Source organism: Natator depressus, chromosome 2 (assembly GCF_965152275.1).
Source record: "Natator depressus isolate rNatDep1 chromosome 2, rNatDep2.hap1, whole genome shotgun sequence".
Taxonomy (NCBI): Eukaryota; Metazoa; Chordata; order Testudines; family Cheloniidae; genus Natator; species Natator depressus.
In genome coordinates this window covers 16,073,800-16,179,270 of record NC_134235.1, presented here as the reverse complement: position 1 = coordinate 16,179,270, position 105,471 = coordinate 16,073,800, and the positions used below count along the sequence as shown (strand labels likewise).

Genomic DNA, 105,471 nt, shown 5'->3' with positions numbered 1-105,471 from the left:
CCTCCCCTCTTGCCACACATTGAAATCCAGAGGCTCCCAAATACTTTTAGCCTCAGCAGCACCTATAAATAGTCTTCACAAACTAAGAACAGACTTCTGCTGTGTGGAAGGTCAGTGGAATTAACTTTTGTAAAGTCCAGCAAGTGTAGAAGTGATTACAGGATTGGGGCCTATATCGGTGCTGGTCTCATATCATTCAGGACTTTATTACACATCACCCTTTCCACTTACTGTACTGAGAAGCAGGTCCACCGACAGGGATGGCAAAGGGGGCAATTGCCATGGGGCCCGGGTGATTTAAAAGGGCCCGACGGCCTCCGGCCGCCACCACTGCTGCGGTAGCGGTGGCCAGGAGCCCGGGCCCTTTCACATCGCCCGGGCAGGCCGTAGGGCTCCTAGGCGCGTGCGGGGTGGTACTGGCAGTGGCGAAGGCAGCTGGGTGGGCATGTGGAAGCCCAGGCCATGCCAACTCACTGTTCTGCCCAGGGGCCAGAATTGCTGTTGGCGGGCCTGCTGAGAAGTTTTAATCATAGCTAAAACTTTGAATTAAATCAATTTAAAACAGAGCCGCATTTAGAAATGAAGAAACAGACTTTATTCAGCTCCTCAGGCTAATTTACCACTTCCTTCTATGCCATTCATGCTGACCCACTAGATAATGGTTTAATAGGTTACATTTTTCTTTTTTGCTGCATTTACTGCTAATCATGAAAAGGCAACATTCAAACACAAAGAATATTTTCATGACCACAAAGTAGCAAGAATAGCCAAAGCCTCTTGCAATACCTACTGATCACTCATTGCCATCTTTTGACCAGAAGGAGTATTGATAGAATCTCTTCATCTAAAGCTCTTAAGTATATTGAAATACTCTTGCACCGCTTACCATAATTTGGTGGTTTTGGAAGATGTGACAAGACTGATAAAAGATGACTTGGCAGCATCTTTGGAGCAAAAGAACAATCAATTTTAAATGTATGATTCTACAGGTGATTAAAGGGAAAATTCTGCCCTCAAATGCACACATGTAGCTTTCACTGAACCAAGGAGAATTGTACACACACATCTAATTTGTGACAGAATTTGGCCCTTGAATCTAACCCAATAAAAGATTGTATGTCAAGTATAAAGAAAGTCTCTACTTACAAACTAAAATTATCAGCAGCAGAAAGGCCAACAAAGTGGCAAAGCGTCCTCCCAGAAAGCATCTGAAATCATAACAAATACCCTAGTTTTTAGATTGTACGATGGACAGATATTGGGTCAACACAATAAAATAACTGGACACATTCCAAGATCAGCCTTCAGTCAGCTACCATTCTGGTCCTTCAGCTAAGGACCTCAATATTCCCTGACTTTTAATGGGAGGCGGGGGCTGGGAAGAGACTAGTGTCATGGAATGTGATGGAACGTTTACCCCACACAGGCCAGGAAAGGGTTAATATGGGCCTGAGAAAGACCATGGTAGGAAGAAACCAAGGGAACCAGTGGCAAGGAGTTGGACTAAGCAGATTCTGGCAGCTGGTTATAGGGTCTTGGGCTGGAGTTCAATGTAGTGAGAGGCCCCAGGTTCCCCTACCAGCCACTTGTATGGTAGCATGAGGCCAGAGAAGGGGACAAGGAAAGCAAGGGAGGACAATGGGGCCCAGCATCTAGGCTGAAGACCTGATACAAGGTCTCAAACATTAGTTTGTTGGTCTTTGTTACCCTGAAAAGGTTCCCTTCTCCAACTTTCAAATACCCTGTCCAAATATATGTCTTGCACAACCCAAAAAAGCATCCCGATGCTAATGCAAGTTGTATTGAATATACAGAATCCTGGGGAAATAGATGAAAGTCACAGGAGATAGGGAAATTCGTGTTTTTTGAGAATCAGGTGAGCCATAACTATAATTTCAAACTTGGCACTTGTCTGCAGCCAGGTATCTCAAAAATTCCATTATGATGCTGATCACTTCTGCATTCACAAGTGTGTTCTTTTTTATTTCATATGACAATATTCTTATGTACTGAATCTGGGCTAGTATGTATTAAGAAAAAACAAATGCGAAGGAATATATAGTACTATGTTTTGAAATTTTCCTCTCCAGTGTAACACATGCCTGCTCGGTGTGGCACTCTGTCCCCTCTAGTGCCTAGACCAGCTGGAGATTGATGAGTCTACTATAGCCTTAGCTAAGAGAGATGTATATTTTAGCTCATGCAGCAGAGGCTCATGCATTAAGCTCCAGAGGTCCCAAGTTTGATCCTGGCCACCAATGACTGGAATCTGTCGGCATTACAAGTGATACCAGTTTCAATGGATTTCTTCTATTCCCATCACTGACATTGAAACTAACCTTTTCCCAGTGACTCAGACTCAGAGTTCCAGACTCAACTGAGCTCACTAGGGTATGATCCAAAGCCCACCAAAGTCAGGCCCTTAGAGCGATTACTTTTAAAAAACAACAACGCAAAACAGGTTCATAATCCCAGAAGTGTGTGTATAGGTGGGGGGGGGGGCGGGGAGAGGGAGAGGTCAGGCGTACCTCTCCATGTGGCCTTGAAAACAGCTAAACTCTTTTTCCCTCAAACTTCCAAATAACAAAAAAGTGCTCCTAAATTATGAATAAATATGCAAAAATTCAGCCTGAAAGATAATGGCTTGACAAAACTATAACTATCTGAAAATGACCCATTAGAATGAAATAGCTTAGACAATCTTAATTATAAGCAGTGCTCTATGTTCCACCTATAATAATAAAACTAAACCATACAGACTACAGACAGCAAATTAGCACCAAAGAATGGAAAAGGAAGCAAGAATGGATTTCCCGAAGCTCCAATTCTCTTTTGTTCAGCTTACAGAAACCTTGCTAATTGGGATGTTTGGTTATGCATCAAGTCAAAGAAATAAAAATCTGTAATATGTGCAGTGAATAGCTCTCAAAGATCATCTTTGTCTTTTGGGTTCATTGTTTTCTACATTTTAAAATTAGATACATAAAATTACACTCAATTTTATTAGACTTGATTAACATCAAAAGGGAAAGTAGCCTAACTAGATAATTTAGTTCTTAGAGGATATTTACTTGTAAAATTTATTTGAAAGACATACATTACAACTTAATACAATTAAACTAAAAAAAAAATTGAAAAATGGTAGTATTTCCCAATAGTATTTCCTATATAATTAATTGCATAACTCATATGCCAGACATGCTAAATTATTGTGTACAATTTGGAATATATATCTGTACACCTAATTTATGCAGGCTAAGAGCAGATTTGTGCATACATATCCTGCATTTGCACAGAGCCAGTTAGGTGTCATATCTGCATCCAAACACCTAATTTGTGCGCACACATCAAATATTTGCTTGCAAATGCATCTTTGAAATAGTGCATGTCTAACTTTGAAAAGCAGGCCCTAAATGTCATGTTTTATTCACCAGTTGGCATTTTATATAAATAAATAAAGCATGATTATAATGAAGATGAAATCAAAATTACCTTGCACACACTGAAATGATTAAACACGTGGACAGCATAATCATTTGATAAATGACATTTCTCACTGCATTGGATTCTAATAAAAAAGGAAACAAATTAGAAATAATAATTCTTTTTTCTGGACATACTAGAATACAAGAAGCAGCTCCTTCCTTCCAGCTGCCCTCCTCTGAAACTATGAACCTGAAATTCAGTGAAGGAAGAAGTATTTGTGAAAAAAAGATGCTTTACCAAAAACTTTACTATGATACTCACCATGGGCTAGCTCCACAGAAGTCAATGGGAGTCTTCAATGGGGGGTTAAATCAAACCCACTAGAGGCAAACCCAATTATTCTATACTCCATATAGACAGACTATACATCTGCATTCTCTTTTTTGAAAGCTGTAAAGTCTGCTGAATCAAATTCTAAGTGTCATATAAAAATATATTCTCCCATAAAATCTTCCTTACCTTAACTGGACAAATATTTTTGACAATGGACATAAGGATGTACATGGAAATGGCCATGAGAAGTATTCATAAATGCAAAATAATCACCTTAACAAATTTAAAACATAATTTGATTTTTAGATTTTGCAATAACTAGAACAGTGTAAATTTACAAATCTCAAAATTTGGGAATTTGCTAGCTAAAGGGACCAAGAAAAGTTTAAATTCATCAAAAAATGCCAAGGGGTCTTTTTAAAATGTCCATAACTCAAACAAATTAACAGATTTTTATTTTTATTCACAGATTTTATTTTTAAATTCTCAAAAAATACTTTTACATTCAAAGACCAGGATGAAATTCTAGCTCCATTGACGCCAATTGGAGTTTTGCCATTGACTTTGGCAGAGCCAAGATTTCAGCCAACGTGCCAGAAATTTGTGGAAGATTTACTATATATGAATAGAACAGTATAATCTTAAAACAGGCATTAAATCTAAAGTGAAAATCTCAATACAACCATGTCCAATGAGCAGTTAAGGCACCTATATATTATTATTAATTTATTAGTATAAAAAAATTGATTTTTTTTCCAAATTAAAATTTTGCAAAAATCTCCAGTTTCAAAAAAGGCCATTTTTCAATACCATGTTTTTCCATTTGAAAAAGGTCAACCAGCTCTAAAAATAACAAACTGAGAAGGAAAGAACATAACTCACTTGAATGATCCAAAGTCTCTTCATGGAAATACCCATCTACCATAAACTGGGAGCAAGTAGAGGAATCACTGAACTGTTTTCTTGACTGAATGAACACCACATCTTTAGAAAAAGAGGAGTCATCAGCTGCTGGTGTTTGCTTTTGTGACATCCAGGTTTTGCATTCAGAAGAAAATTCAGAGTCATCTGCAAGAGGCACATCTGCAACTTTCCTAGCTCACAGTAACGGAAAGGGGTGGAGAATCTGTGCTGATAGATTTTTAAGATAAAAAATGACTCAATCACAAGGATTTCTCTGAATTGTTAGTGATATGGAATTGGCACAGACCCATTATATGTAGGAAAATGCAGGGGGAAAGAAGCAGACTAAAGACAAAACTTCATAAATTTTAACACAGTGAGGATATAAAAAGCTCAAACTGAAAACAGCAATGGGCCAAATGATCAGATTTAATACAGGAGTATCTCTCATTTTCACTGGCTTCCTATCCAAAGTCAGTTTCAAAAGGCCCTCCTAGGTTATAAAGATCTCCATGGATTCAAACACTGTGACCGTCTCATGTTACTGGCCAATTTGCTCCGCAAAATTCTGTCTCTGATCTGTCCTCTAAATCAGTGGTTTTCAAAGTTCGGGTCGCAACTCAGTACAGAATGCAAGGCACTGTGTCTCCTTGCTCAGCACCCAGGGACCCTGGCGGCTGGCCACTAAAAATTAGTAGTCCCTATCTGTTCTGACACCGCGCTGCACCCCGGAAGCAGCCAGCAGCAGGTCCAGCTCGTACGCAGGGGGCCCATGGGGCTCCGCATGCTGTCCCCACCCTGAGCACCGGATCCACACTCCCATTGGCCAGGAACCGGCCAATGGAAGCTGGGGGGTGGTGGTGCCTGCGGGTGAGAGTTGCACGGAGCCGCTTGCGTGCCTCTGCCTAGGAGCCAGACCTGCTGGCCGCTTCCGGGGCGGGAATAGGCGGGAAGCCTGCCTCTGCACCCCGCTGCGCCGCTGACCGGGAGCCTCCAGAGGTAAGCCTGCACCCCAACCCCATGCCCCAATCCCCTGCCCCAGCCCTGAGCCCCCCCACAAACCCAGAGCCCCCTCCTGCACTCCAACCCCCTCATCCCCAGCCGCACCCCAGAACCTGAACCTCCAGCCCAGAGCCCTGACCCCCTCCCAGACCCCAACCCCCTGCCTTAGCCCAGAGCCCCCTTCCACACCCTGAACCCCTCATTCCCAGCTCCACCCTGCAGCCCTCACCCCTGTAACCCAACCCTCTGCCCCAAACCTGAGGCTCCTCCCACACCCAACCTCCTCATCTCCAGCTCCGTTGGGTCGCAGACATCAAAAATTTTCTTCATCTGGGTCGCCAGAAAAAAAGTTTGAAAACCACTGCTCTAAATGCTGATTTGAGCAGAGTCCCCCCACAAAACCAAGGAAATAGTTATCCACCTACAGTGATCCCGTCATTAACAGACAAGCCTAACTAAATACAGCACATACTAGCGCTGTTACTGTGGGCTTACCATTGCCATAGTGTGGATTGGCATCTAGTTTATTATCTCCATCATTCCAAATCTCCTCTACATGGGGAGAATCCATATTGCTAAGGACAGTGCTGTTAAGCCATGAATCCGAGGCACTGAGACTGAACAGACTAGCAAGAGAGCGACGGATTTTCTTCCTTCTCTTGAATATTCTAGAAATGAAAGAAATAACCATGTTTTAAAGGGATGAGGCAAACTACTTTTATTTATAAAACAGTGTAACAGGGTTCACGTTACGCCCCTGAGTATTTAGCCCCTGCTCCTCCCCCTTCAATGAGTCAGGGACACTTCAGTCTGGTGCAACACCCGTGCTCTTTATTCTCAAAAGGTTTTCCACCACCAATTCCCAACTATATACAGGCTTCACAACTACTTTGCATACAACAGACTAGAAGGCTCCCACTTCCTTCTGTGCTGTGCCGGACCCGGATCCGGACCTAGATCTTTTCCCTTCCCCCCTTCTCTGGCTTCCTCTCAGCCTTTATAGCTCTGGACTAATAAGACTGGCAGGTGCGTCCAGCTACCAGGCTGGCACAGGGCTATTCACCCATTCCCAATCCATTCCCCTTGATTGGGTCTGGAGTGGCAGAAGCTGATTAAGAGCTTCTCAGCCAGCATCCTGCCACAAACAGGAACACGGTCTAGAGGTTAGAGTACAGGCCTACGACTCAGGCATCCTGCGGTCTGTTCCTTGCTCTGCCACAGGTTCACTCTTGGGCTTGTCATTAAATTTCTCAATGCCATTGTTTCTGCATCTGTAAAATGGGTCTAACAATGTTTACTTCTTTTACCAGGGTGTTCTGTGGTTTAATAGTTTCCAAACTACCCTGAGCTCCTTGGGTGAAAAACCACTAGACACTAACATTATAGGGCCAAATTTTACAATCTTTCCTCAGGTAACACCACTATTGAAATCATGTGGGAGTTTTGCCTGAATAAGGATTGCAGGACAGAACCTGTTCTTTTAATTTTCTTTTTTATTCTCCGTCATGGTAATACCCTCTCGGGAGCAGGACAGTAACACTTCTTTTTCTGCAGAGAGTGTCCTTCTTCCTTGGGCAAACCATTTGTTTTGCTGTATTTCTAAAAACTGCAGCTTTAGGTTTACTGTTCTGCCCATGTCCCATTGTCGATTAACTCTCTAGAAAGGCATCCACGCATAGAAACAGTGTTGGTTAGTTTTGCGCTGCCGATGAGCATCAGGAGACACATCACAAATGTATTGGGTTATGGCCATAACAAAATGGATCAATGACTACCCTCAATTTTTTTAATTCTGGGCAAGTGAATGATGAAATTACAAAAATAAAAGTTGATATTTAAAATCCAGAGTAATTTCCATATCAAATAAAACATGTTTTATAGCAAATACAATTTGGAGCCTTCCATATGTAATATAGCATGGATTTATTGGACAAAATCTTAAAGCACAATTCAGTTTTTGCTCAGTCCTCACTCAGGCAAACCTCCTAATGGCCCACTGAAAATTACACATTTGCTATATTTTGAAAATAATGATAGTTTGAAGGTGAGACAAACAAAAAAATCTTGAATTTCCTTAAAATGTTTGTTATATCTACTTTTGGATTTGCTCTTATCCTTCTTTTATATTTGAAAGAATTGAAGTCACCCTTTTGGAACACTAAATATTTCAGCAACAGGTGAAAAGCCACAAATTTCTGAGCAACTGTACCTCTCTTTTATATTTACTGCAGAGCGCTCCCATCACAGTAACATCTGTGTGCTTAAAACTTTTGAGATAATGTTATAAGGCATGACTCTGAAGACCAAGTGATTTTAACCACTGCAGTCTCTCTGAATTATAATACTTGGTGTGCTCCATTGGTATTAGGAAAAGGAATCCAGATATAGAAATAACGGAAGGAGCTAGACATAGACTCATGGGACTGGAAGGGACCTCGAGAGGTCATCTAGTCCGGTCCCCTGCATGTACTGAGCATTATAGTCATATGCTGACAGCCAACCAGAAATCTCCAAGTTAAGTCCAGAGTTAAAAAGCCAACATCCAATATTAAGTAAAATGTATGTGACTCACTTACCTAACTAATTTCTCCTTATAGGTAACACTTGTCTGTGATGGGGTCAGTGTTACATTACCATCTTCGTCAGACACAAAACTGTCTTCCGTCAAAATGTAATAGCCATTAGTAAGAAGCCGAGGACTACGGCGACATGTGAAAAGAGACCCTGTCAAGGGGTTTATGGAACAACATTCATAGGAGGTGTCACTATCCAGAAAGGCATAAGTGTAACTGAAAAGGAAAGAAATAAAGCCCTCTTAGTTAGTATATGTCTATTTAGCACAGGGGCATAAATGTTAATACACGATTGAATGACAATGTTTTTAGATTACACATCACTTTTCATTTTAATAGCTCCCAGAACACTATATAGAGTTGTGTAACAGGGTGGCTTGCCCTTATGGGTTAGAGACCTGGGGACAGCCAGCCCCGATTACTAAGGAGGCACATGGAAGCAAGGCTCACCTGATTGCCCTATAAAGGGCAACAGGAAGCTTCAGAGAAGAGGTGAATGCTCAGGGAGAAACAGACAGAGGGAAGAAGCTGCAGGAAGTGAGTCTCTGGCTGTACTCCCTTCTCCAGCTGGGTACTTTGGGAGTTGTGGCTGGGTAGAAAGCCCTGGCTGGAAGATCTGTTTTCTCACAAGAAGAAAGCAAAGAAGGCAGGCCAGGCCTTGCATCTTCTCCAGCTGCTCAGAGAGAAAAAAGACATAGCTCTCAGGAGGAGGGGCTGTTCCCAGCTTAAGACTGGAGTGGAAGATGTCTGTTTATTTGTGAACAAAATCAGACCCTAAGATGGGCTGTTATTATTAGATTAATGAAAGCCTGTGTGGAGTTTATCTAAGAAGCCCCTTGAAAGGGGAAACTGAGGCAAGGGGCTGCTTGTAGGGCCACCCTGAGGCCACAAGGATGGAGGAGGCCACTCACTCACAAGCTGTAACAAAATGACATACAAACTATACACAGAGATCACTTCACCCACTACTGAAATGCAACCATCTCTGGAGTTAAATGTAGCAACTGCTGAATAAAACACACCAGACAAGTATTTAAGACAGAAGTGGATAACTTTTTCCACTGGAACACAAGGGGACTGTTAGGTAGGCATAATGTAGTTCCTGATTTTGGAATTGGGCCCCAATGCTGCGAGGTGCTGAGTACCCACAACTCTGAGTGACTTCATTGGGATTTGAGGGTGCTCAGCACTTTGCAGGGTCAGGCCCTAATACCGATATACATTTGTCAGTATCAGTACAAGCAGGTATTGATCTTTCAGCAAACAGTCCCAGAGATAGTGGGAAACTCATCAAGTTCTTGAAAACTGGCAAGAGGTGAGTAATAGATAATTGTACAAAGATCTCTACCAGGGATAAGAGATGACAGTATGCAAGGGCTAGGGGTGGGCATGCACCACTGCCCTCTGTTGGACAGAATCTGAAATGAACAACTGTGTCATATACCATATGCTACAGTCACTTCATGGGGATTCTACCTTAGTGCAAGTGGTTGGGGCTTGTGTTTTTCAAGCAGGAGTATCTGAATTCTATCCCCACTGTAGCTTTGAAGTTTCAAGTGGCCATGGATTTGCAGCAGTGATATCTGTGAAATGCAATGTGGCCCTGCTTTAGTGTGGTAATAGCACCCTAATCATAAATAGTTTAAATAGGAATTTTAGAAATGTTTTTCAAACACAAAGGAAAAATAAAACGAAACAAAGGATAGTTTTACTCCATACCTTGGCAAAATGTGTTCAGGGGACAGACTTTGCCTGGGCTATTTATCAGCCACGGAAAAACCTGTTGAGACAAAGACCAGATAAGGAGACGCCCCAGCACCAGCTCACCACGCAGGCATTTCAAGCGACAGTAGAACCAGCTGACTGGTTTTCACTAACAATATGCCTTGATGAAATTGAGAGAAGAAAATTAGGAAAGGAAAAGAGACTAAAGGAAAGAAAACAGAGTGATGGTGGGTAGATAAAATGAAACCTCATATAATTTAGACTTGTATAGTATCATTCCAAAGAGTAGCATGAATCAAAGCTGATTACAGTCAATAAATCCAAGTTGCCAATGTACTGCACAGCTTAGTGTCTTGTGGGAAGTAAATCCAGTCACATACAAGGGAATAGGTCCAGCACTCTTAATGGCATTGTCTGATTCACATCATGAACAGTTCACTCACTGATTGATTCTTTACACATTACAGATTTGTATTTTATATACATTAGTGTCTGCTGATATATTCTCTTCATTACAATTTTATACAAAAACCTCTGTAAAATCTTAACTTTTCAATCAATGGGAAAACATTACATCTAAAGAAAGAAATTCATATTCACTTTAGAAGGCAATCCCTCATGTGTAAGGACACAATCCCTGACAGGTGGTTATTAGATTCTAGTATAAACCCAAAATGGCAAAATCCCAGTTAAGAAAGCCCAGAGAAATGCCTATACATTTACGTGCTGCTGGTGTTGACATTAGTTGGGATATTCGATACATCTTGAGAAGGTCTGTTGCACACACTCTGGAGCTACATGCATCATAGATTATCTGCAAGAGATTTTAAAGGAAAGTTGGTATTTATTGAAAAGAGAGAGTTGCAAGGTATAATCAGGAATGGACATTACATTACTAATTCCTAATGCTGTATTCCATTAGATGTGAGTCTGATCCTGCTATCCTTCCTCACTGATTTCAAGAGCAAATTTGTTCAAATAGGGTCTGCAGGCCCAGGCCCTGGCTTAGGCTCAAACTCTATTTGGTCAATTGCAGTCTCTTTGCTATCTGCAGCTGTGATCTCTTTCCTAATATTTAAATCCATGATGTACAGTATAGATAGACTTACAATTGTCCTACATGCACTACCGTATTTACTTTATTTTCTCAATAATATGCTTTTGAATCACCGTTATGAAAAATAAAAAGCACTGAATGAGAAATAAAGTTTACATACAATATCTTACATGTCTCTAGTGCTTTGCATGAGAGAATATCACAGTGCACTTTACAAACTGGTATACAATCTATGGTTTCTACCCTGCAAATACTTAGGCCTGTGAGTAGCCTCATTAAAGTTACTCAGGTGACCATGGTTTATATGTAGGGATCACATCACCCACCACTGAGAGGCAGGACAACTTGAGGGGAAACATAACAGCTGTTTAACAGAATGTAGCAACACTACAAATCCGTTTAGGATAAGATGCGAGGGAGAAATGCATCTCCATATGCAGATTAGTGGGAATGTGATGTATTTCTCCCAATTATACACATCCTCAAGAACAGTTTAAGAACACTTGTGATTTACAAAGCAATGTTTTTCTGTGCAATGATTTTACACAGAATTGCTTTCCCAGAGTCTTGAAAACACCGGAGAAAGGGTGTTCACTTCATTTTGCAACCAGTACTTTACACAACCCCACTTTTATTTATTGTTAGGCTTGAAAGGATTAGGTTTTTGTCTGTAAATGTCAGTCAACGTTGACTTCACTGTACACACACACACACACACACACACACACACACGAAGAAATATTTTCACTCATAATAATCCCAATTTACAGATAAGCGAAGGAAGAAAAATGCCATTTGAGAACTTATTAGCATTTGATTTTGGGATATTTACTTTGTATATTTTGAAATGTGATGTTGATATTTTGTGTTTTAATGGTTATAAAGCTTTATCCTATAGAATCTCAATGTCTACTATCGTTTAAATAATTGTCTGCCCCCCATTGTGTGATTCCCCCTATAATTTCCCACAACTGAAAATTTAAATAACTAAAAATAGGAAAAAAAATGCTTAAACCATAATTTCACACAACTGTGAAAATGTAAATAGACAAAAATTCTAAAAAATGCTTAAAATAAATATTTGTATGCCGTGTAATTGTAGCCATGTCGGTCCCAGGATATTAGACAGACAAGGTGTGTGAAGTGGTATCTTTTATCAAACCAACTTCTGTTTGGTCTGTTTTATCAGCCCAAGCTTGTCTCTCTCACCAAACAGAAGTTGATCTGATAAAAGATACGACCTCACCCACCTTGTCTGTAAAATAAACATTGATATTATCCATCAAAATAAAACAAAATCTAATTCTGCCAAATTATTCATGACTTAAAGTAAGTTTCTATGCTCTTATAGTATCATAAACTACCGTTTCAATGTAACCAAATCAGAGCAAAACATATCAATTTCCACTTTGCAATGACTTTAAGTAATATTTAACATTAAGTAATATTTGTGACCCACAACACAAAGATGCCTGTAGTTCAACAAATATCTTTTAAATGAACATATGACGAAAGGCCAAATATGAACAACCTAACTGAAAATGAAACAAAGCTAAAGGCAAGTCAGCAACATTTTATGGCAATCATTCAAATCAAAGTTTATTGAGTCTACAACACTGCCCAGTTCTGCAATTTAATCACTAAAATGTAAGCATGAAAGCTTCTGTCTTTCTACTCAGAATGTAGAAAACAATTTACTTTAATCACTTTCCTTGGTGATAATCAAACTGGTCCTTAAAACAATGATACCTTCAGTTGGTAACTAGCCAATCCCTTGCGCATGTTGCACTCTACACTGTAAATATTTACATCAATATGTATCAACACACATAATTAGCGGTTAAAATTATTTAAGCCCAAGTATTTAACCTATTCAGATAACAAATATTGCTCTCTTATCTTTTGAAATACAGTAATGTCTATGAGAAATAATTGTATTTGTTCATACACGTCACTGTTTGAAGGGTATTTTAGTCTATTCTCTTTACTGGTAGTGATGAAAGCATTTACCAAAATGTACAGCTTCTTGAAGAGCTGACTGCAAATGGAGAAATCCAGGGCTCAGTTATTCCTCTGTTGATCAAAGTAATAAAACATCAACATGTGTAAAATCTTCCAAACCTGGAAAAGCCATTTCACTATTAACAAACGTATGCAAGAAGTTTTTCATCAAAAAGAGTCTCTGGAATGCAACTGTAGGGTGCTCCCTATGCTGCTTCCTGGAACAGAATAGCTCTGAGGTCTTCGAAAAGGCAGGTCTATAAAGCCCCTTGTTTCCTTTCAAAAACAGACTGTGCAATCAGAAGCAAAGAGGCAGAATGAGGTCATTCTTCCTGTTAAGTAGCCTCACATCACAAGCATTCATTTTGAAGAGTAAATTGAAGATTAAGATTAGGCAAGTGAACAACCCTGCAGGGTGTTGCAAAATGCAAGATATGTCAGCTTTAAATAACGGTCTATTCTATTTATATCATGGTGCACAGAACCAGCACCTTGTCTGTGATGCTTGTAAAAACAACTGATGCAACTTTTTACCATATCTTTTATTTATAAATCTGATACAGTTATGACTCAGTATACTTTACAGTCATGTAGTCATATCACTTAGTACAACACTAATGTTGGGAGACTTGAAGGCTTTGATTGCATTACTATGCCTAAAATAATCCTGTTTTACCCCCCAAAATCCCTGAATGTTAGCAAAATCCCATCCAAGAGCACTGCTGTACAGAAGAAACATCAGTTAATATTTCATAGTTCAGTAGCAGTTCATCTGGTTTTCAACAACCACACTGTGGCTGATCATAACAGAATTATGCAAATGTTAGGTAAAAGTACTTCGGAAGATGAAATAAATATGGTCAGGGAAATATTTATAAACAAAGCCATAGCCACAACACTTCAATGATGCATAAAACAAAAGAAGAAAGAATACCACTAATTCCAACTGAAATAAATTTAGTCTGAATGACTAGTTCTAACAATCAGAATTATTGGACTGTAGAATAGTCTCCAAAAGGAAAGGGAAAACCCCATCACTTGGGTCATTTAAAAGTACACTGTTGTTGGGACCAATCCTATTCAGGCAGAGGAATAAAATGACCGGATAAATATTTTCTGTCTCTGACTGCTATGACTTTATGTATGTCAGACAGAAGGGTAATAGATGAATAGTACTATAAAAACAAATATGTAATATCGGACTTCATTTTTTCCTGAAGAAAGTGAAAAAAATTCCTTCTGTTGATGTAGTCACAATAAATGAAAGCAAGCTGCCAAGTTAAAAAAAAAATAACCAGCAGTAATCTGGCACAGGTTATTGCAAAGCATTTCAGTATAACCACACCCATCTGAAATGTTTCACTTAAGGTCCTTCCACTCCATACTGAAAACTGAGGGCCAAATTCATCCTTGGTGGAACTTCCTTGACTTCAGTGCATTTACCCCAAAGGTTAAATTTAGCCCCAAATGAGTAATGCTTCCATGGTTGCATGAACTTTACAACAGTCTGAATAAAACCACCAGCAGCATGAAGTCTTCGTATAGTGGAACAAAGATGAAAGAAACCGTTATATGTTTTGATCTGAATGTCTTGTGTTCCAGAAAAATATGCCTTTACTGTAATTTTACTAAGCACACATGTATAAAAGATACACATCCGTCTATGTTAAAGGTACACCATCAACTTTTAAAAAAATCAAATTCCTATCTGAAAATGTTTTATACTTATTGTGGTAACTCATGGTAGTGGCCCTACAGTTTAGATTGAGTTCTAAAATAGGGCATACATTCCTGTTTTTCTCTAAAAGTAGGTGGCCTGTAGATATGTTTTCTATGCTCTGAATTTTCTGTGTAGTTTTTGTTTTATTTTTTTCCCTTCATACATTTTCAATAGGAAGTCTCTGAAAATGAGCTCTGACTGACTTATTTCCTGGGTAATCTGACCTTTCATTGTTGGCCAATGTCACAAATATAAAGGGAAGGGTAACCACCTTTCTATATACAGTGCTATAAAATCCCTCCTGGACAGAGGCAAAGTCCTTTTACCTGTAAAGGACTAAGAAGCTCAAGTAACCTGGCTGGCACCTGACCCAAAATGACCAATGAGGGGACAAGATACTTTCAAATCTGGAGGGGGGCGGAAGGCTTTGGTCTGTCTGTGTGATACCTTTGCCGGGAACAGATCAAGGATGCAAGCACTCCAACTCCTGTAAAGTTAGTAAGTAATAAAGCTAGAAAATGTGTTAGGTTTTCTTTGTTTTGGCTTGTGAAATTCGCTGTGCTGGAGGAAATGTGTATTCCTGTTTTTGTAACTTAAGGTTTTGCCTAGAGGGATTCTCTGTGTTTTGAAAAATCTGACTGCCTGTAAGATTATCTTCCATTCTGATTTTACAGAGTTGTTCTCTTATCTTTTTTTGTTCTTCTAATAAAGTTCTGTTTTTTAAGAATCTGATTGGGTTTTTTGGGTCTTAAAAATCCAAGGCTGGTTGGTGCTCATCTTGTTTATTCTCAAGCCTCCCCAGGAAAAGGGGTGTAAGGGCTTGGGTGGATATTTTGGGGAAATAGGAACTCCAAGTGGTCCTTTCCCTGTTCTTTGTCTAAATCACTTGGTGGTGGCGGCATACTGTTCAAAGACAAGGCGAAATGTGTGCCTTGGGAAAGTTTTTAACCTACGCTGGTAAAAATAAGCTTAGGGGTTTTTTATGCGGGTCCCCACATCTGTACCCTAGAGTTCAGAGTGGGGAGGAAACCTCACAGCCGATATCTTTAAAAAAATATTGTCTATCTGCACAAACTTTGGTAGCCGTGCATCCTTACTAGGCCTGGTGCAATGGATAGTTTTTGAAAAGAAATAATCTGATTTTAGGGTCAATGTTAGCCTTTAACTTTCAGTTATAATCAATGTGCCAAGGATGGCTGATGCATAAACTTTGCATGCTGGTTCATGCCTAAGCCCTTCTTCCTCAGAACTTCAGAAGCCATGCTTTTCTCTCAGATTTTATACTACTATTGGGAAGGATTTTGTGTTCCATTTCAGGCACAAAAGAGAAGAGTTTCATGAGCAGATACACAGAATAGAACAGCTGCATTTTTACTCCTCAGTTTGCCCCCAAGCCACCTCACACTTGAAAGGCCCACTCTTCGTTTAAACAATAAAAAAAAAAATAGGAAATCAGTATGCAAAAAGCTTTGTTATGAAGCAGTAGCAAGGCTCTACACACATAGCATATCTGACACAAAACCACAAAAGCAAGAAAATGAAACCTAATAGTACATATCCTGTACTCCTCCCACAGACACACACTTTATTTTGCCAAAAGAGCTGTACACCAGAGTCCATGCACGGCAGCCATAACTATGTCCCCCTTGCAATGTCAGCTGCCTATCACTCGCTTTACCAAGTTACCCTGTCTCGACACAAACTCCTCCACCTGGGGAAGTGAGGAAACAGATTGACAGAGCAAGATGGGTACCCAGAAATCACCTACTACAGGACAGGCCCCACAAGGAAAACAACAGAACACCACTGGCCACCACATAAAGCCCCCAGTTAAAACCTCTCCAGCACATTATCAACGATCTACAACCAGGGCCGGCTCCAGGCACCAGCTTTCCAAACAGGCGCTTGGGGTGGCATTCAGAATGGGGCAGCAGTCTGTGTTCCGCGGCGGCAATTCGGCGGCAGCTCTGCTGCTTTTCCTGCCACGGCGGCTTTTGGGCGGCAGCTCTGCCGCTCTTCCGGGCACGGCGGCAATTTGGCGGCAGCTGCTTCGGGCAGCAAAATTGGTAGAGCCGCTCCTGTCTACAATCTATCCTGGAAAACGATCCCTCACTCTCACAGATCTTGAGAGACAGGCCAGTCCTTGCTTACAGAGAGCCCTCCAACCTGAAGCTAATACTCACCAGCAACTACACACCACACCACAGAAACACTAACACAGGAACCAATCCCTGTGGCAAACTTCGTTGCCTACTCTGTCCCCGTATCTACTCTAGCGACACCATCAGAGGACCCAACCACATCAGCCACACCATCAGAGGCTCATTCACCTGCACGTCTACTAATGTGATATATGCCATCATGTGCCAGCAATGCCTCTCTGCCATGTACATTGGCCAAACTGGAGAGTCCCTACATAAAAGAATAAATGGACACAAATCGGACATCAGGAATGGTAACATACAAAAGCCAGTGGGAGAACACTTCAATCTTCCTGGACATTCTATAACAGATTTAAAAGTAGCTATACTTGAATAAAAAAACTTCAGAAACAGATTTCAAAGAGAAACAGCAGAACTAAAATTCATTTGCAAATTTGACACTTGAATAGGGCTTGAATAGGGACTGGGAGTGGCTAGCTCATTACAGAAGCAGCTTTGCCTCTCCTGGAATTGACACCTCCTCATCTATTATTGGAAGTGGACTACATCCACCCTGATCGAATTGGCCCTGTGGACACTGGTTCTCCACTTGTGAGGTAACTCCCTTCCCTTCATGTGTCATTATAAAATGCCTGCATCTGTAATTTTCACTCCATGCATCTGAAATTGTGTTTTACTCATGAAAGCTTATGCCCAAATAAATGTTAGTCTTTAAGGTGCCACCAGACTCCTTGTTGTTTTTGTGTATATACTGTGCTTTGTGTATAGTTAGTTTCACTGTATAGCCCTTCTTCCCTGCAAAGTCAACTAGGGCCTGATCCAAAGCCCACTGAACTCAGTGAGAGATTTTCTATTGACTTCGATGGATGTTGAAGCAAGCCCTTAGAGCTAGATCAGCTACAAAGGTACTTAGGCACCTAACTGCTTCTTTAGGGACATTATCAAAACAATTGCTCAGCTGCCATCTAACCCCATAGGTGCCAAAAAGTTACCACTAGCAGGCCTAATAGTTAACCCGCTTAAGTGCTAACGCCACCCCACAGCTAACAAGCTAAATACTTTTGTGGATCTAGCCCTTTCCCCTGTAATTTGTACAGAGCTGTCACACTGCATCAGGAAATTAAAAATATCTTGGAATATTGGAAAGTAGAACTGGAACATCACAGAAATTGGCCCCAGAACAGGACTCAATGACAGAGGAAGTTGAAACTCCTTTCAGCTTCTCTTTTAGAATTATTAGATATCAAGCTGACAGCTCCATTTCATAGCCTTTGAGATGCTTTGGTTATTCAGTGTCCCTGTTGTCTGGATTTTTGCCATTTATATTTGCTTTTGAAAAGAGTCTGCAACTGTATAAAACCAACTTTTAATTGGAGTTCAGGAACATCCTATTGGCTCTGATTTTAATAATTGCGTGTATGCAACTATATGAAGAAAATGTTTAAAAAAAAATCCAAATCTGATTTTTTTCAACTTTGTTAGAAAGAAAAACCCCACTCTACTCTATCAAAGACCTCCTGACTGTTTAAACTTGACAGCTCTTGTTCATTGTTTGTCTTCAACTAGACTTATTGTCATCTAATAATTTCTTCCCTGATATAAAAACTCTAATCTAAATCGATAATTTTCATTAATACTTTCTCAAGCCTTAAACCTGTAGTTCTCATGAAAATTTTGTAATGCTTACTCAACAAGGAGATTAATCTATAATGTACATATCACTAGATCTTTATCGGGTATTAAAGAGACAGACTAGTTAAATTGTTGAGAGAGTTTTCCATCTCAATTACATAGCTGAACAATTCCAGACTTGGTCTGGAAGCACTTGTACAATTCTGCAGACTGTGTGGGGGAGCTCATGCTGGATGGTTCTGGTAGGCCATTCTGGCCTTGGAATCTGTGAATCTATGATTCCCATTCAACCCCTTCTTTCATGGGTTTGCCTACATAGCACTCAATATGCTAACATCTGCAACTCTGCATAAAGATGACTAATCTAATCTCATGCTTCAGGGTTTTAGCTGGTCACCAGCAGTGGTCAGGAAGGAATTTTGCCTTCACTGCACAACTAGCTAGATATAGTCTGTTTTGTTTTGTTTCTCCCATCTTCTTATGAAGCATCAAAGATTGGCCACAGGGCACCTGAGAGGGTGGACCGGTGCTCTGAACTGGTACAAAGAATCCTCTTTCTAGATGCCTGACTGGTGTGCCTTGTTCACATGCTGAAGGTCTTACTGGTCACCTGATTTGGGGTTGGGAAGGATTTTCTCCCCAGGTCAGATTGGTTGGGCCCTTAGGAATTTTTCACCTTCCTCTGCAGCATGGGGAGTCATTCATCTGTTGGGATCATCTGGCCAAATCTCACTTAAACAAAAGGGGTGATTTGATTACAGTCTATAAGTGCCTACATGAGGAACAAATATTTGATACTATAGGGTGTGATGGGTTCTCCCCAGGGTGCCAGTTTGAACCAGGGTACCACTGAGCCCACCTAACCCACCAGCCTCGGCTTCCTTTCACACTTTGGTGCTGTGATAAGTTGCCACGCTCTCCAAGCTTGCTCTTTCACCAGCATACACACCGATAGGGACACACCCAGCTGCTGAGATCAGCTCTGCATGGTAAGGCTCAGCTAAGGCACCTCCCAGTTGCTAAGGCGCACACCTCCCTTTGGAGGGTAAACCCAAAATTATATCGTCTTGTGCTGCACAGGGAACTGTCCAGCGTAAGCTCATAAAATTTACCCCCCCCCTCAACGTGGAGAGAGATCTTCAACAGCTTTCTGCCCCAAGTTATTTCCACACACTGGTTTTAGACAAAACAAAAACAAGTTTATTAACTACAAAAAATAAATGTTAAGTGATTATAAGTGATAGCAAATTGATCAAAACGGATTACCTTAGTAAATAAACAAAAATCGCAAAATGAGCTTAACACACTAAATAAATCCAGGGGGAATTCTTCAAGGGCCTCCTTCCCATGGGTCCATATGATGATGTCATTAATGTAGCGCAAGTAGAGGAGGGGTGCTAGGGGACAAGAGCTGAGGAAGCGTTGTTTTAAGTCAGCCATAAATATGTTGACATATTGTGGGGCCATGCGGGTACCCACAGCAGTGCTACTGACTTGAAGGTATAAGTTGTCCCCAAATCTGAAACGGTTGTGGGTAAGGACAAAGTCAAAGCTCAACCACCAGGTGTGCCGTGGCCTCATCAGGGATACTGTTCTTGACAGCTTGTAGTCCATCCTCATGTGGAATATTGGTATAAAGAGCTTCTACATCCACGGTGGCCAGGATGGTGTTTTCAGGAAGATTACCACTGCACTGTAGTTTCCTCAGAGAGTCGGTGGTGTCTCGAAGATAGCTAGGAGTGCTGGTAGCATAGGGTCTGAGGAGAGAGTCCAAATAGCCAGATAATCCTGCTGTAAAAGTGCCGATGCCTGAGATGATGGGGTGTCCAGGGTTTCCAGGTTTATGAATCTTGGGTAGCAGACAGAATACCCCTGGTCGGGGCTCTGGGGGTGTGTCCGTGTAGATTTGTTTAGGAATGAAAATTGCCATATCAGTATCAGATTAAACACGTCAGGCTTTCTCCTACTGCTATTTCCAAGGAGGTGACAGCAGCACCTACAATAATGTTGTGCCTTTTCTTCGCCTGAGTTCAGCATCTAGAAAACTCCCATTACTAGCCGTCATCCTACTATTGTAAACCTATTATAACCTGCTGTGAGCCAAGCAACAATTCACTCCTCCAGTGTCCCTCACAATATTAAACCCTAAACTGATCCCCAGCCCCTTCCTCATCTCAATCAAACCTAACCCACAGACACCAAGAGTACAAAACCCTGAGTTTCTCCCTGCTCCCCTCTTCATCAACCACCCAAGAACATTAAACCCTGACCCCCTTCCCCCAGCACCTTCCTCACCTCCACTCATACCATAAGCATCCCTTCCTCTAAACACTGAAGCTACCTTCTCACATACATGCCATTCTAACACTGCTATTCAACGATCCCGACACAACACCCAGCCCCCTCTGAGCTAGGACTGGTCAAAAATGGTAAAGTCCTTTTATGAAAAAAATTAAAAATCACTTTCATTCCGCAGATTTCTAAAATGTGCAATTTTCTGTTCAGTCCACATTTTTCATAAATATTATTTTAAAAAATTAGCTTTGAAAGGTTTTTTTTTTTTTGCACTTCTCCCTCCTCCATTTTTCTCTTCCTTTCCCCAAGGAAGGGGGGGGGGGGGCAGGGCAGGGAAGTGGGAGAGAAATCAAATACCCAGTACCTCAAAGTACTTCATGGGGGTGGGGTCCTTTGAAACAGACACCAATAAAACATGATGTTTCACAGAAAAAAATACCAGTCCCCAAGGATAGACCATGTACCCAGAGGCAGTGCTGGCCCATTGGAGGTGCGCTCTTTACCCCTCACCCTCCACAATACAATAAGTATTTTTTATTTCCACAAACCAAACAATATACCAACACATACTAATACACTTGTTCAAAACTCCATGTTAAATAAGATTAGTGGTATTTTGGGGGTAATACTAAATCAGGACCCCCATGACCTTAATTGCTTAGGGCTTGTCTACATTACCTGCTGGATCGACGGGCAGTGATCGATCCAGCGGGGGTCGATTTATTGCATCCGTCTAGATGCAATAAATCAACCACTGAGCGCTCTCCCGTCGACTCCGGCACTCCACCAGGACAAGAGGTGCAGGTGGAGTCAACGGGGGAGTGTCAGCTGTCGACTTACTGTCGCGGTAAGTGGATCTAAGTAGGTCAACTTTAGCTACGCTATTCAAGTAGCTGAAGTTGCATAATTTAGATTGATTCCGCCCCCGCCCCGCCCGTGTAGACCAGGCCTTAGTCTGTGTAAGCTTAGCACCACTACTGCATGCACCCCTCCCTCACTCTCTCTCCAGCAAAAGATTTCAACAAGCTCAATCCCTAACCTCTCCTACCAATGGAAGGAGGAAGGGGCTGGGGATCAGTTTAGGGTTTAATATTGTGAGGGACAATATAGCAGGTTTACAATAGTAGGATGACGGCTAGTAATGGGAGTTTTCTAGATGCAGAAGGAGACTCCGCTGGTTGGAAGGCATGAGATGCGATGTCCTGAGGTTGGGGGTTCCATGACCACCACTCCCAAGAGAAGGAGGCGGGTGGTGGTGGTGGTCGGGGACTCTCTCCTCCGGGGGACTGAGTCATCTATCTGCCGCCCTGACCAGGAAAACCGAGAAGTCTGCTGCTTGCCAGGGGCTAAGATTCGCGATGTGACGGAGAGACTGCCGAGACTCATCAAGCCCTCGGATCGCTACCCCTTCCTGCTTCTCCACGTGGGCACCAATGATACTGCCAAGAATGACCTTGAGCGGATCACTGCGGACTACGTGGCCCTGGGAAGAAGGATAAAGGAGTTTGAGGCGCATGTGGTGTTCTCGTCCATCCTCCCCGTGGAAAGAAAAGGCCTGGGTAGGGACCGTCGAATCGTGGAAGTCAATGAATGGCTACGCAGGTGGTGTCGGAGAGAAGGCTTTGGATTTTTTGACCATGGGATGGTGTTCCATGAAGGAGGAGTGCTGGGCAGAGACGGGCTCCACCTTACGAAGAGAGGGAAGAGCATCTTTGCGAGCAGGCTGGCTAACCTAGTGAGGAGGGCTTTAAACTAGGTTCACCGGGGGAAGGAGACCAAAGCCCTGAGGTATGTGGGAAAGCGGGATACCGGGAGGAAACACAGGCAGGAATGTCTGTGAGGGGAGGGCTCCTGCCTCATACTGGGAATGAGGGGCGATCAGCAGGTTATCTCAAGTGCTTATATACGAATGCACAAAGCCTTGGAAACAAGCAGGGAGAACTGGAGGTCCTGGTGATGTCAAGGAATTATGACGTGATTGGAATAACAGAGACTTGGTGGGATAACTCACATGACTGGAGTACTGTCATGGATGGTTATAAACTGTTCAGGAAGGACAGGCAGGGCAGAAAAGGTGGGGGAGTAGCACTGTATGTAAGGGAGCAGTATGAATGCTCAGAGCTCCGGTACGAAACTGCAGAAAAACCTGAGTGTCTCTGGATTAAGTTTAGAAGTGTGAGCAACAAGAGTGATGTAGTGGTGGGAGTCTGCTATAGACCACCGGACCAGGGGGATGAGGTGGATGAGGCTTTCTTCCGGCAACTCGCAGAAGCTACTAGATCGCACGCCCTGGTTCTCATGGGTGACTTTAATTTTCCTGATATCTGCTGGGAGAGCAATACAGCGGTGCATAGACAATCCAGGAAGTTTTTGGAAAGCGGAGGGGACAATTTCCTGGTGCAAGTGCTAGAGGAGCCAACTACGGGGGGAGCTTTTCTTGACCTGCTGCCCACAAACCGGGAAGAATTAGTGGGGGAAGCAAAAGTGGATGGGAATCTGGGGGGCAGTGACCATGAGTTGGTCGAGTTCAGGATCCTGACGCAGGGAAGAAAGGTAAGCACCAGGATACGGACCCTGGACTTCAGGAAAGCAGACTTCGACTCCCTCAGGGAACGGATGGGTAGGATCCCCTGGGGGACTAACATGAAGGGGAAAGGAGTCCAGGAGAGTTGGCTGTATTTCAAGGAATCCCTGTTGAGGTTACAGGGACAAACCATCCCGATGAGTCGAAAGAATAGTAAATATGGCAGGCGACCAGCTTGGCTTAACGGTGAAATCCTAGCAGATCTTAAACATAAAAAAGAAGCTTACAAGAAGTGGAAGGTTGGACATATGACCAGGGATGAGTATAAAAATATTGCTCGTGCACGTAGGAATGAAATCAGGAGGGCCAAATCGCACCTGGAGCTGCAGCTAGCAAGAGATGTCAAGAGTAACAAGAAGGGTTTCTTCAGGTATGTTGGCAACAAGAAGAAAGCCAAGGAAAGTGTGGGCCCCCTACTGAATGAGGGAGGCAACCTAGTGACAGAGGAGGTGGAAAAAGCTAATGTGCTCAATGCTTTTTTTGCCTCTGTCTTCACGAACAAGGTCAGCTCCCAGACTGCTGCGCTGGGCGTCACAGCACGGGGAGTAGATGGCCAGCCCTCAGTGGAGAAAGAGGTGGTTAGGGACTATTTAGAAAAGCTGGACGTGCACAAGTCCATGGGGCCGGATGAGTTGCATCCGAGAGTGCTAAAGGAATTGGCAGATGTGATTGCAGAGCCATTGGCCATTATCTTTGAAAACTCGTGGCGAACGGGGGAAGTCCCAGATGACTGGAAAAAGGCTAATGTAGTGCCAATCTTTAAAAAAAGGGAAGAAGGAGGATCCTGGGAACTACAGGCCAGTCAGCCTCACCTCAGTCCCCGGAAAAATCATGGAGCAGGTCCTCAAGGAATCAATCCTGAAGCACTTAGAGGAGAGGAAAGTGATAAGGAACAGTCAGCATGGATTCACCAAGGGTAGGTCATGCCTGACTAATCTAATCGCCTTCTATGATGAGATTACTGATTCTGTGGATGAAGGGAAAGCAGTGGATGTATTGTTTCTTGACTTTAGCAAAGCTTTTGACACGGTCTCCCACAGTATTCTTGTCAGCAAGTTAAAGAAGTATGGGCTGGATGAATGCACTATAAGGTGGGTAGAAAGTTGGCTAGATTGTCGGGCTCAACGGGTAGTGATCAATGGCTCCATGTCTAGTTGGCAGCCGGTGTCAAATGGAGTGCCCCAGGGGTCGGTCCTGGGGCCGGTTTTGTTCAATATCTTCATAAATGATCTGGAGGATGGTGTGGATTGCACTCTCAGCAAATTTGCGGATGATACTAAACTGGGAGGAGTGGTAGATACGCTGGAGGGCAGGGATAGGATACAGAGGGACCTAGACAAATTGGAGGATTGGGCCAAAAGAAACCTGATGAGGTTCAATAAGGATAAGTGCAGGGTCCTGCACTTAGGACGGAAGAACCCAATGCACCGCTACAGACTAGGGACCGAATGGCTAGGCAGCAGTTCTGCGGAAAAGGACCTAGGGGTTACAGTGGACGAGAAGCTGGATATGAGTCAGCAGTGTGCCCTTGTTGCCAAGAAGGCCAATGGCATTTTGGGATGTATAAGTAGGGGCATAGCGAGCAGATCGAGGGATGTGATCGTTCCCCTGTATTCGACATTGGTGAGGCCTCATCTGGAGTACTGTGTCCAGTTTTGGGCCCCACACTACAAGAAGGATGTGGATAAATTGGAGAGAGTCCAGCGAAGGGCAACAAAAATGATTAGGGGTCTGGAACACATGACTTATGAGGAGAGGCTGAGGGAACTGGGATTGTTTAGTCTTCAGAAGAGAAGAATGAGGGGGGATTTGATAGCTGCTTTCAACTACCTGAGAGGTGGTTCCAGAGAGGATGGTTCTAGACTATTCTCAGTGGTAGAAGAGGACAGGACAAGGAGTAATGGTCTCAAGTTGCAGTGGGGGAGGTTTACGTTGGATATTAGGAAAAACTTTTTCACTAGGAGGGTGGTGAAACACTGGAATGCGTTACCTAGGGAGGTGGTAGAATCTTCTTCCTTGGAAGTTTTTAAGGTCAGGCTTGACAAAGCCCTGGATGGGATGATTTGATTGGGGATTGGTCCTGCTTTGAGCAGGGGGTTGGACTAGATGACCTCCTGAGGGCCCTTCCAACCCTGATATTCTATGATTCTAATGGCAACCCTTTACCTTCCTTTACCCAAAAAAAGCCAAGGCTAATCCCTCACCTCTCTCTACCCCCTCACAACACTGACTCTCACCCCACTAATAATTATTTCTCTCCTTACTCATCCCAGCCATTACCTGCTCAACCCCCATAACACTGACCCTCATCCCCCCACAGCTAACTTGTACCCCCAAACCACCCCTCCTCCCACTCCACCACCATAAGTGACCTCATCCCCCTCAACTAACTTATACCCCAAACTGCCCCCTCCCCATAACACTGGCCTCATGCCCCCCAAAAAGCTTCTACCCAAACCTCCCCACCATAGCTCTTACCTCCCCCACATCCTCCACTAATAACTTACACCCCGCCACACACAGCACCGAGCCGGGCCCCCCTTCATCCTCGCGCCCGCTCCCCCGCCGTTCCAGTTCCTTCGTCCCGCCCCGCCGTAAAGCGGCTGTCGCGCCGCTGCTCCCTGGTCACGTGAGGGGGTGATGGCGGCGCCCTGCCCCGCCTCGGGCTGTCGCAGGGAGGTGACGAGACGGCTGGGCGCTGGGGCGCGAGGGGCGGGGCGCAGGCAGAGGGGACGATGGGGCTCTGAGGGAGCTGCACCCCGCCGCACCGAGCTGCTCGCCCACCGTCCCCGGTCGGAGCGGGAGGCGCCGCGGCCTGCGGAGCCGGCTGGGGTTGCGGCTCGGGCTCCGGGCCGGGATCGGGCTCGGGGCCGCCCCAGGCCCAGCTGCTGTCCCGAAGGCGGAGAAGGCGGTAAGGAGTCCGGGGCTGCGGGGTAGGGGCTGGGCTCCCGGGCCTCTCTCCCCCTAGCCGAGCCCGGGCCCCGGGCGTCTCCCGCCTCCCCTGCACCGGCGCAGGCAGAACCGTGGTCTGAGGCTTCCTCGGGGCCGGTCCCTGGGGAGCTTCCCCTGCGGGGCCGAGGCCGGGGGTTTTAAACCTCCTTGTGCCCCAGAGGTGGCTGATGTCTGGGGGCTCCTTCTGCTCCCCCGGGACCCGGAGCGGCCTGGCGGCTCCTCTCCCGAGACAGAGCGGCCCAGGGGATCCTCCAGCCCCACCAGAAACAGATGGGTCCGGGGCCTGGGGCATCCCCTACAGCCCACCTTTCCCCAACCCAGACAGGCACACGGGCCCAGGGGCTGGGTGTTTTTCTACACACGCCCACCCCCCACCCCCGCCCGCCCCCTCAGAAAATCACCCACACCGACCAGGGCTTGAGGGATCCCCTACATCCTCCCCAACCCAGATAAATGGAATGGCCCAACTCCTGGAGCTCTCGCTCCAGCACCCCTGAACCCAGAAGGACACAGACCAGACCAAGGCCCTTAAGGGGGCCCTGTATGCACCCTATGTCTTTAAATAGTGACATTGTCAACTTAAAACTGGTCCTTTTGGATGAAATGCTCTTGCCCGCTATCAGAGTAACAGTCGTGTTAGTCTGTATCCGCAAAAAGAAAAAGGAGGACTTGTGGCACCTTAGAGACTAACAAATTTATCTGAACATGAGCTTTTGTGAGCTACAGCTCACTTCATCGGATGCATGCAGTGGAAAATACAGCAGGGAGATTTTATATACACAGAGACCATGAAACAATGGGTGTTACCATACACACTGTAAGGAAAGTGATCAGGTAAGGAGAGAAATTTTTTTGTAGTGATAATCAAGGTGGGCCATTTCCAGCAGTTGACAAGAACATGTGAGGAACAGTAAGGGGGCGGGGGGAAATAAACATGGGAAATAGTTTTACTTTGTGTAATGACACATCCTCTCCCCTGCCCCCTTACTGTTCCTCACATGTTCTTGTCAACTGCTGGAAATGGCCCACCTTGATTTTCACTACAAAATGTTTTTTCCTCTCCTGCTGGTAAAGCTCACCTTACCATGCACACTGAGAGAGATCAGGTAACACCCATTGTTTCATGTTCTCTGTGTATGTAAAATCTCCCTGCTGTATTTTCCACTGCATGCATCTGATGAAGTGAGCTGTAGCTCACGAAAGCTTATGTTCAGATAAATTCGTTAGTCTCTAAGGTGCCACAAGTACTCCTTTTCTTTTTACCTGCTATTGTTGCACATTAGATTCAGGATTGACAGAAAGCTTATAGGAAAAAATACATAGAAAAATATGTCAGTTTATGTTCATTAGCCAGTACATTTCTATAGTTATTCTTTCCTCTGTATAGTCACTCACTTGCCCCTTTTGTTTGTGTGGCCTTTCGTACAGCAACAGGGCAGGGGGGAAACATTTTAAGACTAGGAAAATATGATAACATCACTAAAGCTGATGGGGAATTAGGGCCATGTATATTATTAGAACACATTTGTATCTCATTTTTCAAACTAAATAGATTGCAGGTTGATGGTGTAGCTGTGTGTGTGTGTGTGGGGGGGGGGATTAAGGAATACTATTTGTATATACTTTTTATATTATTATGCACAACAGTCTAAACATTTCCAATTTATAGTGATAAGTGCTATCATTTATAATAGATTTATATCTTCATGTGGTTAAAATATATTCATTTGGAATGCTATTTGTATTTTTAATTAACGGTGCTTTCTGCTTTGTAATATAAAAAATATTTTTCTGAAAGTAGGGGAAAAAGAAAATAGAAGTTATCAAGATGAGTAAAAAGCCTCCAAGTCGTCCAGGGATCACGTTCGAGATCGGTGCTCGTTTGGAAGCACTGGACTACTTACAAAAATGGTAAGGAAGACATAATGCAATGCTTAATTAGGTCAAATTTATTTCATCTGTACTGTAATCTGTCTTTAGTTTCAGTTGTTTGATACATTAATTGTTAATACAAACCAATCGGTCCATATACTAATTTGATGAATGTCCTTATTTTAAAAAAAAACTAAAGCAATTATAAAATTTCAGGAAACCATCCCTCCAAAAAAATCAAATTGAAAGAAAGTGTTGTGTTTTCTTGCATGGCTATCTTGTATTTCTAGTCATGATGCTTTTTCTAGACATTAGTTTGTTCTCTTTGGTACTGGCATATGTCTATCATGACAGTCTGTATCTGCTAAAAATATTTAACAACTGTGGTATTAAATGAAAAACTTATTCAGAATACTCTGGCATGCAGTGTTGCATGCAAGATGGTCAAGTGCACTTGTGTGTAACTCCAGTAATAACTCAAGGAGCCAGTTTTGTTTTAATTTTAAGGTGTAAGCAGATTTCACAAGTTTTAAAACTGAAAACTTGATGTAGCATTCAGTAATAAAACTTCTTGCTCATTAAAATTAATTCTTACTGTACACTGAGTAGGTAACTTTTTTTTAGTTAACTTTCCATTTGACAGTGGAGAAACGGAAGTACCAAAGTTATGACTTGGCCACACCAACTCTGTTAGAGCTCGGATTGGAAGTAAAATAGAATTGGAAGAACAGATCAACACTTGCTTAAAATGCTGCCTCAGCCTTTTTAGTGCTTTAATGAAGAGGCTCTAAGCCGACGGGAGAGAGTTTCCCTTGTCAGCTTAGTTAATTCACTTCGAGAGGCAGTAGCTATGTCAGCTGGAGAAGCTCTCCTGCCGACTTAGCACCACCTACACCGGTGCTTAGGTCGGTATAACTACGTCACTCAGGGGTGTGGATTATTCACAGCCCCTGAGCAATGCAGTTATACCAAAGTAATTCTGTAGTGTAGACCAGGGCTCAGTCTTGCAATATTTGTTTACTCAGAGAGAAAAGTCAAACTTAATCAAAATTTAGTAACGCAATCTGGTTTGTTTGGAAGTACTGTTTCAGTCAATTTGAAGAGGTTATTGCTATAGTGGATAAGACCAATAGTCTGTCTGATCCTGTCAATGGTTAGTGCTCTATGCTTCAGAAGAAGTTTATTCCTAACTCCTATGAGTTAGTAAGTGGTTGATGCCATTGGTCATAAGGGTCAAAACCCCTTGCATATTTTCATTCTTTCTGATATAACCGTGGATGTTCTTATTCACAAATGTCTAATCCTGTTGCCCTCAATAATATTGTATGTCAGTGAGTTCCGTGGGTTAAATTGTCTACAGAGGAAATACTGCTTGAGTATCTATATAAAGAGGGTTTAAATTTCCAGGGCTGTCAAACTAGCACATTTTACCAGCAGTACTTTGTTCAAACAAATCCTTTTCTTCGAAATAATCAGTGTATGTCGAAAAGAAAATAGAACTGATTTTTGAACCACATTCCATGGTACATTACTCTTCTTAGTTGGTGCTACAGAGATATGGTGAGGTGAAATAAATTGTTCTCCATAAAATTAGCACTTTATGTTCAAAGAATGTAAAAAAGGTTGAGACTGCCAACATAGTGCTGTAAAACAAACAAATAGTCATTTAAGAATATTTGACAAAGATGATACAGACTGTCATGATAGACCTATGCCAGTATGTACAGGAGCTAAAAACAGAATTGCCTCAATTTAATATCTAAACAGGGTTCACCATATCTCTAGCACATAGTTATATAACTAAGTAAAATTTTGTAACAACTTTACACACAGGAACAGGAATAAATATTAAAATTGTGCAGCTAAAACACTGGAAACTAGAAGATGTACTTTCTTTCATTTTTTTAAAAATGAATTTATATCAATAACCAGGGAGCTTGTTAGAGAAAATTTTGTCCTTCTGTGAAGATAGTTTCACCCCAAGGTACGATTTATTTTAGTAGTCCATGTGTTTTTACACCTAATTTGCTCAGCTGTCACTTAAGGGGCCCTGCTGACTTTAAAATTTGCCTGTTTTCCCAACTAAAATGCATCCATCTCAGCTATATACTGAGAAATTGTACTGAGCATACTTTTTAAAAAAAAAATTATGTAACTTGCACAAGTCATTTATCTACTGCATTTCTGTCTAACAAATTGTTTCTTGAAGGGAACAAAAAACCATGTCAGACTAGGGTTCAATTTAAATCTTTCTATTTTGTCAACACTCAGGTTTCAGAGTAACAGCCGTGTTAGTCTGTATTCGCCAAAAGAAAAGGAGTACTTGTGGCACCTTAGAGACTAACCAATTTATTTGAGCATAAGCTTTCGTGAGCTACAGCTCACTTCATCCACAGCATGCATCCGATGAAGTGAGCTGTAGCTCATGAAAGCTTATGCTCAGATAAATTGGTTAGTCTCTAAGGTGCCACAAGTACTCCTTTTCTTTTTGCGAATACAGACTAACACGGCTGTTACTCTGAAACCTGTTATATGCTTAGGTGACTGACAGTCAGTTTGGGACTGGTGAGGGAAGCCTTGTCCACACTGGGCAAGGAAGTCAGTGAGCATATTTAAGCTTGTTTATTGATTGCATGGTTTTACCACTTTGTAGACATAGCCACAATAGTTTCCTTGTAACTGAATACCTTTTATGAAATACATGTATGATACAGTTACACAAGGCAGTTGTTTGAACAGATACAATTCTTACAATTCCTTTAGTTTTAAACTCAACTAAATTAGTCGTAAATTCAACTCTATCCAAAGTCCACTTAAGCATTTAGTAATAGATAAAAGCCATCTAGGAAGGTTTAGTAGGAATACTAAGAACAAAACAAATAGTTAAAGGTAATTAAATAAAGGAATGGTGTATAAATTGCTTAAAATGGAATACTTAAAAAAGTACACATTGGTCTTGAGGTTTTTAAAAAGTCCTTTTTTGGTTCTGCTTTTGTTTGTTAGTGTCCATTCAGGACTAGATTCTACAGACACTAAAATGTTTACAGGATCAGGCCTTAGACTAAGCTTTCTGGCATAGGAGACATGGCTTACACATGGGTGCTATAAAACTAATGTGACCTCCCCTTCCTTTCTGTTCTTGTTTTGTGATCCTGTGGACCCATTATTTCTCCCAGGAACAAGTTGCTAATTCCTGATATCTCTTCTGTCTGTCCAGATCCTCTCCCGTCTCATACTAAGACTGTATGCTCCTTGGGCAGGGGTATCATTTTGTTCTGTGTTTGTACAGCGCCTATCATGGGGGATCTGGATCATGACTAGGTCTTCTATGTGCTATAGTAGTACAAATAATGACAGGATGCAAATCCAGGAAAAGTGTGTAGTGAAGGAGACACAGAAAAGGGACAGTTGGCCTATGTAGTAGATGCCAGGTGGAAAGAGCTTGCCAGTGTGTGCCTTTTAGAAGAATGAAAAGGAGTACTTGTGGCACCTTAGAGACTAACAAATTTATTTGAGCATACGCTTTCATGAGCTACAGCTCACTTCATAGGATGAAGAATGTTATCTTTTGTGAACAGAACTGACTGAAGGGACTAGATTGTCTGGGTTGATTTTTATTTCCTCACAGGGTAGAGATCCAAAGGATTTTCTTCTGTAAGATTTGGAGTGACAGTAACAAACGGGAAGCAGTTCTGTAATCTTTTCTTTCGGTTTTAGCAGACTGGGAGACCTGATTGTCTGTTTGGTGGAAGGTCTAGAATGGAAGAAGGAGGAGTGGAGGGGGGAATTTAGTACTGGGCTAGTTAACTCAACGGAGGGGGTGAAAGTTTGTCCATGAAGGAGGTCTCTCCATCGAACAGATATAGGGTTATATGCCTTATGGGTAAGGAAGGAAGGACAGGCTTGAGTTCAGTGCACAGGACTGGGAGTCAGGAAGTCTGGGTCTATTTCTGTATCTTCCTTGGACTTCAAATGTGACTTTAAGGAAGTCACTCAACCTATCTGTAAAATGTAGCCCCCTTTCCACCTCACTAGGGACAAGAGACTGTTTGTAGAACACTTTTTATTTCTACAGTGTCTTATATTTGAGTTTCAGTTTTATTCTTACATAAAGAATACCATATACTGGACAAATGGCTATATTGAAAAAGAGGCCCTGTATGAATTATTACACTGAAAATTGTGTGTTAATATGGAAACTTTAACGTGAATATTAAGGTTGGAGAAAAAAAAACTTTGAGCCATTGTTTAAGATTTAAATCATGTAACTAAAACTTGTCCTTACCAATTTTACCTTACAATTTCTGTAATTCACATGGGATGCAAGTGTTAGAACGTGAGAGAGAGAGAGAAGTGAATAATATGTAAAACTGGCAGATGTCATTATCCAGCAGTAGTAGTCCAGTTCTGTAAAACAATGTACAGATTCCAGTGCCAGAAGGAACCATTGTTATCATGTAGTCTGAATTCCTCTATAACACAGGCCATAGAACTTCCCCAAAATAATGCTTAGAATATCTTTTATTAAAAAAAATCCTGATTTAAAAATTGTCAGTGATGGAGAATCCACTTTGGTAAATTTGTTTCAAAGGTTAATTACTCTCGCTGTTAAAAATTTACACCTTATTTCCAGCCTGCATTTGTCTAGCTTCAACTTCCAGTCATTGGATCATGTTATACCTGTCTCTGCTAGGTTCAAGAGCTCATCATTAAATATTTGTTCCCCAGTAGATACTTGTAGACTGTAATCAAGTCACCCCTTAACCTTCTCTTTGTTAAATTAACTAGATTGAGCTCTTGAAATTATTATAAGGCATATTTTCTCATCCTTTAATCATTCTCGTCACTCTTCTCTGAGCTCTCTTCAATCTATCAACATCTTTCTTTAATTGTAGGCACCAGAACTGGACACAGTATTTTAGCAGTGGTCGTACTAGTGCCAAATAGAGAAGTAAAAATCTCTCTAGTCCTACTCGAGATTCCCCTGTTCATGCATTCAAGGATTACATTAGCTCTTTTGGCCACAATGGAGCTCATGTTCAGCTGATTATCCACCATCCTCCCCCAAATTTTTTTGAGTCACTGCTTCTGAGGATGGAGTCCCCCATCCTGTAAGTATGGTCTAGATTCTTTGTTCCTAGATGAATACATTTAGCCATATTAAAACACGTATTTGTTTGCCTCAGCTCAGTTTCTCAAGCGATCCAAATCGCTCTGTATCAGTGGCCTGTCCTCTTAATTATGTACCACTCCCTCAGTTTGTATCATCTGCAAACTTTATCAGTAATGACTTTCCCTCCAGGTCATAGATAAAAATGATAAATAGTATAGGGCTAAGAACTGATCCCTGTGGGACCCCATTAGAAACACAACCACTCAGTGATGACTCCTCATTTACAGTTATATTTTGAGACCTCTCAGGTAGCCAGTTTTTAATCCATTTAATGTGTGCCATGCTAATTTTATATCACTAGTTTTTTTTTTTAATCAAAATGTCATGTGAGCCTTTTTGGGATTAGTGAATACTGTTTCAAATATGTTTGCAACCTGTTGAGTTAATTATTGAAAGCTACCAAATGATTTTTTGTTTTTGAACAACAATTGTTTGTTATCAAGCAGAAGTAGACTGTTTTCATGCAAACAACTTAAGGAAAACAGGTTTCAGAGTAGCAGCCATGTTAGTCTGTATCCGCAAAAAGAAAAGAAGTACTTGTGGCACCTTAGACTAACAAATTTATTTTCTCAAATAAATTTGAGAGTCTAAGGTGCCACAAGTACTCCTTTTCTTTTTAAGGAAAACAGGTTTATTCATTTATTTCAGAACTTCATCTGTATAATGTCTTTTCCGTTTGTGCTGTAGTAAAGAACTCTTGGTAAATCTATTTTAAACTCAATCTGATTAATTTAAAAATGAACATTTAGTCAAATGGAAATTGTGACTGGATGGGAAAGTATACATTCAAAAACACTTCTACCACTGAACATCAAGATATGGTAATTTTATAATTTCTGTTTGTTTATAATAGTCTGTTGGGTTTGAGGGAACTTCATGTGTTTTTATTCTGTATAGCAGACATCATTTTTCTATTAATTCTTCCAAATGAAATGGAAGTTAACATGGCTCTTATTGACAAATCTTTTGCTTATGTTATGTGACTCATCAAAATTTGTCAGCACAGCTCTGGGTAGAATGTTTGTTAATTATTGCTTGAAAACCCGCAGCGGGAACTACTATAAGGTTTCAGATTACACTATAGCAATTCTAAGGCAGCAAATTTTGGACCTGGGAACTTCCGTGAGATATTGAAATATGAGCTATCCAATCAAGAAAAAAAGTTAGAATATTCACACTTTTCCTTTTTCCAGTAGTGAATTTTGGCATACCTATTTACATACTGACAACACTGTTCAAGCATCCCTAGCTTGAAGATGTAGGATCTAAAATGTTACAATGTGTGGACTTCAGGGCAAATGGTCTTAAAATAGCAGATTCAATCACAGTATTTTTGGTCTTGTTTGCTGGATCCATGCAAAGTTATTTTTAGTTGAATTTGGCAGGCAGTCATTTTAGCAGACACTGTGGTTCAGTGGATTAATAGTCTCATCTCTAAAGACTGGGATTTAGACTTAATCATAGAATCATAATACTGGAAGGGACCTCTAGAGGTCAGCTAGTCCCGTTCCCTGCACTCATGGCAGGAATAAGTATTATCTAGACCATTCCTGACAGGTGTTTGTCTAACCTGCTCTTAAAAATCTCCAATGATGGAGATTCCACAACCTCCCTAGGCAATTTATTCCAGTGCTTAACTTCCAAACTGTCAGGGTGGTTTTTCCTAATGTCCAACCCAAAACCTCCCTTGTTGCAGTTTAAGCCTGTTGTTTCTTGTCCTATCCTCAGAGGTTAAGAACAACAATTTTTCTCCCTTCTCCTTGTAACAACCTTTTACGTACTTGAAAGCTGTTATGTTCCATCTGAGTCTTCTCTTTTCCAGACTAACCAAAGCCAATTTTTTCAGCCTTCCCTCATCGGTCATGTTTTCTAGACCTTTAATCATTTTTTGTCGCTCTTCTCTGGACTCTCTCCAATTTGTTCACACCCTTCCTGAAAGGTGGCTGCCAGAACTGGACACAATACTCCAATTGAGGCCTAATCAGCATGGATTAGAGCGGAAGAATTACTTCTCGTGTCTTCCTTACAACACTCCTGCTAATACATCCCAGAATGATGTTTGCTTTTTTTTTTTTTTGCAACAGCGTTACACTGTTGACTCATATTTAGCTTGTGATCCACTATGACCCCCAGATCCCTTTCCGCAGTGCTCCTTCCTAGAGTGCTCCTTCCTAGTCATTTCGCATTTTGTATGTGTGCAACTGATTGTTCCTTCCTAAATGGAGTACTTTGCATTTGTCCTGATTGAATTTCATCCTATTTACTTCATACCATTTATCCAGATCTTTTTGAATTTTAATCCTATCCTCCAAAGCACTTGTTACCCCTTCCAGCTTGATATCATCCACAAACTAAGTTTATTCTTATGCCATTATCTAAATCACTGATGAAGATATTGAACAGAACTGGACCCAGAACTGATCCCTGTGGGACCCCACTTGTTATGTCCTTCCAGCATGACTGTGAATCACTGATAACTACACTCTGGGAATGGTTTTCCAAACAGTTTTGCACCCACTTTATAGCAGCTCCATCTAGATTGCATTTCCCTAGTTTGTTTATGAGAAGGTCATGTGAGACAGTCTCAAAGGGTTTACTAAAGTCAAGATATACCATGTCTACCGCTTCCCCCCATCCACAAGGCTTGTTACCCTGTCAAAAAAAAGCTATCAGGTTGGTTTGACATGATTTGTTCTTGACATATCCATGCTGACTGTTTACGTGTCCCCTTATCTTCTAGATGTTTGCAAATGGATTGCTTAATTATTTGCTACATTATCTTTCTGGATACAGACATTAAGCTGACTGGTCTGTAATTCCCTGGGTTGTCCTTATTTCTCTTTTTCTAGATTGGAAAAGGGAAAATATAGTGCCAGTCTTCTGGAATCTCTCCTGTCTTCCAGGACTTTTCAAAGATAAATCACTAATGGCTCAAATCTCTTCAGTCAGCTGCTTGAGTATTCTGTGATGCATTTTATCAGGCCCTGGAAACTTGAAGACCTCTAACTTGTCTTAAGTTTCAGAGTAGCAGCCGTGTTAGTCTGTATCTACAAAAAGAAAAGGGAGGACTTGTGGCACCTCAGAGATTAACCAATTTATTTGAGCATAAGCTTTCGTGAGCTACAGCTCACTTCATCGGATACATTCAGTGGATGCATCCGGTGAAGTGAGCTGTAGCTCACAAAAGCTTATGCTCAAATAAATTGGTTAGTCTCTGAGATGCCACAAGTCCTCCTTTTCTTCTAACTTGTCTAAGTAATTTTTAAGTTCTTCTTTCCCTATTTTAGCCTCTTCTGAGCCTACCTCATTTTTACTGGCCTTCACTATGTTAAACGTCCAATCACCACCAACTTTCTTGATGAAAACTGAAACAAAGAAGTCATTAAGCACCTCTGCCACTTCCACATTTTCTGTTATTGCCCCCCTCCGCCATAGAGTAACAGGCCTACCCTGTCTTTGGTCTTCCTCTTGCTTCTAATGTATTTGGGTTTTCTTGTTACCCTTTGTCTGTCACTAATAAGTTCCATTTTTTTTTGTATTGAAACTCATCATTCTGGCCTGCCTACAAATCTATGCTTGAGAAATATTGTTTAATGGAAATACCACTGTTTATTTGTAAAGGATTGAGGCTTATCTTATAGCTGCCTCCTCCTCCTGGACTAGGTTTTATTCTTGCTGAGCCAGCTCACTCCCTGGGTTAGTTCTGTCTGAGCTCTCCCACAGAATCCAGGGAAGCAATTTCCAGCAGGGTTCATTGTTTTATTTTAAGACGTCCTAACAAAACAAATTAAACCCTCATAGACTCTTCCCTCAAAGTCTGTGCAGGCCGAGTAGTCCCTTCCCCCAAATCTCCCCCTCATGCTAGAAACCTCAGCAACCCAAAACTTCCTGGCGCTTACCTCAGAGTCTCAGTAACAAAGCACTTCACACAGTTGCAACTTCCGTCCATTTGGTTTCTGGAGCAATTTCTCTCTGCTGTCACTCCAGTAGCAGTCCATGGGGAGCACAGCCCTTGTTCCTTAGCTTTCTGGAAGGTGTTGCAGTCCCTCCTTCCATTTTCTGCTGCTGTCATTTGTAAGGCTCAGCTAATTAAGTTCCAGCTCTCTTCTCAGGTGTAGTAGGAGGGGCTAATCAGCCAGTTGCATTCCTCTGATTTAAGAGGAATGGTATCCCTTATACCTTCCCATACTTTTCCCCCTCCCCTCTTGAGTGGGAGTTTTGGGGCTGTCACTGCCAAGCACCCAGTCCTTTTCAGTTCTTGAAAAGAAGCATTCCTATGGTCCTACCCAGGCTGATACTCTTATTTGAAATTTGAAAGGGCTGTAGGGCTAAGTCCCAGTGTGTCATGCAGGTCTTTCATTGTTTGGAGCCACTTCAGTGCCACATGTCAGTGACCCAGACAAAGGGTGTTCCAAACACAAGTGGTGTCTGAATGGCTTTATGGCCCATTGTATGGTCAGACATTCTCTCTTGATGACATAATACTGGGTTTCCCCTATTTATGTAAATGATTAGGGTGCTCTTGTCCATGGAAGGTTTAGAATAGCACTGCACCTGTGGTGGTAGAGGTCTCTTTGTAGATGGTAGATGTCTCATGCATTCTCAAGAGAAATCAGGTCTGTGCAATACTGGCTTGTAGTATAGGATCAGATTAATTTTCTGAAATGCTTAATCACACTGGGGGGACCACGTGACTTGTCGAGGGGCTGATTTTTTTTTCCCACAAGGTCAGTAAGAGGTGTTGCTAATAAGGCAAAGTCAGGCATAGATCTTCTATAGTACCTTTATAGACCTAGGAAGGCCCAGACCTGCTTTTTAGTTTTTGGTATGGAGATGTTTGCTAGCACCTCAAGTTTGTCCATTAGGGGTTATACCTTACTGTTCTGCACTAGATTCCCCAAATATTTCGTATCCTGTTTTCTCACCCTGGACTTCTTTAGGTTTACTGTCAAATGGGCATCTCCTAGGGCTTGAAGAACGGCTGCTAGGTTCTGGAGGTGGGTGGGCCAGTCCTGATTGTAGACCGTCACATAATCTAGGTAAGCTGCAGCATGATGAAGGTGGGGCAATAACGCTTGGTCCATCAGCCTTTGAAAGGTGGCTGGTCCCCCTCGCAAACCAAAGGGCATGGCAACACATTGGAATAGGTCCACTGAGGTAGAAAAGGCTTTTTTTCCCTGGGAGTTGATAGTAAGGGGAATTTGCTAATAGCCCTTAGTTAGATTTCATGTTGTGATAAAGTGGGCTTGACCAAGAGGATTCAGCAGTTCATCAGCACAGGGCATCGAATATGCATCATAGTCAGAAATGACATTTATGTGGTGGAAATCTACACAAAATTGGATGGTCCCATCCGGCTTTGGTACCAAAATCCCTGGACTATGCCAGAGGCCATGAGATTCCTCAGTTACACCAAATCTTAACAATTTCTGTACTTCCTGAACTAACACGTTTCATGCTTTCTGGGATTTGATAGGATTTTCTAATGGGCTTGGCTCCTGGTCCTATGCAGATGTGGAGAGTCATCAAGGAGGTTTGTTCTGTTCGTGGGGAAGACCACTACCTTGTAAGCTCTTGGGAGGGTGCTTTGTTTGCTTTTTCTCCTTATTAACCCTCAGATGGCACCTCCTCACTCCCAGTTTTGGCCAGTTTAGGAAGCTGAGGCCCCAGAACCTCTTCTCCCTCCTCCAGATGGATGAAGAGGATTTCCTGGACCTTCCAGGATTTTAACAGATTTACATAATAAATCTGCCTTTGTTTTCTCTTTTCTGGACAATGAATTTTGTAATCTACTGGTTCTACCCACTGGAACACTTCATATGGGCCCTGCCATTTGGCCAGGAGCTTGCTGGGAAGGAATAGGAGCACTTGGTCTTCTGGCTCTAGACCCTTTACTGTATTGTCACATTGGGGTCTGTTAGGCCTGAAAGAGGTTAGTTTGGGAAAAGTGGGTCTCAAGCATTCTAACCTTTCCCTCATTTGAATGAGACATTGAAGGACAGTGGTAGAGTGGGTGGGTTTAGTTTATCAAGACACACTAACCAAGTCTGAAACTCCTCAAGGCTGTTTCCCATCAAGAAGCTTGAAAGGGTGGAAGCCCGTTCAGGCTTATGGTACCTCTCATGCTGGAAACGGAAGATAGGGGAGCAGCTGGTTCCCGTCTTCGGCCTCTGTTTCTGTAAACCTTTAATGTATTTTTGAGGGTCTTACTGAACTGCTCCACTAGACCATCCATCTAGGAATGGTAAATTGTGCTCTGGAGAGGTCATACTTTCAATGGTGCCTAAACTTACTGGAGCACCTGGGACGTGAAATTTGTCCCTTGATCTGTGATGACTTCCAATGGAAGGGCAACCTGGGAAAACACTTGGAGCAGCTATTGTGTTATGGTGGAGGCAGATGTGTTTCATGGGGGCATTGCCTCTGGATATCAAGAGGCATTGTCCACAAGTACCAAAAGTGACTGGGCCTATTATATCAATCCCTATCCATTCAAAAGGGGCATGAAAGGGACCCAGCCCCAACCCTTTGGGGTTACTTTTTGACAGTTGGGGCATAGTAAACAGAAATCGGCTACCTCTTTATATATCGCTGTCCAAAAGAATCCAGCCAACAGTCTTTCTTGGGTTTTCACCTTACCGAGGTGTCTGGCCATGGGAAGAGTACGGGCTAGCCGTAGAGCTGCCACTGATTGGGCTTGGGGACTAGGAGTTGATATCTGGGTCCTTTAATTTGGACATGTCTCATGGAATTCAAACCGGGGCAACTGGAGAGATACGTGTTCAGAGGTGACCATCTTGTTGACTGTGCTGAATTGGTTAAAACATTCCCAGAGTGTCTGGTCATCCTGTTGAGCTGCCACAATGTCAAAGGTGTAACTAGGGATGCTGTAGTCTAGGATGGGAAGGAGCTCTGCGGTGTACGTGGGTAGGGGATAACCTACAGACTGTTGGGATGTTCCTTCTCCAGGGCCTATCCTTTGGAAAGGTTCTTCTCCAGGCTCCATGGTGTCATCTCTGCCACAGACCTAGGTTCGTCCTCCCTTCTGAGATGACTTTGGCTGTTTCTGTGAGCCTTGGGAACTGTGTGAGACTTCAGAAAGATCAGAGTGAGCAATGGGGAATAGGTCCTAAACATCTGAGGGTGGGGGGCTTTTCTTGCATCTGAAGGGTGTCTGGGGTGGAGGGAACAGATTCTCTTCCCAGGAGGGTCTGAAGATGTGTGCAGTTGCGTCCCAGGATCACTGGCCGGGGTAGGTGATCCTATCTGAAGGTGCCCTATCTGGTCTGCTGCCTGCAAAACGACAGATGCCGTTGGGTACATATGGATTTCTCCATGGATGCAGGAAATCTGGGCTGACCACTCTGTATCCATGACTTTGGGTCAGACTAAGTCCTGTTGAAGTAGAGTTTGTCCATACCCCTCCACCATGTTTGGTCCTATTTTTATTGGGATCATGAAGGGCTTCGGAGTCCCCGTTCTGTTGGTTGGTTTGGATTCTCCCCTGCTTGGTCAAATAGTGCTTTCTATCATAGGCATTCCCATTGTATGTGCCTGGGTTAGCCACAGTGATAACATACCACTGGCCCTTCATGGGTGGGCAGTGGTGGCCCTTGAAAGTCTGGGACTTTGGAGGCTCATATTGGGGGTAAAGTTTTGTTGCTTGAGAGAGACCAGTACTGTGAATCTTGCTGGGTTGGTAGGTTATCATCTCTTACTGCCATTCTAAGTGTGGATGGCCCACAGTTAGACTTCCTTTCCAACTCCTAGGCAATTCTGCCTCCGAGAACCTTTCGGTTGTCTCCACTTCCTCCATAGCAGATGTGTTTGAACTGCCACAGGGAGAATGTGCAGGTATTGTTCCAAGACAGTATTGTCCATGAGCTCCACCACCATCTTGGCTTCCAGGTATAGCCATTGGGTAGCTAAGGCCTGGAGCTGTTGAGCTACCTCCGGGGGCATGCTCCATTAAGGGATAACTCTAACTGAAATTTGTTTCAATAAGCCTATAGAGACCAAGGTGGCCCAGGATGCTCCCCTGCCCCCGCATTTCCTGCTGTCCTCTTTTATACTGTAACTAAGTCCCAGCTCTCTTCTCAGGTGTGGGCAGGGCTAATCAGCCAGCTGCACGGCTCTGACCCCAGAGGAATGCAGCCAGCCAGCTAGCTACACTCCTCTCACCCCAGAGGAATGGTATCCCTTATAAATTCACAGCATTATGTTTAAATGTAACATTTATTTCAGTATAAGATATTAACAATAAGAATACTGTCAGTCACTTTTCTAGCTAATAACTTGTTAAAATATATCTTACAGCTAAAGCTGATCAACCAGTGGAAAAATATATTTGTTGACGATGATATTCAACACACATCACTGGTTTTGTTCAAGTAATAGATTTTCTAAATAATACTCGACCAATCCTACTTACAGCATCTTATTTTTTGTTATATCTCTGGCTTCAGTCTTTCATTTTTTTTTGTTCTGTCTTAGATACTGGTGCACCTTTTACTAAGTTGTCTTTAGTGTCATCTTCCTCTCGCCTTCTTTTTTCCATATACTATGTTCTCTTCTGCCTCATTTACAATTTCTGCCTTTCCTATTGTTTTCCACTTCTCCCAAAAGCATGGTCACTATTTCACCAGTTTATCCCTCCCTCTGTTCTGCTCAGACCAATATATGCACCCCCAGTAGGGCTTGGAAATTTTACAAGACAGCTAGTAGCCAGAGAACTAAATCTACCAGCCACAGAACAATACAAAATAGGGAAGGGGCATTGTATAGGAACAATATCTAAATGAGGACACAGACTGTCTGCTTTGGGAATGGAAAGCTATGTTTCCTTCCCACATGAGATCAGGAAGTGATATAAATTTTGAGATCTGGGAAGAGTTTCTTCTTTTCCTAGAGACCTTCCTGGGACTAGGGAACAATAGGAATCTGGAAAATAGAATCGGGTAATTGCAGGTGAGATGGGAGTTCTTCACACCCTGGAATCCTTCTGCAGGTCTGGAGTTTAGATATTGGGAGACCTTTGTTGCTGATGTTGAAGAAAAGGTAGACGGGAATGAGCACAGAGAGAGGAGGGAATTGAGACAGGCCCAGGCATGTATTGCGCTGTCTGTCTGCTCACACTTGCTGAAAAATAATTTGATAAGTAGCAGGGAAGAAGAAAATCCCTAAACTTCATAGAAAGCTTTTTTTTTTTTTTTAAATCAGGATTTACTGTTTAAAGGTTGCTTTGTCAGAAATTTAAAAATAAAAAAGTTGATAGTATCTCTTTCAATATTAGGTGGCACAGAGCTTCAGGGTAAGGGAATATGCAGTAGGAATAGAAAATGACTGCAGCAGCTGCCACCCTTTAATGTTGAGGGAACATTGTCATTGTTGCAGAAGGTAGACTGAGTCTCCTGCTTTGGAAATAGACAGCCCTCCTTTCACTGTAACATTTCTTTTTAATAAATGTTTCAGTAGCTCTGTCCTCTTCTGTTCCATTGTCACTCCTGTTTTTTGGAAGTGTAGAACTTCCCAAGAAATTGTTTCTAGGTTAAACCTGGATTCCCAAAATATTAACTTGGGAGGAAATTTCTTAAACTTAAAAAAATCCACCAGATAGTTTTAGAAGGTTCTTTGTGTTTTCAGATCTATTTATGTATTCTCTCTCTTTTTTTTTTTTCGTAAATAAATCAGCTGAATTTCAGCACACCAACCTTGTATGCACTTTATGGAACTGAAATAATGGAATCCGGTTATATTGATGGTGGACATTCTGTGAGAAGACTAGATATTGCCTTATTTCTGCCCAACTAGTGGCTTCCTAAAGCCAAAATAGCCCTTAGAAATTCAAAGCTAAATAATGTGGCTTGGATTCCTGTGGAATCTAAATGCACCAGCCTGATCATTATTTATTTCCACAGATGCTAAAGATTTGAAAAAATGGGAAGTCTTTTTGCCAAACTTAATCATTTTGGTTATACAGATCCCAAAGTAGGGGGTAATTAAAATCCATGTTAAATTCTAACTTCAGATGATGAAGAGTTGTTCTGATTGAGGGCCACATGTAGTTGGTTCTACTGATTATATGTAAAGTTGAGGGGCAACTAGAACCTACAGTCCTTAATTAATACTGGTGTTTTTGTTTTAATAAATGTGCAATTTAAAAAATATTAATATTGAAAAATGACCGTGCATTAGATTCAGTCGCGACAAAGTCCGTGGCGCTGATCTGCAAATTAGCCAGCCGCTTTGATTCAAAAGGGACGTTCTATCAACTCCAATTGTTTTTGATTAGTCAGCAGTTTGGATTTGTCTGAAATCAATGAAGCAAGTATGTGGAACATTTATTATGCAGATTAAGAGTAATGAATTAATTTTTTTTAAAGCCAATTCACCACCTTTCTATCTCTCCAGCAAAAGAAACAAACCCTTCTTTCCTTGCTTTAATCAACAAAATTATGAATACAAAGCTAAGCATGAAACTTCCAATATTTAACCCAAATAAGGCATCCATCTTAACATTACCTAGCAGTTTGATCCTTAAATCTGAATTTTCACACCCACTTTTAATGAATGTAGAGGTTTTGCAGCTAGGTATTGTCATATCAACAATTTTACATGTTTAAAACTTCTTTCAGATCCAAACTAATTCTTAGTACAAAATGTTGGTGCAGCTAACACCACCAAAGTAGTTTAAATTGTTACATGAATATGTCTTTATGAAAAACATTGCTGGAAAAAGTTGCACAATTGACACCTTTCCTTTTGTTGTTGTTCAAGGTATCCATCTCGCATTGAGAAGATAGACTATGAAGAGGGGAAGATGTTGGTCCATTTTGAACGTTGGAGTCATCGCTATGATGAGTGGATTTATTGGGACAGCAATAGATTACGACCCCTGGAACGACCAGCACTAAGGAAAGAAGGGCTAAAAGATGATGATGAATTTGTTGTAAGTAGGAAGATAATTTTTTTCTGACTCCTTGTGTAAATTATTTTATTTAGGCTTGGAAGGGTTAGATTTTTATCAGTTAATGCCTGTAAACATCAATTTCACCATAAAAACACAAACAGATGAAAAAATATTTCCATCAGTGATAATTAGGGCTGTCGATTAATCACAGTTATCTCACGTGATTAACTCAAAAAAATTAATCGCGATTAATCGCAGTTTTAATCGCACTGTTAAACAATAGAACACCAATTGAAATTTATTAAATATTTTGGATGTTTTTCTACATATTCATACATATTGTATTCTGTGTTGTAACTGAAATCAAAGTGTATGTTATTTTTGATTACAAATATTTGCACTGTAAAAATAAAGTATTTTTCAATTCACCTCAAACAAGTACTGTAGTGCAATCCATTGTCATGAAAATGCAACTTACATATATAGATTTTTTTTAAAAAAAATTTTTCTTGGTTACATAACTGCACTCAAAAACAAAACAATGTAAAACTTTAGCGCCTACAGGTCCATTCAGTCCTATGTCTCCTTCAGCCAATTGCTAAGACAAACGAGTTTGCTTACATATACAGGAGATAATATTGTCCTCTTCTTATTTACAATGTCACTAGAAAGTGAGAACAGGCATTTGCATGGCACTTTTGTAGCTGGCATTGCAAAGTATTTACGTGCCAGGTGCGGTAAAGATTCATATTTGTATTCTGTGTTGTAATTGAAATCCAATATATTTGAAAGTGTAGAAAATATTTAAATATTTTTGGATAAATTGTATTCTATTATTGTTTAACAGCAATTAATCGCTTGACAGCCCTAAGATCAAAATTTACACATAGGCAAAGTTTTAAAAAAAAAGAAAAATGCTGCTTGAGAACTTAAGGATATTTACTTTGTAAATTTTAATTTGTATATTTTGACATGTGATGTAGGTAATTTGTGTTTTAACAGTTATAAAGCTTTAACTTTATGAATGGCAGCAGCTACTGTCTTTAAATAATTCTGACACCCCCCACTTCCAAGAAATGTCAAAATTTTGATCAATAAACATTTTTTAAAATGTTTAAAAATAAAGATCAGTATTATCTGTCAAAGTTATAAAAAAGTAAAAATTGAATTCTTTCAAACCTAATGGTATTAATTTTTTTTCAAGGAAAATATCGCTAAGTTATAAAGCTTAAGTTTGTTTTGGAAAGGTTTGCAGGGCAAGATATTAATAGTTAAAATTGTTTAAAATAGGATTTTAAACCTGGAGAAGAGGTGCTAGCTCGTTGGACAGACTGTCGATATTACCCTGCTAAGATTGAAGCAATTAACAAGGAGGGTATGTATATAAATACAATGCATCTGTAAGTACTTCTGTTTGTTTACCAGGAACACTGCTATTATCTGTTTAAAATCAAAATGTGTTTACATACGGTTTTATTCACTATGTTAAACATACTGTTGGAAGCATTGCTATTCTATGAGGGGAGGAATGGGTTTGATCTAATGAGCATTTATCATCTTTTATTTCTATGAAGTTAAAAACTTGGGGTACCTCCTCCACTCAGTAGTAATGTAACTTTCATTTATAGTAGCGAGATGAACATTCTTGCCTCAATATTATAGAACCCTTCACAGTACGGTTGGTTTGGGTTTATATTTATATGCTTACAGTACCTCAATTCTTCTAGAAAACGTTCAAAAACTCATTTTTGAGCTTTGGTAATCAGTGAAATAAGATAAATGCAATATTAAAAGGAAAATGCCAGCTAACTTAGGCATAAAATGTAAAGTAGTTTGACGTTTGCATTGTTTTGATTTTAAATCTATTGCAATGCTTTTATTGTATTTAAAAATGAATGAAAATTGTTTTTGGGTATGGGTTTAAATGTACTGATAATACATGGCATCATTGGATTAATAAATTGGAAATTTATAAACAAAAATGAAGCACTACTTATTGTCCAAGCTGTGAGAAATGTAATCATATAAAATAGGTTTTACAGTTTTAGTACAACTGTCCAAGGTCCTGAAACCACAAACACTTATCTCAGTAACTTTATGCGCTTGTCTTGTCTCATAATCCCATAGAACTCAACACTGAGCTTTTCATTGTGAGTAAAGAGGGTTTTTTAAGCACTTCTGTCTTGATTGTGTCCCTTTTAATCTTGATGTGATCCAAGGAGGATATGTGACTGTAACTATAAAGGGAAGAATTTTAAATAGATGCTCAGTCCTATAGTATTTGCAGAGCCAAAGCACTCACTGATGTCACATGCAGGACCGGGTCTGAAATGACTGTGTATTTGTAGCATTTTGGGGAAGTATTGAGGTACTTATATTTCTAACTACTCATAGTGATTGCATCAATCCTGTTTTAGGAACCTTCACAGTACAGTTCTATGATGGAGTTATTCGATGTCTAAAAAGGATGCATATCAAATCTATGCCTGAGGATGCCAAAGGGCAGGTGAGGATATTAGGTGTCTTTTCTTGCTTGTTTGTGTTGACTACTAAACAGGGCATGTGGTATTAACAGTGACCTGAGAACAAATTATCTGCTGAATGCCCCATGCAGGAAGGGTCATGTAACACAAATGATTTTAAACTTACTGCTGCCTTCTCTTTAGGTCCCTCAGTATGTTGGTTCACCAGTTCTTAACTTCAGGGGATGCCCTAGCATGTGCTGTGCTAGTGATCGCATCTCAATTATGAAACCTCTGAGTGCAGTATGCTCTCCTCACTGGCTCATCTGTTCCCTGACCATTCTCTTTCCAGTGGTCCCAACCCAGGACCACATAAGGGCCAACAGGTTCTCTCCTTCTTTGTGGCCTTTTAGAAGAGGCCTTAGCCCATCAGTGGGCCGCTGCTGGTGGATTTGTTACAATGTCGGATTTCTACCACTTTCTTCTATTAATTCAGAGTTAGTTCATTTTTTTTATCGCCCTATGCCAAAATGGGCAGATATTCCTTTATCTGTGACAGTCTCAATGCCGTCACAGAAGAGAGTAGCACCCAACCAGGAAGGGAGGCAGGTTATGAGATACAATCTAAGATAAATAGCAGGATTTTAACTTAAATACTTAGGAGTTTTATCCAGTCTTCAAGTTTTTATGAAGCCTGATTTGAAGTGAGCTGTAGCTCACGAAAGCTTATGCTCAAATAAATTTGTTAGTCTCTAAGGTGCCACAAGTCCTCCTAATCTTTTTAAAGTAATTGTGCTGGTAATGAGAAATTTTAGCTATTTTTAAAAAAAAATGAAATGATTGTCGAAACTTGCTAAAAGAAGCGAGTAAATTTGATAAAATGCAAATAGTTATAGTCCCCAGTTTTTCAAGAAATTGTTTTTACTTGGAAGAGCAGAATTCAAATATCTAATCTGCTCTGGAAAATGACTTATAAAAATGAATAAATTACTGGGTTTGGTTTTTATATGACTATTTGCAAATGGAGAAATGGGAGGGCCTTTTAAACAATAATTTGTGCATGCTTCTGTGTAACTGATAGCTTTAAATCATGATATGACAATCACACAAAGAATGTTAGGACTTTGGAGACGGACAGGCAATGGATTATTTGGGGCACCTTCAGACTTTAATCCTTTTTTTTTTTTTTAAATAGTTAAGCACAGAAATCCCTACTCACATTACCGTCAGCCTCTTGCTGGATGGTTATGTGCATTCTGTTGAGTTTCTGTACAAACATTAATTGTGTATAACCCAATGAGGTAAGACGTTAAATATTATTTCATTTGATTTTACAAATAGGGAAACTTAGGCAGGGAAGTTGCAACTTGAATAAAGAAGAATAGTGAGCTTGGATTAGAGTTCAGAAGTTCCTTGCTCTCAAACCTTTGCTTGTTCCACTAAATCATGTTGTCTGTTGAACTATTGAGATACTACTCTGTAGCAAAATGCCACTTTGGCTTCTCAGCAGAGAAACAAAAACTCAGTTGAAACAACCAGCCAGTAACTGGGAGGAAGTCTGTAGGAGTGTTAGTGTTAGTGCAGCCCAAATGACACTCTTATAAACACAAAAAATTATTCTGCTTTTCTTCAAATATTGAGACATTTGTGGTGTTGGATTTCATGTGTCTGAGGCCAAACCTGAGTGGCTGTAGTGGAGATTTTGAGGAATAATCACTGGGACAAACTTGTATTTTTGGCAATTAATTTTGATTTCTACACGGGCTAGAAAACGTTCACATTTAAAATGAACGATGAGATTAACTTTGACATTTCTAAATCCCCAAAATCAGAGGCAGGAGTACAAATCTCTTGGTCTCAAAGCAGGCTTTGGGTTTCATTTTTTAAGTAGTAATATAACTGCTGGACAGGAGGCTAGGTAAATCTATTCTGCTATGGCAAAAAATATCCATCTTTATTTCAGAAGTATTTGTGTTGTAAAAATAAAAATACAACCTAAGATTGGTTTGAAGGTCAAAGTTATCTAAGACTAAGCTTTGTTTCAAACTAAAACTGTTCTTTTATTCTAAAAGAAGGCACTTACCAGGACAGGCATAGGTTTTTGTATGATTTCTCAAAGAAGACCCCTCCCCCCTACATAATTTGATATGAAAGTCATGCATCAGATGAACCTGTGATACTATTTGTTAAATTCAGACCCAGAACTTTTTTCCTGTTGGGATTTCTCCCCCTCCTGCCCTCCCCCCGCCCCCCCAAATACTTGTATAGAAACCCCACCCTGAGAGAGTTGGCATTTAGGTTTAAAATTGTATTACTTTTAAAATAATAGTAAGGTATTAGCATGCAACGTTTTTTTCTGAAAATGTTGAATGTGCGCAAAAATAATTTTGTCCATTAGTGTGCAAGCTGACGTGAGAATTACAGAGGCAATGTTTTGATATTTTAATTCACTAAAAGTTGCCTACAAATTCATTTTCTATCACCTTTAAAATAGTGAGTCCATATAAAATATAACGTTCATTAACATTTTTGTATAAGGATTTTTTCTGCTCCCCTTGTTACTTGTGTCGTCTCTTGTGTGTACCTAAGAGCAGTGCATGAGTGATGCAAGTGACCATTAGAACAGTGAAAGTGGTTATACCCAAAGTACTGTCAAATGCACAAATTGAGCACACTGAAGAAGAGACTATTCTTTGATTTTTCTACTCCAGTAATCTTTGGAGTTATTTGTAACAAAAATAGGTGTAATATTTTCAGATGGAAATGTGATTTTAAGTTCACATTGTCTCTTTAAAGTGAGTGATACTGTAGAACTTGTAACATTCTAAGTAAATTTTTTTTAATACTACAGTATTTGTGTGTATTCAAAAATTTCAGCTGTGAGGGTGGAAAGGCAAAAACAAAAACTATACAAACATTTTTGTATTCTTATTTATATGGAGAATACAGACCAGGTTCCTGCTTTGATTAGCTGTGTTTTAAAATTTAGACAGAAATGCAACAGAGATGGGGAAGAGAAGAAATGGAAAAGGGGGAGAATGAAAACTGCCCTTGGGGAGCACTTACAAATAATTCAGATAACTTATTTGTTCTGTTTCATGTTTTTTTGTTTTATCTTCAATATAATTAGGCGCGCGAGAGGGAGCAGATAGCGCCGGAGCTGAGATTAGTGACGGAAATCGAACCAAAAGAAGTGAGTTTTGAGGAGGGATTTGAAGGAGAGGGAGGGAACTTGGTACACAGGAAGAGGAAGCTGAGGAAAAAAGGCACAATTGGGACAGAGACAAAGAAGAGATGATAGGAGAAAACAAGAGCTGAGATCATAGATGTAGGTAGGGCAGAGCTGTATCGGGTGTTGAATGTGAGAGCAAGTAATCCAGTCTTGATTTAGAAACAGCCAGTGAACTAGAAAGGGGTGCGTGGGTGTGGGTGTGGATGTGCGTGATGGGAGGGGTAATGTGGTAGGAGTGCCAGAAGAGGAAGACAGAGAAGTAAAGAGGTGGTAGTTGTGATAGCTGAAGAGAGAGGTGGCAGGACATAAATCCAGGTGTTGGCAGAAGGGATGGATTTTAGAAATGCTACTGCTTTTTGCCTTCCCACTGTTGCAGTTATATGATTATTAAAATGCAGTTGTTCTAGCCAATCAATATATAGGTATGCTGGATGGTTCCTACTAACTTATTTCTTTATTATGCAGTTTCCTGAAGTTTGGCTTAGTTGATCTGATTTTTGTAATGACTGTATGGTTTGCTATACAGTCATGCAGTATGCCAGTCCCTGAACTCTAGCAAGGGCCATTTTTAACCAGTTAGAGCGCAGTGATTTCCTTAATGATAAGTTATTATGCAAGTCTTTTTGCTTTGACTTTTCTCAGAATTCCATCCATTTGTCCAAAACCAGAACTGCTGCTTTATCTCCTGACTGCTTCTTATTACTCTGTTATCCCATATAGCCCTGGACAGGTTAATTAAAAAAATGTTTGTAGTGGGGATAGGAGGAGAAAGAAAGGAACTAAGCCTTCCTTAAGTGGCAAGGAGGAAATACTGAAGGGAAAAAAGGTCATTTGGGGTGAACATTGTGGCTCAGAAGTGGAGGCCGCCATGTTTGCTGCGGTTTGATCATAGGGAATTCTGAAGGCAATGGGTAATCAGAACAAAGTGATTTATAATGGCTACTCAGAGCACTGGGGAGGAAGGGGATGAACTTATTTCAGGAGAACTGTACTTGAGATTGCTCTGTTCTAACTTTGGTAATAACTGGATCTTGGGATTTGTATATACAGTGCATGCCAAAAAAGCTGCTGTTACTGATGTGATTAAAATTATTTGAATGACAGGTTACTGAGTCTGGCTACATCTCAGTATTGTGGCTGGCTGTTATGTTAGAAACCAGGTAACAATCCCAATTCAAGAAAGACTTCAAACTCATTCAGATTTAGAGTCCACCTTTCTTCTTCTTCTCTTTATTTTTCCTTATACAAGTTTTATAAAAGGTTGTAAATAAACTCTGAGCTTACATTTGAAGATGGTTTCTTTCTGAACAGGAATTTCTGTGCTTATCAAGAGAAGATTACATCCCTTAGTTTCTTACACATGAAATGATCTGTCATAGGGCACTCAACCAAAATAAAAATAGACTAACAAAGTCTCTGGCCAGTTTCCTTCATTGTGTATAACAGTCTTTAAACACAGAACAATATAAATAGGACAGTTCTTGTCTCCAGACCTTCCTGTCTTGGCTTCTAGTCATGCAGTCTCTATGTGGTTCCTCCTTACCTGCACCTCCAAAACCTTGTATGGCCTGGGCTTAAAAAAAACTTGTGCACAAGTAAAGGTAGAAACCAAGCCCCAGTCATCCTCCTCTCAGGGTGGCACTTTCCTATGGGAATTTGAAAGCCTGACCTTAGAAACCTTGTTGGGATTTAACCCAAATCACCATGCCACTGTGTGACTGAGCAGGACGCCCACTTATGGACATCACTCATGCAGTGCCACCTATGGGGCACCAAAGGATCTGTACATTCCATCACATGCTCACATCTATCAATTTGTTTACCTAAACTGCACTAAGTAAATACACATTTAAATATAAATCGCAGAAGGGGGTCTACCAGCATACATAAACTACAAGTATCTTCATGACATTCTCTCTCCCTTTCTCCTTTTTACTGTTGTTTTCCTATGTTGTGTCTCTTGCATTGTAAGCTCTTTGTTACTAGAATTGTCTTTTCTCTCCCATCTATAAGGTACCATCCATATCTCTGGTGCTGTATAAATAATAATGCTACTATATGAAGCTGCACCAAATGAAAGATTTCTTCAATTTTGTGACCGGGCACAAATGAGTATAGTATACGTTGTTGAAGATCCACATGTCTACACTTTTACAGTTAGTTTCGTAGGTTAGCTCAGAAGAGATTCATACTGGAAACTCTTTGGGGTAGGGGCTTTGTCTTTTCAATATGTGTAGTTGGTGGTATCTAAATCTGTGGAGGTGAATTCTAAGTTAATGATATTCAGACACATACATAACTAACTTATCCTGGGGGACCGCAGGATAAGGGGAGAATGTGAAGCAAATACACCTCTACCCCAGTATAACGCGACCTGATATAACACAGTAAAGCAGCGCTCCGAGGGGGCGGGGCTGCGCGCTCCGGTGGATCAAAAGCAAGTTTGATATGACATGGTTTCACCTATAACGCGGTAAGATTTTTTTTTGGCTCCCGAGGACAGCATTATATCGGGATAGAGGTGTAATGTTATAGAGAAGAAACAGTCAACGTCACAGGAAAGTTACCTGATCTTCTTGCATCACTGTCTAATTCCTGAAAAAGGGACCTTGCTTACTATTGGTGTGTTGAAACTATCACTGTCACAAAATGTGTAGTTGATTACACAGTGGAGATGCATATTCAGTGCAGAAAAGTGGTAGAAATATAAATTAACGGTTGGGCTGTATGAAGAAGGGATAGAGAATAATGCAGAAAAAGATTTTAACTGAAGGTATGTCCTCATGACACCTTAAAGGGGGCACAGAAAATAGAAAAGGTCCACTGAATGGTAATTGGAAAAAATGGTAGAGGTATTGGATGGAGAGGTTTCCATATGTAAAGAGATTAAAAGGATTGCAATTGTTTAGTTTAGAAATAAGTCAAGTATGATTGGAAGAGTGAAAGCCAATCAGGAATTGTTTTTAATGTATTCCATAATACACTAACAAGGAAATAATCCAGATTAAATTCAGCACATTTTAAATGAATAAAGGAAATACTTGATTACTTACTGAGCGCTGTCTCCACCAAACAGAGAAGAAAATGTGGTCTTTGCTCTAGGGATATTTATAATCCATATTTCACACACATGCACACACAGTACAATTTAAACATAACATATGTACATACAGATATAAAACATTAATGAGATCAAACAGTCATGTGGTCAATAAATCTTTTATTTCAAAAAGTTTAAAAATATGTTCAATTGTTTTCATTCATTCAAATTGTAACAAAATTTTTCTATGGAAAACACTGCTGCAAGATGTTAAGACAATTGGCTTACTGTGGTAGAGTTGTCAAGTCGTTAGAAGAGGGGATCTGGGTCAAGACACCTAGGTTCACTGTGTGGCCCAGGGCAAGTCACTTGAATTCCCTGTGTGCCAGTTTACCTACCCATCTCTAAAATCGTAGTAATCTCTTCCTACCTTGCAGGTGGATTGTGACAGTTAGTTAATTGCTGTTTATAGAGCCATTTGAGATTATTGGATGAAGCTTGAAAATTGAATACAGTAGGAACAGTATTTGCAGTTACTCTAGAAATTGCTGTACCAGAGTTACCATTGCTTCAGGTCATTACCTGATCCTCGGCTTAGGTTAGAAAGAATTCTCCTGCCCATGGATTGTGTAGTTTGATAGACATGTGTGGGGCACAGAGGGATTGGTCTTCCATTTGAAATAGCTAGATTAGTGTAGGCCACAGCTAGAGACAGGATAATGGAATTAATGGTCTGTTCCAGTATGACAGTTCCTGTATTGCTGTAACTCTTATAGCTTACAGATTAGTTATTAGGGCACATAGTGCTTGAAAGGCTAATCATAGAGATTAATTTCCATATGCAGTGTTTTTGTTATTTTTTTTAAATCCACGAGGTAGATTCTAGTTAGACTATGTAGACAATTTGGAAAGTACATTTTACTGAATCACGGGCAATAGTCATAAAACTAAACATAAATGTACTTGTCAATTCTGGATGAGGTTGGTCACTATTTGTAAATGGATTCTGTTTGAATGTCGCAAACAGCTACTAATGCTCCTCCACCTTTGTTTTCTTTTTGGAGGATTGGATAGCTTTGGTCAAAGCTGCAGCAGCTGCAGCAGCCAAAAACAAAGCAGGAAGTAAACCGCGGACCAGTGCAAACAGCAATAAAGATAAAGAGGAGAGAAAATGGTTTAAAGTACCTTCAAAGAAGGAAGAAACCTTAACCTCTACGATCATACAGGAAGTCCAGAAAAAGGAAGAGGAGCCTACATCGAGTGAAACGTTCGGTACAAACTATATTCTAGTGCTTATTTTTCTAAAGGCTGCAAATACTGTTTTTGCTGCCTGTCCAGTTACTATTGGCCTCTGAATCTCTTTTGTTCGTGTTGCAAAATGGTACTGCCAATGGTTCTAGACTAGAGGAAGTTGGTGTTTGTATCCTAGTAGACTTCAATACTGAGATCTGCAACAGTGTTAATCATTTAGATTTATGTGCGAATTTCTGCTTCCTAAGTGGCTCAGAAGAGATCAGAAATTTGTTTTTCTAGATCTCTTATTTCATTTTCCCTTGTGAGTTTTTTTTAAAAACTAAAATTCTAAAGATTCATGGTTATAATGGAGATTTCTAGATATTTTTGAAGACAATGTAATACATATGCCTTCATGTTTTAAGGGCCAGCTAGACTTTACCTCTGAATCAGTAAATCCTGATCACGTCAACAAAGTTAATATCTGTTAACTTATTACTTAAAATTTCAAGGTAATATTTTTCTGTATATTGTTAATTGTAAATCTTTAAACTGCCTGTTATGGCACATAAAAGCCTATTCATTCATCTTAGAATATATTTTGCATTGAAATATTTACAGTTGATAAGAAATGTTTATGAAATGTGAATTTGTAGATGAACTCTTCCATGTCTGTTCTTTTAAAAGTAGGATTCCCAGTAGTAGACGTTCCAAAGATGGCGTTTGTGCGGGCAGAGAATACGTTATCGAACAAGAGGAAAAGTAGTCTAGGCAACTCATTTCAGGCAAAGAGAGCTCGTCTTAACAAAATCACTGGTAAATTACCTTTTTATTGAGAACATCATTACTTTTTAACATATCCAAATGTTTACGCTTGTACATAAAGTGCTACGGTAGATCAGTACATGTCTGTTATATTAATACTTTGCAGTTATTGTTTTTGACGATCTCAAAGCACTACACAAAGAGTAATAAAGCCAACCCTGTTCCAAGATTTTGACGTAAGGTCTGTATTTGGGGCCCACATAAGTGCAGGGGTTCTCCTGTCTTGAGCAAGCTGCAGAATTGAGATCTTGTTTGTTAATTTATGAATTGCATAAACTCCTAATGACTTCCACTCAGTACTGCAAATTAGTGGGGTTCTGCTTTGCAGTAAATTCATGATTGATTAATATGTTTTTTTAAGTAATGTCTTTGCATGTCTTGGATTGGAGACAATGTTCTGTTTAATTTGAAAAAAAATCCAGCAAACTGATATAACACACATGGTAAGGAATAGAATAGAATTTCCTGTAGTAGATCCTTGTGGGGCACAGAAGCTTGATAACAACTCCTTAATGAAAAGTCACCTGGGTTACTGACGGATTTGAAGTATTCCAGTGTTCTAAATGTGTTACTTTAGGAGAGCCCAGAGTTCACTAAGTGATATGCCTCCAGTTTAGTGTGTTCTGAATTGGTTGTGAGGGTATCTAATTTACCAGGGAATGCAGTACCTATACCTTGTAGCAGACTGTTCAGTTTGGATAACAACCTCTATTAAGAAGTAGCTTCTTCTTGGGGCCACTGATTGCAGAAGACTTTGAAGTCAAAGATATCTTGCTGCCTCTGCTTTAGTTTTTCTTTAGGCATCTTCAAGCGGGCTGGGTCTCCTCACCAACATTATTTAGTAGAGATATTAAGTAATAAAATAAAAGTTCCCGGACAAAGCAGCTCTGAAACACCTACTTATTGCCTGGGCAACAACAAGCTCTGTGCATAAAATGGAAAAAAAAATAATCTGAACATCAGGTTTAAAACTGTTGGCTGTTTCTATTATCTGGTTGTTAAATGTATATTAGTAGTGTTGTATATGGATTTGTGAATGAAGAACTAGCATTATTTAAAAATACTAGTTTCCCAGTGGATCTATTATCAGGGTCACCTGGAGTCCCTATTACTTAAACATAGAAGAACATAAATTGTTGGGCAAAAGTCAACATGGTTTCTGTAAAGGGAAATCATGTCTTACTAATCTATTAGAGTTCTTTGAAGGGGTCAACAAACATGTGGACAAGGGGGATCCAGTGGACATAGTGTACTTAGATTTCAAGAAAGCCTTTGACAAGGTCCCACACCAAAGGCTCTTACGTCAATTAAGTTGTCATGGGATAAGAGGGAAGATCCTTTCATGGATTGAGAACTGGTTAAAAGACAGGGAACAAAGGGTAGGAATAAATGGCAAATTTTCAGAATGGAGGGGGTAACTAGTGGTGTTCCCCAAGGGTCAGTCCTAGGACCAATCCTATTCAACTTATTCATAAATGATCTGGAGAAATGGGTAAACAGTGAGGTGGCAAAGGTTGCAGACGATACTAAACTGCTCAAGATAGTTAAGACCAAAGCAGACTGTGAAGAACTTCAAAAAGATCTCACAAAACTAAGTGATTGGGCAACAAAATGGCAAATGAAATTTAATGTGGATAATGTAATGGCCATTGGAAAAAATAACGCCAACTATACATACAATATGATGGGGGCTAATTTAACTACAACTAATCAGGAAAGAGATCTTGGAGTCATCATGGATAGTTCTCTGAAGACGTCCACACAGTGTACAGCGGCAGTCAGAAAAGCAAACAGCGTGTTAGGAATCATTTAAAAAGGGATAGAGAATAAGTCGGAGAATATCTTATTGCCCTTATATAAATCGATGGTACGCCCACATCTTGAATACTGCATACAGATGTGGTCTCCTCATCTCAAAAAAGGTATACTGGCATTAGAAAAGGTTCAGAAAAGGCAACTAAAATGATTAGGGGTTTGGAACGGGTCCCATATGAGGAGAGATTAAAGAGACTCGGTCTTTTCAGCTTGGAAAAGAGGAGACTAAGGGGGGGATATGATAGAGGTATATAAAATCATGAGTGGTGTGGAGAAAGTGAATAAGAAAAAAGTTATTTATTTGTTCCCATAATATAAGAACTGGGGGCCACCAAATGAAATTAATGGTCAGCAGGTTTAAAACAAATAAAAGGAAGCTCTTCTTCACACAGCACATAGTCTACATGTGGAATTCGTTGCCTGAGGAGGTTATGAAGGCTAGGACTATAACAGGGTTTAAAAGAGAACAGGATAAATTCATGGAGGTTAAGTCCATTAATGGCTATTAGCCAGGATGGGTAAGGAATGGTGTCCTCAGCCCCTGTTTGTCAGAGGGTGGAGATGGATGGCAGGAGAGAGATCACTTGATCATTACCTGTTAGGTTCACTCCCTCTGGGGCAGCTGGCATTGGCCACTGTTGGCAGACAGGATACTGGGCTGGATGGACCTTTGGTCTGACCCAGTATGGCCATTCTTATGTTCTTAAATCATAGAGAATGAAAATTCTGATTAGGTAATCTAGTCCAGTGGTTTTCAAAGTTTTTTTTCATGGACCACTTGAAAATTGCTGAGGGTCTTGGTGGACCACTTAATCTTTCCATATGTTGTTTGTACCTTTAGCTAACTATTGTAAAGCGCTTTGGATAAAAGAGCTATATTAAAAAAAAATTAATAATAATTGTTTTTTTGTTCTACGTATAAAAGCACACACAGCTCCTATTTTAATATCTGTAGTCTTACCTTTATGATACGGTGGATGTGCTCTCTCTCCCCCACCACAGCAGTCCCTAAACTGGGGCTGGGAAGGAGGGCCGTCTCTCCCCAGCAGCCGCAGCCTTGGAGCTGGGGAAAGTCGCCTATTTCTCTGGCCACCATAGCCCTGCACGTCCCAAATTCCCCCCACCCCTTCTTCTCGTCCCATTTCCCCCTTCCACCTACTCCCTATTCCCCCCAAGCCCACCACCTCACCTTACATGTGCGTCTTCTCCAGGGTCCAGGCATCTAATTAGTGGAGCCACACCTGCACAGCTCCACTAATTAGGTGGGTGGTTCTTCGTTTTCTCGTGTACAGCCGCCCAGGCGTGCATCTTAGAGGGAACTATACATGGACCACCTGAATGGCGCTCGTAGACCACTGGTGGTCTGGGGCCACAGTTTGAGAACCTGTGATCTAGTCTATCCACTTGCCTTTGCAAGATTTTTCCTTGTGTTAGAATCTAACAGTTAGATGCTTCAGTGTTTTGTTTAGTCCAGAAAGGATTTGCATGGGCCTGTTAAAAAAGATGAGACTATATAACAGGCAAACTTTGATGGGAACTCTGCAACTGTAACTTATAACCAGGGCCCTACCAAACTCACAGGCCATTTTGGTCAATTTCATGGTCCTAGGATTTTAAAAATAATAATTTTCATGATTTCAGCTATTTAAATCTGGCATTTCATGGTGTTGTAATTGTGGGGATCCTGACCCAAAAAGGAGGTGTGGGGGAGAAGGGGTCCACAAGGTTATTGTTTTGTGGGGGTTGCGGTACTGCTACCCTTACTTCTATCCTGCTGCTGGCAGTGGTGCTGCGTTCAGAGCTGGGCAGCTGGAGAGTGGTGGCTGCTGGCCAGGAGCCCAGCTCTGAAGGCAGACCTGCTGCCAGCAGCAGCTCAGAAGTAAGGGTGGCATGGTATGGTATTGCCACCCTTCCTTCTGTGCTGCTGGTGGTGGGGCACTGCCTTCAGAGCTGGGCACCTGGCCAACAACTACCACTCTCCGGTTGCCCAGCTCTGAAGGCAGTGCAGAAGTAAGGGTGACAATACCGTGACCAGTGGCGGATTACGCTTTTCTGAGGCCCTGGGCCAGAACAAGTGGGAGCCCTTTCCCACCCCTTCCAACTGCAGTCGCCCCCATCTCCCTCCCCCTGTGCTTCTGCTGGGGAGCGGGGTCAGGGCGCAGGGGCTTCCCCTGCTCCCCGATAGGAGCTCCGGGCGGTCAGGCAGAGCAGGACAAGTCCCCGTGCCCCACCCCTGCTCCCTAGCAGGAGTGCTAGGTGGGCAGAGTGGGGCATGGGGGTGCCCCAATTGGCTGGGGCTCCATTGACCCGGTAGCTAATCCGCCACTGACCGTGACTTCCCTGAAATGACCTTGCAACCCCCCTGCAAGTCCATTTTGGGTCAGGACCCCCAATTTGAGAAACTCTGGTTCCCCCGTGAAATCTGTATAGGGTAAAAGTTTAGTACAGGGTAAAAGCACACAAAAGACCAGATTTCACAGTCCATGACATGTTTTTCATGGCCATGAATTTGGTAGAGCCTTACTTAGAGCCATTAGGAAAGCACACAAAGACCAAATGTGGGGGGAATGAGCGAAGGGAGGAATTCTAAATAACCTCCTAAAATCAAAAGGTTGAAAATTTACTTTGATTGTAGGCCTGGTTTTGAAGCACAATTGCTTTGCGGTTGAGGGTCATAGCATTGGAGCTCCTTTTTCCTCTCTGGGAGTGGAATTGGAATGGCCGGTGCTAATCCTCATTTATAATACAGGGCCTGTGAATTGTAGGCAGGATCTCATAAGTTTTGTTCTTTTAAATAAAGACTCCATACAAGGGGGTTTCAGAGAGAATCTTTTTATAGATGAAAATGTTTTAATTTTTGTTCACATTTATGTTTTTCATAAAACCTGATGATTGCAAATGATAAAATAAAAAAACGAACCCATTCTAAATATCTCTGTGCAACTTTTCTCTTAAGGTTTGTTGGCATCCAAAGCTGTTGTTGTGGATGGTGCTGAAAAAAAGGAAGGCAACAAAGAAACAGCTCCAGTCCTGGAGCAGGTATGAAATGGTAGAGTTTGATTCTTTTGCAAGGTTCCCACTGGAGTGTGCCATGGAGATATAGTATCCATAACAAATTTGCCCCTTCAGAAACAGTAACAGGGAACTAAATATTTGATCTTATGTTTACATCTCTGCATAGCCAGAAGCATACAAGTAAATTGACACAAATGACAGTGTTAACTTTAATTTTCATAAATGAGTTCCTGTCTCCAAGGAATCAAAGGCTAGGAAACAGCGGTCCCAAGGTTTTATAGCTGGAACCATGCCCACAACTGGCTAAGAAAAAGACCCTTACACAAATTTGATTTGTGGTTTGAAACAGGGTTTTTGGCATCTAGTAAAACTTCTTTTGTAAGAAGTTTCTTTTCTATTGTAAGAATTGGTGTTGTAGACTGTGTGTATTTTATGAACTGTTCAATGAGCCATACATTTTGCTAAGATGTATATTTTAATACGTACAAAAAAGAAACTTTAATGTTAGGGGTCTGATTTAAAACCACTTATTTGAAGAATTGAAGGTTGCCTCCCTATCTCTGGCTCATTCCATTGTGTTCAGGTGTTGCTTGAGTCTCAGAATTGTGCATGATCTTGCATGCTAAAAGGGCTGACTATCTAAGCACAGTAAAGCAAGCTAAGGATGAAGTGGCAGCCTTAACTCTTGATATTTTTGCTTTTGTTGGCTTAAATAAGATCCTTAATCTATGAATATGGCTATTTTGTATTAATTTTCATTTTTTAATGGTTTGTTTTAAACAAACCATCTAAAAAGAGCAATTCCTTTCTTCACAAGCCCCACCGCACTCTTAAAATAATCCCTACCCCAAACTTTGATACTGTTTCTTGTAACTGGTTCTTTAGTCCTGATATATGGTGGCATTGCTATAGTTTTTCCATTGACACTGTATTGGATCTGAGCGTCTCAAATCCAGAGTGCTGTCAATGGAAAGTTATGGTTCTACTTTTAATGCTGCCACTGTAATGGTTAATTCTGAGCTACTAAGGTGTCAATGCATTGACTGATATTTTGCATAATGGTTTATGATATATTGAGATGATATTCCACTTCTCAAATTTTTGCATATTAAAGATGCTATAATTTCTTAGTACTTTTGTATAATACTTTGTGTGCAAAAAACTGAAATGTCTGACAGCATGACATTTCTGGAAGAATCATTACACTGTAAATCTTACTGTGCCGAGTCCCATTGAAATGAATGGGATTTTGCCATTTATTAAGACCGTATGCAACAGTATAGATTACAGTGCATATTAACAGAAACTTCTGAATAGTAACTTCTCAATCTAAAATAACTCGGCTGTTTCTATTTTTACTTTGTTGATTAGAAATAACAAAATATCCAGAAGGGACTGTCACCATTCACTGACTAACGGTCTGCAAAACATTTTTGAAAATACTTGTTTTAGTTATGAGTTCTTAAAAAGCAAAGCATCCAAAACCCAGCCAATGTACTACTTCTCCCCTTTCTTCTAACTGAAAAGAAAAACAAAAAACCAGTCAAACATAAATTGATTAAGTGGGGGTGGGAGTGTCTGAGCTCAAATTTTTTTTGCTAAATTCCAGCCCAAATGTAAATTAAAATGGCCGAGTTATAAACCCCTAAAATGGCAAAGCTGACAGAGATACTGTCTGCTACCACTGTAATACTGATTGGGTAAAATGTCTTGTAGTGTGTTTTTAAATAATGTAATACAGGACAGTAATATTCAGGCCAACAGCCAAAAACATACTGTGCTGATGAAATTATATTTATAACTCTTTTTTAAATTTACAGCTGTCTTAAGCCCAAAAACCTCAGACTATTACATGTAGATTCAGTAGTTTTATTTAAGTGTATTAGGGTTATGTAATGTTATATTTCCTTTTGAGCAAGACCTGCTTAGATGAATAACTTTAATTCATTAAGGTTTTTTAATGTTAGTTTGTCCTTGTTAAGAGGTTAAGCACCTTATCAAAATATTTAATTTAATTTTTTAAATCTTGTTTAAATAACTTTGTAATTTGAAAGTAATGGACGCTGTAGTAATGTCTTTCACATATGTGAAGATGAACAATAAAATTGTTTATTTACAAGTTATGGCTCTAATTAATTTCTGGTAATACCTTTTGTAATCAGCATAGGTATACGCTACAGTTCATGGAATATTTTATTTAAATGAATAAACTGCACTTAAATCACGTGTATAATGAGCTGATTCAAGGATAAAACTGGGGATAACTGAATGGGACACTTTGCACCGGAATTTTACGTGGTACTTCCAGCATGCCATTCATATAGCACGCAAGGGTGCCCTTTTTTAAGTATGTAGTGTGTGCTGCTTTTTTTTATATTTCCACTGGAACTTGCAGCTCCATGTTCCAGTGGAAAAGAGAGCTTCTATTCAATATCAAAAATGCAGTCCTCTGAAGTACAGAGGTCTGAAAACTGGGAAATGCCCCCAAATGTCAGTGGAGTGAAATCTTTTTGGAGAAAGTGGCACGCACATTCTAGAAACAAAAGTTTACACTTTCATAATTATGGTTTTATTAGCTAACATAATACCATGATGCATATTCAACTGGGCAATAGATGGAACAAATTTGAGGTCATGTGTTCAGATATGTACAAGCTGCCATTATTGGGCAAGTACTAATACTGTTATAGATTACTCAGCTTGTAAGAGAACCTCCTTCTAGCAAAAAATGTAAAATGCTAATTGCTGTAAATTCAGATTAATTATTTTTAAATATTTCAGTACATGCATTAAAAGGAAGGGTGAACATTTTCGGCTTTAGAAAATGCAGCATATTTTGCTTTTCAAAAAGTGTTGGGTTTTTTTAGCCTATATTTTATCTGCTTGTTTTTTTACAGTTAACAATCTATTTAACCCCGTGGTGCTAGAAGTTGCGATTTCATGAAACATTAGCACAAGCAAGTAGTGTGGTGAAATCCAGACTCCCAGCACTGAAAGGGGTTGTGCTCAAATTTCATCATTGTTTGTTGTTCTAAGACTTTCCTTAAAGGGGCACTGTCAATCTTTTCAGGTGGTTCTTCAAAATTGAAGTAAATTTGTGGAAAATGACATCCAACTTCTAAATATTTATTTTAAATGGATGACTCTTGCTGAGAAACTTAACTTCTGATTTGTGGTGTGATCACAACAAAGCTAACATATCTACTTCCCATTCTGGTTAGTAGCAATAGTGTTGTTCTCTAAGTCATTCTTTATTCTTGCTGAAAACATTGATGATGATGGTTCAAAATGAGAGAGAGAGAGAGAGAGAGAGAGAGATGGACATGAAAAGTATTTTATTGTATTAGAAAAACAGCAAAATGCACTATTTGTCAAATGGATATTAGATCGTTGGTAGGAGAAAATAATGTGTTTAAGCTTTTTTTGAGGGTATTGCAAGCAATGAGAAACTAAGAGAAACTTTTAAGGATGAAAGTCATTGGCAGTGTCCCTTTAAAAACAAACAGCTTGCTCAACTTTTACTTTGATACATTTGAGTCTGTTTTTCATTTGTATTGGAAATGTTAAATGTTGGCTTTAAAAATGTTTTTGAATAAATGTTTTTGAATACTAAAGATGCTAAAAAAGATCAAAGTAGAATACAAGAACCACAATGAAGAAACTGAAATAAAAGTATCAATTTCTTATTATTTATTCAGGAGATTTCACCTAAACCTCAAAGTCAGAAAAAAAATGAAGCTGATATTAGCAGTTCTGCCAACACTCAGAAACCTGCACTGTTATCCTCAACTTTGTCTTCAGGAAAGGCTCGCAGCAAGAAATGCAAACAAGAATCTGGAGATTCTTCTGGGTGTATAAAGCCCCCTAAATCACCACTTTCCCCAGAGTTAATACAAGTCGAGGATTTGACACTGGTCTCTCAGCTTCCTTCTTCTGTGATAAATAAAACTAGTGAGCACAGACATTTTAAAAAATACCATAATTACTTATAGTCATAAGAAATATACAGAAAAATAATTGATTGTAAATTAATGTTGCTTTTTACAATGAATCTGCTTTTTATAAAAAAAAATTCAAACGTAAGTGGGTGCATTAGGGATAGCTCAAACTTATAAAAAGTAAAGTCACGTAATGTGGTGTGTGAATTATGGTGCAAGTAATAATGGCACTTTTATGGTAGTAGAAAGTCATGGCTTTTAATGATTTTAAGTTCCATTGTATGAATCTCCACACTAATGGTACTAGTGATACAGGAGAAAACAAACACCTCTTCTTAAAGGGCCTGATTCATTAAAAATATGTGCAATTTTCTTGCGGATCTTTCCTTTCCATCATTGAGGAACTCTGCCTTCAGTGGACTGTTTTGATGTACCTGTTGGCTGCACAGTCCTTCACACTACATGATATTTCCTCTAAATCTGATGTGAAAGAGAAGATGGGGTCAACTTCTTTGATGGGAAAATAAAGGAAGTTGTCCTGTGTAGGGTGAAAACACCTTAGTAGTTCAGCCTTTTTAAAACATGGAACAGGTTCGCAAAATATCAAGATATTGTTGGTGGACAGAAGAGTTGTTGAAACTTATCTGCTGCATAACATCCTTGAATGATTTTATTACATTTTTGAGCAATTACAAGCTCACTCTCTATATGTTATTTTTGCTGGAGAGGGATAGTGTAGCCTTTTCAGATTTGTTTTGAGCTTCACCTCTTAAAGACACTTTGTTGCTCAAAGAAGGCAAAGTCGTGCGGTCAACAGTTATAACTAACATGGGTTTCTGTAAAGCAAAAGCCTACGTTTTGCTTCACTCCCAGAGCTGTGACAAAATAAGGCCTGAAGAGGACTCCTTCATCACATGTTGCATCCTTACATCTACAGTTGACATCTTCTTGAGGAGATAAATGTCTCTTAAACTTGTAGCAAATTTTAACTGAATGGGGGAGGGAGATGAGCCAGTTCAGTTTTCTGTATTCTCTCAATAAATATAATTGGTTTTAAATCATGTTATAAATTTCCCCCACAAAACACTGTCATCCACACATGTTGCAATACCCCCAAGATGTCGGTAAGTAGTTTTGCTTGAGGAGGTTTTGTGTTTTGGACTGAAGCTATACATCTGCTTGCCATTAAAAAAACAAACAAACTGTATCTTTATTGCCTAGATACCTAATTTTTTATTATGTTTTGTAACAGCTCCCACCTCTTTTGACTTTTTTTAAAATAGAAATGTAATTTTTGTTGCTACTGCAAATCTTTAGTATGACACAGCGGAGGCTAGGTAAGGCAAGGAGGAAAAAGAATTAATGATTTACAAAACTCTAATTTATGCAGGTAAAGCACATTTCCCCAAGTACAATATATGAAACATGCATAAGTGAGGTTTTATTTTTTTAATGAATCAGGCCTATAATATCTACATATATTTCTCTTCATTTGAGATTCTTCGTGCTGAGGTTTAGACTTCTTGCTATGTAGTGCATTGACAGTTAATGTTTCTGTATTTGGTGTTACCAGGGTGTTAATATCAATTTAGCAGAAAGTGGAGAGATTAGAACTAAAATGAACCATTACTTTTTGTGAATTTATTTTAAAAGTTTTATTTTAATGCTGTCCATGCTTTTTTTTTTCTTTTTTTTTCTTTTTTTTAAAGTCTTACTGTGACAATTATTTTGCTATACTGGAAATCCTGTTGTTTCTTAAACTTTAAGCTGTCTACTTTCTTATTGATTTGTGGAGTGGCTCCCCTTAATGCAAATAGGTTATTTGCATAAGGACCTCCTCTATATCCATGGAGGCTAGATCCTCAAATTCATATAGTAATATATGAAGCAAAAAACCAAAATCTTGCCTCAAACATTCATTCATCTGATATTCATAGTTTTTAATCATTTTTACAAAGCACAATGTGATTAGCAGTTCTGCAGAAGAGAACTATTTAAAGCATGACCCTTCTCTAGATCTTAAAATATTTCCGTAAGATTATGACGTATCTCTACTTCATGAACATTGAAAGATCTCTTTTTAGGTCCATCACAGCCAGTGAATCCCCCTAGATCCTACAAATATAGCCAGAGGAGAAGAAGATCACAGCGTTTAGCCACTTGCTCGTTGCCTGATGAGTCTATACAAAAAGTTCCTTCTCCCTCTCCAGTCACTGATGGAAAAGTGTTCTCCATCAGTGCTCAAAATCAACAGCCATCAATATCAGAGGGTAATGTATTTAATCTAATAAAGAACGACCCGAGAGAAACAATCATAAAGAATAAGACCTTTCACATTTTTTTCACCATATCTTTCACTAACATTGAGTACCTTTAGCTATATGCTGTTCGTTTATTGTAACACTGCGACCCATACTGTTATTTGTTGGACTTATATATCTTTGTTAATATTACATTCTTTTTTTTGTGTAGTACCTGATGTTGCTCATATGTCACTTGAGAAGCGTGGACCATGTCTCCCTCTTGACTTAAGCCGTAGTTTGGAAGTTACAGCACCATTATCCACAGAATCCACTTTCCGTAATGAGTACCCCAGTAAAGAAAAGGAAGATACTCAGATGATTACATATCATTCTTCCAAAGCAGTAACTGATGGAAGAGTAGCTACAACAGCGTCAGGTAAAGAGATACAGTTCACAAGCAGTTAGGTTTATAGCTGCAGGGTATGTAAGTGTACTGTATGTGTTCAATCATACAAAATGAAGGGATAGGTTTTCTGTTACAAGCTTTCAAGTCTTCCTTTCCTTCTGGGATCCTTTTAGATTCTCTGTCTTCTCCCAGCTTTGAACTACATTAGTGCTTTGGTTCTAATGTTCTTCAAGGTGGATCTGGTTTTATACTACAGATAGGGATCGCAAGCTCAAGAGCAGCAATTTTGAAAAGGAGCATAAATATCAATAAAGCTACTTTGCTGTCAAATGTTAAACTCAGGAATTCCCATTTGTCTTTTAGCTTTAGGTTTAAAATTTAGGAATATCAATTTAACTTTCTTTAGCCAGTCTTGATTTGACTTTTTTCTTCATTTGTTTGATTGGGAAAATACAGTAATGCTTGTAGAGTAGGATTTTCAAAAGCAGTCAATGTTGGTCTAGCTCTGCTCTCATTTAAAATCCACTGGATTTTTTCCAGTGACCTCAACGGGAGAAATATATGACGCCAAAGATGAACGTTTCTGAAAATCCCCCTGTAATTTATAAGTTTATAGCCCTGATCCTACAACCTGTTCCCTGGTGTCAGTGTAGAGCCCCACACTGGGGATCTGCAGGGGGTCTCACCTGCATGTAGTAGGTGGCCAGAGTTGGGTCCCATCACTCAAGTCATGCATTCAGTTTACTTATGCAGTATAGAAGGCCTGAGAGTTGTTTAACTAAAGTGATTAAAAATGCAAAAAGTAGGAACTTTTTACTGTTCTGAAAAATTAATTTGGAGACCGACTTGTTCTCTAAAATAAAATTTTGTGCAATAAATTATTAAAAATATAGATTTCAGAGTAGCAGCCGTGTTAATCTGTATCTGCAAAAAGAACAGGAGTACTTGTGGCACCTTAGAGACTAACAAATTTATTAGAGCATAAGCTTTCGTGGGCTACAGCCAACTTCATCGGATGCATAGAATGGAACATATAGGAAGAAGATATATATATACACACACATACAAATAAGTTGGAAGTTGCCATACAAACTGTGAGAGGCTAGTTAGTTAAGATGAGCTATTATCAGCAGGAGAAAAAAACTTTTGTAGTGATAATCAAGATGGCCCATTTAGACAGTTGACAAGAAGGTGTGAGGATACTTAACTTAGGGAAATAGATTCAATATGTGTAATGACCCAGCCACTCCCAGTCTCTATTCAAACCCAAGTTAATGGTATCTAGTATTTGTTAGTCTCTAGGTGCCACAAGTACTCCTGTTCTTTTTAAAAATATAGATTTCAGAGTAACAGCCGTGTTAGTCTGTATTCGGAAAAAGAAAAGGAGTACTTGTGGCACCTTAGAGACTAACCAATTTATTTGGATATATAATATAGAAACATTCTTAAATATTTGTAACTCACTATTTGAAGTATTGTGTTCAAATGAGACTGTACATTCTTATCAGGAAAAATTAAATGTCATTGTGTGGATAGTGATATATTCATGGAATAACTTCCATGGCCCCACTCTTGGAAAGATACCACCCAATGCAGATTCCTGTTGACTCCACATAGAACATAAGAACATAGGTTGATTTCTTTGCCTGTTCACAGCCTTAGTTACCTAGTTCCAGGCAGGAATTATTTGGTGAAACTCTGTGACCTGTATTATGCAGAAGATTAAACTAGATGATCATAATGGCCCCTTCTGCCACTAAAATCTATTAATCTATAAAATAGATATATTTTTAAGATAAAGCGGACCATAAATATTTCCAATTTTCATTTGTTAAAATTTTTTAAACGTTGCTCTTCTCTACTTCTCCAGTGAAACTTCATGCATGTGACTCAGTCTTCTCTTGTCTGATTGTGCTATATTACAAACAGTAATTTATAAGAATTCTCCAATGCATTGAAATGTAGTGTGTACTTCAGATTCTATAACAATTTTTCATATCATACTTCCCTTGTGGTGCTAAAAAAGAAAGCTAGAGATTCCATAGAGAATTGTACAGAAACCCACTCATTGAATGTGGATGCCCAGTGTCTTGAGCTCAGAACTATTTAGAAGAGCATTGTCCGTTGGGGCCGCATGTATGCCCCCATCAAGGAATCTGTGTGTTCAGAGCCAGGTTACAAAAGAGAGACCAGCAGCACTGGCTACCATCTGTTCCTGTGTTGTCACAGCTCGCTGCAAGTGTTGTGACCATCAGCTTTACAATTTCATTATTTATTCTGATTTTCCTGCTGAATCTGTGTTGGGTAGGGTGATTGCTGGTTAGTTTAGTGTAATTAGTGTTGCTTTTTAGGTGTTTGCTTTGTTGCAGAGTATCCTCTTGGCACCAGCTTAGGGTCTGAGTGGTTTGGTCCTGGTCACTAACCGTTCCTTCACTCAGTGAATGTCATAAAACTGCTTCAGTGAATGGGCCTGGTTTTAGTCCAGGCTATGGATTATCCTGACAAAAAAAAAACAACACAGGCTGTGAACAAAGCATGCTGTGGATCAGAAATATTTGGCACGTCAGTACTCGTATTGTTTACTCTGTCTCAGAGAAGACTATTTCCTGAGGTGTGCTGGTTTGTCTGAGGTTTTTACACCTTGGGCCCAGAATATATGAGACAGTATTTACAGCTCTTCCTTCTGCAGAAGGCTGTGAAAGCTAATTTGATGGATCTGATTTCCACAGATCCTGATCTTTTTAAGGTTAACAGTGCTTGTTGGCTCCACATAAGATTCAAAGTAGTCTGCTTCAGGTTTGAGGGAATCATTCCGTGGGTGCCAGGTACCCGTTGTTGTATCTGTACCTCTGGGTCTGTGGCTTGATCATTCTGCTTCTTGGAGATGGCAATGCTTGTTCTGAATAGGGATGTAAAATGTTAACCGGTTAAGCGATTAACCGATAAGTATCAGCCTTATTGGTAAAGTATTACAGTTAACATTTAAATTCTGGCTGCGGGACTTCGCTGCTGCCCCTTCTACCCACCGTCCCCGGGATTCTGTCCTGAGGAAGCTCAGGTGAGTTTTCTAGGTGTCATGCTGCAGACCAGCCACCTGAACAGCACATGTGGTATGGTTGGAAGGATAGGTCTGAGGCAGTTGAGCTATTTGGATCTGAAGCTTCCATAGGAAGTCTTGGATCTGAGGACCCCATCTTTGGGTGACCTGATAAGCCTGTGTTTTTGAATTAGAGGGAGCCCCTGGCTCCTGTGCCGTATTCATCCATGACTTGTCATAGGTCTTCTGAGCCTGATAACTCAAGTTTGCCTTATAGTCTTCCTTCTTCATCTTTGAAGAAGTCCTTCCTTCCAAGGGCTACCCAACTTAGCCTTGGCATCATCAGGAACAGGCTTTGAAGCTCATTTGGTCTGCTCTCATCTTTGGAAGACCCTTATGCACTTTTGAAGGGGTCTGGTCTTCTCCTAGATAGGTATTTACTTACTTGGGTTTCTCCCATACCCCTTTCTGCAGATTTCCTTTCCTTGGGGAACTTTTGGACAATGTGGCTCTTTGAGGAGCAATCACCACTGGTTTCTTTTTTGCCCGAATACCCTAGAATCCAGACACATCTATTCCTGTTAGCTTCTTCTCTCTGAGGAAAACTAGAGTTCTTTTACCCACGTTGTCTTACCACACTTCCATCTTGAGGGCTGTTACCTTCTTTGATCAGGAATGAGGATAATCGAGACAGAAATCCTGTCAAAATTGGAGGATGGCTGATGATATGGAAGTCATGGATTGTACTGAATTCAGGCTGGCTTCTTCCACATCCTTTGAGAAGCCAGTGGTGGCAATGTCACCACTGGAGGATTGCAGTTTCAGAATCTGTTGGGAGCACTGGCTGATGTATTGAATCTGATGTTTCTCAACTACCCCCCAGAAAATACACATTGATTTTTGACATCCTCAGATCTAAAAAAAAAAGGGTTGAGTCAAGTTCAGTATCTTCATTAATGAACTGGAGGATGGCGTGGATTGCACCCTCAGTAAGTTTGCAGATGACACGAAACTGGGAGGAGTGGTAGATACGCTGGAGGGTTGGGAGAGGGTACAGAGGGACCTAGACAAATTAGAGGATTGGGCCAAAAGAAATCTGATGAGGTTCAACAAGGACAAGGTCAGGATAGGTTTCATTAAGTGATCATGTATATCATAACTGTGAACAGGATTGTGAAAGACTTCGTGATTTCTAAAGTAGAGCTTCATGCCCATATGAGGGTAGAGAAAAGTGAAAAGGAGCTGACCAAGGGCAAAAAATAGTCAGCTTATCGTCTTCTCTGTTAGTATTGTAAGCCCTTTGAAGCTTGCCAAGTGTCTGCAATAAATCATCTTCCGAAGACAAGAGGTGCATGTCTACATAGCTCTTGCCAGTGGCAACCAGTTTTACTTACAGATAATCTTCTAGCAGTCAAATCTGCCAAAGTTTCTGTTTGAAATTTCAAACATGCTACCTTGAACCTGATGCACTAAATTACAGTGTACCACATATGGAAAATTATCTCCCATAAAAGTTTAGTGTGCTCTTGTCTCAGGGGACTTACGGTTAGATAAGAGACCAGGGTTTGCTTCTCAGCTCTGCCAAAGACTTTCTGGTGTTGAGCATGTCACTTTATCTCTCTCTGCATAAGTTTTCTCATCTGTGAAATGGCATTATCTCAGAAAAGTGTAACAAGGCTAAATTAATATTAATAAAGCACAGTGAGGTCCTGGGATAAAGGGTGCTATAAAAGTGCGAGATATTACCAATATTCCTATTATTGTCCCCAATGTACAGAAGCAGATGGACCTGTAATATTTAGATAGAGAGAAATGCTATTTCCCCAAGACTCAAATTAAAATGGTACCTATTTTTCTCACCTTGAATAAACTGAAATATATTAAGTTTATCATAACTTCTGAGGCTAGAGATAGAGGGGCCATTTGGAGAAAGTGATGCCATTTGTGGGCCTGAAAGTGTTTGGCTCTAGTGTAGGACATAAGCCATTTTAAAAAAAAAAGTAGATCATATTTAATTGTGGAAAAAGAACATTAAATATTTATTCATTCATAGCAAAGCTTTTCTTTTGTCAAACCGTTAACATGTTGCTTTTCAAAGGGGAGGGCAGTGAAAAATTGAGCTTTTCTGCAATGAAGTGCAAAACACATGCTTTGCAATTAACTTCTTACATGTATGCTTCAAGCAAAGGCACTTATGTTGTCCAAAATGTACAGCCTGTGATTCTGTAAGTAAAACACAAGAACACTATAATTTAGTTCCTCGGACTATTAACTACTTACATCTACCACTCTCTTTGATATCTGCATATAGATACTGATACACTTTCATCAACTTATTATTTAATATTTGCATTGAGGTAGTGCCCAGAGACCCCAGATGGGGATGGTGCCCCCTGTGCATTCTAGACAAAGTACACACATATACCATGAAAAGACAGTCCTCTACCTGAAATGCTGACAATCTAAGTAATTTTATTTGCTTTTCCAGCACCTAGCCTATTGCAGATGTTCAAAACCTGATCAATATAAATGTATTTAAAAGATGCCTGATTATTTTTGAGCTGGCAGGACAAAGTGCAGTTCTTTTGAAAACTGACAAAATTCTAAATTCAACTGTCATGTCTTCCATTATTTCCACAGTTTTCCACCATTTTGATGCTACTAACTAGAACAGAACCACCACCTTCTTTGGAGTAGCGAACAGTATCTTCAGTTTTAAGTGCAAGGAGGGAATTCAATGTTACATTTTTAGCTTCTTTATCTCAACTGCTGCTTCTTGTTCTGGGCTCAGCCTAAAGTTATAGTTAGGAGTTATGTTGACTAAGTAATGGAAAAGGTGTATAGTTTATCAGAATTATTTTTCCAAATTTGTCTTTGGTTCTTGTGATTTAAAACAAGTCTGCTTTCCAATGAGACTGACAAATATCCACAGACAGCCTGTAAACTGTTAAGTCCCTCTGAAACCTGTTGCATTTGTACCATTAGTGCTTCATTGTAGATTTCCTTGTGTAAAATACAGGCTTTGTTTTGATCAAAACCCTCCTTAATACTCTGCAAATTTTACATGATTATGGAAATTGAATGCAAATGTCAACATGCAATCTTCCTATCTTGCAATTTAACAACTCTTGACAGTGTTTATACTTTAACACAATTATCTATTTTTAATGACCCAGTCCATTGTTTTCTACCATTTTCTTCAAAATTAGACGTCAGATGAATTCATTCATTGATGATTTTGATCGCTGATTACAGTAACTCAGTATTGATCAACAACTTTCACATATGCTATAGCTAGAATGAGAAACCACTACCTACTGAATTTAATACTCAAGGCTAAAAATGAGATTAGCTAGCCATTTCTGTATATTGAATTGTTATCAGTGTTCTCATCTACCCATTGTTTCGGAAGTTTCCTGATACTAGCAAACCAAGCCTCCCAGCAGTTCACAGATCTGTCTACACCCCTGTCTTTAGCATTCATTGAGAGTTCATTCCAGTTGCTAGTCATGCCCTTCTCTCCAATGATTTCTGCCGTTGCTTGTCCCCTGAAGGGTTACAGTCAGTTTTGTGGAGTTCTTCTGTTTCCTAATAGGCAAACAAGAACCTTAATGTTCTCATCACTCCTTTAAACTTTTAAAAGAGTTAGTTTTCATGCACAGATTGAAATTAAGAGTCTGTTTAAAATGTCCATGATATATATTTGAAAATATATTTTCATGTAAATACTTGAGAGTGACAGAAGCTCCAAAAATGAAAAAAACAAAATCCATATTTTTTTAGAAAGCCCTGACTATATTGGTCTTATCTATGCTTAAAGATATTACAATGTTAAGGGATGTGATTTTTTTTTTTTTTGTAACTGGCATAGTTATTCTGGTGAAAACCCATAGGTTCTTAGGTGTTGCCAAACTGGAATAGGTTTTACCGGAATAAGCTATTTTATACCAATATACATTTATTTGCACTTGAGGGTCTGTGCTGCTTTAACTATGCTGGCATAATTAAAGCAGCAAAACTGATGTAGTCTGCATATATTTGAGCTGAAATAGGTCTTTCCATTATTTCATGGAGGTGGCAAAACTTGCCTTTGAGGTAATGATATCGACATCGATTGCTCACATCTGGTCCTTCAGTGTCTTTGGTGTACACACACAATACACAGCATGCATAGCACTTCCTGCATAGATTCCCACACTGCCGCTGTGTGTGGGTAGGAGGTCATATCTGGTTACCTCAAGAGGAAACAAGTGACAATTAAAAACTCCTTTACAGAGTCACTACCATGTTTCATTTTTATCAGTATTTAGTTTATGCAAATTATTAAATTATGAACGGTATTGCTCTGTTGGTTACATGGGTTTAAAAGGCTCCGAATGATCACCTCTTACTTAATTTTACGGCTATTTAGTGTAAATCAACATTTTATTTTATAAGATATGATAACTTACACATTTGAAATTAAAATATCAGGTTTATGAAATAGCATTTAGTTAGGTACAAATGAAATTATAATTTTCAAAACATGTAGTGATTACTAATAGGAAGTATATCTAGGCTTCTATTTCATATGATTATCCACTTCCTCTTATGCACCTCTAAGTGAAGACTCGATAAAGTTGCTCACTAGGAAAAGTGTAACTGTATGAGTTATCTTCTCCTTTCCTGTTACTGTAGTGATGGAGCTTACATGGGTAAATTATTTGAAAGGGCATTAGTGTCACTGTAGCAGAATTCTTTCTATAAAAAATACCTCCTGGAGCCATCAGCCAGCTTTCTTAGTCACCAGCTGATTAGTTTGTCAGGTAGTATTTAAGCTTTAAATTAATTTAAATTGGTCTAATTTCAGGATTTTGAAAATTTAAGGTAATGTTTGGAATAATGACATTTGATGGGTTTGGATCGCTGACATAGGAAAATTGTTTTTAAATAACTAGTTTAAATCCAGTCCTGTTTTGGGAAGATGACTTGGGACTAGATTATTCAGTGGACTGTTCAGATGTGGAGCCCTCAATGTTCTGGCTCAAAATAGTAGTGGCCTAACCAGATTATCTGATGTGTGGTATTATGTGATCTCAGTTTAGTTTCTACAGTACACATGCCCACATTAACCCCCCCCCCCAAAAAAAAAATAAAATAAAATAAGTAGCAGCATGTCCACCACATTAGCACTAATTGGAACCTTTGTTAGCCTTGACAGAGAGGCCAAGTATTGATTGTCCATAGAATACTAAAAAATAAGCTTCCATCTCTAGAGGTGGTCCTTGTAGGTTAGGGTGAAGCCTGCTGGTAGAATGGGATGTGGGAGGTTGTCGTTGTTGTTGTTTGTTTACTTGTTATGTGCTGACAGTGTGCTCCTGGCTCTGTAAAAACACAAAGTGAAGACTCTTGCTGCCCTGCAGAACTTTACAGTCCAACAAGACAGACACAGAAGCTGGGAAGCCCTGAGGCGGAAATGGTTCAGATAATGTTTTCTGTTGCTAACAAATATATTTATTAGGGATACTTAACCCAAAGGGTGTTTTACATATCCCTCCTCCCCTCCTATCTCTGCTGCTCAGAGTGGTGCTCAGGCTGGGGCCAGTGTTGAGGGTATTGGGCATCAGGAATAGTCTGTTCAAGCTATTGGATGGGGTTTAACAACACCAACTGGAGAAAACACCTCCAAGCAACACCCTGAGACCTAGAGGCACTTTGGCTCCTTCCCTCTACCCAATACAAGTAGCTGCTTCCAGCTGCTGGCCAGGGTGCATGATGGGGAGTGGGATCTGAAGCTGCCTTTACATCAGACAGCTTGGAAGGTCCACCATGTAGTAGCCTCTGTGTTGGGTAATTCCTGCTGCTTTGTGTACCAGTGCCCTAGCTGCTCCTGCTGCCTGTTCACTGTGAAGTTCCTTGGCTACCACTTGAGGGAAGAGGCTTCTCAGGAGCTGGAGTGCTAGGGGGAAGCTGATGTGAAGTGTGTGGCGCTCTGTCTGGTGAGGGAAAACTAGCCCAGGAGGAGGCTCTGTGCTCTCTCTCCACATACGTGTCCCCAGAGCATTATCGCTTTCTGTACCGAGTCTTTTTTGTTAGGTAGAGGACTTCGATTTTCAGGCCTCTCAATCCATCGCTTTTCATGAGCACTAAATTCACATAGTTTTCTTAATCCTGTTTTTAATTTCCTTAATTGTTTTCTCTTTTATAGTAATGAACTCTATAAAAGGGGACTTCAAAGAACCCCAAAAGAACCTCCTCTTTATTTGGATCATATTCAGTTTAAAGGTAGTGGTTCTGGCTGCTTTAAGGTTTTCTGCAGGGTTAATCTTTTGCATTATTGTCAGACACCAAGATTTTTAGAAGCGATTAAGGATTTTGAATGCTATTTTGGGGGGCCCAACTTTTGAGACACCATAATGGTACCTGATCTTTTCAGAAAGTGCTGAGTACCTGCCTTCTGAAAATTGGGTCCCATTTAGTGTTTTTAAATTGGATATTCAAAATCATGAATAACTTTTGGAAAAACTTGGCCTGAAATATTACCAGAATGTGTACACACAAACTTTACCCAAAAGAGTGATTTAAACACCCAAACAGCTGTTACTTGTGCTAACCTCAGCATCAGAGGATCCTAACCACAAAATATGTCAAGCTACTCTTGTGAGAGTGATTCTTAAACTGAAAAGGATGATAAATAGATTTTTAAATGTTTAAAAAACCCAGATACCTCCTTATAATTTTGTAAGACTATATTTCCTTAGTATTTTGCAGCATAGGCAGGGAGGTCTTAGACTACATCTAGAGCTTTCCTTTTGTGTAATTAGGGAACAGACTTAGAGCTTGCACTGCATTGGCTAGTAAGGTTGGTGGGAGATCTTGGTGATGCTGGTAATTGTTTATTGAGCAACATATTTTTTCCCTGTGGCAGAGAGTAAAATAGGCATCCTCCTTAGATCAAAATAACTTTGGGTCTTATTTGGTTTGATTATTTGAAAATTGCCTTGATGCTTTTGATAATAAATATCAGAGTTACAATATTAAAATATTTTTTCATCTCTGTTCAGTTAATTTTATGATTTCCTAGCTTGCAATGAAGAGAAAAATCTTCTAAATACTGAGCACTTTAGGGAATAATTGCAGATTAGGAAATCTTTCAAAGCACTCTTTGTATGCAAGTGTAACTTCAAATTCTGATTTATACACAAAGCTTTCTGCTTTACGTATACTTCAAATTTATTTTCTTTAGATTCCAATTTTAAAAGGACACTGATTTCCAGAGGTAACCTAATGAGCTTGTATTAGATTAGAGGTAGAATACCATTTTTAAAAATAACTCCTGAATGCAATAAACTTTGATGTTGTAGACTTTCTATTGAGCCAAATGTTTTTTTAATAAGTAGCATTGTAACCCTAAAATCTATTAAAGATAGCTATCCCTTCAAAGTAAGACACAGTTAATTAATTGTGGTGACATCAGCTCCTTGACTGTTACTAGTGACTTCCACTGTAATGGAAAGAGAAGAAAAGGAAAAAAATTATCTAAAGCAGGAGAGAATTAAATTGAAATTAACCTCTCTGTTTGGAATCGATATCTCCCCTTTTTTTTTGTTTTTTAAAGTAGAGAGAACAGACTTTTTTTGGCATGTAGCATTTAGTAAATAGTAAGACTGAGACCTAGGCATTCAAAACTTAACAATATATTCACTATTATGAAAATATTTCCTGTACTTGTCATTTCAGCAGCCTGACTCAGCCAGTGACCTAGCTGCTGTGCTGATACACAGGATTAAATCCTTACTGAATGCCCAGTAAATTTGTCTTCTTGTTTTCAGCACCCTCGTCCCATGTACATGCCTTACATCTGGAAATGCCTTTAACCAATAGTCTAAAGTTACCCAAAGGGAATAGTAAAAAAAAGAGGTCCTCCACGTCAGTCAGCTCTGAAGGGACAGAGATACAGTTCTCTGTGCCTGTAAAGGAGAAATGTTTTGAGAATCTGCAGGAGAAAATGTTAAAGAAGGTCATTGAGAAGGACAAGCATTCAGAAGTTGGTAAACTACAATGCTTTTTGTTTCCAGTGCTTAAGACCGTAAAAGTAATTGTAAAGCATCTTTAAAAATCAATGTGTTACTTGTGTCTTTCTTTTAATTATGTATTGATAGGAATGTTTACAACCAAATAACTTTTACAAGAAAGTACATCGTCCGCAGTGGTCCCACTAAGCTTGTGTGTTTTTCTTAAACCTACAGGTATACTGAAAACTGAAAAAAAGGTGAAATTGGAAGAGAAAAGCTCATCATCATTTGGTATGCACAGAAAATCATATTTAAGCAAAAAGTCTAAAGCTTGAGAGAGTAAGAACATAGCCTGTCCCTAACTTTTTACCTGTTATGCTCTTTTAGGTGTAAGTGCTCAGCTGTATTAATATTTCTAAAGCATCCAGCTTTTAAAAAACAAAAAACCTGAAACGCAAACACCTAAATTGATGCAAAAGGTCTTGGAAATAAGTAAACTTGTGTGACAATGTATGCCTAAGAGATTGTGTGTAAATTGCAAGGACACAGAGGGACAAATCTGGTAGTAATAGTAGGGCTATAATGTCATGTGTCCGTTCCTAGACCAACTGGGTGGGGCATGAGGCCTAAGAGGAAAAGAATAATGATAGGGTACCCTTTATAACCTTTTTCAATTAAATTAGTGGTATGTGTGGTTATTAACTTGTGCCTAGAGGTGGAATAAATAAAGGAAAAGTCTAATGGCTAGGTATCCAACAGAATATGCAATGCCTCCTAAAATGAAATATAAATTAAGGAAGTTTGGGGTATTCACTCTTCAGATATTACAGAGATGGTCAGATAGGGACTCATTCATAAAATTTCACTTTTGCCACGATTCACAATTTTCCATCCCCAAACAAATTCATTTTTGACACAGATTCAGCCCTATATGTCTCTGAATTGCTCATCAATCTATGGAAGAAAAGAAGGAATAGAAATAAGCCCAATTAGCTCTAATTGAAACATTCACTATATCTGCTCTTATTCTGTGTGGCTAAGGGAAATGTACACAAAAAAGAGTGTTTCAGAGTAGCAGCTGTGTTAGTCTGTATCCATAAAAAGAAAAGGAGTACTTGTGGCACCTTAGAGACTAACAAATTTATTTGAGCATAAGCTTTCGTGAGCTACAGCTCACTTCATCGGATTCATACAGTGGAAAATATAGTGGGGAGATTTTATATACACAGAGAACATGAAACAATGGGTGTTACCATACAGACTGTAACAAGAGTGATCAGGAAAGGTGAGTTATTACCAGCAGGAGAGTGGGGGCGGGGGGAAGTGTATGCATCCGATGAAGTGAGCTGTAGCTCACAAAAGCTTATGCTCAAATAAATTTGTTAGTCTCTAAGGTGCCACAAGTACTCCTTTTCTTTTTACAAAAAAGAGTATTATCTTAGAGTCAGTCTTTGGGGTTTATTTTCCAGCTGAAGTCAAGTCCCTCTTTCTGACTTCACAACTGTCTGCTTTGGAAATAACTATGAAGTTAGAAGCTGTGGATTGTGGCTTCACATGGGAAGCAAGTAGCAGGGACAGATGAATTATTATAAAACAAAGACTCCGTTCACATGTATATTTCAGTAGTACTTAAAAAGGAGTAGACATTCAAAAATGTAACTTTAATTTTATTCAGAACAAACTCTGCTGATAAAATTTTGGGTGAGAGGACAGCTAGCTGTTCTTAAAGGAATTTATGGCAGCTACAGTTTCAGGTGTTTATCATTAAGCTCCATACTAGATCATGTAGCATGCTTTGCTAGAGGATGTAATTTTTTAAATTAAGAGTTCTTTCTGTTCTCATCTTCCCTGTTCCTACAGCATGATCAAAACCTGGAAAATAAATGGGTTGTCTACTCTGTTTCTTGCAAACTAATTGATGTACTACTGATGTATTTTTAAAATATACATTTTTAAAAATATAAGCTTTATTAAAAGCTGGGTCTTATTTCTTTTTATTTATTAAAAGCTGGGTCTTATTTTTTTCCTCATGTGCGGGTCACATCTGGAAATTCTGAAGGCTACACAATGTTACCTGTCAAGATGTGGGATACAGTTGACTTCTTGACACTGAGAAGCTGAATTATGTTACTCTGCTAGGAAGAGTCTCACTAATAACTGTGTTAACTTCAAGTTGTCTCAGCTAAGGCGGAACCCCAGTGCTGTTCCAAAATCAATTAATCACAAGGGCTATACTCATGGCACTGAACAAATTAATTGACTCATTCCACTCTGGGCAGGTGACTGGAACAACTGATTTAAAATTTAAATGTTGCTTTTAGGGTAACTGAAAGAAAAAAGTATTCAAGGATGATGGTAATATTTTAAAATGTTAATTTGCAATTAGGTAAAAAGAAAGAAAAAGATAAAGAGAAAAAAGAGAAAAAGGAAAAAGATCATAAATCAAAACAGAAGAAGAAGAAGAAAAAGAAGAAGAAAGCGAAACAGCATGGTGAGTTAAGAAAAATGAAGGCAAAAAGTAAAGATCAAATACTATCTTTCTGGTTCTGATTGGTTATTGTTACCGACTGAAATATTGAACATTCATACAGTTCAGAAACAAGTTCTGAAATTTCAGAAATTACCAAAATGAGGTGGTGGTCTTGTAATTTCACATAGCAAAGGCACTTTGATTTGGTATCTCCTCTCCTTCTCCCTTTATATCCTGTCTCCAGGTGATCATGTCCACTCATGGCTTTAACTACCATTTTTACACCAATGACATGTAGATACACTTCTCCACTCCAGCCTCCCTCCACCCAGTTCTGCATCTCAGACTCTTTCACATCCAGCCCTGACTATCTCACTGCTTACATTTATTTTCATATTTAGGTTGTGTCTAAATCTTGCCAAATCTTTCTGCATAACATCTCTGAGATACAGTTTTTCCTGTTCATCCTCATAGCTGAAACTTGCATACTTGCTCTCATCATCTCATGTCTCAGTTACTGCAACATCCTTTTCTCTGTCCTTGACAAATGCAATCTTATCCAGCTCATATCCAGTCAGAATGCTGCTGTGAAGATCATTTTCCTAGCCTGTCACTTTGACTGTTCCTGTGTCTTTGCATCCCACCACTGGCTCCCCCTTCTCTGTTGTATCAAACATTAGCTACTTGTCTTCATTTTCAGGATCCTTCATGGCCAGCTCCTACCCTCTTATCTCTCATTCACTATCGAGTTGTTCACTTCTGCATCCGATCAGCCCACGATGCCAGCCTTCATAGCCCACACATTGTTTTCAAACAGTCACTTTTGTGCTTTCTCCCATTCTGCCCCTCAAGCTGGGAAGAGTTTCCCCATAAACATCTGCAAAACCAACTTGTTATCCCCCTTCGAAACTCTCCTTTCGCTTGTTGCTTGCAACAAATGGTTAGGCCGCTGATGTGCTGAGATCGCTGCCTATCTTGCTGCCCAATTTTGTCACATTGTTTCCTCCACCATCTGTCCATATCCATCAGTTGCCTCTTGTCTTAGACTTACATTATAAGCTCTTTTGAGCAAGCACTGTCCTTTTGTTCTGTGTTTGTCCAGCACCTAGGGCAGTGGGGTCCTGGTCTATGACTAGGCCTCCTGTGTGCTATGGTAATACAAATAATAATAATATGGCCAAAACTCTCTGATCTTTTCTTCACCCCAGTGATGAGATATCCATTTTGTGAAAAATTCCTTTTTACCGTAAATGTCTTGGGACTTGCCATTTAATTATACCATGTATTTTTCTTATCTTTCTGCTGCTTTTTTGTTTATGGGATATGCTCTTTTTTTCTCTGTAATATAAAAGGCGAAGAATGGAAAACAAAAACTGTTGGCTGCCTCTGGCATGCCCCTCAGATTGATTTACCTCATTAACAAATCCGTAGTGTACCTTAGTAGATGTCAGTCATAATATTCGTGATTAAAATATTCAGAGTAATTCAGACAAGATTCCTGGAAACTCTCTGGGATTAATAATTTAAGAGCCCCCAGGACGAGGATTTTTAGTGAGAACTTCTGCTCACAAGCATGTGGTTTCAAGTGTATTTTTTACATTCTGCACCACAAGATTTCTGGTGTCATTTCCTGTTTTCTCATCTTTTTGTTTACAAACAATGTGCCTAACACTGTTCAAGACACAAAAGAATACACAGTCCCTGCTCTTGAGGAGGTTACAGTCTAACTAGGCAGGCAATATAAAACAAAGGAAAAGCTGGGGAAGGTTGTATTTTTGTATAATTTTTTTTTTTAAAGGGGAGGGGGAGGAGTGATGGTAATGGGACAACTTTTGTTGATGTCTCTTAACATTTGTGTTTAGTAGACTCATTCTTTGCTGCTCCTATAATATAGTAAAACAGAATTGTGACAAAATAGTGTCGTAAAACCCTTCCTAGTTCATCACAATTTCTGACCATGACTTTCTAGAGGATAAACTGCAGATTTCTGAAGTGAGCAAACACTTATTCATTCAAATCACACACTGTAAGGTGAAAATTGTCCCCAGGAATGTGGTATACACTTCAGCTAAATCAGGTTTAATGCTACTTTTCTACATTTATCTGAGTCAACATAATTTAAAATGATAAACTTTTCAGTAGTTTCTGTTATCTGCAAATTGGGTTTTGGATGTGGGGAAAGGTGTGACCCCTTATGTGCATGCAAGGAGACAGTAAATATTAGATGCATAAATATTAGAAGTGCTGTCATTTAGTTAAGTCTAGTAAGTCCGAACTAGTTCATCTGGTAGGCAGTAAGGCACTGCAGGGTGAGTTGTGCTTTCACTTCCACACAGATGTGGTTTTAAGAATAAAGCCAAAGGCAGAGCGTCACCAGCACCTAAGTTGCAATAATTCAGAACACACGCCCAGGAGATCTTTTTATAGTTTAAACCAGTTTCTGAATAATTTTTTAAAAGTGTAATACTGTTTCTTCAGTCCTTTGAAAGTATGATCAGAGTATTAATGTAAAACCTTGCATAAATAATAATACTAATGAATATGCAAGTTTTACATAAAAATAGTCAAAATGATGACAAATACACTTGAACAGACAGATTTGAGAATGATTGTTATAGCAGTCAGATACAAATTTAAACTGAATATAGTTTGGTGTCTTGTATTAGTTTACATTGGGTCCTGCACAGGTTATACTGAATAGGCCTAATAGGCCATGTTGTTGATTTGGAATTACAAGTATATCTTCTGGAAATGTGATATTGTAATTGGAACAAGTGGAACATGATATTCCTCTGAGCATAGAGAGCAAAGTATTTTCGAAAACCCTTATGTATGTTAGCTGAAACCTTCAGTTTATCAGATATTTCTAGTGAGTGAAACAGATAAGACTAGAAGGATACTCTGGCATCTGCAATAAAGGAATGATTAACATTCATGCATGCTGAATAGGAAAGGATAACTTTAGTGTAAGTTGGACAAATGAAAAAGGGTTAATGAAGATTCCCATTTCATTTAGGTGAAAGCCTGCTAGTACTTGATGTACCAAATAGACATTGTATTTTCTACATTTATTTTGTTTACTCAGATTTCTAGATAGCTCTTGTCATTGAGGCTAGATGTCAAGCAATGAATATCAAAAGCAGAAAACATCTTTCATAAACTGGAAAAGATTTGGAAAAGTAGCATGATTGGGAATGACATAAAAACATGAATTTTTAACACCAGCATGAATTCTGTCCTCTTTAATGGAGCAGAGGCATGGAAATCTACTATAGAAATTGATAAGAAGATATCTCATTTGAAAGTAAATGTCTATGGAGGATCTTCAGAATCCATTGGAAAGAGATTCTTGCAGCATCAGAAATTCCAAGTAGAACAAACCAATCTAAAGTATCGAATATGGCAAGATGATGACGATGGACATGTTTTGGATATGGTTTGAGGATGCCAGCAATGTGACTTCCATTGCAGGTGATAATATGGACACCACCTGGAAAGAGAAAAAGAGGTCGATCTAGAGCAACTTTACACAGAACAATAGAGAAAGTATATGACACTAAGAAGCCTGAACAGACCAGCACAAGACCAAAATAAATGGTGGAAACTGATGGGCACTCTGCGCACCTAAGGGTGCGGGAGGATGAAGAAGAAAGAATCCCTTGTCACAATATATTTCAGTGTTATTTGTCACATCATAGATGGATATGCTGCTATACACTGATGACACTGGGCAAAAAAGTTACTATCTAAATGCACAGCACCTTGGGACAATACAGAAGATGACACAATTAACACAATTACTCTGGAATTGCAGTTGCCACTGATCATGGGTATCAGGGAATAGGTCGTATTTAGGAGTGGTGCGAAGGATAACAATGGTTCTTGGGGAATGTTGACTGGGAGGTTACCCTAAGCTTAGAGGGGACATGGAAGAAAGCACAGAATTGACAGTGGGAAGGAAGGAGAACCATGTGATGATGAGGCATGATTTATGAAAACCCTCTAAAATGTGTCCAATACACACAATACTGTTTGATAGAAAAGAACTGACAAATAAGTCAATCAAAGATCAATTGAAGAACTCTGATTATGGATATAGTGCAATATTCTTTCCTTTTTGTAGTCTTACAAGGTACTTTCTCACAATCTCAGATATGTATGAAGTGAGAAATAAGAAGTTATATAATTAGTCTGGTGCAGTGTATGTACATAAGAGGGGCAGAGCTGAAGTCACGTGTGACATTTTTAACTTTGTAATTTTTTTTTTTAACTCTGCTGCTTGACTTGGTAACCATAATGTTCTTAATATCGCTTACATTGATACACATGTAAAATAAGACCGTTTAGGGGTTTGTGCGATGTAGATATTTATACGTTTCCCTTCATTTTGGTATTTATGCACTAATGCATGTTCTTTATCTTTTGCACATAATGTTGTAACTTTCTTACGTAATCGTCATTCTCAGGCCTTGTGAACTCTTACAGACATACTTTTTCTTGAGTACTATAACATCAGATAACATTGTTCATGTTAATTTTTTAGATTATTCGGATTATGAAGATAGTTCTCTTGAGTTTTTGGAAAGGTGCTCCTCTCCACTCACACGGTCTTCTGGGAGCTCTCTGACTCTGCGAAGCATGTTTACAGAGAAGAACACTTCATACCAGTATCCAAGAGCCATTCTGTCTGTCGACCTGAGTGGAGAAAGTAGGTTGGCTGAACAGTAGGAAATTTTGTTCTAAAATTTATATTTCCCAAAGAAGGCGAATTAAAAAGGCCAAATGCAAGCCAAATAATTCACTTTAGGCATAAAAATATGAAACTTTTTATGCTTGTATGTTGTTAAACCAACGTGTATATACTTTCATGACAGATTGAACAAAACATTTACCCTCCTCATGCTGTTCTGCATTGTGCTGGGCACTGGTTGGATGTTGCCACTCCTACCTCTAAGGTGGCTACATTGCATTGCTGTATATACAATAGAGGTCACCAAGAAGGGTAATCTTCCAGCAGTAAATCTGTGAGTGACTTCCGCTATGTGTAGTGCAGGATCATTCAGCATCTAAGTCCTACATTCTTGTAAAACGTTAAATCTGTTTGCATATACAACTTCAGATTTATTTGTTTTTATTAGACCTCTCGGATGTGGAGTTCTTAGATGATTCCTCCACAGAAAGCTTATTACTGAGTGGTGATGAATACAATCAGGACTTTGATTCAACCAATTTTGAAGAGTCTCAGGATGAAGAGGATGCTCTCAATGAAATTGTTAGATGCATCTGTGAAATGGATGAGGAAAATGGCTTCATGATTCAGGTAAGGCACTCACTCTGCATTCTTTCTTGTGAATTTTTGCTCTTTTGGCATCCCTATAGTTCTCTGTCTATACACCAGGTAAGAAAAAGGTGGTAGCAGTTAAAGCTTTTTGCATTCCACACAATGCCTCTATTTTTTCTGTGCAGGACCACCTCTCTAAGACTGGGGTTGGTACAGTTTGTGTGCATTCAGTCCTTGGCACTTCTGAATGTACACTATTTTGTGTAAAAATAGTACCTGCCTACTCACCTAATCTGTTCCCTGCGTGTATTTTACTTCTGGGAGAATTCTGCGCCAAAAAATTAAAAATTCTACACACAATATATTAAAATGCTGCAAAATTCTGCATATTTTATTGTTAAAATAACACAATATAATCATGCCGGTTTCAATTATTTTAATAATTTATTCCAAAATACCTGTCAGCAAGTATGTCTGTAACAATACAGTCAAAAAAAAGATTCAGGAAATGTTGGGTTTTTGTTTGTTTTGTTTTGTTACAAATAGATTCCTTAGTAGGCATATTAATACAGAACTTTGAGTAATTCATTTAAACTACAATACAGAAATGTATTTCCCGCACCCCTCAGAAGCAGTGCAAAGGCTTGCAGGAGTCAGGGGCAACGGAGAAGCTGAGGGAGAGGGAAGGAGCCTGGGAGTGAACCTGGAAGGTTGTTAGGTGTGGATGAGAGAAGTATGGAACATAGTTGTTGTTTTTTTTGTTTTTGTTTTTGGGGGACGGGGGGGATTATTAGGGAGTTGGGGAGCCTCCCCCATGCAGACCCTGGCTGATTTCTAGCCTCTCCTATTCAGTCAGGCACATCTACCTATGTGCCTGACCCCAGTCCCTATATGTACCTGCAGCCCCCTGTTCCCAAGTGGCCCTGCACCCCCCTCCCATTCAGCCCCTGTCTCAGTGCTGTCACCCCACTATCTCCTGAGTCCACACCCCAGTCTGTCTCCCCACTAGCCTTCCTGAACCCCAGTCTGTGACTCCCCCCCAGCAGCCCCATGTGCCCCACTCTCTCTGTACCCTTCCCCCTTATCTCATGCCTCCTGGCTCTGCGGGTAGGGTGCTGTGATGAACACAGTTGCAGTGATATATTAGAATTGGAAAAAATTCAGAGAAGAGCAACATAAATGATTAGCGGTATAGAGCAACTTCCACAGGAGGAGAGATTAAAACGACTGGGACAGTTCATCTTAGAAAAGAGATGATTAAGGAGGGATATTATAGATATCTATAAAATCATGAATGGTGTGAGAAAGTGAATAGGGAAATGTTATTTACCCCTTCTCATAACACAAGAATCAGGGGTCACCCAATGAAATTAATATGCAGCAGGTTTAAAACAAACATAAGGAATTACTTCTTCACACAATGCACAGTCAACCTGTGGAACTCCTTGCCAGGGGATGTTACGAAGGCCAAAAGTATAACTGGGTAAAAAAAAATTAGCTAAATTCATGGGGGTTAAAAAGAAATTAGAAAAAAGAATTAGCTAAATTCATGGGTTCAAAAAAGAATTGGCTAAATTCATCCCTCGGCCCGCGCCGCTTTTCGCAGCCCCCATTGGCCTGGAACTGCGAACTGCGGCCAGTGGGACCTGTGATCGGCCAAACCTGCGGACGCTGCAGGTAAACAGTCCCGGCCCGCCAGCGAATTTCCCTGTTGGGCCGCGTGCCAAAGGTTGCCGATCCCTGTGCTATAATATATTGCTATATATTTCTATTTTGCCAAAGTCCTATACTAGTGTCTTTATGCTCAGCTACTAAATATTTAGTACTAAAGTACTTTATTTTATTATAATAAAATATTGCTAGATGTTAAATCCTTGATTTTGTTTTCCAGATTGGAATATGTGGTCATGGGGTCACTTTCAAAGTTAAAATTATGCTTAATTATGGCTTGTTTTTGCTACTGCAAATACAAATTGCATGAGTACGATACCATAACTCAAGCTGCCTGCTAACGGAAAGCTGCTATTTCCCTCTATCTTGAACAAGCTGGAAATAGTACTGACCTACAAATAATAAATTACCTTGTTTCTTTTGGGCGGTAGTGTGAAGAATGCCTGTGCTGGCAACATAGTGTATGTATGGGATTATTAGAGGACAGCATTCCAGAGCAGTACATCTGTTACATCTGCAGGGACCCACCAGGTATGAGTTAAATCACTGGTTCATGCAAAATTAATTGTTATTTACTTGTTACATTTTTGCTAAAAACAGATGGTATTGTATAACCATTACTCACAATAGGATTTACCTATTTTTGTGTGTTTAATATGTTATACTTTTCTGGATGAGTCTTTTATAACATTTGCTTCTGTTTGGTTCTGCATAGCAACTTTTATTTTTCTGAGGGGTAGCCATGTTAGTCTGGATATGTAAAAGCGGCAAAGAGTCCTGTGGCACCTTATAGACTAACAGACGTATTGGAGCATAAGCTTTCATAGATGAAGTGAGTATTCACCCACCATGAAAGCTTATGCTCCAGTACGTCTGTTAGTCTATAAGGTGCCACAGGACTCTTTGCCGCTTTTATTTTTCTGTTACTAAATTCTTAAATTTTGTTCAAAATGTTAACTTACCATTCTCATGAGTTCACAAGAAGTGAGTGCTCTCTTTTCTTATTGAGAAATTACCTCCCACAAAGAGTAGGCTCTTAAAGAGCAGTTCTACTCTGAAAAGTGACTATTTTGTGTAAAAATAGTACCTTCCTACTCACCAAATCTATTCCCTGCGTGTATTTTACTTCTGGGGGAATTCTGCGCCAAAAAATTCTACACACAATATATTAAAATGCTGCAAAATTCTGCATATTTTATTGTTAAAATAACACAATATAATCATGCCAGTTTCAATTATTTTAATAATTTATTTCAAAATACCTGTCAGCAGGTATGTCTGTAACAATACAGTCAAAAAAAAGATTCAGGAAATGTTGGGTGTTTGTTTGTTTGTTACAAATAGATTCTTTAGTAGGCATATTAATACAGAACTTTGAGTAATTCATTTAAACTACAATACAGAAATGTATTTCCCGCACCCCTCAGAAGCAGTGCAAAGGCTTGCAGGAGTCAGGGGTAACGGAGAAGCTGAGGGAGAGGGAAGGAGCCTGGGAGTGAACCTGGAAGGTTGTTAGGTGTGGATGAGAGAAGTATGGAACATAGTTGTTGGTTTTTTTGTTTTTGTTTTTTGGGGATGGGGGGGATTATTAGGGAGTTGGGGAGCCTCCCCCATGCAGACCCTGGCTGATTTCTAGCCTCTCCTATTCAGTCAGGCACATCTACCTATGTGCCTGACCCCAGTCCCTATATGTACCTGCAGCCCCTGTTCCCAAGTGGCCCTGCACCCCCCTCCCATTCAGCCCCTGTCTCAGTGCTGTCACCCCACTATCTCCTGAGTCCACACCCCAGTCTGTCTCCTCGCTAGCCTTCCTGAACCCCAGTCTGTGACTCCCCCCCCGCCCCCCAGCAGCCCCATGTGCCCCACTCTCTCTGTACCCTTCCCCCATATCTCATGCCTCCTGGCTCTGCAGGTAGCGTGCTGTGATGAACGCAGCTGGCTGTTGCTGCCTGTCAGTGAGCTGCTGTCTGTTCTGGTGCAACAGCGGCCTCTGGTGGCCAAAAGGTGGAACTGCAGTGCTTCTCAGGCAGAATGTATTTTCCGTGGAGGAAAAAAAAATTCTGCACTGGACATGAATTCTGAGGGAGTGCAAATTGCCAGACAACTTCTGCATTCAGTTACATCTGTGCAACCTCATTGTGTAACCAATGGCAGAATTTTACCTGTGGAACCGCTGTTGCAGATGATGCTGCATGAGTCAGAAGAAACACAGCTTGATTTTTAGATTTTAGCAGGAATTTCAAGGGCTGGCAATTTGAAAACCATTCTACTTGTAACCTGAGTGTATTTGATCTGGGAGTAATTGGAACAATAAAAATAACTTCACAATGCCATTTTCACAGTTCTTCAGAGCAGAAACACATGTTTTTGGAGGAAAGTTTAGAGTTCTTTCAGGCAAGTTATACACCTATTCCTACTACCCCACCCATCTGGAGATTCAAGTAACAGTTTAGTCTTCTCAGATGGAGAAACGAGGACAAATATACATATTTAAATATATATTTAGGTATCTAAATAAGTGGGCTAATTTGCAGGGGTGATAAGTACTCATAACTGCCACTGACTTCCATGGGAGGTGAAGGTGCTTAGTATCTCTGAAAAATATTCCACTTAATTAGATGCCTCCATTATGGACTTAGGCACCTAACTTTAAGCACAGAAATTTGAAAATTCAGTCCCATGTTTTTGATTGTAAGACGCTTGAGTTTTATAATCTGGCGTGTATATGTGACGCTGTTGAATTTTGCATTTGAAGGTATAAAATTAGTGTGTGCCACTGACTTTAAAGTATTTGGAACTGCTCATCTGATGACACAGTTTAACCCAATCCTCCCTGCCCACCTGACTCCTCCAACTCCACTTTTTCTTTTTTTTCTTTTCTGTTCTTTCTGTCTAGGAGATGAATCATTCAGGATGTCTGCATTTGACACTGTATTGGGAGGACAGGCTGGGTAATGGAGGGTGTTATGCTGGAAGGTGTTAATAGCTACCATCAGGCTGGTTCTTTTACCTACAGATAATTCTGTGCATATCATTTTAGTGTAAGGACCGGCAAGTTTCCATCTAATTTTGTTCTTCTCGTGCTTGTGCATTTCCGTTATGCTACAGGTGTGTATACTTCTTGTGTACCATAGCTGGAGAGTTTTGACTAGCAGCACCTGTAGGGGTGGCTTCTCCCACACCGTTGCTTCTTTGTGCTCTGAACCGAGGGTATAAAGAGTTGAATCATTCCGCTCATCCTTTAGTTCCTTCTTACTTCCTGTGATTGGTAGTGAGAGCGTTTCTGTGTTTACAGCCTCGTTCCTTTGTGACTAAGTTGCAAATAGTTAGCTTTTACATAGTGATACTTATTGTTTCGTCCGTTAGATGTTTGTTTTCTCTTTAATCAATTTTATTTTGTTTTCTGTGGATTCGGCTGGCTTCTGGGACTTGCCTAGTACCAGGGAAGCCTATGTGAAGGTCCCTGTTTTTAAGCCCCGCTCCAGCTGTCATCTGCCAGTGCCTGTCAGTAACCTGCACTCTCTACTGTTTAAAGTGCTTGGACAAGGGTCATGTCAGAGACCCATGCTGACAACACCAAAGGCCTATGTGCCTGTGAGAGAGGTATTGTGTTTTTCAGTACTGACCTCACCACTGAATAAGGGCAGAGATCCTCCACCAGCCCTGTTGCAGGTGCCATACTTATCAGTATTGACGGTAGGGTCTGTTTCGGCCTCATCTGTCTCAGGTCCAATATCCCATTCATCTGCCGTCTCCATGACAATATCTAAACCTCCATGTCCTAGCACAGTACCGATAGCTAGGAAGCCTTCAGTGTTTCCTCACAGACTTGTAGACCTTTAAGGCCTGAAGGACCCATCATGATCATCTATTCTAGTCTGACCTACTGCACATTGCAGGCCACAGAATCTCATCCACCGTCTCCTGTAATAGACCCATAACCTCTGGCTGTGTTACTGAAATCCTCAAATCACGATTTAAAGACTTCAAGTTACAGAGAATCCACCATTTACACTAGTTTAAACCTGCAAGTGACCCATGCTGCAGAGGAAGGCAAAAAACTCCCAGGGTTTCTGTCAATCTGAACCGTGGAAAAATTCCTTCCTGACCCCAAATATGGCAGTCAGTTAAACCCTGAGCACGTGAGCAAGACCCACTAGCCAGACACATGGCAAAGAATTTGCTGTAGTAAATCAGAGCCCTCCCCATCTAATGTCCCATCACTGGCCATTAGAGATATTGCTGCTAGCAGTTGTAGATATGCTACATGCCATTGGAGGCAGTCTCATCATACCATCCCCTCCATAAACTTGTCAAGCTCAGTCTTGAAACCTGGTTAAGTTTTTTCCCCCCCTGCTCCCACTGTAGGCTGTTCCAGAACGTCACTCTTTTCAAGCCTAAACTTGTTGATGGCCAGTTTATATCCATGTGTTCTTGTGTCCACATCGGTGCTTAACATAAATAAGTTCTCACCTTCCCTGGTATTTATCCCTCTGATGTATTTATAGAGAGCAATCCTATCTCCCCTCTGCCTTATTTTGGTTAGGTTAAACAAGCTCCGCTCTTTGTTTCCTCTCATAAAGTAGGTTTTCCATTCCTTGAATCATCCTAGTTAGCCCTTTTCTGCACCTGTTCCACTTTGAATTTATCTTTCTTAAACATGGGAGACCAGAGTTGCACACAGTATTCCAGATGAGGTCTCACCAGTGCCTTTTGTATAATAATACTAACACTTTCCAATCTCTGCTGGAAATACCTCACCTGATGCATGCTAGGACTGTTAGCCTTTTTCATGGCTGCATCACATTTGTGGCTCTCAGTCATCCTGTGATCAGCCAATACACCCAGGTCTTTCTTCTCCTCTGTCACTTCCAACTGATTAGTCCCCATCTTATGCCTATAAATAAGGTTAAGATTTTGTCCTAAGGATTCGAGTCCTTAGCCTCCTGCGCCTTATTACACCTCTCAGCAAAAATAGCCTTTTTAGTGGCCACCACCTCTGCTAGAAGTATGGGGGAACTGCATGCTCTTGTGACAGAGCCTCCATGTGCTATTTTGTACAATGACAAGATCCGGATTAGGCCACACCCCAAGTTTCTGTCCAGGATGGTATCTGATTTCTACCTAAATCAGCCTATATATTTGCAAGGTTTTTTCCCAAAGCCGTATGCTCAGAAGGACAAACAAAAGCTACATGCTTTAGATGTGTGCTGCACTCTAACCTTTTATCTGGACAGACCAAAGCCCTTTCAGGTTTTTCCCCCATATCTTTATATCCTGTGCAGAACAAATGGGAGGTCACCCTATTACAGAGCACCAACTCTCTGAATGGATTAACACCATCATTGTGAAGTGCTGTGCTGCCCGAAGTATTCCTTCCTTAGAAGCTGTCATCTCTCTCAACAAGAATTCACTTGGCCTCTGCTGCGTTTGTGGAAATGTGTCTATTGTGGACATCTGCAGAGCGGCAATGTGGTCCTCTGTCTGCACCTTTTCTAGACACTGTGCAATTACTGCAGCATCAAGGCAAGACACGAATGTGGGAAAGCAGTCCTACAGTCCCTCTTCTGAAGACACTCCAAGCCACACCACCGCTGAAAGGTGTAACATGATGCAATGGCTGCAAGTTGAAGCTAGACAAATTCAGACTAGAAATAAAGTGTAAATTTTTAGCAGTGGGAGTAATTAACCATTGGAACGATTTACCAGGGGTTGTGGTGGATTCTCCATCACTGGCCATTTTTAAATCAAGATGGGATGTTTTTCTGAAAGATCTGCTCCGGGGATTATGTTGGGGAGGTTCTATGGCCTGTGTTACACAGAAGGTCAACCTAGATGATCACAATGGTCCCTTTTGGCCTTGGAATCAATGACAATGGCTTGGGGGTCGCCAGCAGTGTAATGTTAATATGCAAGCACTCGAAGAAGAAAAAGCAAACACTCATTTTCTCGTAACTGCTGTTCTTTGAGATGTGTTGCATACGTCCATTACATGACCCATCCTTAGACTCCAGGCATTGGAGTCTATAGTTGGGATCCCAGTGCAAAGGAACTGAAGGATGATTGGGGCGACTCCACCCTTTATACCCTCAGTTCAGAGCATGAGGAAGCCAAAGAATGAGCAGGGCCTCCCCTCCAGGTACTACTAGGGAAAACACTCCAGCACCGTGCTGTGACACGCACATATCTACAGTGTGTTGGACACACACAACACATTTCAAAGAACAACAGTAACAGGAAGGTGAGTAACTATTTTTAACAGTTGCAAAGTGAAAGTACTATATAGTTCTGGGAATAATTAGGGATACAATTATTTTTATGATGATTAAATTAGTATAAAAGTAAGGTGATCAGTTAAGTTACTTAGGGTTCACTCATACTTGCGGTATAGAAACAGAAGTCACCAGACTGGATCAGACCTAAGTTCCTCTAGTCCAATATCCGTCTCTGACAGGGGTCAGTATGAGATATTTCAGAAGAAAGTGTAGAATCCTGCTGTAAATCCTGATCTAAAATCCTGTCTTGCCCTGAAGCACAAGGTTTAATAGCTTTTCAAATTTTTTGTTGTTATTTATCATAGCTCTGAATATTCTTGATATCCATTTAAATGTCCCATCTCTTTTTTTAATCTTAAGTTCTTGGTATCTTAAATTATCTTTTCAGTAAGTGGATATCTTTTTAGAAAAGACCATTATAATTCACAACTTTAATTCAGTTTCAAATTCAGTTCACAGGTGTATCATGGTATAGAATGTTTTTTACTTCGTCACGCTTGAGTACTGAGTTATTTGTTTGATTTTCTTTTAAAATGTCATTTATAGAAGTCAGACAGTATACTGTGTCATATACTTGATGATGTGAATTTCTTTGAAAACCCATGATAAAAGAAAGGATGTCAGAAAATATTTTAAGGATACCACTCCTGACTGTTGTAGTCACTTCTGGAGAATAAATTCTGATTGTTGTTTACCCGTAGGTCAGAGATGGAGTGCCAAATATCTTTACGATAAGGACTGGTTAAACAATGGGCATATGTGTGGATTATCATTTTTAAAAGAAAATTACTCTCACCTTAATGCCAAAAAGATAGTGTCAACACACCACCTGCTGGCTGATGTGTATGGTGTAACTGAAATACTACATGGACTGCAGCTGAAGATTGGGATACTAAAGTAAGTGTGGGTCTGGTGTTTCCTCCCCATCTATAGAGGAAGTGAGAGCTCAGTGTGTATGTCAGGATAATTTTCTTTTTAATTTTTATATTAAAGACCAAACAGATGTATATCGGTACACATTTAGGCAGTATATTATTGAAAATGTCATGGCACAATTTGAATTGTTTGGATAGATGATGATGCGTTCTGGAGCTCAGTCTGTGACAGGGCAGAAGCTGGGTTCCTCCTCTTCCTCTCAGCTCAGTGAGGAGGAATCCAGGGTCTGCACTTCTTGACAAAGCCTGAGGGGAAAAAAATATTGGTAAGTGGGAATGTAATTGTTTTCTCCATTAAACACTAGAATGTGAATTTGTGCTCCTACTATTGACTGTTAATGATGAATACTGAGACAAAGGAAAAATATTTGAAGAGGCTAAAGACTGTTTTTTATCCAAAACTTGCATGTGGTAGTATCTGTCTAATCCGGTTTGAAAGCGAAATGAAGACTTCTGCGCTTCTAAATCTGCCACCTGCAATCTATTCCCCTGTATCTAATCATCTCAGAGTTCTTAATAAATAGTATTAAATTAATTCTCTCAAATATTTGTGTGAAATTAGGAATTACTATGCCAATTTTACAGAAGGGGAAACTGAGTCACAGATTGGTTGTTACTTGCTCAAGGTCCGACAATTATTCAGTTCAGAACAGAGCCCAGATCTCCATTGCTGTACTTTAGCTAGTAGACTGTGCTTTGTCTGAACAATCGTTATGTGGTTGGCTAATTTGGGATACAGTCATTTCTTCAAAGCCTGAATGTTTAACATTCTCTTTTGTATAATTTTCTAATTATACTTCCACTGTACTGTTTACTGGTCCAATCATGCCAGGCAATGGAAATTTCAATGGCAGTTGATAGTGCTCAGCACCTGACAGGAGTGGACATTTTGGGAGTATTCGCGTTTTTGTTTTATCATAACACACTTATTAAAGATGACCAGGGCATAATGGATTTACCAAAAATTAAGAGGTCCACAGCAATGCTGGGTGAAATCTTTGGCAATTATGTTCCCCTAAAAAATTGCCTATTAATATAAATACAGTGGCTGTAGCTCACGAAAGCTTATGCTCAAATAGATTGGTTAGTCTCTAAGGTGCCACTAGTCCTCCTTTTCTTTTTAAGAATTTTAAAAGATTTCATTGCTGAAAGAGATTGTTCTATTCTAACTTTTCTTCTCCCCTTCTTTCCAGAAATACACATCACCCTGATCTTCATCTTTGGGCTTGCTCAGGGGTACGAAAAGAGCAAGAGCAAGTAACATTTGGGGTAGAGAAGAAAATAGTGACTTTGCCAGATACTGTTAATCCATCTGAAAGGACATGTCACAACCAAAGCCGTAAAGAACCACCCCCTAGTTTACCCCAGAAGATGGAAGAAACTTACATTATAAGCGAGCACAGTTACCAGAAACCACAGAGTTTTGGTCAGGACTGCAAATCAGTTACTGACCATGTGAGCTCAGATGATGAAGATATAAGTAGCTTTGAGGAAGATCAGGAATTTTGTTCAGATGATAAAAACTGTTTACAATATTCTTTAAAAGAAGATGGCGTGAGTGAGCAGGTAAAACTCATTATTCATATGTATAGACTTAGAGTTTAAAAAGATCAAACTCATAAAATAGTTAGAAGTGCATGCCCATTACTGAATTATCAACTGATATGTGTTCTGTTGGTAGGCAGATGGATCAGTACAACCCACTTAAAATGAAGTTTAATGTAGTGAAACTCATTATGGTGAAGTAGGTTGGATTTAGATTGTTGCAGTTCAATGTTGATAAATGCAAAGTAATGCACATTGGAAAACATAATCCCAGTTATACATATAAAATGATAGGGTCTAAATTAGCTGTTACCACTCAAGAAAGAGATCTTGGAGTCATTGTGGATAGTTCTCTGAAAACATCCACTCAATGTGCAGCGGCAGTCAAAAAAGTGAACAGAATGTTGGGAATCCATTAAGAAAGGGATAGTTAATAAGACAGAAAATACCATCGTGCCACTATATAAATCCTGGTACGCCCACATCTAGAATACTGCATGCAGATGTGGTCGCCCTATCTCAAAAAAGATATATTGAAATTGGAAATGGTTCAGAAAAGGGCAACAAAAATGGTGTGGAACGGCTTCCATATGAGGAAAGATTAATAAGACTGGAACTTTTCAGCTTGGAAAAGAGACGACTAAGGGGGGATCTGATTGAAAATCTATAAAATCATGACCGATGTGGAGAAAGTAAGTTAGTGTTTGTTATTTACTGCTTCTCCTAACGCAAAACCTAGGAGTCACCAAGTGAAATTAATAGGCAGTAGGTTTAAAACAAACAAAAGGAAGTATTTTTTCACACAACACACAGTCAACCTGTGGAACTCCTTGCCAGAGGCTGTTGTGAAGGCCAAGACTATAACAGCATTCAAAAAAGAACTAGATAAGTTCACAGAGGATAGGTTAATCAATGGTTATTAGCCAGGATGGGCAGGGATGGTGTCCCTAGCCTCTGTTTGCCAGAAGCTGGGAATGGGTGACAGGGGATGGATCACTTGATGATTACCTGTTCTGTTCAATCCCCCTGGGGCAGCTGGCATTGACCACTGTCAGAAGACCGGATACTGGGCTAGATCAACCTTTGGTCTGACCCACTGTGGCCGTTCTTATGGTCTTAATTCATTAATTGCTAATTTGTAAACCCAGCTACAGTGGATTTCTGCTTATAGGGAGGTGGTTCTGTTAATATAACTAAGAAGTTCCAGTACATCTAGATTTCTTGTATTCAAGAAAAGTTTGTGGTTGCACTTATTTTTTTTTCCATTTTGAAAGATTCTATTGGTTTGAGAGAGATTGATTCCCTGTATTTAAAATGAAGAGTATAAACGGAACCTGTTGTCTTTCTCGTAACAGAAGAAATTGGTTGAAGAGCAAATTGTTTGTTTCTCTCTGTTGTCTTTTGGTCTCTTAACAGTTTTTAAAACCTGGATTTCTAATTATATTTACCGTTGGTCTGTATCTTTCTTTTGACACCAAACTTCCCTCCAGAATTCAGTCATATAGGTTAACAATTAACTAAGCTTGTTTCTGCTCATGTAAAGATTTCTAACAAATGTTTTAGACAGAGTTCTTTGAAATGTAAAGCCCATCTAATATATACAGTGCTGATTTTTCTATAGTTTTATCTTAGTGATGTTATAGCAGGGCTGGGCAAACTACAGCCCGGGGCCCGCATCCGGCCCTTCAGACTTTTTAATCTGGCCCTCGAGCTCCCGACGGGGAGCGGGGTTCGGGGCTTGCCCTGCTCCGCACATCTCCCAGAAGCAGCAGCATGTCCCCCCTCTGGCTCTTACGCGTAGGGGCAGCCAGGGGGCTTCACACGCTGCCCCTACCCCAAGCGCCTCCCCTGCAGCTTCCATTGGCCGAGAACTGTGAGCATTCATGGCCCGCCATACAATTTCCATACCCAGATGTGGCCCTCAGGCCAAAAAGTTTGCCCACCCCTGTGCTATAGTAAAGGTTGTGCCCACACCTCTAAACCTGTTTTCAGTTGCTTGTAACTTCCTTATACCATTGATTTGATTTGGGCAGGGGGGCTGAAAGTGTCTGGTTTTACTCTAGAAGCGGACTTAAAACAAAAAAACTTCTTAAGCTTTTTGAGATACCCAAGTATTTGAAAATAAATAAAACACTTAGACTCACCCACTTGTCTCCCCCATTAAAAAAAATTATTCAGTTACTTTTTTTTCTTGGTACTCTGGTGTCACAAACATAAATAAATTTTATATATTCTTTAATGAAAAATTACACTTCACCTTGCTTGGAGTTAATTGTTTGTTCAATAATATAGTTTACATATTGAGTGTGTGCCGTAAGGACACATGCAGCAATATGAAATATTGCTGAATAGGGTCATATCTTGGAAAAACAATCCATATATCCGTTTCTGCAGAATTCAGGTTTCCTTGGAATCTCAGCTATGACTTTACTGGCTTTTGGTTACAATTTATTAGGTTTGGAAGGGGAATCTGTTGGGTCAGCTAGTCCTTTCCTTTCCACTACTTTCACAGCACCATAAAGTACTGTCTGTCTAACCTTACTGTACTCTGTATTGAGTGAGGTTGGCGGGTGGGGTTGCTGGGGCTGGCCGGCCGGTTAAGGTGGTTTAACTGGTAAGACTAATGTTAATGGTTAAGATTTTACATCCCTATTTCCTATGTAAACCATTTTGCATTTATCCTAATTTTGATTTCAGCTCTGTTTTCAAGTTGGCTTGAGACACGATTTGAATTATTTGTAACTGTTTTGAACTGACTCAAGAGCAACTATATTTGCTACAGTTCTCCTCTCCAACCCTGTTCCTCAAACCCTTGACTATGACTTGGCAATGTCCCTCCTAAACTGTTGCAACCTTTGGCCTTTCAGATTCTTGTTTCCACATCTCCAGTCTATGCACAGTTCTACTGCCGATCCTCTCTTTCACACACTCAGATGGTATCCAATGTTGAGTCCCCTTTTATTAGTTCTGCTTCTCCTTAAACATCATAGGTTGTTCGTAAATTTACAAAACACATTAGGGGGTGGGAGTGTCCTTAATCTTGCATGTTTGTTTCAGTGTTACAAAGTGTTACAGGGGGCTGGAGGAGGTCTTGAAAATTACCAGAAAATGAAGAGCCCTGTGTAGCTCGAAAGTTTGTCTTTTTGACCAACAGAAGTTGGTCCGATTAAAGATATTACCTCATCCACCATGTCTCACCAAAACATATTGTGTCATTTATGGACAGCCCCTAACATTGTTTCCTCACTCCTGACTCTTAAGCTTTTACACAGCCCCGCCTCACCCTGCACACTTCCATCATGTTCCTTTTGTATCCTTCTCCACCAAATGTTTCTTCTGCACTGCCCCTTAGTGTTAGAATGCCCTTCCTGATCTCACGTGTCATATAGGTCCCCCTCATTTGTTCTTATGCCAACAATGTCCATAATCTTAAATAGCTTGTCCCCCTTGCAAGTGTTAATCCCAGTATGTCATCTCCAGGACCCACCCATAGACCAGCAAAAGCAGGAAAGTCCAGATTTGGTGGGATTCATATTTCTAAAGCTTCAGAAAAACAGGAAGAGAACATTTTTGTTTAATAAATCATTTCAGGCCACTTTTGCAGGAAAAAAACTTTTCAGATGCAAAATAGTCTCAAGAATGTGGGTTTCTCAAACAGTTCTATCAATATATTTATAACACTGTTCACTCTTTTCTGTGGCAGCTGGCTTGCACTGATAGTGACTAACAAGCGTACTATCAAACTAATACTGTCGTTGAGTTTCTGTCTGAAATGCAATAATCACCGATAGTCAGACAGCTTCAGTATATGTGGGATTATTGGATTCTACAGTTAAAATCAACTGTTTATATAAATTTATGGGAATTGCTCTTCTAGCTCATGCCTTTGAGCTGTTAAATCAGGTATCTTGTCTTTGGTCATAGCTATTACTTGAGAGTTCACAGGAATGTACCTGGCACATTATGGAATAATACACATGGGAAGAAAACGATTAGATTTGCTTTTAGTTCTCATAGCTATACGTGTTACTGGTCATACAATTATATGGCCCCTTTTAATACTCCAGCCATGTGATCTAACCATGGTAACAAGTTACACAGGATGACAGCAGTCTGAAGAAGGAATGTACTTTTGTCTTAAATCTGTCTGTCAGTATGCTATGAACTTTGAAATTAATTTAACAGACAAACTTTGGGATTTTAGATATAATTCCATTTTTGTATTTTCACTTCATCCTCTGTTGGACAGCAAACACAAAAAAATCCTGGACTCTTGCTTGAATTGGATAATGGCTCACTGGTGCATTCAGCACTTCATGAATTAAGAGTTAGAAGTTTATGTAGCAGAGTGGTGAGACGTGGGCCACTCCTATTGCACTAAACTGAGTACAGGATCTTGTGAACGTAACACTGCCTCCCCCGCTGCCCCCTGGTGCTTTCTGCTAACACTCTTCTGTGTCTGTGGTAATCCTGAAAGCTAGATGTACTCATTTGTTTGACATTTTTATTGCTCTTATTGTCCGCTAATGTTCTTAAAAACTGCATACCGATATGCATGTTTATGTTTTTGTGAAATAGTGGTACAATTAAAAACTCCATCATTCAGGGCATTTGTACCAAGTATTATAATCAAAACCAGAATCCAAGTGGATTGAAATTGAAAATAAAGCATTTATTAAGGGCTAACTTTGTTGCTTTTTGTTGGTCCTATGGAGAAGAACACTGTTGAAGGGAATGTGGTGTGTGCTTGTAATGAAAAAAAAGGATCAGAAGAACAAGTGGATTCCCATCTTCAATGGCAGCTAAATCTCCTTACCCACATAGAGAATGTACAGAATGAAGTCACCAGCAGAATGGACCTCATTGAAAAAGAAGTTGATGGTAATTACATTGTTACGAAATATTGACATTAATCTGTATAGAGCTTTGAACATTCAAAGCATTAAATGAACAAGAAGAAGTCTCCCATTACCTCTGTCGTGTAGATGACTAAGACAGTGATTAAGGCCCAAATTTTCAAAGGTGTTTATAATTTTGGGGTTCTGGGACACCCAGAGTCTGATTTTTCAGAGATATTGCGCATCTGCAACATCTACTGAGGTAATGAGTATTCAGAATGTCTGAAGTCAAGCCCAGGCATGCAGCATTAACAATAAATCAAAAACCTGGGCCAACATGACTTGCCCAAGGCCACACAGTGAGACCATGAAATAGCAGGCTCCTGCTCCCATGCTCTGCCTACTAATCTGCAGCATCTCCTGAAGTTGATAGCATTTGTTTGGGCAATAGTATCAATCAGTTACCTGAGGAAGAGGAAAGAAGTCTTCATCTTCAGCTGTGGTTTACTGTGTATTGGTTTAGAAACTAACTGGTAATAGCCTGGATTAAGGAGGCAGACCAGGCTTCATAACAACAAATTTACACAAAGATGATGCAGTAGAACTAAGTGTTGTAATAGATGAATGCATTCAGTTTTCACTAGGGCTATAAATTAATTGCAGTTAACTCCTGAAGTTAACTGAAAACAAAATTAACATGTTCATTATTTTTTAACATGTTAATTGCATACCTCTGGGTCGGGTGGGAGGATGAAGCCCCAGCCCGGAGCTCCGGGCGCAGCAGCAGGGTCTGAAGCTCTGTGCCCATAGCCTATATTTGAAAATATAGAAAACATCTAAAAATTTAAATAAATGGTATTCCAGTATTGTTTAACAGTGTGATTAAAACTGTGATTAATCACTATTAATTTTTTTAATTGCTTCACAGCCCTAGTTTTCACATGTTGAGACTCACTTCACAAATGAAGAGAGTTTGAACAAAGTGTAGTTATTGTGTCCTTAATTATTTCTTACCTAAAACAAAATAACGTTAGCCCTGATGGAATGTTTATGATCAGATTGCATGTACATTGACTATGTTTCTAGAAAAATGGGATTAGACTCTTGCCTTCCCTCTTTTTTATGAGCACTGAAATTCAGTCAGAAGTTAGTGAGATTCCACTCTGAAAGTGACTGTCTTATATCACCTGCTCCCTGTTTTTGTTTAGTGATACGTTAAAGTTAGTTTTCAGAGTAGCAGCTGTGTTAGTCTGTATTCGCAAAAAGAAAAGGAGTACTTGTGGCACCTTAGAGACTAGCAAATTTATTTGAGCATAAGCTGTCGTGAGCTACAGCTCACTTCATCGGATGCAGTCAGTGGAAAATACAGTGGGGAGATTTATATACATAGAGACCATGAAACAATGGGTGTTACCATACACACTGTAAGGAAAGTGATCACTTAAGATGAGCTATTACCAGCAGGAGAGCGGGCGGGAAAAAACCTTTCGTAGTGATAATCAAGGTGGGACATTTCCAGCAATTGACAAGAACATCTGAGGAACGGTGGGGGGTGGGGAAATAAACATGGGGAAATAGTTTTACTTTGTGTAATGACCCATCCACTCCCAGTCTCTATTCAAGCCTAAGTTAATTGTATCCAGTTTGCAAATTAATTCCAATTCAGCAGTCTCTCGTTGGAGTCTGTTTTTGAAGTTTTAAAGTTAGTGACAGAAGTGAGTCTTCACAACCTTTTATTCCTGTTGAGTTTTTAGTACTGCAGAATCGTGACAGCTGAGACAGTGAGCTGGAGTCTTTTCTTTGTATGTGTATCATCAACACATTGTTGGCTAATTTGTCCTAACATACCTTTATATTACTGGAATTTAGCTATCAAAGTAATTGGAATGATTAATAAGGGGAACACTTTAAAATGCATAAAAGAATGAAAATTTCCATGGAGCACTGAATTATTTGATTCTTCAGAAAATGTCTTCATTTAAATAACGATTTGAGTATCTGTAAGTTGCACCTTCATATTAATGACGCATATGGCAGAGGCATGCTCCATTTTATGCAAATTACCTGCTGCCCTCGGGCTTGGCAAGTTGACAGCATTTACAAGAATGGTTGTTGGTCCATGTTCAATAGCATACAGAAGAAGTAGATTTGGAAAGGGTATGAGCCTAAAAACTCAAATACAGAATGTCTCTAGCAACAAATAGTGTAAGTATTCTGAATTTTTATGATAGGCTGCTCTTCATCCGGGCAGGGAGTTTGGCTATGAAATATTCTGAGGTGCATCATTGGCAGTCACACACCTGGTTTGCATGGAGCCATGGGTGGGGCACAATAGCCATTTAAATTTGGGTTGACAAGTTAGGACCAAATCCTAGTCAGGTTGAAGTCCTCAAGTATTTTGCCACTGACTTCAAGGACACTAAGATATGGCCCTTACTGCATTTCAACACACCTAGCTTTGGAGGATTGAGCACTCTTTTTCCGAAGATCCCTTTCTAATCAAACTCTTTTTTACATTTTTCTCAATTTAGTTTTAGAAAGCTGGCTTGACTTCACTGGAGAGCTGGAACCACCCGATCCTCTTGCAAGACTGCCTCAACTCAAGCGACGTATCAAACAGCTCTTAATTGACATGGGGAAAGTACAGCAAATAGCCACGCTGTGCTCTGTATGACAAAAGGAAGAATAAAGGAATAAAAATAGGCTCTCTACAGTGAATTTTCTTATTAGCCACAAGACTGGCAGGAGGACAGCAAAAAGCTGGATATTTGTCTGGTTCTGAGCTGATTACGTTTTTAGCCTGAAGCTTTGGAGAAAGAAAAGGAAATCTAGAGTAAGGAAATTAACACTGAAAAGCTAAATACTCTGTATTCAAGATGCAAATTACAATATGTCGCATATTGAGGAACATTGACATGGTCTACAATATGATAAATAAGACATGTGAAGTGACAGAATTTCTCCTTCAGGTCATACAAGAAGGTTCAAGAAATCTCTGCAATGGAAAATGCTATAATTTTATAGTCAGTAGCAGAAAGAGCCAAACTCTCAAATGTCAGTGGGAAAAATGTACAATCGTAATTATTTTTTCTCCCATTGCTAGTGAAAATACAGACACAGAGAGATCCATAGCCTCTCTACAGTTGGTCCACCCCCAAAGTTTTAGGCAGGTAACTGATCTTTTGCAGTCCATGAACTGTTTCTTATCTAATTAGTGTTATTTGGGAAAATGAAAACATTTGCTTCACTTTTGAAAGAAACAGGATGTGGTGGTCTCCTTATAAATATTTTTTTTTTTAATGGAAATCCTCATTACAGCACCCTTAGGCTCTTTTTAAAACGTAAGTGGCAAACAGTGGTCAGATGTGCCAAATAATACTAAAACCACTGGGATGACAGTTTGAAGATAGTGAAATACATGAAGAGTTTTGTTCAAAGTTCTACCTGGTGCCAGCAATCCATCCAAAATTGTATCTAGTTTTATATTTTTTTACGTTCTATTGCAGTATTCAGGATTCAAAATACGTTTTGTCCTGGGTAGTTCAGCTTGGTGTTAACCTTCTGAATCTTTACCAACCTCATCTGGGATGAGGAATGACAAAAGCAGCAAAACTGCTTGTTTGTGGCTGTGAATTATTAAACCACTAGATTGGATATCGCAAAGATACATTATCTAGGATGTTTTTATAAAACTTTTAGCTTCAGTCATAAGTGAGTAAAACATCATGAAACCAAAGGCAACCTAGTTGCTCTGTTAGCTCTTGCTGGATTTTGAGCTCAGGACCTTCTCTTTGCCTGTGCTCATGTAAGTTGTCACTGCACCCAGTGCTACATATGTATGTGTAGGTATATGTGTATATACACACACATTCATATGTACATACTATATACATATTTATATCTACACATGTCTAGTTTTATTACTATAGACTATAAGAACTGGTGGTTAACATGAAATGTTACCTTTTAACAAGCAGTTTATAAAATTGAAAATAATGTATGTACAGGTTTTGGAATTTGTAAAATATGACTGTTAAAAGGAGGCTATTTAATTGATGACATAAGATACTTGAACGTTTTATGCCTCACAACTGTTTATCAGTTCTAGTTTTCTGTATAAATGCATTTTAGAACCGATAGACAGTAAACTTGAATTTACCTTTTGATAAGAGTACAAGCCACTGTACATTCAAAAATTATTTAAATTTGCAAACACACTGTTCTATATGTAAGGTACTGTATGTAAAACTGTTTATTAAAACTATTCTGCATACTCTACATTTTCCACTTTTCTTCCTATCCTATACAGAAATGTAAAAAAGTGATTAAAATAATGTACAGACCATAAAAAACTTGAATTTTTGAATGCCTGTTGAGGATTCAAATAATCGAAAAGTGTGCCAAAAATGGATTGTGTACAAAAGATGTTGAAACTAGTGCTTTGAACTTTCATCATAAAACCATCATTGAGAGAGAAAGTAGCATGCCCGGGTGCTTATTGAAAAATGCCTACACTAAAGTCTCTAATTTATCGGTCATGTCTGAAGTAAGTTAATGCTATTAATATTTTACCTCTAAACCAAATGTGTCAACGTCCGTTATAGAATGATACCTATTTAAAAGGTCTCTTCAACAGCAGTTACCACACCGTTGTATTGGTGATATTACAGCTCTGTATTAATTCCAAAACTCAACTCAATCTTAATTATATAGCAGGGATTGGCATCTCCATAATTTAAAGAGGAAATACAGTAACTGAGGAATATGTCAAGGAATGTTGATTTTTTTTTTTTTATGGCAACCACTACAATGTTTAACAAAATACCCTGATGTTTTATACAGGATAATTTGATGCTTAAATGACTACTTAAGACACATTTCACAGTATTAACAGCTG

At 39.8% G+C, this 105,471-nt stretch overlaps 2 protein-coding genes across 14 annotated transcripts; one reads left to right on the top strand and one right to left on the bottom strand.

Annotated features, from left to right (window-relative positions):
• Positions 1–867: 867 nt before the first annotated feature.
• Positions 868–26,009, bottom strand: TMEM71 (transmembrane protein 71). Its single transcript, XM_074943829.1, is given in 10 exon segments — positions 868–944; positions 1,147–1,208; positions 3,493–3,568; positions 4,642–4,827; positions 6,160–6,332; positions 8,241–8,453; positions 9,957–10,017; positions 10,686–10,776; positions 19,801–22,312; positions 25,921–26,009. Coding segments are annotated over 9 exon segments (1,278 nt in total). The 5' UTR covers positions 20,155–22,312; positions 25,921–26,009; the 3' UTR covers positions 868–882.
• A 181-nt stretch (positions 26,010–26,190) lies between these two features.
• Positions 26,191–105,041, top strand: PHF20L1 (PHD finger protein 20 like 1). 13 transcript variants are annotated; one of them, XM_074943833.1, is made up of 22 exons: positions 26,192–26,324; positions 28,167–28,276; positions 44,187–44,358; positions 45,610–45,694; positions 46,737–46,825; positions 49,912–49,974; positions 54,118–54,325; positions 54,977–55,102; positions 59,883–59,965; positions 63,640–63,892; positions 65,964–66,149; positions 66,352–66,558; positions 77,377–77,595; positions 77,794–77,850; positions 79,946–80,050; positions 84,573–84,737; positions 85,168–85,349; positions 87,413–87,512; positions 93,958–94,153; positions 95,385–95,757; positions 100,452–100,617; positions 103,106–105,038. In XM_074943833.1, the coding sequence occupies exons 2-22, from the start codon at positions 28,194–28,196 to the stop codon at positions 103,246–103,248; spliced, it is 3,261 nt and encodes a 1,086-aa protein (XP_074799934.1). In that variant the 5' UTR covers positions 26,192–26,324; positions 28,167–28,193; the 3' UTR covers positions 103,249–105,038. The 13 variants fall into 13 exon arrangements, with proteins under 13 accessions (XP_074799937.1, XP_074799934.1, XP_074799933.1 ...); XM_074943832.1 differs by having other exon boundaries at positions 54,974–55,102; positions 100,455–100,617; XM_074943830.1 differs by having other exon boundaries at positions 54,974–55,102.
• Positions 105,042–105,471: the final 430 nt, after the last annotated feature.

What these genes read in the sequence shown, in the direction of transcription:
- PHF20L1 (XM_074943830.1), top strand. Translation starts at nt 28,194, where the DNA reads ATGAGTAAAAAGCCTCCAAGTCGTCCAGGGATCACGTTCGAGATCGGT. An exon ending in CGGAAATCGAACCAAAAGAA is followed by an intron (nt 49,975 to 54,117) that starts GTGAGTTTTGAG and finishes TTCTTTTTGGAG; the next exon opens with GATTGGATAGCTTTGGTCAA. An exon ending in TACATCGAGTGAAACGTTCG is followed by an intron (nt 54,326 to 54,973) that starts GTACAAACTATA and finishes TTCTTTTAAAAG; the next exon opens with TAGGATTCCCAGTAGTAGAC.